This window comes from Anastrepha ludens, chromosome 3, assembly GCF_028408465.1.
Source record: "Anastrepha ludens isolate Willacy chromosome 3, idAnaLude1.1, whole genome shotgun sequence".
NCBI classification, from domain to species: Eukaryota; Metazoa; Arthropoda; class Insecta; order Diptera; family Tephritidae; genus Anastrepha; species Anastrepha ludens.
In genome coordinates this window covers 104629941-104774119 of record NC_071499.1, presented here as the reverse complement: position 1 = coordinate 104774119, position 144179 = coordinate 104629941, and the positions used below count along the sequence as shown (strand labels likewise).

The 144179-nt window shown below is 36.8% G+C and overlaps 1 protein-coding gene across 1 annotated transcript; it reads left to right on the top strand.

Annotated features, from left to right (window-relative positions):
- The first annotated feature begins 53228 nt into the window (after positions 1-53228).
- Positions 53229-129244, top strand: LOC128858684 (putative mediator of RNA polymerase II transcription subunit 29). The gene is made up of 3 exons (XM_054095151.1): positions 53229-53675; positions 54441-55680; positions 124509-129244. The coding sequence occupies exons 2-3, from the start codon at positions 55379-55381 to the stop codon at positions 125632-125634; spliced, it is 1428 nt and encodes a 475-aa protein (XP_053951126.1). The 5' UTR covers positions 53229-53675; positions 54441-55378; the 3' UTR covers positions 125635-129244.
- The last annotated feature ends 14935 nt before the right edge of the window (positions 129245-144179 follow it).

The window sequence follows — 144179 nt, the reverse complement described above, 5'->3', positions numbered from 1 at the left end:
TAGTTACTCTGAGCTCACACTTTGAATGAGTACATTTTAGTCCTGTGAAGGCTCATTCATTAATAAGAAAATAATTTTCTAATTCTCTTGCGAGATTGAAGAAGATTTTCTCGAATTAATTTTGCAACTAATGGGGGTGGGCTCTTCTTCCTCATCATTATCACTTTTTAGACCTGCGACGATATCCACATATCATTGTCACTTAAGGTATCATCCACAATCAATTCTTCTATCTCATGTCTGAAGATATTAAAACCACCTCCGCCCATTTCATCTCCAAAGTAGTGATTTCATCTGATATTAAGCGGTGCATTTCTGTTTAAAACCCCGGTTAGGCATCCTTTGCCAGTTGAAAATTCTTTGCCAACCTGGCAAGTAAAAGTTGATGGCTTTGACTGTTTCACTGGTTCATATAACAGAAGATCTTTATCCTGTATTAAATGGTCACTTACAGGAATAATTCCTCTTTGAATTAGGACGAAGGCTCTTTCCATTCTTCTAATAATTTAGGGTGGGCCATGTAAAATTTGCTTTTTGAATCGGATATAAAAAACAAAAACTAATCAATATTTTTTTAAACTTTTTTTTTTATTTTGAAGATTGAACATTGTCATTTATGAATGAAAAATAATATCGTTCAAATGACTGTCACGACTGGCTTTACAGTAGGCCATTCGATCAACCCAATTTTTAAGCACATTTTCGATTGTTTGGGCTCCAATTTCATGAATGGCAACTTCGATTTCGTGTTTTAAAGCATCAATCGTCTCTGGATGGTTCGCATAGCATTTGTCCTTAACGGTTCCCAACAAAAAGTAGTCCAACGGGCTTAAATCACAGTTCCGAGGCGGCCAATTGATATCGAAATTTCGGCTGATTATTCGGTTTTCAAAAACGGTAGCCAAAAGTTCGAGTGTAACTTTGGCAGTGTGACAAGTTGCACCGTCCTGTTGAAATCAAATGTCATCCATGTCATCCTCTTCAATTTTTGGAAATAAAAACTCGTTGAGCATGTCACGGTAACGCTCGCCATTTACTGTAACCGCGGAAGAAGAAGAAGGCTCACCACTTTGGAAATAGGTTTTCAATATTTCCCAATTTTGTTCAAGCGTATAGCGTCCCACTTCGTAAATGTCAAACCTTTAAGTAAATTATGAACACATTTGACATCTCATTTGTGTTACCATTCTCAAAAAAATAGGTGGTTCAAAAAGCAAACGCTATATGGCCCACCCTCTGTTAGAAGAAACTTTTTCTATCATTTTGGTGTTTCATACTCGGAGATTCGAACCTAATCCCATGTCGGACACCTTAGTCTCATGCCGATGGGTCGTTCATAAGGTATCTTTTAAGCTTTAACTAAACATATCCGAAGAGATTTTATCAAATTTTTTTATTTTAATAATATTTTATCATAAACAAATGGTATGAAACATGCTCAGTGCAGTAGTTTCATAGAAAATTCATGATTTCTCAACGAATTGGACGGACACGAAGGACCCATCGACATGGGATTAGGGTTAATAATCTAGCAAATTTGAGAGATGACTCGTAGCTTGATCGCAGCATAGACAATGGTGGAGTTTTGCAAAGTCCACTTCTAAGCACATCTTGCTCGATCTCTGCAGATTTTTCGAGCTTAAGTTTCAAACGATGATGTATACAATTGGGCAAGAATCGATAACTTCTTATTTGGAGAAACCCAAGCTGTAATTAGAGTTCTGAACTCTTTCACATTTATTTCTTTATTTGCATTTGACAGTCGCTGTTCTCACACTTTATTCAAATAAAGGGTGGTTAAGTTTCAAGGGCCGGTGTTGATTTTGAATAAAATTTCTCCTTATTATGATAATATTGGTATGGCTCAATTACGTATGAAACAAAATATCGGCCAAATGGCTACCGCCGTGTCAGCGGCACACCCCCATTCGATGGTCCAAATTTTCGATGACGCTGAGGCATAATTGAGGTTCTATGCCATTAATGTGCCGAATTATCTCATCCTTTAGCTCTTGAATTGTTGCTAGCTTATCGACGTACACCTTTTCTTTCAAATAACCCCAAAGAAAGAAGTTCAACGGTGTCAAATCACATGACCTTGGCGGCCAATTGGCATCTCCGCGACGTGAGATTATTCGGCCATCAAATTTTTCGCGCAAAATAGCCATTGTTTCGTTAGCTGTGTGACAAGTGGCACCGTTCTGTTGAAACCACATATCGTCCACATCCATATCTTCCAATTCGGGCCATAAAAAGTTCGTTATCATCTCACGATAGCGAACATTATTCACAGTAACTGCCTGACCGGCCTCATTTTGGAAAAAATACGGCCCATAAACCGCACCAAACAGTCACTCTTTGTGGGAGCATTGGTTTTTCGGCAATCACTCTTGGATTATCATTCGCCCAAATGCGGCAATTCTGTTTATTGATGAATCCACTGGGGTGAAAATGTGCCTCATCACTGAAATCACGAAGTGCGCGATATGCATTTTGATTTGAACGCCCGTTTTCATAATAAGCCTGAATAACTTTAACGCATTGCTCGTTTGTTTATCTTTCCGTGGTTCAATTGAGTTGGTCTGAAATTGCAAAATTCCAAATGAAATGCAGGAAAAACTTCACATTTAGGTGTGGTTCACATTCAACATCGGCCTTTGAAATTTAACCAACCTTTAGGATCGAAAATGGCCACGAAGTGCGTACTCTCTGCAAAGAGAGGATAGATATTTTATTGTGTGAACTCTAAAGAGACAAAGGGCATAGATGCTATCTAATAAGCAGGTGTGCCGAAAAGGTAGAAGAAAGTGATGAACAAAAGTGTTTCTCTCCTCTTCTATGATTGTCCCGCGTTGCATAGAAATAGGCTTCGGTATTTGGATAAATCAAATCTAACTAAGCAAAATCAAGTGAGAAGCACTGATTAAAAAGCCTCTATAAGATTTATTAGAGTTATTCATTAAGTTCAAGAAATATAGCTTAACTCTGAAACGCTAGATTAGATTAGATTGATTTTGGGTTTACACTTCACACTCATGGTCTTTTGTGGCATCTATGATACTCATCATAGTACCTCATCCAGGCCCAGTTCCCCTATTAAACTCAGGATAGAGCTGGGTTAGACTGAGCATATGTGCCCTTCCTCTGGCTGCAATTGACTAAGATGTCTCAACCGTTTCGGCGCTATGGCGCGGTATTCCAGGAAAGGTGCATTGGAGTCTCTCGAAATTGGTCGCAGAAACGACAAGAGTCCGTAGACCAAATCCCAATCATATGAAGATAACTGCGCAGTTTACAGTGGCCTGTGAGGATGCGCGTGAACATCGTCAGTTTATCCTTGGGGAGGGTTATGAGTTTTTTAAACCTCTTTTGGTTGTACCCTCCCAGTAAGGATTTCGCCTGGCGTAGCCCCATTGGTCGGTGCTAGCAAAGCTCCCTTAGCACTAGCTCTTCAGTCCTGACCTTCTCCTTGATGGTGTGTTGTCCCGTAGTAAGGAAGGACTCGAGTCCTATTAAATGTGAGGCTGCAGCCTCTATCGCCAATATATACCTATATAATTGGCGCGTACACCCTTTTTGTGTGTTTGGCCGTAGCTCCTCCTCCTATTTGTGGTGTGCGTCTTGATGTTGTTCCACAAATGGAGGAACCTACAGTCTATCGCCAATGCGTCCGCTATTTCGTTCCCAGTTATATCCCCATGCCCTGCGACTCAAATTAGACAATAAGGTCATGACTGTCGTCGCCTGACTGTTACTCAGAATGGCAATTCGCTCATTCTTGACATTTCTGTCTAAGTTTATTTCTGCAGACATTTCCGCTTGGAATGTGCTGGGAAAACTGCCCTTCGGCACAGAGCGCTTGGTTCTGGGGCCGTCAATTCCAGCGCCTATGCCTTCTGGGGTCAATGGTTATTTGCGGTAGGAGCGATGGATTTTCAAAAAATTCAGTGTCGTTCATTCATATTCGCCCAGGATTAGCAAAAATACCAAAAGACTAATATTTATCGGGCACACGCGTCATGCCCACCATTAAAAGCCAAATCTAACAAAGTTACTCTACAAACAAACAAAAACAACACACAAAAACAAAGCAATCGAAGTTTTGAAAGATTTCACAAATTATAGTGCAGTATCAATACGCTTCTGTTTATTACTTACCTGCGCACATGCAAACAATCATACATACATACATATACACACACAAATATATACATGCATACATATGTGTGTGGTATACGGTATTTATGCGTGCAAGGTTTTGTTCATTTGCCTTTACTTTAGTTCACTTGTTTTCGCTGCTCTCGGCACTGCACTTTGGAAGCAACTGCAACAACAGCTACCAAGCGCATTGATAATAAATTGATACAAATGTACATCAGCGAAGTAGAAACAAAACGCATACAGTATACACACATACATATGCACATGTAGATGTATTATATCAATTCATTTCTGCCTAGAAAAGTCGAATAAACTAACAGAAGATACCAAAAGAGCATAATTTTATCTAGATACTAGACAAGCTTACATATGCACATACATACACACATACATATCTACATATGCATAAATAAGTTTTGCAGCAAATCCACAAATCCACACCGAGTAAGTTCAACCGGCAGCACAGCTCTCAGTTCAGTTCGCAAGCACAGCACCACAGCTGGCTGACAGGCTGGCTGGTGAAAAACGTCAGCGAGCTACCTAGCAAGTAGGCAGGCAAATGAATGCCAGTGCAAGTATCTATGACACTCATTTCACATACGTACGAGTGCATGCATACATACATACACACATGCATACATACATACACACATGCATACATACATACACACATGCATACATACATACATAAATACATATATATAATGCACAGAGGAATATGTAATGTCTTTAGCTAGGAAATTGTTTACTGTAACTGCGAGTCGCACTCACTGACGGCTGAATGTGACATACGCATACACACATAACATACATATGGATGTGCATAAGTAGATTCAAGCATATCAAAGAAAAGAATAAAAACGAAAAACAAAAAAATGAACGAATCTACTATAACTGAACAATTGGCGCTCTGCCTCTCCTTTCGATTGACTGTTTGTCGTTCACACCGTCTCTTTGTCTGACTGTCTTCACATACATACATTTGCTGCGCTGCACTCTTCGCCGTATTCGCCTCGCACTGCGGGATGAGTCTGCTGCTCACGTACGAGTAAAGAGTTTTGCAAGCATACTGCTATTCAGTACAACAATAAATAGTACTCGTAATAACAATAACTACAAAAGCAAAAACTGTTACTAATAATATAAATATGTATGGTGATATGTGCATACATACATACATACATACATACTTACATAAATGCGAATAAATGTGTAACTGAGTGTATTTTCTGTGTTTTTTTTTCGGCCTTCTCCAAAATTGCATTTGAGTTGATAATAGTTGGTGTTGTTGTTATTATTGTTGCGCTCTTGCTTTGACTGTAGCTGCTGCTATGTAACTAACTGTTCGCTTTGCTGATGGAAATAATGATTATGCTAACATACTCGGGAAAATGAGACTTAACACAATAATAACAACAACAACAAAACATTTCATTAAAGAACACAAACAAAAGCAGCAAAAACAACAACAACAGTCGTAATTAATTCAACAATCTATATGATTGCCTTCTTTCAGCAATTTTTCGTGTTGACAATGAGATTTTAATGATTCCTGTCCAGATGTTAATAGAAATTTCATAAATCTTTGTTCGCGAATGATCATATACATACATACATACATAGGTACATACATATGGGCATTTTCACAGTAACGGACGCGACATTTGTACGCTTTTAAGTGCGTCCAAAACAATGAAGGCAAAGTAAAAGTTTATATATATTGATATTGTTTTAAAGGGCTGACGGAGTTCTAGATTTTAATATATGTACATACATATACGGGAAAGATCTTTTATAAATAAGTACGTAGTTATAAGCAATTATAAAGTGATACGGACGCGACAAAAAATAGAAGTTTTTTTGAGGCGCATTCTGAAATACATATACAAAATTCAGCACATTAAGGATTTTTATATATGTATATACAATATATATGTTAATAAATGCGAACAGATGACTGTTATTCGTAGGTTTATGAAATATGATAATTTTCTCTTCGTTTTTTTTAATTGAGTATAGAAGAAATACGGACGCGACATAGCGGACGCGACAAAATTTTCCATGAGCTAGGAAATAGAATTTTTTTCATTATAACACTTCAATTTTATTGAAAATAAAAACTCAAGTAATATTGCAGTAAAAACGACTTAAAAAATTAAGAAGAAAGTTATTAGTTTTTAGGATGGTCTATTTTAATTATTTTCTTTAATGAATAGGCCGTCCGAGCAACTTCAATACATTTACTGTCGAAATATGAAAACCAATGCATACTTTTAACTCCTTTGATATTTGGAACATTTTGCCATAACTCTGACAGTTGATTAGAAAAACTATCAATTTGTGTTCCAGAGATATATGTATGTACAAAATTTTAACTCCATCAATGTTGTTCTTAGCACATTCATAGAAGCATAAGGCATCACCGAGAACGATATTTCTTGCTTTAACGATTTGCCAGACTTTTCGTTTAACTACGGCACCTATTCCGTCTACAGCACCTTTGCCATGTGTAGTGGGGAAAAAATTCCACTCTAAGATTCCGCAATGAAATTCAGCTGCAAGTCTTGGAATACTAGAAAGAATAAATTTATTTTTGAATTGGGAAGTGCTTCCATCAGAGAAAATATAAATGCTGGTAACTCCTTTGTACTGGTTTTGTAAGATATTGATAATTTTGGAAATAAAGCAGTAAACGTCGAATTTACTGTGAGTCAATCTATCACTGATAACAGCATAGGACTTGGTTTCACCAAGAACCCAAGCTACGCACGTAAACACTGTTACTTGGTTATAACTAAAGTGGGCATCTTGAATTTCGTTTTGGCATGTCAAGCGATAATTTTCAGCAAAATCAACTTGAATAACAATTTCATTAGGTGCTAAATTTTTCTTTTTAATTTCAAAGTAATTTTGTTGGTGACGTTTAATAAAACAATGCATTTTAAAAGCTGGTAGCGGAATCTCTACATCATTAATTAAGTCGCTTAAAGGACCAATAGTGTAGTTTAAAGTTATGCGATCGATTTGCGTATCAAATTGATTAATAAACTGTATTGGAACTAGATCGTCTTTAATATCGCGTACACAGCTGCCATTTCTCGACGTTTGCTTTCACATTCTCTCTATATTTCGTTGTTATTGCTTTTCTTGTTTCTTTTGCCGTTTTTGCCATCTATAAAATTTTAATCTTGTGCAATCTCTACGACTTTATTTAAAATTTAAGGTTCGCGGTAACGGACGCGACGAATTTCAAACACCAATAAATTTTATTAATCGTTTTTGTCGAGAGTCAATGGCTACTTTTCTTAAGTGAAATAAGTTATTTGCTTAAAGTCTGAAAGCATTTTATACTTCAACACTTTTTGCACTAATGAGAACAATAAATGATATTTTTCGGTAACGGACGCGACATACGAATATAAGCAGAAGTAATCAAAAAAAACTACCGTTATTCGATCTCCACTAAGTCTCTCTGCTTGTTAAACATTATGTTACTATCAGTAGAAGATTTTTAAATTATTAAAACATTATAGTATTGCTTTGAATAAGGGAATATTACAAGGAAAAAAGTTGGTATATTTGGTCAATATAGATTTTTGTAAATTTTGTATATTCGTTGTATATTTCGGCTCAAAATTAAAAGAAAAGAAAAATTCTTTTATATTTATAAAGTAAACACATTTGAGATTTATTATTCATCAACAAAAAGTTCTCAGGAACAGTTTGAGTTTTGCACTCGTGGTTGACCTTTTTGTGAAAATGCCCATATGTATGTGTGTATGTATGTATGCCGAAATTTATGTAAGCCTTATTGCGTGTAATTTGTAGGAATAACCAATCACACTGAATGAATTTTTGAAAAAATATAAGAAACCTTAAATTACATCTTACGCGAAAGCGTGTAAAATGTACCACAACAATATTGCTCTGTAAATTTTAGAATTCTTAAGGGGTTACATGGGTTTCGTTGGTTCAAAAAATCGATTTATTTTTTGTTTTGCTTATTAATTTCTACAACTTCTCAGGAATATTATCCAAAATTTTCAAGTCGATCCGAGTAATAAATTCGGAGATACAGCCTTTGGAAGGTGTGTGCTCCAAGCCACTTTTATTGTTACTCAAAACTTTAAACGCGTTTTTCTCGGAACCGTGTTTTCAAAGTCGGTTGTCAAATGTTCTCAAACTACTCAACCGATCTCGATGAAATTTTACAGAGGTGTTTGAAATACAATTTACTCGTGCTTGAATGAAGGATTTTTTTTTTTTTTTCAATTACAACTATTTAAAAAAAACAAAATGTCAAGCAAATTTGACAGAAATTTTAATGGTTTTGCAAAAATGTCTGCCAAAATTCCATTTTTTATTTTTTTTTTCTTTCCTTCGTTCAAGCACGAGATTATGGTCTTAACTAAAGCACTTATTTTTGTTTTTTCATTTTTGATGAGCCTGTCAGGTGTTATGCTGACAAAGCGGACGCGCCTTTTTTTCGAGGGTTCACCGGAAATGACGTCACAATGGAGGAGTTTTTTTTTTTTTTTTAATTTCAGAAATTATTCTTTAAATATGTATCTATAAGACAGAAAAAGTTTGAATTAAATAAATAATTTTTTACATAGATAAAAAAAATAGAAAATAGGCCTTTTTTACCCGACGAAACCCATATAAAACCTTAAAACAATAAATTCGATGTCGATAACTATGGTTTGACAGCTGAGAATGTCAAACTGTGTTGACTTCTGATTTCTGATTCAGTAATACATAAAAAATTAACAATTCCTTTGGAGATATCCCCCACTAGGAAAAATAATAACTAACTTTCATTCATCCTGGCATTAAAGTCCGATGTGGACCATTGCCTCCTCTACAATACACCTCCATTCTTCTCGACAGTCCTTTTGCTAAGTTGTAACATTTTCATCTTTGTCTCCTTGGCCTAATAACTAATTTTAAAAATGTTTTTATTCAAACCTGGTGGCCAAAACTAAGCATCTTATCGGCAGATTTATAATTTTCGGATATGGCATCGTACGTCAGTCTTATTTGACATTTGTGAATTACATAGTTCCAGTATACACATACAAAGGTCAAAATAAAAATTTTCATCATTCAAAATATTTTTTTTTTTATTTAGTAAAAAAGTTATTCAAAAACAAAATCGGATGATTGTGAATGAATGTGAATTACATTGCACAGAATTCATCCATTTTTTTCACAAAAATTCAAAAAGAAAATTAAATGAGAAAATGCTTGCAACATAAGCATATAATATTTTGAAGATAAGTGCAAAATTACCCCCTAAATTTGTTTATGTACATATGTAAGTACATTCCTGAGATGAGGCAACACATGAAACATCCAACGAATAAAGGCAGAAAATGAACAGAGGAAACATTCTTATTACTCAACCTTTATTATTTCGCCATGGGGCGCATTAATACATACTTCAGTTTTAAAATCACTAAAATTTAATTGATGCTCTAGATATATTTTTTTAATCACTTCTAGATCAAATAAATTCTACAGAGTTAATAGAACTGGATTTTCCGATAGAAAAATGAATTCTTCTGATTTCTCATATGTATATGTATACAGAGTCCGACACTCGAAGTGTAACCAAATTCAGGCCGTTCACGCAGCGGTTATGCATGGGTATTAGCTGTCTGCTATTTGGGTAAATGACAGTCCAGAATATTGTTTACAAGCGCGCGGAAGCATTTTGCCGAGAGTAAACACGAAAAAAGAAAATCACTAATGGATTTCAAATGCATTATATTTGGCTGGAAAATCACAACCAGCGATTCTTAGTGAGCTCGAGCACCCTATAAGAAATAAAGGTTTTGTTTATCGCACCTTTACTCGTTACTCGTTACTGGTAGCATCGCGAAACGTCATGGAAGTGGTCATCAAAAGACAGCAACGTCACGTGAAATGGTGCAAAACGTGAAGGAGCGACCTTAGCAAAATTCCCGACGAAGTGCCAACCAAATGCGAAAGAACTGAACATATCTGACCGTAGCATCATCCACCGTATAAAAAAATGTGGAAATAATAAAAATTTTAAAAAATGTCATAACTTTTTAGGAAATAATAAAAGTGAAAATTACAGGACAATAGTCGAAGAATTAGTGACAAATTACAAATACTTAGGATGCTTACTGAACCTAAAATTACACTTCCTAGATTCTCACATCGACTACTTTCCTGAGAATCTTGGGGAGTACAGTGAAGAACAGGGAGAACGCTTTCATCAAGACATAAGTGAAATGGAGACTAGGTATCAAGGAAATCGGAATATCAACATGATGGCAGACTATTGCTTCACACTCAAAAGAGATATACCAAAAGATAATAACAAACGAAAGAGAAATCCTCTCCGTTGATCATTTGAAAATAAAAGAGTTCGATACCACCGGAAAACAGTTTGAAAGTTAGGAAAATCGTTCTTCTAATTTTTTGTATACGTCATTTTCATAGATTTTACAATTTTTTTACATTTTCAGATTTTAATCTTGTATTTTTTTAATAAACAATACTATAAAATGTATTTAATTGTATTTGAAAGGGTTTTTTTCAATTTTTTCAGCAGCGATTTTCTGCTATTTTATCCATTTTTTGCTATTTTTGCTATTTTATGCGAAGTTTCGCTAATTTTTGGGTTTTTTTTGCAATTTACTCGTAATTGAAGGCTGGACGGCCCAAAGTGACTTGAAATTCGTTTTCAGCGGGTCGAAAAACATGGCCGTAGATAGGTGGCACCTGGTGTACAGACAACTCGCACCCTAAATACAAAAGGGTCACAACTCAAAATGTACCTTGTGCTCAAATATGAGCGAGACGTTATCAATAAAACGGTCCGCGGATGACATATGGCAAAACTGTTATAAGCTTACAAATTTCAGCGTGATATGTCACATAATTTGTTTTCTGTACTACTGTAAACAAGTCAACCTCGAGTGTGGAAAATTTGCCCCTTTTGTATTTTGGGTGCGAACTCTTTTTCTTGTGTGCCAGTGTTATTTATTATAGCTTCTCTTCATATTTGGTGGCTCGAAATTAACTTTAGAGCTTTGCTGTAACAGACTTGTTTTCTTATCATTTTATGTACTTATAGAATCCGCATCTGCTAGAAGCGATATCGAAAAAATAATTCCATACGAATTGACCCGGCCTAATATACTTATATGCATGTCTATATGTGCATGTGACAAGCAAACCAAATAAATAATAAAATAAATAAATAAAATCGATAAATAATTATTTAAATATGTATGCATATATTTTATCACTTGTTCGTGCACACATAGAAACAAGCATACATTTGTCAGCAGTAACGAAAATTAAGGCGAAATCGACACCACATCGTTAGAAGAGTTCATCGCCGTCGCCACTGAGTTGAAAACCACACCGCCACAAAAAAAAGACAAACAGCAAACGAAATCACAATTAAGCTACAGCCGTGCAGATGGGCAGCGGGAGAAACGAAGGAGGGAGCGAAAGGAATTGTGCTGAATGAGGTGCAATGGAGTGGAGTGGCGTGAAGTGATGTGAAGTGAGGCGAACAGCTGGTCGATTGCCGTCACTGCTCGGCATTGAACCGCCGCATATGTACGTTTCTTTATTAAGTTTTAACAGTCGTTTACGGCTAAGATTCAGTGACGATGGAGAGCAAAAACAAAAATGAGTAGCTCGACAAAGGCATTTGCAAAGGGAGTCGAAGTGGTAGAGCGAAGTGGTAAAAAACTGCATGCGCCGCTATCTTTCTATGCTGCAAAACGACCTGAATCTGATTTTATTTGATTATAAAATCTTTATTTTTATTTCAGTTTCTTTTCTTTTGTAACTTTTTGCTGGCTTTCTCATTCGCTACATGACAAATCGACTGGCGTTGCTGGGCAGCAAACATTTAGTGTCTAGTGTCAACACATGTCAAATCCATCGGAAAGCGACGAGCGGCCGCTTTGCTGCCAAGCATCGCAAATCTAATAAACACTTTTTCACATCCAGCGCCGATTGCTGGCGGAGCGTGTAACAAATCGGCAAGCGGAAAGCAAAAGTAGCAGCAATAGCACTTCACGCTCACTCGAATGCCGGCCGCGCTCGCAAGCTCCCCAATTACACATGCAGCCCAGCACACAAGCACACAGGCAGCAGTGATGAGACAGCTAAACAGATGGGCACACCACAGCCGGTAATCAAGCGAAATGTATGTGCATGTGCATGTGTGTGTGTGTATGTATGGCAAAGCATTGACAGCGCCGCCACTCACTCAAAGCTACCCATCGCTAGAGCTGGGTTACTCAGCAATTCACACGCTGCTCAGGCATCACACAGTCAGCCAACCAGCCACGCAGCCAGCCAGCCATCAGGCAGCAAATCAAGCACTCAGCCAGCCAGTCAGTCAGTCAGCTGTGTGGCCGCGAAGGCCGGGCTGGGAGCGGTGTGTACTCACACTTGCTGCGCTTGCAAACAAAATCTTTAAGTTACATACATGCACACATAACAGCGCATACATACATACATACATATATACACTTATTTATATGTTTATAAGTGCCTTTGTACTCATATTTGTATCTCAAAAATATTATAGTCATATTCGCTCATTACTTTTCCTTCAAAACGGCTGCATGAGCTGCTGTTTCGCCGCCGTTTCCACCGCTATTTTGCCACTGGCATACGCTCGCACTCAGGCCAAAGCATTGGGCAAACTCTTATCGCATAATAATCACGTCGCATTGTCAAGATTTGCTTGCTTGCTTGCTTCGTTGCTCGCATAGCAGCGGCAGAGGGAGCGTCAGTGGCGCTGACGGTGGTGGCTTATGATTTTGCTTTCTTTCTTTACTCAGGGCATAGTTGTTGTTGTTGTTATTATAAATTATTTGTTGCTTGAATTACATATCGCTCGTTTGGTGAAAGAACGTCATAACTGAGAAAATGAAAAATTCTAGAAAATCGCTCTAAAAATTATCAATTCACTCGCAGCACTGCTCTCTAAATACAAATAAAGGCAATCGAGCTGGTTCTTTTAATGAGCTAATTTTGATAGATACGCAACGGTTTTTTTTTTTATAAAATATGAAATAAGTAGCCGCAGCCGAAGTGGCAGGTACTCGAACAAAATAAAAGACTTGGCGGAAGACGTTATTGCAGCAAACGCGTGATATGTATTACACACATACATATACAGATGTAAATATGTATATATATATGCACAGATGCTTGTAGTTACATGAATACAAATTTTGTGTGGCCCAGAGAAGACGCAAGCTGCCCGCAGTGAATTTTTGTTGAATTTTTATCTCAGTGCGAGATTTTTAAAATTAATTACAGTTTAGGCAACTGACGTTCTTCAGGGAGATCGATTTAAAGACTTGTTCTAACTTAATCAAAATATTTAATTAGAACGAATTTTGCTATAATGAAGTTAGAATTTACATTTAATCCGAATGCACCTAGCAAGTATCAAGCGCTATTAATAAAGAGTGATCAGATTGGAGGTACTTTTTCCAATCCAGTTTTTCTGACATATCACGCGTGACTACTGTCAGATTAAGTACATCATTTTTTAAGTATTCATTGGCACTTCATAATGGAAAGACGATAATCGACGCTCTGTGAAAAGTGTTCATCATGTGGTCAGGTCAACTTATGGTGTATGGCGCTGAGGCCCATTTTTGGTTTAACGGCCACGTCAATAAGCAATATTGCCGAATTTTGAATGAAGAGCAACTCGAAGCTATTCTAGAACAGCCATTACATCCACTGAAAGTAAATGTTTGGTTCGGCTTATGGGCTGGAGGAATCATCGGCCCATATTTCTTCAAAGACGAGGCTGGCGCCAATGTATCAGTGAATGGTGAACGCTATCGCGCTGTGATAAATTACTTTTTGATGGCGGAAATTGAAGCTCGTGATCTCTACAGCATTTGGTGCAAACAAGTCGACGCTACTTGCCCGTGAAACAATGAATCTCGTCTCGGATCAGTGGATTGGCCACCAAGATTGTATGATATCACCAGCTTCGATTGCGGCATTGGAAGCTAACATTACCAAAGTTATTCACGAGATACCGACCGAAGTCCTCCAGCGAGTCATACACAATTGGTGTTTACGAATAGTCGAATTACGGCGCAGTTGCGGCCAATGTTTTAAAAAGAATATCTTTAAAAAATAAATGTTATGAATGGTTGTACACAAAAATAATAAAGATTGTCCATTCAATTTGAATTTCCGTTGCTTTATTTCAATTAAAAATGCGATACCTCTAAATTGATCACCATTTACTAAACCAACTTAAGAATAGCGGCTCACAACTCGACATCTTTTATGAAGCATAACTTTCACAAATCGAAACCGTTTTGAATACATGATGCGCACCACCGACTTGCATCCGATCCGATAGGTGGATGTGCCCCATATATATAGAGTAGTTTTAGAGATCTGAGGTGGTTTAAGAGTTTTTAACGAGAATAAATGAAAGTTATCAAAGTCTAAAGTTTCTGTCCTCTCACACACTTGCTCTGCCTCGACAACCCTAAGCAAATGGAATGAATATGTGTGAATTTTTGCCAAACGGCAGCTTTGGTAAGTTCCCAATAATGGAAGGATCGACATTAACATTTCATTTCCTCGGATGATTTACTTCCAGCAAAAATTGTAAATATTAAATCAAATAATTTCTATTAATCACTAATTACTAATCCAGCAAAACCAGAATATAGCGGACGTTGATACATCGAAAAACCATATACAACAAACAAAAAAATGTTGGCTGAGTCCCCTGAAAAAATTTCGTTTTCCATAAAAAAAATAGTCCATCCAAATCCTCTAAGGACGCAAAACATTTTTCTTTCGTGGCCAAATGCAATCTTCTGAATAGTTAGAAGTCATAGGGAGTCATATCAGGTGAATACGGTGAGTGATTGATGGTTAAAATGCGATTTCTAGTCAAAAAATCAGTCATGGAATAAGCGCCAGCTTCCTCCTCCGCGGTATTCAGGGCGAATTCGACGAATGCGATGCTACAAACGCTTCAAAGCGCATTGACGGTTATACGCAAATATAGCAATTTACACGTGTAAGAAAATGTTGGGAGAAAAATGGGGTCTCCAACCAAAACTATCCAATTGGTCCTATACAGCCATTCTAAGGTCAATACTAACATATGCGGCACTAGTTTGGTGGCCTGCAACAGAAAGGAAATACAACAAAACTACGCTGAACAAGATACAAAGAACAGCGTGTATCTTAACTACAGGAGTGCTTAGCACCAGTCCTACTGAAGCGCTCAATGTACTAACACATCTATTGCCATTAGATTTACACATTAAAACAATAGCTACTTGTAGCGCGATGAGATTCAGCGACATAGGAAGCTGGACAACAAGGTCGTACGGTCACAGTAAGATCCTCCTACAGGGACCCTTGCTACTCAAAAACGGATCAGACTACACAGTCCCCGACCTCAACTTCAAGAAAGGCTTTACGGTACGTTTTCCACCGAGAGCCGATTGGAGCAAAGGTGATTGGAAGACACGATATCGAAATTTATACCGATGGTTCTAAGTTGAACTGTGTTGCGGGAGCTGGCTTCCATTCGGAGCCACTCAACCTATCTCAATCAAATCGTCTTCCTGATTATGCCACCGTGTTCCATGCAAATCCCTAGAACTCTACAAGGAAGTTGGTGCAAGAGTAGCTATCTTCTCAGACAGTTAAGCAGCTATTAAGGCCTTAGACTTCAACTACATTTCATCCAAACTGGTCCTACAGTGTAGAGAGGAGCTGAAACTGCTCAGCCATTGGCTTGAAATTACCCTGATATGGGTTCCCGGTCATAGGAACATACGGGGCAATGAGATAGCGGATGAGTTAGCAAGAAAAGGTTCGACATTAGACATAGCAGAGGCGGTGGCAGTCTCCACCCCACTAAACACATTAAAAGCATCCATTGCTTCACACTATCATGCTTTAGCCGAAAGGAGATGGAAGCAAATACCTACATGTATTATACAATAACAAAAAACACATGGCCGTCATATAAAGTCCAAAGGACGAATGACCTGCTAGAATGTTCTCGGCCAAACATTTCACGCATCACTGCAACCCTTACAGGTCATTGGAAAGTAGGGCATCATGCAGCTAGACTCAGTCTACCCTTCAATCCTATCTGCAGAAGCTGTCAAGCGGAAGGAGCGAAGGAAAGTCTTTTCCACTATTTATGTGAATGTCCGGGACTAGCCAGGGCACGACTCCGATTCTTCGGTAAGCCTTTCCTACAGCAAATTAAGGAGATCTCAGACATCGAGATAAAGGATTTGCTGTTGTACTTGGACCTTACTAAGTGGATCTGACTTAAAAAAAACAATACATCATCACACGAGATAGTGGTAGTAAAACGGTGGTGGTCACTAATTAGGAGTATTTCAGTGGAAATGTTCAACCACCTCAACAACAACAACAACGATGGTTTGGCCCATTGGGACGAACTCCTTGTGGACAATTCCCTTGGAATCGTAAAAACAAATGAGCATCGACTTGATTTTTGACTTCTCCAAACGCGATTTTTTGGGTGGTGGCTCGTCTTGGGCCTTCCATTCGGCACTTTCACGCTTAGTCTCAGGTTCATGTTAGAAACATCATGTTTCGTCACCAGTTACAATGCTGTAAAGGATGCTTTAATGAGGTCTTTCGAATGTTGAATTCTGAGCAATTTTTGGCCCTCAGTTATTGTAACTTGTGCGGAATGAAACGCCCACAGACATTTCGTTTTCGTAAACCCAAATGGTCAGTTAAAATGCAACTCTGATTCCATCAATTTCAACGATGATTTCGGTTAATTTTTGATAAATTTACGAACAATTTCGATGGAGTTTTCGGTGATTACTGATTTTAGGCGGCCCGTCTGTTCATTGTCATTTATGTCCTGACAACCATCTCTAAAAAATGTGTAAACCACTCATGAAGTCTGGCACGAGATAGATAATCATCGCCATAAACTTTTTTCATCAATTGAAAGTTTCGGTAAACGTTTTACCGATTTAAAAAAAAAAAGTTGATATCATCTCTTTGTTCGAAACTCGTTTTTGTACCGATGACACAAACATACTGACACTTTAGACTCAAAAACTTGGCTTCCACTGAACCGAATGTCACCAAGCTTCCACTGGAAGCCAGCTAGTGATGTAGCTTCCAACACACTAGCTCATTAAAAAAATGGCGCCACCAAAACAGTTTTTAACGCCAGTCTTTTTTATTTTGGACTTCACCTTGTATAATTGACTAAATGATTGATAAAATTATTGTTTTTGTTTAAATAAAACTCTTGGATAAAAACGCTACGAACTTATTTCCCACCCTAATATACACATATTCCTTCAAAATGATGTGAAGAAATGAGCACTACAACATTACATGGTTACATCTTGGTTAAAATTTAGCAACCTTGCAACTTATTCCCTGTTTTGTGATCACAGGTCTGGAAGAGTAATAGAAAGGGCTACTTAATATATGCATTTGTATGTACCCATACACATAGATTGTAGATCTCTACAATACATGTCTAAAGGAAGGTACATTTCCAACCCAGTGGAAGCTGCAGAAACTGGTTTTAATTCCAAAAGGATCTAAGCCTGCGGAAGGTCCTTCAGGCTACCGCCCCCTGTGCATGCTCGACACCGCAGGGAAAATACTGGAACGCCTGAGCGCTAATCGTCTGGAGGCTGCTACAAAGGATGTAGGCGGTCTATCACCCCGACGATTCGGATGCCGGAAAGCCCATTCAAGCACAGATGCTGTATCTGCAGTCAAAACCATTGCACAGAAGGCGATTGCAGGTACTCGATGGCTACACGGTAGCAAGAAGTACTGCCTAATTGCGACGCTGGACGTTAAGAATGCCTTCAATACGGCGAATTGGAGCAAAATTCGAATCGCGCTGGATAGTTTCCACATTCCAATGTACATTCGTAGGATTGTCGCCAGTTACCTTTCTGACAGAACCTTGATTTATAAAACCGATGCTGGTGTAAAAGAGTTCTAAATAACTGGCGGAGTTCCACAAGGCTCAGTCCTCGGTCCTTTGTTATGGAACGTTATGTACGATGTAGTTTTGCGTCTCAATCTACCTCTAGGGTCACAAATTGTAGGATTTGCTGACGACATAGCTGTTGTGGTCGTGGCTAAATCACTCCATCAAGCTGAAGAAGCATGCACCCAAGCAGTTGGCATGGTAAAGGAATGGTTGTGCAACAGTGGCCTAACTCTTGCGGACCATAAAACTCAAGTAGTATTAATTAGCAGCAGAAAGATTGTGGAGTCGGCCAACATAATGGTGGGCGATCATGGCATAGGATCGAAGCCATTCATTAAGTACCTGGGAGTAATAATCGACCGTAGGCTTACTTTCCAAGAGCACTAGGTGTACGCCAGCAACAGGGCAGCAGAAGCAGTAACTGCGCTAACGCGAATAATGATGAACATCAGAGGCTCTAGGCAAAACTGTAGGAGACTACTCAACTCTGTTGTCTCATCGATTTTGCTGTATGCAGCTCCAGCATGGGCGGAAGCCACAAATTACACCTCATATGTGAAGTGCATGAAATCAGTGTACCGATTAAGTGCCCTCAGAGTGTGCTGCGCGTTTCGCACGATATCGGAAGACGCCATTATGGTTATAGCAAGACTACTCCCAATCAACCTAATGGCAACAGAGTATGCTGAAATCTACAAAAAAAGCTACTTCAGAACGGGTGACAATACGCAAGATAGCAAGAGAGCGTAGCCTGCGTTCATGGCAGGAGAAATGGAGCTTGTCCCTCAACGGACGCTGGACGTACCGTCTGATTCCCACAATTTCCAAATGGGTTAAGCGTGAATATGGACAGTTATATTAGATTACTATCTGACCCAAATACTGACAGAACATGGGGGCTTCAAATCCTACTTATATAGGTTTAAGCACGAAGACGACCCGTACTGTTCTCATTGTGCACCATCTGCAGAAGACGCAGAACATGTTTTGTTTGTCTGTCCGCGATTTGCGTTCGAAAGGGAGGAACTAAGCACTAGGATGGGGAAGCCAATTACGGCTGATAACCTAGTCGATATTATGATAGAGTCCGAAGAACATTGGTCCCCTGTATGTAATATGGCAAAAATAGTAATCTCCTAACTGCGTCGCGCTGAACAACAGCGCAAGTCTTCATGAAGAGGCAATAGGCCGCTCCCCCTCCCGTGAAGTACTACTTAACGGTTGTCCCGCGGGAGGGAAACGGAGCCGAGGTGGGCTTTTAGTGGGTGAGCCGAAAGGCAAGTCTCACACTTTTCGGCTTTAAATGCTTTGTGCCACCTCCATAAAAAAAAAAACAAACAAAAAATACACATATGTACATACATATGTATATGGTCTCACTTGTCTGATTACCATGCACTCTCGTATCGCCTTATCACATGTCTCACACAATTCCTATTGTTGAGCAGATGCGTCAGAACCTTTCCCATTTCGATCAGTTTTCCAGTATTTCGTCAAAACATTTGCTTGGATTTTTTTGCAGATTTAATGCACTCATACGTTCGTTCATGAACTTCTACAAGTATTTTCCTGCACACGTAATATACATATGTATGTACGTATTTTCCATATCGCATGGCGTTCCGCATAGACACACACACAAATGCTTATATGCAGGCACAAATTACCTCAACGAATATTGAGGAATACCCCAGTATTAACCAACAATTTCGGTGTAAGCAGAAAAAACGAGAATAAAAATGTAGGCAGGTATGTATGTATGTGTGTATATTTTCGCCCGCAACCGACAACAGTAACAGAGCAAAGCGAGCGAATGTGAACGTCATCGATGAATTCGAAAAATGTAAACAAGTTTATTGTCATCCACCAGATAACTTACTAGCATACATACATACATCCGTATGTACATAGCGACAAATATACGGACAAGAACAGCAACAACAGCAGGAACAACTTGAACAACAAATCAAACTAAAGCATGCCAGCAAACAAGTGAATAAACGAACAAACGACTGACGACTACAGCGATAATAAAATGCAAAATAAAAATGGAAAAGATTTTTACATAAACCGCAAATTGTCGCTTAAAAGTGAATAAACTATTTAAAATTTTAAATGAACTCAATTGATGAAAATTCAGGCAAAAAACAAAGAATAGAAAACTGCTTAAGATAGGAAAGCAAATGTAATGCAAGAAGAGAAAAAAACGACAATTTGATGAGTGTAAATATTAACGGCGAAACAATTAGCAACAACTACCTAGCAGCTCAACAAGCGACATTCAAGTGTACAGATAGCTTTTAGCGAGCGAAAATCTGACACACATACACGAGCACACAGCCATGCATACATATGTATGTACATACATGCATGAGCCCATGCGGACGTGTACGTCATCACATACTGAGGGAGATATTAGCAATAATTAGGCATGTGAACAATGTTATATGTATGACTGTATGTGGGTATGTGACAACAACAATGAGGTGCGAAATAACAAAGGGGAAAGAGATGAAATTAAATTGAAAAATTAAAAAGCAAGTACACGTGCCAGGAAAAAATTCTAGTAGATGGACACATATGTACGTACGTGCATATGCAAAGGGTGTTTTTTTTAGAGGTTAGGTTTTCAAGATGAAATAAAACGTATATAATTTAATGTTATGGCCAAGAATTTAGCTTTATTATAAAGATAAGGGTTTACCATTATGTTTTAAAAATGATTTCGGGCAAGTGGCCGCCGCGGCTGGCTCGAATAAATTCCAGCCGAGAGGCCCAATTTTCGACCACTTTTTGCAGCAATTGGGGCCGTATGTCAGCAATAACGCGCCGAATATTCTCTTCCAAGACGTCAATCGTCTCGGGCTTATCTGCGTAGACAAGCGACTTCACATAGCCCCACAAGAAATAGTCCAGCGGTGTTATATCGCACGATCTTGGAGGCCACGCCACAGGTCCACGGCGCGAGATAATGCGCTCACCAAAAGTTTCCTTCAATAAATCGATTGTTGCGTTGGCTGTATGGCATGTAGCGCCGTCTTGTTGGAACCAAAAGTCGTCCACATCAACATCGTCCAATTCGGGTACGAAAAAGTCATTAATCATGGCTCTATAGCGCTCTCCATTGACTGTAACATTATGGCCGGCTTCATTTTTAAAGAAATATGGACCAATGATTCCCTCTGCCCACAGAGCACACCAAACAGTGACTTTTTGAGGATGTAACGGCGTCTCAGCAATGGCTTGTGGATTATGTTCACTCCAAATGCGACAATTTAGCTTATTGACATACCCATTCAACCAAAAGTGAGCTTCATCGCTGAACAAAATTTTCTTGTGAAAATCGGGATCGGTGGCCATCTCGTTTTGGGCCCATTCACCGAACGTGCGACGCGCTTGATCAGGTGTAAGTCTATTCATTATGAAATGGCAAACCAAACTGAGCATAAATCAAGTGACAGCTGTCAAAAAGACCATCTACGAAAAAAGTAGTGCCAACTTGAAAACCTAACCTCTAAAAAAAACACCCTTTTAGTAACTTGTATGTATGTACACATACACTAAAATGAGATATAATTTTTATAACTCAGCGCAGTAGTGCACAAACTTCACATAATAATCGTTGCTAGAATGTGCCTAATGTTATCGAGATATTCCAAGTGGCGCAAAATTAATCACCCTATCGGATAATTTTGTAATATTGGCAGCGTCGCATGTTAATCATAGGTATTTGACGCTCGTAGACAGATGCAGTATACAAACGGACAAGCAATGGAGCGCATAAAAATCAAAATAAAGATTTACCTTATGACCAGAAAGCACCGGGAATGTTCAAAATAAAACCAAACAGAGTTAAATTGCAGGCAAATTTATTTTATCTCCTTTAAAATATGACCCGTCTGAAGCAACACACCTGTGCCAACGTTTACTACATGGTCCAATAAATTTATAAGGTGAGAGGGTAAAAACAATTTTTTCAACCAAAATTCATTTTATTCTTCAACATAGGTCCCTTCTGGGGCGATACACTTTTCCCAACGGTCTTCTAACATTTTGATGCCTTTCGAAAAATGATCGATAGAAAGTCCTTCAAAATACGCGTCTGTTTCCCATTCAACTTCTTCATTTGATCGAAATCTTATTCCCTGAAGACATCTCTTCAAGTTTGGAATCAGCCAATAGTCGCTGGGGGCCAAATCTGGAGAATACGGTGGATAGGGAAGCAGTTCGTAGTGCAATTCGTGCAATTTTGCCATGACAATCGTTGATTTGTGAGCCGGTGCATTGTCTTGGTGGAACAACACTTTTTTCTTTGCTAAATGAGACCGCTTTTTCTTGGTTTCGTCGTTCAAACGGTCCAACAAGCTGGCATAATACTCGCCGTTTTACCCTTTTCAAGATAGTCGATGAAGATTACACCGCAAGCATCCCAAAAAATGCTGGCCAAGACCTTTCCAGCCGATTGTTGCGTTTTTGGACGTTTTGGTCGGCTTTGGCCGGCTTCCAACCACTCTGCCGACTATTTATTCGACTGTAGCATGTAGTGGTGGATCCATGTTTTGTCCATTGTTAAGAATCGACGCAAAAACTCGCTTGGATCTCGGCGAAACAGCACCAAATAATGCTCAGAAACCATTATTCGTTGTTGTTTTTGGTTGATTGTGGGAAAACGAGGCACCCATCTTCCGACTAGCTTTTTCACACCCAAATGTTCATGCAAAATCGTTCCTACTGACCCTTTCGATATGCTTACGGCCTCTGCTAACTCGCGCACTTCCACTTTACGATCGATCATTCAGAATGATACGATGGATTTTTTTTTAATGTTTTCTGGAACAACAGCTTCATTCGGACGTCCGGAACGCGCTGCGTCCTCAGTGCCCGTACGACCGCATCTAAATTCACGAAACCATCGTTCAACGGTTCCGACGACGGAGCGGAGTCCGAATAACACTTTCGTAGCCATTGGTGTGTTTCCACAGCGTTTTTTTTTTTATTAAAAAACAGTGTTTTATCAATACACGAAATTCTTTTGAATCCATTTTTTTCACAAAACCAAAAGTAGCTTCACTTAAACGACTGTAACTCACAAACTAATCGGCAAAATGTCATGAAAATTTTGACAAATAGCTCCAAAAGGGCGGTTCTCACTAAATACCATATGCTTTTGATATTAACGCCGCCGTCTATGCCTCACCTTATGAACTTATTGGACCATGTAGTAAACCAGTCCTCGCTGCACCCCTGGTAGGCCGACGAAGGGATGGCCTTCAGCTCCTTCGTCGCATTCTCTTTGATCTCTTCTATCGACTGAAATCTCCTTCCACGAAGTGGTAACTTCAACTTGGGAAACAAAAAGAAGTCGCACGGGGTCATATCAGGTGAATACGGTGCTTGCACGATGGTATTTACTGGGTGTTTAGTCAAATAATTCAGCACAGTTTGTCTCGGTGCGATGACGCGCTATCATCATGCAAAATTCAAGAATTGTTTGCCCACATTTCCGGCCGGCCAGGCAGACACTAATGATCCGATGGCGCTAAAAAGTGACTGATGTGTGTCTTACAGTCATACCAACATAAGAAAAAAATATGAAGCGGTTCCCACGTGCGCGGTTAGTGTAAATTAAACATTCCCGGTGCTTTTTGATCATAGGGTACATCACCCTAATTAATTTTTTTTTAATTTGGTAAGCAAGTTATTCAAAAACGAAATTGGATGATTATTTTGCGCCACCTTTTACTTGTGTAATATAATAGGACTATGAATAAGTTCGTGCGGGTTTTTTTCGAAATTTGAAACTTTATTGACGTAAAATGGTTACAAATTTAATATTCAAAATATTGTCCATCGCTTACTACTACTTTTTCCCATCTTTCTGGCAATTCACGGATTCCCTTTGTGAAAAATTCGGTCGGTTTTGCCGCAATCCACGAATCGATCCATTTTTTGACTTCATCGTAATTACGGAAGTGCTGGTCAGCCAGGCCATGTTGCATCGATCGGAAGAGATAGTAATCGGATGGCGCAAGGTCTGGACTATACGGCGGGTGGGGTAGGACATCCCATTTGAGCGTTTCTAAGTATGTTTTGACCACTTGTGCAACATGTGGCCGAGCATTGTCATGTTGCAAAATAACTTTGTCGTGTCTATCGGCGTATTGCGGCCGTTTTTCTCGCAGTGCTCGGCTCAAACGCATCAATTGTCGTCGGTAGACATCCCCCGTAATCGTTTCATTCGGTTTCAGTAGCTCATAATACACAACACCCAGCTGGTCCCACCAGATACACAGCATAACCTTCAGGCCATGAATATTCTGCGCCGACGTCGATGTTGAAGCATGGCCAGGGTATCCATACGTTGCCCGACGTTTTGGATTGTCGTAATGGACCCACTTTTCATTGCCAGTCACAATTCGATGCAAAAAACCCTTTCTTTTGTGCCGTTGAAGCAGTTGTTCGCATGCCATAAAACGGCGTTCAACGTCTTTTGGCTTCAATTCATACGGCACCCAATGGCCTACCTTTCGGATCATTCCCATGGCTTTTAAACGTTTGGAAATGGTTGATTGATCAACTCCCAAAGTTTTTGCAACCTCTTCTTGCGTTTGAGCCGGATCTTGATCGAGCAATTCCTCCAATTCGGTATCCATGAACTTTGGCGGCGCACCCTCGCGTTCTTCGTCTTCCAAGCCAAAATCACAACTTTTAAAGCGTGCAAACCACTTCTGGCACGTTCGCTTAGATAGAGCATGCTCACCATAAACTTCCACCAAGATACGATGACTTTCGGCTGCTTTTTTCTTCATATTAAAATAATGAAGAAGAATTCCCCGCAAAAACACATTATTTGGCACGAAATTCGACATTTTCAAGTGTGGTAAAAATATTGTTGTTTACGCTTCAAATAAAAAACTTATACTGACGTTTGTGCCTTACGACAGTAGCTCTCCAATGAATGTTTGGAAATGTGGATCGATGGAATAATAATCAAGTTACGCCATCTGTTGTAAAACCGTAACGAACTTATTCATAGTCCTATTATAAAAATATCTGCAAGTCAACGCTCCTTCGAGATCGGACGACTAAGCTGAGCTGTCATGTCCGACCGACTGTCGCAGTTCCTCCTGTCAATAAGCAGAAGGGACTCTGCAACTGGTTGGACTGCTGACGGGCCACTTTCTATGGGCAAAGCACATGGAAAAGGTAGGCATCTCAGACAGTGCACTTTGCCCCGCATGTGGAGAGGAGGATGAAACGGCGGAGCCCTTTCTGTGCGTCTGCCCAGCCTTCGCTCCAATCAGGATTGAGGTCTTTGGTGCTGATGTGTTAAGAAACGACCATCTTGGCTTCTTCGCATCACAAGATCTACCTAGATTTCTTCGAATGTCAAGTAGATTTAAAGAAAAGTAACAGGGAACCCGAGTGCAGTACAATGGACTTAATTGTGTCTGAGTGCTGCACTCTATAGACTGTCCCGACACACAAAATAAAGTTGAGCTGTAAGCAGCCAGGGGAGTCAGCATGTTGCGTATTGCGCTGATGGGTTGTAGGGGCAGCTTAGTTCCAAATAAGTTTTAACCAATAAACAACACCGACAAGGGGTGACTTGAACCGAGGACGCGGTACAAAAGCTGGCAAACCCCATGAAGTTTCCGCGACAAAGTCGAATAGTCACCGTCCTTAAATAAATATGTGTCCCCTCCATCATGCGTGGGCATGAGACGAACATAAAAAAGAGGCAAAGTAGTGGAAGAATATAGCGCTTCACCACCACCCGGCCCTGATAGACATCCATAAGAAGTGTTGAAAGTCGACGCAATGGAACGCCCACAAGTATTTCTCAACATGAAGAGGAAAATGCTAGTTCTCATAAGCAAAGGTGCATGAGACCCAGAAACCCCATCAGCGTACCATCCTTTTGCATGCTTGACACGGCAGAGAAGCTGTTAGAAAAAATGATGAAATCACAAATAACAGCTGCGATAGCGGATCGGGGTTTAGGTCGCGAAGGTCAACGATTGGAGCAATCGAGGCTGTTGTGAAGAGCATGGGGAAAAGCAGAACCACTTTTCCCAACCCATCGTGCTCCTAGCCACAATCGACGTAAGAAACGCTTTCAACAGTGCAAAGTTGGTGAACATTTAAAGCAAATGATCCACAGCTATCTTAAAGGTCGGGTAATCATCTATGACAGAAGAAGAGGACAACGCACAAAAGTGATAACCTCTGGTGCTGTACAAGGGTCAATATTAGGTCCTCACCTCTGGAGCATCAGTTATGACGACATCCTCACCATCGACATGACCGACGATTGTTGTCTTGAAGGATACACGGATGTTATTGCAGCTATGCACTGCACGTGATGTAGATGCGGCAAGGCGGGAACTTACACAAACGATGTTAAGGATCAAGGCATGGCTCGACTCCCACAACCTTAGCTTGGCTCCTGAAAAAAGAGAACTCATCCTACTTCCTAGGGCGCATATAATGCTAAAAGTAACAGTGCCGGCTTACACAGAGAACATAACGATTTCAAAGGCGCTGAAATATCTGTGCATCCGGCTCGTGTTTTCTGTGTCTTGCAACAGCTTCAGCATCGCTACCTAATGCTTCCTATTCACGATGAACCTTACGAAAGAATGAACTGGCGCCCGCTTAGAAAATTAGAGATATCTCAATAGGTGATATGCGCACTTATTGCAAATAGTTTTCTCTTCAGGAAACTAATAGTTAGTTTCGGAAAATTATTCATGCCCTCCATATAAATAAGAATACTGAAGCAATTCCCAACTTTTGATTTTATCTCTGATTGTATAAGAATAGGTAAATACAAAGTGTCTATCGCATCTCAGTTCCCAGATAGAAAGCCAAGTTTAAAACCACTACTTTTCTACAATACAAATTTCTATTGTTATTTTTATTAAAATGGCAATGCAGCTATTGTGTGCAGCTTTCTTTCCTCTTGCACTGGAATTCAGGAGCATCTGTGATAAGGCTCTAACAGTAGTCTGCGAGCATAGTGAGTTCCCATCTTCCTTTGCTACGCTTTTCGAATGCAGCGACAACTTAATGAAAATGTTTTCCGTGCTCCTCGTTACTAAGTGAACCCAAGAATTATGCTGTAATCCATAGATAAACAAGAAAGAGAACGGCATTGTAGCGGACTTTCGCTCGTCAAAAGCAATAATTACGTCAGAAACCAGCTAATTATGTGCAATTCACTAAGGGCGCTCGCGGATGTCGCCAGCTCTGTAATTTTTCTACCGTGAACTGAAGCCATATTTTTTTAGAAAAAGGCTCTAATTCGAGTGCGGGTGAAGATTCAATGAAATGGACCTGAATTCAATGAAATAAATTCAACGTATTTTCAATCGCTAGGGTTGATCGGGCTGATCGGTCACTGTTGAATGCTGCATTGTATATCTCAAAAATTTGGAGAATTTTGATTCATCTTTAGCGATAGAACCGCAAAATGTCTGAGTTGCTTCAAAAAAACGATAAATTATTGGAGGAACTACTCTTTATACAGTCAACTTTATTTAAATAACATTTTTTTATTATGAATCAGGTCTACTTTTTTTCGCTGAGCGAGGGTGCGGCCTTTTACGACGTCAATGATATTTGAAGCCCATTTATTGCTTTTAGTTATTTATTGCTTTAAGTTGTAATAAAAATTTTCACCTAAAAGTTTTTAATACTCGCTCGCTTTTATCCTCGCCCCCCTGTGTGAAAGTAGCGAACGCTCGAAATCGGGTGATCTCAGCTATGGGCTAACTATGCACACCATCACATTATTTGAATACTTCAAAGCTTATGCAATACATTAGACAACATATTTTGGGAATGAGCTGTCAAATGAAATGCGTCTTAAAACGTTGCAATGTTTCCTTACGAAGGGCATGCAATTAAGGCAAATTAGAAAAACACACAGCCATAAAATTAGTTGAGGGAAGCAGCTCCTCCAGACAACGAATTTTTCAATCATTTTTGCGAAAAACTGAGAGTATTTATTATCTTAAAATAAATTCCAAATTAATACTCACGCTTAAAGGAATATACAGTTAAGGAAAAAACTCTACATACAACACAAAATAACAAAAACAATAAAAATTCATCAGAAAAAAGTCTACATACAGTGTTAAAAATCGAATAGAATATTTGATTTATTTTAAATAAATAAAAGAAAACAATATATTTTTAATATTTTGTCGGGCCACCCTGGGCTCCAATAACCGCCTGAAGACGACGTGGCATAGACATCACCAAATTCTCCGTAATACTGGGCGCAATTTCCGAACCACGCCCGAGTTAGGGCAGTTTTCAGTGTTTCACGATTTCTGATATAATATTTGCGAGCAGATTTTTCCAAAACGTCCCAAATATGCTCAATTGGGTTAAGGTCTGGTGACTGGGGAGGTGTTTTGAGCTGTATTGGTGCATGATAAAGAAGCCAGTCTCGAACAATATGCGCAGTATGCTTGGGTCCATTGGTTTCCCAGGCCCAAGCTTTCCACAGATGGCTTCAGATTTTGTTCCAATATTGTCTTATACTGATATCTATCCATAACGCCTTCAACAAAAACCAATCGACCAACTCCAGATGCCGCCATAGCTCCCCACACCATAGCACTGCCCCCACCATGTTTCACAGTAGGTATAATATTTTTTGGATCAAGTGCAGTATTCGGTTTTCGCCAAACCTTGCTTCGGCCGTCATTCCCGAAAATAGTATACCTACTTTCATCAGTAAATATAATTTGCTTCCAAAAATGCATTCCTTTCTGTAAATGTGCCTTAGCAAAATCCAGGCGAAGTTGACGATTCTTGGCTGAAATAAATGGCTTTTTGTGTGGTGTTCTACTTTTAAAGCCGCTATCATGCAAAACGTTTATTACTGTTCTTGATGAAATAGTAATATTCGAACATCTTGTAAGGTATTCGGCTAGTTTTGGGGCACTAGTTTTTGGATCTTTGTGGACTTCTTTAAGGACACTACTGACATCGCGTCTTGAAAGCTTCTTCGGCCTTCCAGATCTTGGCTTGTTTTCGGTACTGTTGGCTTTTTTATATTTTTTGACAATAGTTTGCACTGTAGAGCGACTTAATTTTACTATTTCAGCAATTTCCCCGTAAGATTTGTTTTCTTTTCGAAGGTTAACCACCAAATTTCGAGCTGATTGCTGAATTTCTTTTCCATTTGCCATTTTTAAAGTTAAAACGTGTTTTACAAATCGCTTTCTGAATTTAAATAATTATAATGTTTGACAGATAAAGCAAATCAAGAAAAGTAACGGGTTTTTTCCCTATAAGCTCTTCATTTTCCTATGTATTTTAAGAGTTGCCAAAGCTGTATGTAGACTTTTTTCCCACCGATTTCTATGCTTATCGCCAATAGTTTATAAGTTACCAATATTTTCAAACTTTTTTTCTTCCAACATTCTTAACTATTAATGTCGTAAACATTCACATCAAAATTATGTTAAATATTATCACTAGTTCTCTAGAAGTTGAAAATAGTAGGGTGTATGTAGAGTTTTTTCCTTAACTATACGAACAAAAATTGAAACACAAAAAACCAAAATGGCGACACTACAGCTGCTCAAACGTAGCTCTTTTAATTTGCGCCGAGGAATGGGCAGCCTCTTTTAATCTACTGAAAACAACCAGAAAAAAATGATCAGTAAAATAAGTTATTCCGCTCTGCACCTACCTATTTTTAACGAAAAGAAAATATATTAAAATTTGAAGTAAAAAAATGACAATTACACTTTTTTATAAACAAATTGATCGAAACAATAATTTTAGTGATGATTAATATAAAATTTGAGATACATGCAAAGGCACAGAATATCCCTGTAAAATTTTAAGTCGATATCTTCATTACTTTTTGCGTTATATTCGACTGCGCGGAAAAAAACGTATTTCGACAAAACGCGATTAAAGTTTTCGTTCCTATTCATCTTTCGTTCGACGCTCATCACTTCACTGGCTTTATAGCGACTTTTTAGACTTTATATTAAGCTTAAAACATTGAAAAGATATTCTTTGGATTGTAAATGAATTTTGAAGCACAAAAAAAATTGAAAATTCGAAAGCGCTGGAGAAGCTGCTCCTCTTAAGATAGCAGAGATATTTTTAATTAATTTCCATCAAAATTTGAAATATTTGAAATTTGAAAATTTGAAGTTTGTGAGGGAGCCGCAATGGAGTTGCTTGGCTGCGGCGATATTTGCCTCTAAAGCGAAATAATAACACATAGTTTATTCCATACCTGCTTTCCATGGTTCTTACATGAAATGAATCTAAATAAAGAAAAAATAAACGTGGGTTGTTTGAAAAGGCGGTGCAAAAATAGAAGCTACTTAACTTTTTGGGGTAAATCTTTTTTAATTTTTGACATAGTCCCCTTTCAGGCTTAAACATTTCGCCCAACGCTGTGCTGATTTGTTGATCCCTGCCAATAATAGGATTTGTCCAAGAGCGAAGTCGTTTCTGCATTCACTTCCTCTTTTGAATGAAATCATTTGCCCGCCAGCCATTCCATCAAATAGGGGAACAAATAGTAGTTCGAGGGAGCCAAGTGTGGAGAATAGCGGGGATGTGAAACGAATTGGAACCCAATCCCCATTAATTTTGCGACTACAACTACTGCGGCGTGAGCTGGTGCGTTGTCGTGATGGAAAATCAAAATCACTTGACTTCCGAATGCCAAACACAAACAAATAGACCGGCCTATGTGACCGACCCGGTGTGTGTTCTCCCAAGAGATGCTACTAAATAAACATAACCGAGATACCTGCCAGTAGCGCCATCTCTCTGAATTTACAAGAATTTTTGAAATGATTTGAATGATTTCTTTAAAAAATTACCACAGTGAATATTTGTAAAATTTTGGAAATTTTATAGTTAGTTTTCTTGCGTCTGGCTCTCTGTTTCAATTTAGTTTTGAGTTAAGGTATAAATTCTTGAGAACATTTAGTTATTTTTTAAGCAAAATATAACAATGCAGCTACGAGAGTACAGCGAAAACTCCGTAATGCTAGCCTGGAGCTGGCAGCACAGAAAACGGTGGGCGTGCTTATAAGCGCAAGAAAGCAAAAACAGGTTATGAGAATTACGGTTGGTGGGCACGAACTATTCGCACAGGAGGCGATTAAGTATCTCGGAGCGCCACACAAGGCTAAGCTTCCTGCGTCATCCGGCAGCAGTTAATTGTAAAGCAGCGGCTGTCAAAGGCGCACTCGCTAGAATTCTGTTAACAAAGAGAAAGAAGACGACTCATATCAACTGTGGCGGACTCTATCATTTTATACGCACCGCCGATATGGGTTGAGGCCAAACATAGCCATATGCAGCAGAAAAAGCTGCAGAAAGACGGCGCTCGATCGCCGAATGGCAAAAAAGATGGAATGAGTCAACCCAAGCCGGTAGACATACAAACTCGTATCGAATATTGAAGGGGTGATGAGTAGGAAGCTATTCGATATCAACTACTACTTAACTCAGACACTTACCGGACACGGCTGTTTCTTACACCGTTTCCAGCTGGCTGGCAGCTTTTTTTTAATCCAGTTACTCGATTAACGTTGAGAGCGCAGAACATGCGGCTTTCCACTGCCAACGTTTCAGTGAAGAACGAGCAGCGCTGGAGAAAGCATTCGAACATCTCCCGTCTCACACACGAGAATATGTGCTCGGCCAAAGCTAAATGGAAATAAAACGGTTTATTTATTTTGTTTAGATGAACTGTGTAGACAAACCGAAGACAAGGCAGTAGTTTCTGAGTATCGGACTATTGCATGTTCTCCACTCTTTCATTTCCTCCACAACTGCTTTAGAACGCAGTGGGAGGAGTGGATACTCTCGGTGGGGTGTAAAGTCTCCACGCAAGAACCGCAAAAGCGCGGTTCCAGGTTGGAAATCAGCCGATGAGGAGAAATGTTATAGTATTCGTGTGAGCATACCATTGGTCTGGCGACACCTCTGATAATGTTTCTGGCATTTGGATTTCAACCTCATTACCAAACAAAAATTACCATACACTTCATACATACACATACAGTGCCGCTCAACTGAAAAGGTTTGACTTCTTTTTTAGACTTAGAACATAATATCTTCATAATGAGCACTCGGATTTAAACCAAATAAATTTTGTTAAGTAAAATAATCAATTATTTATAAAATACAAAAGTTTTTTTTTTTTGGTTTGGTTTTTATGTTTTTCTTATTATATTTTTGAAAACATAGCTGAAAATCGACATTATTTTTCGCTCAAGTGAATAGGTTTGACCAACAAAACTATAAAAAAAATTATTCACAGCAATATTTCATGGCACTTGGTAACTTAAATAATAAAAGACACTATTTCTGCATTATTTAATATTTGGTATGACCACGCTTATTCTTAATCATTTCAAACATTGGAGTTGATAAGGAATCGTAATATTTTTGAACTACACTCAATGAAATAGTTGACCAGGCTTTTTTAATTGCTTCAATCAGGGTCGCTGAGTTTTAAAATTGTCTTCCCTTTTCATACACTCTGCTGGATAAAAGTCCCCAAACGTTCTCGATAATATTTATGTCTGGGGAGTGGCCGGCATACTCGAGCAAGTTGACATTCTGGTCCTTAATCCACTGTTTTGTAACCCGGGCTGTATGAATGGGGACGTTGTCTTGTTGGTACGTCCATTAAATAGGTCCAAAAATTTCGGAAAACTGGGGAAAAGCCTTTTGGAGCACAGTCTTGTTGACATTTGCATTCATCTTTGATGAAACAAACTGCAGCTCGCAAAGTTCCATAACACGATATGGCTCCACCAACCATTACGCCTCCTGTACAGGAGTGATGACGACTCAAAAAGCATTCCTCTTTTCGCATATCGTGAAAATAATAGTTGTAGCCATCCGGTCCATCGAGATTGAACTTTTTTTCGTCGGAGAAGACCACAGCCTTCCACTCCTTGTTCCATGCCATGTGATCCCGCGCAAATCAAAGTCGCGCTTTCTTCCGTGCATCATTGAGAGAAAGTTTTTTTTAATTTTTAATCTCTTTAGGTGTTTGGCACTCCGAATAACTCGTTTTACCGTTGCCAAACTAGCATTTACACCGCATTCATCCCTGACTTTACTGGCTGAGAGGTGGGAATTCGAAGCAGTTCGAAGGATTAGCCTCTCTGATGCTGTTGTAGCATATTTTTTTCTTCCTTTCATTACGAACAAAATTACTTACCACGTTTTGGTTTCGACCAATCTTCTTTGCTATTTCATTATGTTTTAGGCCAGATTCAATATAGCCTTTAATTTGAGCTTTTTCAAAATCGGTTAAAGATTTTCCCCGACCCATATTAAAAAAATGGTAGCAATTACTTTAAATTTAAGTAGACCAAAGAAATTGTATGTTTTCAATCACGCGGTCAATCAAAAAGTGAAGTCAAAGTTGTCAAACCTAATCAGATGAGCCGAAAATAGACCACACATTTAGCGAATTTTACAATGAAAGCAAAATTCTGATTTACCGTTGCATAGAACCCGTTACATTTTTTCGTCATACTATGAGTAAACAAATGAATGTTCAAAACAAAAAAGAAAGAAGGGAAAAATGCCATAGAAACAAAGAGAGAAGAAAAAATAGAAGAAATAATTTTCAAACCTATTCAGTTGAGCGGCACTGTATCTGTAAGTCACCCTCTATTCAGTACTTGCGCTGCTCCTAGCCAGCACGGGCCAGAACCTCTTCATTTGCTTCATAGCCGTTTCTTCAAGTATTGTCCTAGTTTTCGACATATACCTGGGTGGCAAAAAATTATTCATCAAAAAATCATCCAATTTTGTTTTTGAACAACTTTTTTACTAAATAAAAACAAAATTTGTTGAGTGATGAAAATCTTTATTTTGACCTTTGCGCGCTTCTTCCCTTGTCTGCTTGTATACTGCAGCTGTCTAATTCACAAGTGTCAAATATGACGAAGTACGTAGCTAAGTACGAGTAACCTTCTGGGCATTATTTGAAGTTTTCTAAAGGTACCGAACTTAAACGATGGGCTACCGTGCATTGCCGTAAAATTATTTGCCTACTGAAACGAAGTCTTTCCTTTATTCCATGTTCGATTTACGTAGCTGATAATTTTGTGTACTTATTACAAATTATCGGCTTTTGTCGCTCGCGTAGCCAAAAACCTTGCAAAGTAGAGGCAGCCAAGAGCGCAAAGAGGCATTTCATTTTTAGCAAGATTGCTAGCAGGAATTTGGAAGCAAGCCATACAGCTGAATATAATTTAAGCAATAAACTAATTGACTTTAAATTTTAAAGCTTGAAGTAATTGAAACAAATAAATGAAATACGCCACAAGCAAATAAATATTATTTTTGTGAATTTTCTTCGGTAATTCGTCCAGTTGTCTATTTTACACTTTTGGATGTGTAACTACAAGCCGACAATCAGGTACACGTCAAACTGTTTGTTTTTGCGAATTTTGCGCTTACGAAAAATGTTTGATACTTACATATTTATATACATACATACATATGTACATTATTTTCTTTGAGCGCTGTATATTTGTTACCGGAAAATAATGTGAACAAATTTAATATAAACATCAATTGGCAAAAATTCTAGGAAAGGCACAACGAAGTGATTTTCAGAAGCACAACGTTCGGCCACATGTTGCTCAGGGCGCTGAAGTCTACTTGAAACAGGAGTCCTTACCTGCATCTCGTATTCTCCAGGACATCTCTAATTCACCCTACCCGCGTTTCGGTCTGTGACGCATGACCTGGCGGACTATTTGTATTTGTGTTCTTATGCAGAGTCTGAAAATTTGTTCACTTGGTGGATGCCATCAGAAAATGAGAAGTTTTTCGAAGCCGGCGAAGAAAGGAAAAATCGTGCTTAGAAAAGAAGAGAAGAGTTGTGGGTAATATTTTTATGTAAATAAATAAGTAAGCATTTGTCCATAATTAAGCTTTGAATTTGGAAAAAGAAACCATTTATACCAAAAATATGTTTACATACTTATTTTAGTTTGATTCATTTATTTTATTTCCTTTAGTCAATTTAGTTAATTAATTTTTTTCGTTTTATTTAATTTAATATGATTTGATTTCATTTCTTTTTTCTTTGCCTTTTTCGTCTACTTAATTTTATTTTATTTACTTTTCTTATTTAATTTTTTTTTTGTTTTATTTAATGTTATTTTACTTAATTTTATTCATTTAATTTAATTTAATTTTTTTGTTCATTTAATTTAATTTAATTTTTTATTCTATTTTATTTAATTTAATTTAATTAATTTTATTTTATTTTATTTTATTTTATTTTATTTTTTTATATTCTATTTTATTTTATTTTTTTTATTTTATTTTATTTTTTTTTTAATTTTTTTTATTTTATTTATTTATTTTTTTTTTTTTTTTTTTTTTTTTTTTTTTTTTTTTTTTTATTGCATCCCAAAAAAGGAGTGTTTTACATTAATTGGCGACAGCTTAGCTGCAAGTCAATAATTTATAACAGGTACAAAATATTACAATTAAATATATATATAAATATTATACAAAATAGTTAACAAATTTACTAACAAGAAAAACGTTTACTGTAAAAAGTTTCGGACTATATGACAAGAATTGAGTAAAGCTGCTTTCTGCATGTCGAAAATTAAATATTCTGGGAGTTGAAGAGTTTTCACGTTGTCTGCTAAGTTTTTATGCACTAGTCCGTGGGCTGAGATGATAATTGGTAGTATGTGCACCTTCCTTAGCTTCCACTGGCGTTTGACATCAATGCCTAAGTCAGAATATTATGAACTATATAACCAGTCGCTTGAGATTTATCAATAAGGGAAATATCTGGCCTATTGTGGTCTCTTGTGGCATTTGTTAAAATTGTTCGGTCGTAATATAGAAGGTAGTTGGAGTCTTCTTGAACAGGTTCTGGGGTGTATCTGAAGTACGGTATTTTGCTTGGATTGAAGTTGTACATCTGCGTCAGTTTTAGATGGATTATTTTCGCGATGTCATTATGTCGCTTCAGGTACATAGAGTTTGCCAGTGTGGTGCATCCCGCTAGCACGTGGTCTAATGTCTCACTTCGACTATTGCATCTTCACACCATCTTGTTTGGCGAAAATGGTACCCTCCGTTTCGGCAAATATCGACCTGTTAGTAAGCCATAAGTGCGACAATTTTTGGTCGACATGTGGGCTCAGCAAGTCTTTTCGATATACTCCGTGGACAGCCATTTCAGACCATCTTTGGATTTTTTTCATCTATTGTGGTTGTGTTCCTGATTTCGTATGGTTGATTCATCCGAAGTGGGGTATAATTATCATCCGCAGCACTTGCAGCCTTGTGCAGATCGGATTGGGAGCACTTATGTTGGAAATATGCTCTTATGTTCAAAATAAGTTTGTCATGCAGTGCTCCAACATCAATCTGTCCTCTGCCTCCCGCTTTTCTAGGTAGCATCATTCGAACGACAGAGCTTTTTGGGTGACGTGACTTGTATTTAGTCATAATTGTACGTATTATTCGTTGTAGATTTTCTATTTCAGTAGATGACCATTTTACAATTATTTTATTTTATTCTATTTTGTTTTATTTTATTTTATTTTATTTTATTTTATTTTTGTTTTATTTTATTTTATTTTATTTTATTTTATTTTATTTTATTTCATTTTATTTTATTTTATTTAATTTAATTTTATTTTATTTTATTTAATTTAATTTTATTTTTTTTATTTAATTTAATTTTATTATATTTTATTTTATTTAAATTTATTACATCCTATTTTATTGTATTTCATTTTATTTAGCACGCATAAATGCATATCCATACATACATATCCATTTTATTACTTTTTTACAACACGGCCTGCGAGCATAATGAATAAAAATCAAAAACCAACAATTCACTGCAAAAGAAGAACAAGCTAAATATGTATGCATGTTGCGGCCAAAAAATTGAGAGCATCAACATAAAAGTTTAGTGCACACATAATAATACAAAAGCGGCCAACAACAAAACCAGCAGAAACCAATAAAATCAACAACAGCACAAGTAATAACAGTAACAACAACTACAATAAACAGGACGTCAGCAACTGCCTTATAATACACACCAACAAAACACAATGGCAGGGGCAAGAAAAAATACACGATTGAATCAGCGTCCCAATTGAGTGAGAGGCAAGCGGAAAAGCAGGCAAGGCAATGAAAACTAAGAAGAAGGGAGCGCAGAGTGGCTAAGGTGACAGGCAATTCGCCCAAATGCACACTCAAGCAACCCCATTAAAAGCAACAACAACAACCAAAGTATGAAAACAAAAATACAGCAACATTAAATAACAGAACAGCGACTAACAACAGCATTGGCGAAAATAACAACAACCATAGGTAGCGCAAAAATACAACCAAATGCCAAGTGATGATGGCAAAACGATAACGTTTTGCAAGCAAATTCAATCAAACAGTCCGAGAATGTACAAAATAAAAATGTGATTTTAATTGAATGAATATTTAGTTGATTTAGAAAAATATTCCAAGTTCCTGTTGATTACTTTTCAAACAACTGTGACGCTTTAATTTTACTAAAATTTTCACATTACAACATTAAGTCGGGGAAAAAATACCGAACACAAAACAATTATGAAAATCATTTAAACAGTAATAGGAAATGCCCATTTAGGGTAGGGAAAATACCTATCGACTTAACAGAGCCAACAAAAAGTATAAAAGAACGAACAGAGAAACGAGAGAATACATACATGCGTATGTAGAAACAGGTTTGTAAAGAGCGCACGCGCTTGTACTCTTCTCTCTTACACTGTCTTCACTACACAGAAAATTTAATGTTAAATATTTAAAAGTACACAGCACCAAGGCATGAACGACAGTTTAAAAAATAATGAGCGTTCGCTGCTGCTCTTTTGCTTTGGTTCACATTTTTTTCGACATCATCTCATGTATTATAAAGTGTTTATTTTAGTAGCGCATTGTTGATGTGTAATTATGTTTGGGCGGAAGGCACAGTGCAACGCAATGAGGTGAGCAGAGTGCCGAGTGTGAGATGTTCAGAGCCACTCACAAGCGCACACACGTTCCAGTAGAAATTAAGGCACTGTGGCCATCGCGATTGCATACCTACACACATATATGTGTATGTATGTATGTATGTCCATCCATCCATCCGTCGTCATACAAATATTTATAACAAAGCAACAAAGCAAAAAGCAAATAAAAAAAGTTGTATTTAGTAAGTGCTCTAAAATGCTTTGTTTAGTGCTGCACCGCACACCGCTACCTAACAGCTCACACAGCCTATCCAACCACGCCATTGTTACCGTATTCGCCGTTCCTATTTCAATTAAAACGCTGTTAATTGTTTCAAATTTGAATAATTAGTAGAACCTTTGATTATGTTCGATCGATTAGAGAGTGAGCAGGAGTGAACAGTGAACTGTGAGCAGTGAGCTATCACTTAAAGTTTTCTCTGTGTCTTCTACTGTCGAGGACAGTTGCAATTAAAACACATGTTTGTGCATACACACATTCATACAAGCACATACATAAGTACGCTCATAGGTATGCATATGGGTATATTTGTAAGAGAGAGCGATGTCGAAAACCGGAAAATTGTGTGCACGTAGTACCACAGCCACACATATAACCGTACATAAAAACAGCGCTTACATATCTACGCGTAGCAATGGGGATTTTTCAAGTCGTCGTGGCCAATGCTTTTTGAGATAATGTGAAACTCAATTCTGATATTTTGTTAATTTGTTACTTTCTTACAGTTTCGCAAATTTGTGATATTAAGAAAGGAAAAGAAATCAAAATAAGCAGTTGAAATTACAATACAATAATTGATGTCTACATAACGAAGAACGGAAAAGCGAAAAAGCAACAACATATTTCATACGTAAATATTAGGTAGAGGCATATGTACGCAAGTAGGTATGTAACTACATATGTATGCATGTATGTATGTATTTACATACGACTACTCGGAGGGAGAATGACTGATAAGATCACTACAGAGTAACACTTAGGCAATTAGATAGGCCATTCACCGCTGTATTCCAAATATGATACTTTCTGCGATTTTACTGTTGATTCCTCAGTATTGGCACTGCCTTCTCAGTTGAGAAAAACCTTATTTTGTTTTTGGTTGATAGTGCAGCCAGCCACTGTTATCACTGAATTGTTGCTATGCATTTACGTACTGCTTTTTTGTTTGCTAGAAGAGTGTCATAATCCAAAATATATAGCGGTATCCATTAACAGTATCTCATTAGAGAAAATTAGTATTTTATTAAGGGGAAATAGTGAATGGAAAGCTTTGAAGCCAATTTTCTCGTCGTTTTAGTTATAGATTCAACAGGGGAGGCCATAGCCGGAAACAGTAGGCTGCATATCTACTGGGTACCTGGTCACAAAGGCATTATGGGGACGAAATAGTAGATGAGATAGCAAAAAGTGCTGTTAGACTACCTTTTGAGTAAGAGAAAGACATACCAAAACCGCTAAACACAATATACAACGAAATGGACGACCACATGAATAGTCATGTGTAGAACTAACGACAAAAAACTGACTCAATTCGTACTTACACTCTCGCGAAAGGAATGCAGAACTATTATAGGCATGCTAACAGGTCATAATCTATTGGCTGCACATGCGTACAAGATAGGGATTGCTAACACGGACAAATGAAGAAAATGCAGAGAGGATGTTGAGGAAACTTTAGAACACCTTCTGTGCGTTTGTCCGGCATTATAAAAACGCGACTAAGATGCCTAGGAGCCCCACTTTTTGAGGGTCTGGAAGTCGTCTCAAAAGCGGAGCTCCCAGTTCTACTTAGATTAGCGAAAAGCGCTGACGTCCTACATGATGTCTACTTTAGGTATTCATAGAGGTCGGTCTCCATCTGGTATCGCTAGGGACCAAAAGGTCTATGCGTGGCTTTTTGCCAACCAGGCTAACCTAACCTAACCTATCAAGAACTGACTCTAGGTGAGGAGCCGGAGTTAAAATCACAGAAATTTAGCTTAACCAATGCTACTTAACTTTGTATTTCAAAGTCCGGGTTATTTTATGCAGTGTATACTTCTATAAACTTATGGAGCTTTCCATCTCAGAAGGTCCAGCTGGGTGTCTGATTTTCGGAAGGAAGGGCTGCAGATAATTTTTGCTTTTCATGTTCCAAATACCTGATTGTATTCAGCTTTTGCAACTATTCCACTTAGGAATAGAACAATTTCCATAGGGAAAGAGAGACATCCTTGAGAAGAATGGCAATATGGTACATTTTTGTGAATTCATCGCTCCCGGGTGCCGGGTGTTTTCAGGAATTGTTTTGTACTATAAAAAAAAAAATTAAAAAGTATATTTAAATACATTTAACTTCCTTTACATACAAAAATGAAATTTTTTTTTTAATTTTAATAATTTAAAAAATGGGGCTGAAGTTGACCCTCCCGAAAAATTGAACCTGGACGGAGTTGACCATTTTGGCTATTCTATTTATCTGAAACACAAAAACAAAAAAAATTATTAATCAGTAGGGCTGTAGCTATGTTCCGTACTTCTTCTTCTTCTTAATTGGCGCGATTTTGGCCGAGTTTAACAAAGCGCGCCAGTTGTTTCTTTCTCGTGCTAACCGGCGCCAGTTGAACACACCAAGTGAAGTCAAGTCCGTCTCCACCTGATCTTTCCAACGCAAGGGAGGCCTTCCTCTGGACGGTTTTGAATTTGACACTCTAAAAATCGGTTTTTTCAGTTTTTTAATAAAAAAATACGAAACAATTGAAATAATAATCTGATTCTAGTACGGGCGATAGCCATTGATGTTGGGAAGAACATATTAAAATTTCAGACGATTCGGTTGAATAGTTTTTTCTTTTGTTTTTGACAACACCAGGTAGAAAAACGCAGTTTTGAGATAATTGAGTTTAAAGTTTTGAGAGTGGATAATTTGACCATTGATGCCGCCGCGTGACGCACCTGACTCTACCTGCTAAAACGGCTGTAGAATCGAAAATATTGGGAATATCCTTCCAAACATTTGTCCGTATATTCTTAAAACGATTTAAACGACTTTGATGTTTTTTTCTTTCTTCTGCGATGAACTGAAATACTGCTCAAAAAGGTGTCCGAGCTTAACAACAATCGGTTGTATATGTCGCGATTGCACTCTTCACGAGAAAACTTCCAGGCATAATTTTCTCTATACATCCGGAAGTGCATGTTGCGCGCCTCTTGAGCCTCCTCTGACAGTTGTCCTATTGGTAATAATGAGTTTTCAATTATAGCAGCGCCATGGACTAGTATCTTGTGCATTGTGGGTGTCATCGGATGTCACGCGTAAAGCTTTATATATAATTTAGCGGTATCCAATGCATATTCATCATATTTAGCAGAATCAATTTCATAGCCACTAGATATGGCTTCCAGTATTATTTTAAGCCTGTAAATGAAATTATAATCAACACCTGTGATATCTGCAGCCAATTTTGGGTTTTCGAAAAATCGCCGGCTTGTATTGCCATCATTGGTGTTACCATAATTTGCTTTGGGCATGTCCATAAGTAAGCCTAACTCATCCCGAAATCTGTTTGAATGGTTTCTTTTGTGGTTTTTTCCAACAGTTCTTCCTCAGCTGTTCTCTTTGCTCTATACTTTTTCACTGGCAATTTGTAAGCCAAATGCAAAATACTTATTCTAGCGTGCAGAACGGATAGTCCAAAAACAATGGAATCTAGGCCAACTTCATTCTTTTTGTCTAGATTGTTAAAGTCTTTCGATGTTGCTTTACACAAATAATATTGGAACACAACATCGGAAAACAAATTTATTTCCTTGCAGCTCTATTTCAGAAGCAATTAAGTTTTTTACTGAGGATTCAACAAAATTTATTTCTTCTAAATCTTATCGGTCTACAGAATCTAGAAGATGACGGAGAAGGGTTGTGCCAAACAATTTTTCTGTTTTCGTTTCCACAGGTGATTTGTAGTGGCATAAAAGAGCTAAGAAAAGTGTTGGCATCCGAACCAGAAGCATCCTCAATTTTTTGTTTATATTTAGCTTGCTGGGAACCATCGCAACCCCACTTGCATATTATTGTAAGAGAATTTCTTTCGTCCTCGCTTAGAGTGAGGAGCACCTCATCTAAATACATTGATAAGCGCATAATTGTCTTATCGATGAGGCTTTGCAAGTCAGTTTCTGCGTAAGAACTAGTTACCCGTATTTGCGTTCGGTAACATTCTTTTTTAGCTTCTAATAAGCGATCGTAACAGGAATAAAGATAAGGGGTTTGTATTACGAATTATTTCATATTGCTCTCTTGTTAAGTCTGCTTCTACAAACATAGCTAAGGCTGCATGTGGTGTCAATATATAATATTACCTCTCCCCGGGCTTGTTGATTCTTTGTATGCACTTTTGTATTTTGCTGCGCGTGATGGTGATTCTGCGATTTCTTTCAGAATTCGCGAGGCGTCCCTCTGCCCTTTTGCTATTAGAGTGGATTGCGCAGCATGTACCTACAGGGTGGCTGATGAATTTTGCTACATTAAGAAACTCAAATAACTTTTTTTTTAGTGTATGGAATTCATTTTTTTTTTTTCAAGTTGAAGGTCATTAAATTTTATTAAATGTAGCTTAACTAGTTTTAAAAATAATTGAATTTAAATGCCCCCCATGCTCGTTGACACAAGTGCGGCATCTTAGTAAAAAGTTGTTCATTGCTGCTTTGAGAGTTGCGACAGGAATAGCCGCAATTGTTGCCCGAATGGATTGTTTTAGTTCATCCAAATTTGTTGGCTTTGTTTTATAAACTTCTTGTTTACATAAACCCCACAAGATAAAGTCAGGTGCAGTAAGGTCAGGCGACCTGGGGGGCCAACGAAATTCGGAGTTTCTTGAAATCAGTTTATTGGGAAATTTTCGTCGCAACTCTGTCATAACAGTCTGGGCTATGTGAGACGTTGCTCCATCTTATTGAAACCACACAGAGTTGAAAGGAATTCTCTTTCGGCGTAGTTCTGGATAGAAAAATTCTTTCAGCATTTTCAAATAACGGTCTCCAGTAACCGTAACGGTGTGACCATTTTCTTCAAAAAAATAAGGCCCGACAATACAGCGTGAAGAAACCGCACACCACACTGACATGCGAAGAGGATGCAATTCCGTCTCGTGGAGTATCTGTGGGTTAGAAGTACTCAATATTCGACAATTTTGTTTGTTCACATTGCCGTTTAAATCGAAATGGGCCTCATCAGACATGAAAAGGCAGTTTAACATGTTTTGGTCTTCTTCCACCATTTGCAGGATCTTCTGGCAAAATTCCAAGCGAATCGGCAAGTCTGCTGCATTCAGTTTGTTAACCATTTGAATTTTGTAGGGAAATAAGTCTAAATCTTTGTGCATTATTGTTTACAAAGACTGTCGGCTGACACCAAGTTGAGCAGATAAGCTTCTTGTTGAAACCCTTGGATTGCTTTGTATAGCTGCAGCTACAGCAGCGATCGTTTCCTCCGTCCGAACTGCTGGGTTTCGATGATAAGGCCTTCTTCGACTGTTCCTTGCTCAGCAAAATTATTCACCAGTCTGATTATGGTCCATCTGCTCGGGGGATCGCCGCCAAACATCCGCCTGTACTCTCTCTGTACCAAAACTACGGACTCCAGTGAGTGATAGCGGCGGACTATCCAAATTCTTGTTTGCGTGTCCCAGTTATCCATTTTAATAAATTTTAAAGATCAATCTGCAAATTAAAACAAAAATGGAACAGATAACTTAAAAAGAAAAAAAGTTATTCAATTTTTTTTTTGGTAGCGGCTTTCATCAGCCACCCTGTATAATAACTGTATCTTCTACCATGGAATGGACTTCTTATCGTATCGGCACCCACGTCACTGTTGACAGTTATAATTTCGAGGTTGTAAAAGACTTCGTCTATTTAGGAACCAGCATTAACACCGATAACAATGTCAGCCTTGAAATCCAACGTAGAATCTCTCTTGCCAACAAGTGCTACTTTGGACTAAGTAGGCAACTGAGCAGTAAAGTCCTCTCTCGACGAACAAAACTAACACAAGGCTGTCATGATGACCTTCCTAACGTATAGCGCTGAAGCTTGGACGATGACAACATCCGATGAAGCGACGCTTGGAGTGTTCGAGAAAAAGATTCTGCGTAAGATTTTTGGACCTTTGCACGTTGGCAACGGCGAATATCGCAGACGATGGAACGATGAGCTGTATGAGCTTTACGACGACATAGACATAGCGCAGCGAATAAAGATCCAGCGGCTACGTTGGCTGGGTCATGTCGTCCGAATGGATACAAACGCTCCGGCTTTGAAAGTATTCGATGCGGTACCAGCTGATGGTAGCAGAGGAAGAGGGCGGCCTCCTCTGCGTTGGAAAGATCAGGTGGAGAAGGACTTGGCTTCACTTGGTGTGTCCAACTAACGCCGGTTAGCACGAGAAAGAAACGACTGGCGCGCTTTGTTAAACTCGACCAAAATCGCGTAAGCGGTTATAGCGCCAATTAAGAAGAAGAATGGACTTCTTCCGTTTTCCTACGTTTACTTCGCTCACTTCGCTTTTCGAATGATTTCAATGGACGGCCAGGGCGAAAATGTGACTTATTTGGAATTTCGATTGTTCCATTTAACCAAGGCTGGCTAGCTTTTAGAAAAGCGTTCTCCTTTCTTCTGGCTTTAGTCTACTTTTCCTTAAGCTGTGTAAGAAAAGCTTTTCTTAAATGTTTGCACATATTCAGCTGAATATGCATGACAAGACAGCAGGTTATCTTCTAAGAAATCTAATTTTTCCTCCAAAGATGTCAAATTCTGCCCTTGCATTTGAGTGTAGAGATATAGACGAGTTACTTGTCTGGTGCCTGATGAGCTGGGAATACCTAAGATAAGCAAAATTGGCTTAGAAATCAAAACAAATGCAATAATTTTCAATTTTCAAATTAAACCCTTTATATGACCCTCTATCTGCAAGTATCTGCAGCTAACTTTTATGCACGTGGCGAGCTAATTGCACCAGGTATCGGTCTTGGAAATGTACCAAACCGGGTTTTCAACACCAAAAAACACAAAAAAACAAAAATAAATTATACCCTAAATGAAATAGGCACAACTTATCCATTTCTAACTATTAAAATCACAAACACCATTAACAAATGATAATATTTACCTGAAATATCATAATCCATCACGATTACTCAGCTCGGTAACTTAAATCCGTAAATATTCACTTTAAAATATACGATTTTACAGCGGTTAAACAAAAACGATAACGTGCGTTTCAGAAATAGCTATGTTTTGATTAACTGACAGCTAATGCAAAGTATGGGATTGGCCGTAGGAGGTTGAATTATTGTTCCTCGGTATATTTTCAAGTTGTGGGAGTGCTTTTTTTTGTAGTTATGACAACTTTCTGAAATCCAATTATGGTCGCCTAAATAGCTTAAATCTACCTATGTATGTTACGTCAGTGTGAAAATTTTCATCACTTAAAACCATTTTTTTTTATTTAGTAAAAAAGTTATTCAAAAACAAATTTGAATGACTCATTTTGTGCCCCTTGGTACAAGAGGTAAAGTATATTACCATAAAGATAATAATTAACCTTTTTCTTGATTTTTAATTTTTTTACGATAAAAAAATTGATTCTCCGAAATTTTCTATCATTTATTCACGCAAATATGCATACACACAGTAGCAGAAATCTCGGCGCAGGCCTCTGGCAAAAATTTAAACAAGATTTACTTCCAAAGAAACAGTTATCAGCAGTTGGTATTTTGATAACAGCTCACCGAACAATTTGCACGCGTCTAATTATGCCTGCACACATACATACATACATACATATTTCCATATCTGTGATGTGCGTGTAAGAAGATTGGCTTCTTCCGAAAAAGTAAACGTCACAGTACGGACATTCATACATACACACATACATACGTATTTGCTTAAAACGAGGGTTGTGCTTAGTGAGTTCCTAAGATAAATATACTTACATATGCGCGCAGATAAGTAGTAGCAAAAATTATTTAAGATAAGATCATAGCCGCGCACAGTACAAATTACGTACACCCCTGCACTAAAAATTGGCGCATTCTCTAAACGGGCCAGTTCTTTACTACTCATTTCGAAACTAGTTCTAGTCTAGTGCAAAATTGTTGCAGTGGACACTTACTGTAATTGCGAGCATCTCCGAAGGTAGGGCTACAAGAGACATCTGCATGCTAAAAAGGAGTAGTTAAAGTCGTTACATGGGGATAGAGCGTGAAACGGTACGTTCCGGGTATGAAACAGCCTTGTGCCCCTCTTAACCACTTCGAATCACTGCCGGGATACTTCAAACTTGCCTACATACATACACATACATGCATAGATAAGCGTGAATACAGTGATAAGAGCGAGATTTTTGTAAATATTATGATAATTGTAGCGAAAAATGCCTGCAAAAATAGGGCCAAGGCTCAAGTTTTTCACCTTAACCGAATGTATTACTTTTTTTATGTCGTACTCGCCCTTGCGCCAATACTATAAAATATTATAAAATAGATATTAAGTAACGCGACTGGTGCTGTAAAATATTTTATTTTCATTTCATGTAAACTCAGATCACAATTTTCGAGGTAAAATTTACAAAGATACTTTCAGTTTCAAAGAAAACAAATCAAGTTAACATTACTTATGAATTACTTATGATAAAAAGTAAAATTAAAATCAACTTCCTTATCTCTGAAGCTCGCGTCTCCATGTGTTCTTCTTCTCCTTCTTCTTAATTGGCGCGATAACCGCTTACGCGATTTTGGCTGAGTTTAACAAAGCGCGCCAGTCGTTTCTTTCTCGTGCTAACCGGCGCCAGTTGGACACACAAAGGAAAGCCAAATCTTTTTCCACCTGATCTTTCCCACGCAGAGGAAGTCTTCCTCTCCCTCGACTAACACCAGCTGGTACCGCATCTAATACTTTCAGAGCCGGAGCATTTGTATCCATTCGGATGGCATGACCCAGCCAACGTAGCCGATCTTTATTCGCTGCGCTATACGCTGTCGGCGTAAAGCTCATACAGCTCATCGCTCCATCGTCTGCGATATTCGCCGTTCGTTGCAAACGGGCAAAGATCGAAAAGTCTTCGGCGGAATCTTTCTCTCAAACACTCCAAACGTCGCTTCATCGGATTTTGTCATCGCTTCTGGCCATACGTTAGGACGGGCACGATGAGAGCCCTGTACAGTGTTTTTTTTTTATTTTTATTTTTTTTTTTTGGTGGGTGAGGTAGGGTTCAAAATGCCTTCGCACTTACAGCGACCGTCGTCTACTGCGTCGTGTGGTCTGGCCACTAAAACGATCCCTCCTCTCCTTCTGGGGAGACACCCTTCCCGGAACTGCTTTCTATATTGCTTCGGGAGGGCCCAGAACGGCATCCATAAAGGACCAATTCTATTCACCCACGTCTGGGTCCACCATATTTGTAGCCAGCTTTCATGCTACAGGCTTGTCTTCTTGTGTCTTTATCTGTGCGGCTTCGCTTTGTTGCACTGTGTCGAGGTCAATCGTAGTACGTTCTCGATGTATTTCTTTACCGCGTTCGAGTTCTCCCCACGTTCGAGCATTTTGCTGATTATGTTGCTCGGTGGGATGTCGCCGATCTGCTCCCTCAGAGCATTTCTCTCCGCCAGCCATCTGTCACGACTAAAAAACGTGTGTTCAGCGTGATCGCTCGGTGCTTCGCAGTATATGCACTTGGAATCGGCTATCTTGCCCATACGGTATAGGTAACTCCGGAAGTATCCGTGGCCCGAGAGGAACTGGGCTAAGATGTAGTTCACTTCTCCAAAGCTCCCTTGGACCCATTTGTCAATTGATGGAATAAGTTTCGCTGTCCATCTGCCACTCGGTTCAGTGTCCCATCGGCTTTGCCACCGCACCATAGTTTGGCGTCTCCGTTCTGGGAAGCTAGTGATTACGTGTTTCTTCTTGGAGTCCTACGCATCCATTCTTTCCCGGACCATGAGGTCGATAGGTATCTGACCGCTGATCACGAAAATTGCAGCGCCTGAGACAGTGCGGTAGGCTGAGGCAACTCTGAGTGCCGCTGTTCGGTGCACAGCCTCCAGTGCTTTGCGCTTGGCTTTGCAGTTTAGCACAATTCCGCGTACTTCGCTACCGTGCAGGAGTATTGAGCTTGTGGCCGCCATAATTAGCTTTCTTTTACTCTATGTTGGCCCACCGATGTTTGCCATTAATCTACTTAGCATACCCGTGACCTTTGCTGCTTTGATAGCCGCATGTCGTATCTGGGCCCAGAAAGTAAGCCTGCAGTCAAGTTGAATACCTAAGTATTTTACTACTTTTTGGGTCACTAAGGACGTGTCGCCTCTTTGCATGCTGACCTCGAGTGGCATGTGACCTCGTGTCATAAGGATGACTTCGGTTTTATGTTTGGCGAGTTCCAGGCCGTGGTCCTCAAGCCAAATTGGCGTCCTTATCATGACTTGGTTCAGCTTCCTTCTTGCGTCCTCAGTGTCCCGAGCTGGTATGACCGCCGCTATATCGTCCGCGTATCCCACTAGGTATGTATCTTCTGGCATTTCTATGCTCAATATCTCATCGTAGCTCAGATTTCAGAGATCGGGGCCGAGAATAGATCCTTGAGCTGTGCCAGACGTTATTGCTTTTGTTTTCTGACCATCTGGTGTGTCGTACAGCAGTTCGCGCTCGCTCAAGTAGCTCTGGAGAATCCTTATCAGCTATACAGGTATTCGAAACCTTTCTTGCAGTGTCTTTATAATGTCTGTCCACAGTAGGCTGTTAAAGGCATTTTGTACATCAAGCGTACCCAAGACGGTGATGCGATTCGGATAGTGCCGTCTGCGTTGAGCGCTACTTACTACCTCCTCTATTGCGCCCAGGGTTGATTTTCCCATCATCTGCATATCCTATTGTTTTATACTTTATTGTTAAGAGTTTGACGATTTGGTACACGTCAGAAGGTAACAGTCTAGTAGCTGTTCGATGGTTTTCAACATGAAAGACGTAAGACTGATTGGTCTATAGGATTCAGGAAGCTTACTGCCTCGCTTTGGTAAGAATAATACCTTGAATAATACTTTGACCTCCCACCAAATCTTAGGGACATAACCCAAACAAAGACTTGATCTGAATATTTGTACCAGAATTTGTATTAATTTCACAGTGCCCTTGTAGAGCAGTTCTGGAAAAATACCTTCTGATCCGAGTGATTTGTAAGGTTTGAACGAGTTGGTTGTCCACTCTACCCTTCTGTGTGCGCTGGCACTCCTTGATCAGTATCACAGGTTGCGTTAAGCCTACAGTCAGGAAAGTGAGTTCTAAGAAGAAGCTCTAGTGTTCCGTCTGCTTGTAAAAGTACTATCCGGTGCCTCTAGTGTGCCAATTTCATTTGTCTCTCCTTTGGAGTCAGCTAGGTTTACAACTGATACATCCAATTCCTCTGCCGATTTTATAGGAAGCAAGCTTTTGGTTAGCTTGGAGGCTCTAGGAGATACGCCAAAGCCGAGAATCAAACCGGACATGCATCCAAAGTGTGTTCTGTTTGGTCGGACTGGGAGGGCATGGTGCACTGGGAAATGCTTGGAAAGAATGACACGCCCAACGAGGAGCTCTACATTGCCCTGTTACACCGCGTGAATGAGGCTATTCGACTGAAAACACCTGATCGGCATGGTCAAACCATACTCCTTCACGACAACGCTAGGCCCCATGTTGCACAAGTCGTCAAAGCCGCACTCCAGGAGTCGCACTCTCGAATGGGGGCTCCTTCAGCATCCGCCTTATTCTCCGGACCTTGTACCGACCGATTACCATCTTTTCCGCTCCCTGTCAAACTAATATGAAGGGCGATACCTTCGTTAACAAAGAGATCCTTCAAAACTGGCTCAACAACTTCTTTGACACCAGACGCCAGGTGGAACGGCATAAACATATTGGTCGAAAGGTGGGAAGAGGTTGTAAATAGCAACGGCGAATATATAATTGATTAACTTATTGATATAATTATTGTTTTTTGTTTAAATAAATCTGGACATCATCTGCATACAAGTGAGAGCGCAGGTCGGTGATCAAAGAAAATAGAAGAGAGCCACAGATAGCTTGTGACCTATTTAGAAAAGAGGCAATTAACTGTATAGTGGGAGAGGAAAGCCCTACAATTTGACGAGCTTTGCTGATAAGATAGTGTGGTTAACTGAATCGAATGCCTTGGTGTGTCAAGTCCGGAAAGAAAAGTGACTTCTTCTGCGTCAATGAGAATTCTTGGAAAGCAAAGCGATCAACTGTCTATTTCCATCACCTTTGAAAGTTAGGATAAAACTGCTATTGATCTGAATTCATCGTCGGCTTTAAAGATAGACCAAAATTTTGGGGGTTTTCCAACAGTACGGGAAAACGGATGCCATGCCAGTACCATGAGTAATATAAGAAAGTAGAATCGGAGCTTTTAGAAAAACAGGCCGTATACCATCCATGCCAACAGCATTTGATTTGTTAGAGAGAAAACATTCAAGGACGTCGGACTAATCAACACACGAAAAACTAAATTTTAAATCATTTGGTAGAAGCCTCGAAAAATGTATGCTAGTGCTCGTGACTCGAGGCGCCGAAATATTAAAAAAAAATTTATTTATAGAGTCAAGATCTACCAAAATTTGACAATTTTTCACAAGACCAATAGATTAGACTTTTTGGCAAGTGATTTTTTGCTAAGTTCCGTAAATTTACCGACGGATTCCGTCCTTCTCAACTGTTAAACAAGTCACTAGCGCTAGCTAATGTTATCATTCGGAAAAGTCGATAAATTCGTTCCTTCCATGGCATAAGTCACGAGCGCACTTTTCTTCTTCTTTCGAACTAATTCATGAGGTGACAAATTCGCAGAAAAAACACCCAAAACGCTCGACCAAATCCTGTCCTATGACTTTGGACAACTGGTTTTAATACGAGTAACAAAAATGCATATGAATACATACAGACATACAAACATACAAGATATGAATTCAAAATTTCGAACAAATGTGCGCTTAGATGCGTGCAGAAACACTCGATTACATGCAAATGTACAAATAACTGTTTAATGTATTTGACCCTTAGATAGCAGCGAACCCTTTTACGTGAAGTTGATATTGGCCGACAGCGACTAACAGGTAGGAATATACATTTATATGTATGTATGTATTTATGGACTTTTGTATGTCCTCAAAACCCTGCGCAAATACATACATACGTACATTTTTAGCGGCCAACTGTTAGCAGCGAATATTTAAAGTGAATGCCCTCACATAAAATTGACAACGCATCGGTTCCGCGCCCTCCAACACACCAGCTCAACGAAAAAACAATGACCTAAGTGAGCACGCTTAAGCAAGTATACATACATACATACATACATACATGCATACGTACATTTCCACTGCCAAACATAGCCATATATTCGCTCGTATTCTTGTAGTTAAACAAGTAACAGAATGTCTAAATTTTTATTTGCAAAAATTAATGAACTGTTTCATTGCCTTTGCTATGGCGAACGAGAGCGACAACAACATTGACGCCATAGCCAAGCTGACGTCGCTGCTCACTCTCTCAATGAAAACTAGATAGAGCAAAGTGAGGTGAAGACGCGTGGAAAGTTAGACGCGCATAAATTTTATGCGACGAAAAATGGATAACGAAAAAAAAAAAAAAAAAAACCAAAGTAAGGCATAAAATTTCGATAATTAAAGTATGTATGCATGTGCATGCATAGGATGTATGTATGTATGTATGCGCAGCTGTGGACATCCGTGAGTGGTCGGCAACTGCGAGCAAATCAGTGTTAATGAAAAAATAAGGCATTAAATGACAAAGGAATTCGATTTGTGAACTTTTATGCGTTTTTTAATTTTTTTAATTATTTCCCTATGCTTGTCAGCCTACCACAGTTACGTAGCCAATAAACCTCTAGCCTACTAGACTGCAGGAAAACCAATTTTCAATAAAGAGTACTTAAATTTACGTCTCTATGCGTGTTGGCTTGCAGGTATGTATGTATATGTTTGTAGTTATGTGTGTGCGTCTTCATTTATGTTAGGCTATTTAAGCTGGAAATTTTCGTTTGCCTTACAATTAATTTTGCACCACATCAAACTTTGTATATGAACTCATGTGTGTGTGTGTGTTTGTCCCACGTACGTACGCTCTTTGCCCTCATACAAATCGACTACTCTTTGGCAAAAATTTGTCTGGCGCTCTTCACATGCCGCTTAATGCAGTTGAGAAAGAACTTGTTTAATTGTATATCACGCTGCGCTTAATGCTTTTAATTGTTTTTGTTCTTGTTTTTGTCTTTCTTCCTCTTCTTCTTCCTGCCAAGTTTATTTGATTTTGAGCTATTCAATACTCTAATCGCCTATCAACGCGATTTCGTATCGAAATTGTGTATAGCCGCTGGCTTGTCACAACGCTACAGCGGTTACCCACAACTCACCAACATTTATGTTAACGAAGATGAGTTACAGAGAGAGGGGAGCCGACAAAGGAGGGGAAGATACGCGATACACTGATGTACTAACTGCTAACTGGATGCCTGTGCCGTCTGCATTATTGGGGCTGTTATTACATGAGCAGACACCAATCAACCTACTAGCTAACCAACCGACCAGCCGACCATCCAATATACAACAAATGCAACGTGAGCACTCTCTCGCGCTCTTTACCGTCGACTGCTTATCTGCCTTGGCTGGCTTGGCTGACTTGCCTTCATTACTTCGCATTTGCAACTAAATACAAACCAACAAACCAACAAGCCAACAAATGTAGATAAATGCACATTTAAACATATTCATATTCGTATGGCTTGGCCTTCCCCCAAACTGTGTCTGTGTCACATCGTGTCTGTTTTCTGGCTGTTGACTCTGTTAATACGCTGCTAATGCTCTGTTCACTGTTCACTGTTTAGCCTTCTGCTGCCTGCTAGCTGGCGTCTGTCAATTGAAATCAGTCGGTTTGCCACAATCAGCCGAAGCAAACAGCAATTTGACGGCCAGACTAGAGTTCAGTTCGCTGCGAACGTGAGAACGGTGTGGACGTGTTACGGAATAAACGCGAAACGTTTGTTTTCCCTACAAACACTAAACGGCAACTAACTGCAAGCTAGCTTTAGCTACATACAAAAAGAGACTCTCACTTACATGAAAGCAAGAGCCACACACAGACTCACGGTAACAGCACAGTGGCAAACAGAAGAACAACAATAACAGCAAATCCAAATTATTGTATTATGTACTAGCGGAACGGTAGTAGTAATGGCAACAGCTGAACTGAAACTGAATAACATAATCATAATTAATTAATTTTGTGTTGATAACCACAGCAACAACAACAGAAACAAAAACTTCATGGAAAATTCGTGTTGGAAAAACCACAAATAAGTGATGTAAATTTGTAATATTGTACAATTAATTTTTTGTAAAAGAAAAATTAGTGACTAAAAGTATTTGTAAAAATTATGAATAAATATATTTAAGACAATAAAAATCAATTGAGCAACAAAAACAATTCTGTACCCATAGCATTTGAATAGTTTTGAAAATTATTTTGTGTGTCTATGCCAAGAATCGGTGCAATTATTTGTGAGAAATTAACGGGCATGTATTAACAGCAATTAGAGAGATTAAGTTTATAAGTAAACCAAATTTACATAAATCAAACATTTGCAACACATAAAATAACAAAAGCGTGAAAATTCAAAAGGCCGTGGATTATTTTGAATTTTTCAACGTCTTACATAAATGGCAGCATAAATGTAAATAAAGAACAGTTTACATACATAAAAATTAAAAATAAAATAAAATTTATTAAAAAAAAATCAAATTCGACTAAGCGAATTAAAAAACAAACATTTTAGTGTTTGAGTTATTGGCTACTAATTAAGTGGCAAAACAAGCATTACTTCAAAGCAGCAACAAAAATTACAGTGTTTTAAAAACCTTTGCGCGCATTTGAATTTTGGACGGAACGCGCAATAAAACAGTTCGCAATTTGGTTTAAAAACGCGCATGTAAATTTGTCGTAAGCAACTTACAAAACATAAATTTGAACAGCATTTAAAATTTTATTGCAATTAATGAAAATAGTTCATAAGTGAAAACTGAGAAATGTTTAAGTGAATTAAACTGAATTTGAATTTGAATAATTTCAGTGTCAAAATTTTTGAAAAACAAACATTCGTTTAATACGAATAAATATTAAAAGAAAAACATACAGCTAAAATCAAAACAAAGCCAACAATAACAGGAGTAAAACCAGCAGCAACAGCAATTAAAGTCAGCCGACGCACAAAGAAAAAAATAATAATTAAGTGGAAATAAATTGTGGTTTGCCTTGCAACAAGCAAGAGAAGCAGAAGCAGCAGCAGCAGCGGCGACGGCGGCAGCCAACTAACAACATATTGCAACTGCAGTGGAAATTTCAAAGCAGCAAAAAGCGTTACAGCATTCAAACGTCAGTACACTTGCGCGCACACACACACTCTCAAGCAAGGTGGTTGAACAAGTTTTTCTGCGCTCTTAAATAGTTGTGAACAGTTGTGTATCGCTCTTAAGTTTCATGCATATAAAAGGAGCCAACAACAAGAAAAACAAAAGCTTAAAATTGTAAAAGGTAGCATATTTTACGAAAAAAGGTTTAAATTAAAAAAACCCCAAAATAGTATAGAGTGCAAAAAAGCTGCAAAGAAGTTATTGACGCAAAACTTGCAAATTCCTTACAAAAGTCACTTAATCGCAAGCACCAGAAGTGGCGAAAAATTACCCAAGTTATAAGTCCACTCAAAAAAGGGTGAACTCGACTTAGTCGCTACTCAACAACGTCACTCCAGACTCACCACACTCCACAACGACGACGCCCCAGTCAACACTGCAAACCAGCAGCACTAGCAGCAGCAAAGTTGAAATATTGTGCGAGAAATTCAATTAAAAGTCAAAGCAGGCAAAGAAGTGAGCACAGCAAAGCAACAAATAAAGCAATAAAAAGACGAAGGTGATACACCAACACTTGTTGTATGGTGTATCAAAGCTAAAAGCACTGCAGCGGCGCACAACACAGCGCAGCAAAAGTAACAACAACCAATCGAACATAATGACCTTGCCCACAACAACAACAGTAAACGGTTGTGACGACGATTCTGATATCTTTGGTCCCCCACGTTCCTCGCCCATTGGCTATCATCATCATCGCTCGCGTGTACCTATGATATCGCCAAAGATGCGCCAACGTGAGGAACGCAAACGCATACTGCAGTTGTGCGCAAACAAGTTGGAGCATATCAAGGATTCGGAGACGTGTCTGCGTCGCAGCGTGTGCATCAATAACACCTATTGCCGGCTGAACGATGAGCTGCGGCGGGAGAAGCAGTCACGCTATCTAGCGAATTTGCCGAGGTGAGTACAAAAGAAGGGGCGAATAGTAAAACAGTATTTACATGTGTTTGTGCGAATGTGTGCACATACACATATTTATATGTACACATATTAAATTGTATGTTGTATCTGTTAAAAATTTATGAGAGGGTTGATTTTATGGTGGCAAACTTTATAGAGTGGTAGCAACTGTGATAGGAGATTTACAAAATCAAAAGCGATTAAGGGGTTTGTGCCAATTAACTGGAGTAATTAGTGAGTTGAAGCAATTCGATAAAAATATAATGTAAGAGGTGCAAATAATATGAAATAAAGTTAACTAAATTAAACAAAATTTAAATAAAGAAAAGGTAAATAATCCACATGCAATAAAAAAATAATAAAATAAAGCAAAAACTAAAAAAATGTAAGAGTAGAAAAAAATTCAATTAATATAAAATAAAGAAATGAATAAATTAAATAAAACAACAATTAAAAATTAAAAAAAAAAAAACAATAAAAAGGTATACAAAAATAAAAAAGAATGAAATAAAAGTAAAGTAAAGTAAATAAAAAAAAACTGAAAAATAAAGAAACTGAAAAAAAAATAAATAAACTGAAAAAAAATAAATAAATAAATTAAAGAAAGAAAGTAAATAAACTACAAACAATAACAAGATAACAAAATAAGGCAAAATAAAATAATGTAAATGTAGAATAAAATTTAATTAAATTAAAAACAAAAAAAATAAAATAAATACAAAAAAAAAACAAACAATAATAAAAAATAAAGTAAATTTAAAACACATAACTTAAAAACATTTAAATAAAAACAAAAAATAAATAAAAAAAATAAATTTAAGTAAATTAAACTAATCTATAACAAACAATTGAATTAAAACTAAATAATAATAATTAAATAAAAATAAATACATAAATTAAATAAAAAATAAATACATAAAAATAAAAAATTAAAAATAAAAAAAGTAAATAAAAATATAATAAAGTAAGTTAATAATATAATAAAAAAAATACAAACAAAAGAAAAAAAATAAAATAAGTGAAATAAAATAATGTAAAAATAGAATAATATAAAATAACCTCAACAATTAAAATTCAAACAAAGTAAATTAAGGAATAAATTAAAATAATACATAATTAAGTATATTAAAAAATAAAATAATATAAAATAAAATATTATATATATGTATGTATAATTGGCGCGTATACCCTTTATAAATAAAATATTAATACGCTAAAAAATAATAAAATTAAATAAAACATAATTAAATAGAGAATAGAGCATAGTGCAATAAAATAATGTAAAAAAAATAAAACAGAAATAATAAAAAACACAAATTAATTAAAAATGTAAAATAAAATCAAATGGGCGGAATTGAAGTAAAATTATAGTAAATGAAATAATGTAAATTTAAATTAAAATCAACCCTTCGTTGGGCACCCGCGTCTGACCAGACTGGCTTTTTCGACTTTGGACATGAATTTAGCATATTTCTATTATAGCTAACGACTTGAGCTTCCTAAAATTATATTTTCTACCGATTTATGAATATAAACTTTTAAAAAACGTCCACAAACAGGACGAAAAAAGGCAAGACCCGGGTGAACAACCGAAGGTTTTAAAAAATGTATCCAACAGAGGGTTAAAAGCACCCAGCTGGTGTTAATTCTGAATTCCTAAGAAAGTTTTTGGAGCAATTTTTCAGAAAGGTTTTAGAAATCAAATACAAAGGTGGCAAAAGTACTGCACGTTTATTTTGTATGCAAATTTTCGCCAGAGTTGTAACGATGATTATCTCTAGTTCCTCAAGCTTAACGATTATTTCTTCCAAAATTTTCCTTTCCACTGTGTCGTTGATGCATATATATATTTATATATAATTGGCGCGTACACCCGTTTTGGGTGTTTGGCCGAGCTCCTCCTCCTATTTGTGGCGTGCGTCTTGATGTTGTTCCACAAATGGAGGAACCTACAGTTTCAAGCCGACTCCAAACGGCAGATATTTTTATGAGGACCTTTTTCATGGCAGAAATACACTCGGCGGTTTGCCATTGCCTTCCGAGGAGAGACCGCTATTAGAAAAATGTTCTTCTTAATTTGGTGTTTCACCGACATTCGAACCAACGTTCTCTCTGTGAATTCCGAATGGTAGTCGCGCACCAACCCATTCGGCTAGGGCGGCCGCCATTATTATTCAATTAGTTTTATATTATTAAAGAAAATATATATTTAATTAATTTTATATTAATTTAATGGTTTATTCAGTCAGTGAAATACAATTGTTTTCCACATTTTTGATTACATACCTACATAAATACTTCCAACAACACTTGTGGCAAACCATTTTTCAGCCTCAAAATCATCTATATACATACACCACCCCCATATTTTGCATAAACTCCAAATTTTCGCCAACATTTATTATGGAAAACAATTATCTCCGTGCGTGCTTCTACTGGCCGTCTGCCACCGAGTACCTACTTCTGACTGCTTAAGTGTGTATGCGTGTATGTTCGCTCGAGGCACACACAGCGATGGGCCAGCATGAATATGCATTTTCCAATAAACTAACTCGTCTCCATTTAACACCCCCCACGCCACCCGCGCCGTCACAACACAGCACAACATTGATGACTTATTCAGCGTTGTAAGTATGTAAGCATACAAAAGTGTGCTCCATGCAGAGCAATCACAAGCGCGCACATACCAACAAACACAAGTAACAACAATGGCAGCAAACAGCCTAGCAAATACTTTTGCAGATACAAAATAAATATACAGACATACATACAAACGAATTGTAAATGCGGATATACAGCGCGCTCTCTGACTGGCTGACTGACTGACTGACTGAGTAGCTGATTGAACAGAATATTGTGCCGCATTCGCCTAGCCAAGCTTGAGCGCCTGCTGCCTAACTGGCCTGCTTGACTGCGCGGTGCTGCCTCTTTGCTCGTTGTGCCCATTTGTGTGCGATAGCTGGCTGCGCGGTGGATGTTGTTGTTGTTGTTGTTGTCGTTTACGCCGTGCGACAATTAACAACTCGCGCGCACAAGTCAACTGTATAATAATAATAAAATAAAATGAAAAAGTACCAACGGTTAGCAATATGTGCGCCAGTGTACGTACATATACACACACGCATACATATGAACATGCATGCATACATACATATAGTACATATGTTTGTAAGTAGGTACGTCGGCGGCTTGGAGTGAGTGGCTCATTTCGTTTTGCGAAAATTAATTGTATTGTCGAAGCAGCATAAAAAAAGTTTTTCACGTTCTTGTTGCGTTGATTCCTCTGATTTTTTTATTTTATTTGACTTTTTTTTGTTATACTTACTTTATGCTTAAACAGTTTTGTGCCTTCTTCGATTTTCTTTAGCTTTGTTTTTGTTGATGTTGTTGTCATTACCGTTTCTTAGCATTTTTATAACTTTTTTTTACAACATTTGTTTCCGTTGTATCTACGACTGTGCCAACATGTGTCGCTACGTATGTACATATCGAAATGTGTGCTTCTGCTTTAATGTGCGTGAAAGTTTGCCTCCTGAGCGGCCAGTGATTGGTGCTTTTTCTTCTTATTTTTAAAAGTTTTTTAGCCGTTTCGCGCTATACCTTCGTTTTATTTTTCTTGTTTTCGACTTGTTTTAGCCATTTAAGCTGCTTAGCTATGCGACAATTATTTAGATACAATTTTATCTGACACGACGAGGCATTGATTTGCGATTTGTATGAAGATGCATTTGCTTTTAAAAATATATGCAGAAATATACCTATGTGCATACATACATACATACATACAAGCATAAATATGTATACGTATATATTTTTATTTAAAATTTCAAAGTGCCACACCTTGTCTCCACTAAGATGTAAAATTTTACTTTTACTCATATACATATATACTCACTTACACACATACATACATATGTATGTGCTCGTACGCATTTCTCTATTGCCATTATTGTTGCAATTTCTATTCTCCATTAATTTTTCACTCTAATTTGTTTATTTTCAATATTTAATAAATTTTTAACAGCAATTGCTGCTGTGCGCATTCTAAGAATTAATATACACACACATATATATGTATTTGTGCACAGCATATAGATTAGTGTTTGATATACTGCATTTATTTTTAGCACAAATTGTAATTTTAGTGGGAATTCCTCACTCTGCTACGCGGAAAATTACACACACACAAACTTAGTCAATTCTTTCTCATTTTAAGTGAATTTAATTGTAGAGCTGAACGGAATTTATGTGAAGGGGTAGCTGAGTGTAATAGAAACAAATATGCAAAAGCGGGGTAATGCAGCGAAAAATGATAAGAGACATGAATTTAAAAAAGTTCGCATTTTTCGCGAGTATTTTGTTTGAAAAAGAGCGTGAGCTTACTTAAATAGCAGTAATAATTTTGAAATTTTGTAACGAGTTATTTCGGTAAATAATAAAATACGTGTAGTTGTAGTAGATAAGTACACATCTACGTACATATGTACATATGTGTGTATATGCATGTGTGGTAATGCACAGACTTTTTCTCTTGGTTTGAAATAAAAAATAAAAATAAAAAATAAAACAATAATAAGGTAATAATTTTAATTTAGACAGAGACATAAACTATAAAAATTAAATAAACAATTTGAAAGTCTCAATGAAAGCGAAGAATAAAAATTTAGTTATTTATTAAGAAAATTGTATGCAACATAAAAAATGCAAGCTTAAAAAATTTATTTGCGCATTTCATTTCACAAAATGTTTTAGATTTTTCGTTTTTATTACGAAGTTTGAAAAATCGAATGCTCTCAAGAATTTAATTCATTTTCAAGAACAAAAATTTTTCAATTTCACAAAATGTTTTATACAATAATTTTGTTTCTATTAAAAAGTTGGAAAAATCGAATTCCCTCACGAAACTAATTCATGCATTCAGAAACAATTTTTTTCTATTTCACGAAGTGTTTTATAGTTTTTTTCTATTTTTTTTTTTTTTTTGTTGAAAAATTTCACAAATCCTATTCTCTTTTAAAAATTGAATTCATTTTCAAAACCTAAAATTAAGCAAAACCAAAGTTTTAGATTTCATAGTTTTTTATAAAATAATTCTTGTTTCTGTTAAAAAGTTTGAAAAATTTAATTGTCTCTGAAAAATTTAACTGATTTTCACAAACAATTTTTTTTTAATTTTGCAAAACTTTTTCTCAAGATTTCAAATTTTAATATTTTGTTGTAATTTCAATACTAAGAACTTACTTATATATTCGGAGTGGATGGCCATTGTAGCTAGCACTCTTATATGCACTTAGGTTTAATATCTATATATTTTTCCTAATAAATAATAATAATAATAATAATATTTTGTTGTAAAATTTAGTAAAGACAATTTTTTACTGTATTCAAATTTAAACTTTTTTAAACTCCAAATTTTATATCTTATATATATATAAGGTCCGCCATATAACTTTACGGAATTAAAAATGCTATAAAAAACTACTCAATATTTTTCCAAACTGTTTTTTTATTTTGAAGTACATACAATCCTTCCGGTTAATTGGCCTCTGGTGACGGTCCAGCATTGCTTGACAAGCAATTTATATGTGTGCGTGTCGGGTGCTTGTCGTTTGCCCGGTAACGTTCAAAACAAAAAGCGATCAATCCACAGTTGTATTTAGAAGTAAATATGTCTTCATCGGATGATGAATTTTTATTACTTGCAACTATTGCAGTTTTGTTAAAAAAAAGAAGAAATAGATAAAAAAAAGTGTGGATGAAAAGCCTGTACGCAAAACGTAAAAAGTTTACTCATGAGCATCTTTTAAGTGAATTAAAATTATCATGTAAAGACGAATATAAAAATTGTATGCGAATGGACTCGGAAACATTTGAAGGGCATGTGTTATATTAAAAAATCGCAATAAGTCAAGTTTTTAATTATAACTTATGTTTTTCGGGTTCATAACTTTATTATTATTAAATTACTTATGTATGTATATCAGTTTTAAATAATTTCATTTACATATAAATTTTTAAATTTTTTGCTTATTTATGTACATATTTCATACGGATTGTGCTTATTTTTAGTATATGTAGGTGTTTACGAGTAATATACTATTGGGCAAGCGCACACTAAATACTAACCTCAATGCTAAATACAACCCTGCTGTTTTGTCCATCAGACTCCGACACGATCAAAAAAGTAAGCGTCAAACGAAAATATCAAAAATTTTTGATTTTCATCAAGCATCGTACGTGTAGCCGACAACAAATACGTGTGTCACGACGCCACCGGACTGCACTAACACATACAAGGCGCAGTCAAGCATGCTGGATCGTCACCAGAGGCTAAATGATGGAACACAACTTCATTCATATGGCTGCCTCGGCTAGCCATGCACCATCCCATACGATCGGTCCGATTTTTCAACACATTTTCGATTGTATGCGGCTTAGCTGTTTTTCAGCTATGACATCGCGTATATTGGTCCTCAGTGCATCAATTGTTGCTAGTTTGTTGGCATAGCACTGGTCTTTGACGGCACCCCAAAGATAATAATTCAAAGGCGTCACGCGTTGGTTTGTCAATAAGCAACCCAGTTTCTCTTACTTTTTTTCGCAAAGTAACGCACATACGCTTCATTCGGTGCTTTTCTTCTTCCCATTGCCGTACGTAATTTTCGTACACATTCTGCAGCATTACCATGATTACCATTACACAACCTTTTTCGTTCAGCGGAAGAATAAAACTAATTTTCTGTCAAATCAGATGACAGCTAAGTGTTACCATTCTTCAAATAATACCTAGTTCAAATCCGTAACGATAGATGGCGGGCCCTGTATAATATAATTAGAAAAAGTTTGATTTTCTTTTTATGTTGCATTAAAATTTAAAAGATTTGAAAGCTGTAAAAACACAAATTAATTTTTTTTAATAATTAGGAAATTTGTATAATAAAATAAATTCTAGAATTGAAAAGATTTCAAAACTTTATATTTTATTGTGAAAAAGTAATTAGAAAAAAGATTTGAATTTTTTTGGATGCATTCAAACTTAAAATTTTTGAAAATTCCAAAAAAAACACAAGTTAATTTTTTTAATAAAAGAAATTCACAGAATAAATTTTTTTTTATATTTATTGCGCAAATAGAATTCTTATATAAAAAATATTTCTTAACGAAATTACTCGTTCTAAAAATATAATAGGGGAGACGCATCAAAATAAAAGTACAGTCCAATCGTGATAGTCCGACACATACGGGACCGACTCGTTGTCGGATTATCAAATATTCCGGACTACCGAAGGTTCCACTCCGTAAATCCCACTTAGGTAAAGAGGTGTTTCACCACGCTCGTATCGCTGAATTATGGCCCATTTATCATTCAGCGTAAGTGTTGTATGTTTACGTTTATTTGACGCCGATGCCATCATTAAGTAAAACCAAATCAGAAAATAACGACACGAAAAGACAGAAAAAAATCACATCAACACCGTCAGAAATCGCGAGAGAACTGGCGTCGTTCAAATTTAATGACAAATACGTTGTGACCGGGAAACAAAACACAATCCCCCTCTGCTGCTCTGCTACGACTGATCAAAATAAAATAATGCCAATTGCATCCATAGACGGTATGAGGTTGTCGGATTACCGAACGTGTCGGATTAAGAAATGCCGGACTATCACGATTGTACTGTAGTAAACAAATCAAAATTAAATTAAAAAACACGGCTGTTGAAATATTTGAAATATTTGAGTGATAGAATTCAAGTCACGCGATTCACACAAATGATTTCCACTTCAAAAATTTGCTATTGTTGACTCGCACATTTGCATGTGTTTATTGTACGGATGTATGCACACATCTACACACTACATGCGTATGTGGTGCTAAACACATTTATTGTAACAAAAGGACTTCGGCAAACTTTTCACTTCCGTGTTTTCGCTTCTTACCCATATTTTCAAGCGTACATACAAATTTTGTGGCATTTCTTACAATAACTGCTGGCAGTTTAAATAATTCTTTAAAAAATAATTTGTAACATTTCCGCGCACGCAACAATCATCACAATCGATCACACACACGCATATTCCACGCACCCTGTATACCTCCCATTGAACTCTCTCGCTCCCGCATTGAACTCTCCTTTTCCCCTTTTCACTAACTGTACTTGCCACTCACAAAGCGTGACAGAACAACACACACTTTCGTTTGCGAGGCGAAATCAACAAACCACAGCCAAACAAAAAGAAAACGGTAAGAAAAAACATAAAAAATCGAAAAGTTGGCATGAAAACACAAACAATAGCCAGCTAATAACGTAATGATTACAACAAGCGCCAACAATAGTCAATTTTATTGAAATCAAAACAAAAGCAACAATAAGCCGCAGCAATAAGCGAAAACAATCGTACAGCAGTCAGAAAAATAATGTAATATATTTACATATCAAAATGCTCACCTACATAGATACAAATGTACATGTATAGAAAGCTACACATACAAGCACGCCAAGGTACGCGAATAAAATAACAAATCAAATTCGCGAGCACGATTCAAGAGCAAAATACACAGATACATAGATAGATAGATAAAATGTATATAAAAGCAAAAAGTAAACCGCAAAATGTCGAAAACATTAAACGTAAAGCATACCTACATACACACAAGCACACAAACATATGAACACCAAAAAAACATGATAACAACAATACATTTTAAATGGAAAAAAGTGTAAACAGCATAAATAACGAAAACGGAAAACCCAAGCCCAACGACACGATGCCGAAAGCAGCTATGAGCAAAGCCAAGCTCAAGATGAGCTCTAAACAACAATAACAACTATGACTAAGGCTCCAAAAGCAACAAAACATCAACAACTATGAAACCGCATAAAAATCTGCACTTGCCACTGCCACAAAAAAGTAGCCAACAGATTTAGTAATTGCACCAACACACACACATGCATACACACTTTCTTCGAATGTATATGTAAACATATGCACGTATAAGCATGCAAAATGAAGCACAAAAAAGCCGCTATAAAAAATTAAACGGCTTTATCTTTTGTTTTTGCAATGCCACTACAAAGTATCTGGCGTGCAGCTGAAAAAAGGTTGAGAAAAGTTAAAAAAAGTAAACGTAACAACGGCAATACAAACAAAAGCGAAAAGTAAAGTAAAAAATGTGCAACAAAAAATTAAGGAAAAATTGCAACCGCAGATAGCACAAAGCAGCAGCTACAAAAGCTAGAACAAAAGCAACACGCGCAACCAACATAATAAGACAAAAACAAAAACAAAGCGTAAATATCGCAAACTAAATACAATAGAACAAACGGTACATATTAAAATATACAGAAAAAAATGCATATAAAATGTAAAAAGTATAAATGCAAAGAAAAAATACAAATAAAAATAAAAAAACCAACGCGCTAAAATCGTGAATGGCACGAAGCACAGCAGCGAAAAAAGAAAAGAGGAACACATTTCACATGTGACAGAATGCCTGTTTTCGTGTGTCACATACATACACAAGTACATATGTAAATATGTATGTATGTTTGTAGATTAACTCCAATTATTATATATAATTATAAACACTAAAAATATCGTTGATTGAATCCTCAAAGTTGGGGGAAAGCTTTGAAAAAAGTGCTGTACGTACTGAAAATTCTGCACAGACCTGGAGCGCTATAAGCTTGAGCGAAAAGGTGTAACGGAGTTAGTAAAAACAAAAAAAAAAAAACAGCTGTGTATTAGAAAAAATTGTTTTTCGAACGACTGGTGCGGGGTGGTGTGCCATAATTTTTTCAAAATAGTACTAAAGTCATTGCGTTTTGACATTTATTTGCCGTATGACATGAAGAGTATGTCGAATATTGACGCTTAAAGCTTAAAGAAACTATGGTTCATGCACACAGACCAATCACAGATCAAATAACTCCACAAGCAGTTGTCCAATGTTGTTAAAGCGCAACTTCTTAGAGGCCATTTAATGTCACAATTTTTGGAAATATTCGCATTGCCAAACTTTTCCAGCAATAATTTGATTTCTTCACGCACTGTGTGCATCACGTAGCCCCGACTTATTGAAAATAAATATTGACTAGATCAACTTCTCCCAATTTCAGTTATTAAAAATCCGTAATGGTCGCCTTTGACTGAGACGATGTTAACAGCTGCATTTACATATTTGTGTTATTTATTCGTTCATATTATAAAAGTCGTGTAACTCGTTAGCTTCTACTCCTAATATGAGATTGTTCTCAAGTAAGAAGAGTTTGAGAGTGAGTCAACAATTTTTAAATCGCACCGAAAGGGCGGCTGATCTAAAACCCGCCTTTTATGCCAAAAGTCCATTCGGCATTTATTTGCCATCAAAGCTCGCATTGCCTTAGCAACAGTCCATCCATGCGTCAAAGCAGCTTCTGAATTTTACTTTTTTCAGATTCAAATAAAGATTCAGAATATTCCTTTTGTTGGAGAAAGTTTTCCAAGGTCCAAAAGGCCTTTCAACCCCATAGCCCCCTTTCTGGAAGTTCTATGTAACTATTGAGCAGGTGCTCTTTAATAGATTTGCCCAGTCCTACACCACTTTCGTTACAATACTAAAGATTTTTCTAACCACTTCTTTGCACCAAAAACCTCGTTTGCTCAGTGGCGCGCATTATTAAAGACCTCAATCAATATCGCGAAAAGAGCATCTCATAAACGAAGTAAACAAATTGATAGCCAACAACAATCAACGCCACCAATAGTACGACCATAGAAGATATTCGAACAGGCTTGTCGATATTTAAGCGCTTGTAGGTAGGCTAAGCTTGTGTGTCGTCATTCTCAACGTCTTCTTCGGCGTGGCTGTCGTCATCGTCGATATATTTTTAAAAGAGCATAAATTCAGGCCAAGCTCATGTCAACCAACAAACCTACAAACAAATAGACATATCCGCATAGGTGTAGGTATGTTTGCTTGCCTATGGTTTCGTGGACTGTTGTGTGAGCATGTGTGAGTGACACAAATTTACATACAAACACAGCCAACAAATGCTTGTGTGTGTCGGCAAACTCGTGAATGCATAATAACTAAGTAGAAGATATACCCGCAGTCAGCGAGGGCACACAAACGCCACAGCAGCAGCAGCGGGAATTCATGTAAGCACAAGTCAAAGCGATTGCAATAACAACAATAACCATAGACATTACAACAAACGCTAAGTACTATTACAGCTGCATTGCTGCGAGCATTGAAAAGCGGTAGTGCACTAGCAATGAAGTGGTAAAATCGAGCAAAAAGAAAGCAAAGTGCTCGCGTGTGTGAGTGGATGTGTGCGGATGTGAGAGCTGAAGGGGAAGTGGACACAAATATTGCAGTAAAAAAGGGTGCAAGCGTAGTGGCAGCTGGGTGGTGCTGAAATGCAATTGGAGAGGAGTATGCGCCTATGTATGTGGTGTGTGTGTGTGTGTGTGTGTGGGTAGGTGCTGGAAAGTGATGTGGCCGTTGGCAAGCAGGCAATGAGCCTAAAATAAACGAAATAAAGATACAAAAAAAAAAACAATAAACAGTTAAAAATGAAGCGAGCGAATACCTATTTAAAGTTAAATTAAATGCAACAAAAACACCAACAAGTAGCTGTTGCATACAATTGAGGATTAAAAATAGCACACACACACATGTACACATATGCACATACAATGGCCGAATGCATGCATCTAAGTATATACCTAAATATGTATTGTCTTGTATAAATGACTTAAATAATAAATAACTGGCTTGACCCTCGGCAAATGTGCGTGTTGCAATGCGAATAAAAGAGAAGGGAAACAAAGCAAAAATCGGCAGAGTGGCACACAGATGTGTTATTAAGCGATAAGCCAACAATAACAGTCGCTTATAAGAAAAACGCCAAAATGATCACGTTCCACTTGGCGAAAACGACAAAAAACATGTGAACACATACGTGCATACATACATATACACACACACAACGCGACAAAACGATAGCACAGCAACATTTTGACAATTTTTTCTAACTTTCTAGAATTTTCAATATATTTTTTATAAAAGCACACCTGATTCTCTTTTTATACGCTAGATACGTTCCCGAAAAATTCGTGTTAAAAAAATAATTCGGTGAAAACAACATTTTTAATTCATTAAATAATTTTTTTTTTGTCCCCATTTATTTTATACATATGTCCATTTTACAACTATTTTAACTATTTTTAATTATTTTTCTTTTACATATTTATGGTTTTTTAGCATTTGATTTCTTTGTCTACTCTTGCTATATTAAAAGTCCTGTGGATGTCATCATTTTTTTGTTTTTTTTTTTGTTAAATATGAAATAAATTAATTTACGGCCAGAGCAAAATGTACCGAGTCTCAGGTGCTTTCTCTGAAACTAATTTAAACGCTTCGTACATGAAATCAAAATAGATTACCGAAACCAGCGCAATACTGAGTCTTGTCGAGACCCTATGCTCCCGAGTGGAGTGAACTAGGAAAAAAAGAACAAAAATACGTCGAAAAATCTCACCTACTTGCTCTTTGAGATTCAAGAAAAAATCATAAAATATTAAGAATCGTGTTAAAACAAAAAAAATGGTATAAAAAGAGAAATTAGCTCATTATCTTATACTATAGAAAACAATGTATGCACAGCCAATTTTAAAATTTTATTCAAAAATTAGAAAAAGTGCTTGAAATTTGCATGCGAATTCGAAGGTTTTTAATTAGAATTCTTCCAGAAAAAAATTGAATATGTTTAAACCACTAAATTTTAGTTGAACAAAGCGAACGATGGTGGTAGTTGCTAAAAAATTCGATAAATTTTGTTGCCCATTTTTTTTCTATATAAACAAAATTTCATAGACTTTTTGATTTTTAGAGATATGTATACTAATTGGCATAAAAAGTTTATGGAATTGTTCTAATTTGTGTGTACACTTTGGAAATTGGATTTATATAGTCTCTGAGCAACACTTTTATAAAAAAAATATGGAACATTCAAAACCCAAAGCAGAAAAATAATCAAAACTGTTCAAATTGTTAATGTGCTATCGTTTGTCGTGGGCTGTACATACTTACAATACATGCATACATACATACACGTACAAATTCACATGTGCAAACATACATACATACATATGTACAGGCAATCAAGCACACACCACAAGCATACAAGCAGCAGCAGCATGCGAAACAAAACGACGAAATATTTCTAACAAAGCTGCTGGTGCTGATGATGATGATATACAAGCCTACAAAAGCCAGTCAACCTCCAGTCAAGCACTCAACTAAGCAATAAAGCAGCCACAGCGATTGCGACCAAGCAAACAACCATTCATCATTCCGCTGTGCTTAGGCAGCGAGATGTTCGTACGACGGCTGCGGATACACACAAACGCAAATAATATGTGTACATATGTTAGTGGCCGCCGCCCTCCGCCCAGCACACCGCTACACCACAAGTTATGTGCCCCAATAACTGTAGAGAGCTTAGTCGTTATTGTTTTTTTTTTTTGTTGCATTGGGTGGCGTTGAGCAAGGAAGGGTTGCTGCTGCCCCTCTATGCCACATAATAACCTGCTGCTGTCGTGTGGCCCCCCTCAAGTTGTTCTAGGTTTGTGCAACACTGCTTGGGCTTAACAACTGAGCTGCTGAACTAAGTTGAACTAAACTCTGTGTTTGCTTCTCTGTCTCTGTGTGTCTGTCTGTTTGTATGTATGTTAGTTTTGTGTGTGTAGGCAAGCAGTCCTCAATGACCGAATGTCGCTACACTGCATGCAACATACATACGCCCATATCGCACATTAACGCAAACGCACAAGGCGTCGCACACACACATACACACTAAAGTACTTGCACTCGTTTATGTGCCTAGGTATGTATGTATGTGAGTATGTTTGTGCGCTCATACTTTGAAGTACTTTCCAAGTGCTCGCGTGCCGCTTTAGCTCCAGTTATGCCGCGCTGTGCTTTGGTCGGCGCCTTTGACGGCTGTGTGCGCCACCGCACGTTGTAAGCAAGCATGTCTTGTCGCCTCATGCAGCGATTTTTCAAAAGTTTTGCACTTTTTCCATCACCAACTTCTTCTGCACCGCATCACAACGCTGCGCTGTCATATTAAATTCTTCTTCAACGAAATGCTGGCCTGACGTTTGGCGCATATGTGTATATGACGCTGGCGTGTGTGGCACATACATGCATACATGTGAACATACACACACATACTTGTACAAAATGGTGCCTTACTTTTGCGAATCTCCTTTTTAGCTTTTTTTTATTAACTTTTTATCGCGTTACTTTGCCTGCCTTTTCATTGTATTTTTTTTTTTTTTTTTTTGCGTTTTCGTTTTTTTTTGTAGGTTACTAAAGTTGGCTTGCTTTTTCCCCTTTTCTTTGCTTTTTGCATGACATTTTTCTTTTTATTTTCTTTCCTTTTTAACTTTCGTTTCATTTCATCTCCTTTTGTGTGCTCATATTGAATTTTACCGTTAGCTTTTACAGGCAGTATTTCTTGTTAATATTGTCTTAGTCGCAGTTATCGTTCTTTGCCTGTTCGTTTGTCGTTTTTCTTCGCATTCCAATTCACGCCACTTGACTCAGCCACAATCCGAATCCACTCCTCTAATTCTTTACTCGCAGTTACATGCATATGTACATATGTATGTGCATACAACAACACGCCGTTGACTCCACACGCTACAGCTCAACGTAATAAATAAATCATTTTCCACATCGCCTTCTTCTACATTTTTCTTTCTTTTGCATTTCTTTTGTTTGCGCTCCATCTGGATTTTGCAAAATCTTTCGCACTTGTTCCGCTGTCATTTGCTGTGTGTATTCTGCTGTAAACTCCGCCGTATTTCTTTCGCACACCCACCCATACACGCACACACATACACCTACACATGCAGGACGTACAGACGCTACTGCGTTTACGCTGCGTCTATTTGCTCTACTCCTCGTCAAAAGTCTACTTTAGTTTTCTCGCTCAATATGTATGTGTAAATGTGTGTATGTAGCGATTCCTATTGTGTGGGTTATACTATTTTTTACTTTAAATTCATTCGTTTGTTCAGCTTTTTCACGCTACACTCCTCCAAATGGTCACAACTCACGCCTCAACTATGTTTGGTTATTTCATCCCAATGCGCTCGCTCGCTCTCTCTCTCTCCCTCCCTACATCCCGCTTCCGCTAACTAAGTATGTCGATTTTTTAAAAACGACCTTTTTTCGACAAGCACCGCACGCTCGTCTCCTCTGCAGCGACGTGCTTCCAGCTATTGCCTTGAAATCTTTAAAAAACTTTTACACTTCACCCAATGCATTTGAGTTGTTTCCTAGTTACACGCCGCGCTAATGTTTTGAAAGTTTTCCTTGCTTTCCTCGCGGCATACGGCGTAGGGTTGCTTCGGCTACTTATACTTCTATTTGGCTGCTCCTTTTTCCTCCTAATACCGCTTTCAGTTTTAATACTACGTATTTAATATGCAGCATCTTCAAAAGTTCTGGGAAATTTGGAGGCACAAAATAAGCTCTGAGCATCTTAGCCCGCTAAGCATCTTTAATGTGTTGAATGATAGATGAGAACTTCTTGACAGAGGCGCGAGAGAGAAGGAAACAAGTGATGCAAAAATATTAAATAATGAGATGTTATTAGTGTTTGAGGAAGTGACTAGAAGTTGTGAATGTCGGCTCTACACCCATTCATGAGGAAATGCAAATCTAAAGAAATCACAAACCTTTTCGAGATTGCAAGCTATTTAGAATAAAGTGCCCGTGAAACAGTGACAAAAAGACTTTATACTGATAAGGTAAAAAATAAGAATGTCGTGACCCGATGATGGGCTTCTGAAGCAATTCATAGGGAAATGCAAATCTAAGAAAACTAAAATCGAACGAAAAATCCCACTTTGCCCCATTTAGAGTGCTCCAATCGAGTCCAAATGTATGACCGACCCCCACTAACTTTGGACGGCCGATCCACCCATGCCAGTGGCACACCCCCTGGAACTCCCCTGTGGGGTTCCCCATACAATCATTTCATATCACCATATCACCATTTTTGGCCTTTACATGAGAAAAGAAACTAAAAAGTTCGACCCAAATTGGGGGACATCAGAATTCGTTTTAGAGGTATGGTTCCTTCGGCAAAGTTTCTTATTTTGATCCCTAGAATATGATTTTGCCTCCCCACAAATCGACCCGGCGTAATGTATGGCCATTCAGAAACAAATTGGTTATCAAGGATTTACGAGCAAAAATCAATATTTTCAAGGCAAAAATAAGGCAGCTAAGAAATGAAGAAATAAGATTTTAGTATTGAAAAAGTGACTAGTGTTAAAAAACTCTGATACTGGAACAATCCATTAGGAAATGCAAGTCTAAAAAACAAAAAAAAAACAAATTTTTCTTCGACATCTTAGATCAAACTAATTGTTAAAGGTCATCGAGCAATAATCGATACTTTTAAGATATCGGTTGGTTTTTATTAGCTGCAAGAGAACTAACGCTATCGATAACTATGGTTTTACAGCTGATAATGGCAAACTGTGTTGACATTTCTGTTTAGTAATATTTGGCAACTCATCATGAACAAATTGTGGAACTTTACTTTGAAAAAAAAGTTCAAAAGTTCGAAGTATCGAAGAAGACAGCGAAATGTCGTGCTCAACTTGTTGGGGTTTGTCCTTCGACTATGTTAGAATATTTACGTCAGGATGTTGGCTTGCGTGCCTAAAAAATACAGTTCGTGGAAGAGCTGAAGCTATATTTTCATGTTTCATTTCGTCATATTTTTGCTGATTGTGTTAATTTAGATTTATTATTCAGATTTATTAAAACGAAGTTAGTAGACTAAAATTATGCCATGAAATGTCATGAAATTATCTAACAGATAATAATACAAAAACCTCATCCAAAAATATTTATGTTTTGTATTATCATATTAAGCGCTCAAGCTCTTAAAAAACCCCCGATATTTGTATTATAGCCCTCTTCTACATCTATTTCCTTGGAAACCAAAGTTTTTTGTTTTTTAGAAATTTTTAAACAAGATTCTCTACTACCCCGCAAACTCCTTTAAACTTAAAGTCAATGTCAATCTAAAGAAAAAAAAGTAAGGCCAAAGTTTATTCACTGGTTATGCAAGGTTAAAGTAGTGGCTTCATCAAAAACTTCCATCCCACACGGTTTTCTCTTTTTATTAGAAGTTACAAGTATGCCTAAAATATAATTCATAGAGTTCTTCGTAGGTCAAAGAGGTCCTAAGCTAATTGCGTTTTCTTTTCTACGACAAAATGTTGCCCTTCCACGGTGTACAAATTGTACAATGTCGCCTTGAGCACTGTCTGAATGCCTGCGTACTCCGAAATAGCGCAAAACACTGCGCGTATGGATCTGTCCTTTTCTGACACACGCCTTAATATTAATATTTGAAATAGTCAGCTGATTTTCAGGGCAACCAACTTTCCTGACAAAGCTTCTCACCTTCCCATGACAGTCAGTGCTACGTAACCGGAACGACCCGGATTTATATCCGGCCAAGGACTGTCACTTAAGCAGCATTCTCCGTCTATGTATGGGTGCCGTTTGTGCTGCTACAACAACAAAACTTCTCAAGGGAGGAAATTTGTCTCCGTTGCGTGTGGCTTTTTTAGAATCGAACACAGAATTTTTTCGCCGGATTACACTTATTTCAGAATCGCTTACAAAAAAGTAGACGGAAAGGCATCCTTTTTTTGTGAGAGCGGAAATCGCCATAAGTTCGCCATTAGCTTCGTAAGCGACACGCACAGTTGACTGACTGTTGCTTCTTCGCTTAATAAATACTAATTTCTAATGCGCCTGAAAGTGTTTCTTATCACAAAGTTTGCTCTAGTCTCCACTGACTTCTATTCCATACACTCGAACATGAACCATTCATAATGATGAAATCACCTCAAGCGGACCTTGGCCCATAAATTATGTGTTTGTGAGGTTATTAAATGCGCTCTGTACCCGTAGTTGATGTTTAGCCGCCGGCACAACTTGATTACGACTGCCAAGAATGAATGGCTTTACCAAATTGGCATCTCTCAAAGGCAAGCACAAATCGTAAAGCCACCCCGTTATGCTATGCTTAACCTTCCAAGTCATACAGATTCACCGACCGCGGCACTATATTCTCACTGACGCGTCCTTGTCTGCTGGGCTGATGCGCGCGGCGTGCTTTTTTTACGACTACTTAGCGCTGTTGAAGTGACAACTAATTGATTGATGGCTACAATAGATATTGAAGTATATAGAGGCGTGCTGATTAGGACACTTTAGCTAGACAAGTAGTAGTTAACTTGAGGCGTGGCACTGTACGCTAGCCATGGCATGCCGCTTTGCTACGTAGTGCCCTGCGCGCAGCCATTCTTTGTAACTCCACTCATCCTCATATTCCGGCTAGGCAACTTCCGTTTGTAATGTTTTGTTTTTGTGTTTTTGCTTTTGCAACTTACTCCTTATTGTTTGCCTCCGCTGCTGTTGTCAATTGAAGTGGATCTGCAATGGCCGCAGACAGTGGTTGCCAACAATAACAGCAACAAGTTTTGCGTTGTGGAAAGTTGTGTTACATAATGCTGTGTCTAGTATTTTTGTATTTTTTTATATATTTTTTTTTTTATTAAAAAGATTTGGCACTAAAAATGCGAGTATTACAATGAATAACATCAAAGTAAGCAGCTGAGCGGGCCAGCGCTGCACGGCCGGAAGCGCACCGACAACGGGTTTGCACAGGCTGCTGTTGGTGGCCCCAGCGCCAGTGTTGCAAGTGTCGTCTTCACGATTTTCTCAACTTCATATTTTTGTGTTGGCATTCCGTGGCATTGCAGTCTTCTTTTTCCAAAAAAAAAAACAATATATATTTATTTATATTCCTTTTTCCACTTTTCCTTACTTCTATTTTTGTGAAAATGAAATGAAATGGAACTGCCTGCTGTCTGCTGCTGCTGATAGTGGCAGTGTCGTGCCGCGTTATTGCATGACTGTTGCTGTTGGCCGTCGCGCGCACTTAGTTGCCACTGCCAGCGCAGCAATTTTTTTCTTTTTATCACTTTTGATTGTGTTTTTTTTTGTGTGTGTTTGTTTTTGTTGCAAAATAGTTACGGCTCTGCACGCCAACTAATGCTGTAACTGCCGAAGCAAGCAACAAAAACAAACAGCAACGGCAGCAAACAACAACATTGACGACAACAACACCTACTGCTCTGTACGAGTGTACTCGTCAGCAGCAGAAGCCGCGACAAGCTCGTTGCTTGCTCGCTTGCCGCCACCACCGCCGCCACCGTAAGCAGTGGCAGTCAGTAGTTGAGCTTACGAGTGAATTTGAACGAATGCGGCAACACGCGTGCGACGCCAAACCACGCCAAGCTAAACCAATATATGTATGTACAGGCGGCAATCGTTCACCAGCGCATGTGTGCGTGTGTGTGTGTATGTGTTAGTTGTTCGAACTGCTGGCTTTTAACTGCCGTTTTTATTTGCTTGTTGTGCTCAATACTGTTGCATGCAACAACCAACTTGCTATTGCAAATCTAAAAATAAGAAAACCAAGCAGCCAACAAATATAAGTAAGCAAGCAAAACAAAAGGTTGGCTGGTATGACGCGCTAACTTATAGCCGCTTGCCGCCAAAGCACCTTTTAGGCTTTATTGCTTCGTGTTTTCCATCCTATGCCTTTTCTTGTTTTCTTTTCAGTCTTTTTTTATCTCTTAACCTGGTCGTCTGTCTGTATGATTGTTGTTGCCGTTGCAGCTCGTTTTTTACGCCACTTGTTTGCAAAGCTTCGGCCGCTGCACCTACCTTTACGCCATGGCCGTGTTGGCCTTCCTGACAGTCGCCATGCATACAGCCCTGGCGCAGTTGCTTCGCTGCGTTGGTCGTTGGGCTTACACGCGATGCAGCTAAGTGTGGCGCGGACTTTGTAGTAGCTTATTTTCGACAACAAAAACACACTTACATTATTTTTATGGTACTGCTTTTTTATGGTCAACTCAACAAACTTTAGAAATAATTTATCATCTTTGGGTTTGTCTTAATTTTTTCTAGTTTTTCATGTTTTTCATATTCCGTCCAAAAATGTTTTAGAATTTTGCTCAATATTGCTTTCTCATTTTGTTTTTATTTATTCCTTTTTATTTTCTTAATCATTTTGTTGAAAGTTCTTTAAAATTTGCTTTATTTTTCACAATTTTATTTAAACTAATTTTTATTTCTTACTAAATTCTTTCTTCCTTAAATTTTAATATTTTTCTTTTAAAGGATTTGGATTATTTTTTCCAAACTTCTTCCAACTTTGTAACCTAACCCAACCAAACTTCTTCAAATTTTATAACTAATTTTTATTAAATTCTTAGTTTTCGTAAAATTTAAATTTTATTTCGTAATGTTTTAATTAGAAATTTGTGATTTACAACTCCTTTCAAAATTCTTGCTATTAATTTTTTATTTTGTTGAAAATTCTGTAAAATTTGCTTTATTTTTCCAAATTTACTTTATAACAAATTTTTATTTCTTATTAAATTCTTTCTTCCTTAAATTCAGTTTTCGTATTGCTTACAACTCCTTTCAAAATTTTTGCATTAATTTTACTTGCTTATTATTTTATTAAAAATTCCAATTTTTTTTTTAATTTTTTTCAAATTTTGTTGAAAATTCTGTAAAATTTGCTTTATTTTTCCAAATTTACTTTGAAACTAATTTTTATTCTTCCATTAATTTTACTTGCTTAAAATTTTAATTAAAATTCCAATGATTTTTTTAAATTTTTTTCAAATTTTGTTGAAAATTCTGTAAAATTTGCTTTATTTTTCCAAATTTACTTTGAAACTAATTTTTATTTCTTATTAAATTCTTTCTTCCTTAAATTCAGTTTTCATTGTATTTAAATTTAACTTTTTAATTTAAAGTTTGTGATTTCCAATTCCTTTCGATTAATTTCACTTTCTTCCGACATTTTTTTTTTTAATAAAAAACAAATTATTTGTTAATTAAAATTTTTTTCTCAGTATATAAAAAAAACCTATTTTTTAACGATGAATTTCCTTTTTCATTCTACTCCATCTGTTTTTTACTCACCATTTATGCGCGTAAAGTCAGTCACTTGTCTGGTAGACAACTGCTTTTTGCCGTCACTGTCTACACAACTCTGAGTGCAGTCGCCAACAGTCAGTCAGTTAGTTAGTGAGTTGCTCGGCCAGTTGGTCGATTGGTCAATTTGTTTGCCGATTGTTGATGTTGTATTTGCTGCAGTAGTAGTCTGTTATTGTTGTTGCTCGGCTGTGTGTACCATTCCTCTTCGGGTTCGGGTTTGTGTTTGCATTTTTTTTTGTTGCTGACGTTGACTTTGACTTTGCCAAGTGTTTTTTGCGGTGCCGTAGAGCATACAAATAAAAATGCAAACATTTATGTATGTGCATATGTATTTATGTATGTGTGAACGTGTGTGTGCACATATGCAAGTTAGCATTACATGTTGCTATTGCTTTTGTTGTTGTTGCTTTAGTTGCAATTGCACTTCGCTTGCAGTCGCGCATGTTCGCCTCGCTTTTGCTATTGCTATTGTTATTGTTGTGCAATAATTTAATTTTTTTCATTACTACTTTTGTTTGCGCATTTTCTTTGCTACAATTGTTGCAATTGTTGTTGCTCTTATTGCTGTTGCATTCGAAATTAAATTGCTACTTATCGCCGCTTCATTTCTTGCCATTTTCCAGCCATTGTTGGTTGCTACAAGCGTATGTATGTGTGTGTGTTTGTATGTACATTTTTACACATGGCAGTAATAGTAATTATTGTACTTGTTGTTGTAGCTTAACGTATGCCAAGCAAAGCAGCCAAGCACTAAAAATGATCAATTCTTTTTTGCTATCGCTTAGCGCTCCGCCAAATGCTATGAGCCTTGCCAGATTTTGGCTGCGTGACAAATGGAGTTAATTTGTGTTTGTTGTAATTATTTTTATTTTTAATTTTTTTCAATTTTATTTTACCCCAATTTTTTACCCACTTGATTTGTGATGTGAATCGAAGTGGTGGCCAAGTTTCTTTTGCGTTGATTGTAATTATTGATCGAGAAGCTTAAAACTCATACTTTCAAAGGGTGGCTTTCCCGCTTTTCCTGGCAGCTACCTCCGACACTACCAACGCTCTACTCGGCCTTTGAACTGTTAGTGGATCAGATATACCGTTCTTCAGCAGCTTAGGCTCTTTCTATGATATTTGCAACAATACAAATGAAAATTAAATATTAAATTAAGCTTGGAAAAAAGTTTTAATTTATTGATTAAAAATTTCTAAATGCAAAAGCAAAAAATCCCTTTCCAAATCTCTACTAATCGCTTACCTGTCACCTGCCGCCTTCTTTACTCGTTAATTTGTCACAATTCCGTCAACAGTTGCTCATTTAGCGTCGAAATTATTTTACAATAAAATCTTATTGACACTGATTTGGAAAAAAAAAGAAATCCAATAACGCGAAAATATGAAATGAAGAAAACCAAATATTTGTCACTCATGTCAGCAAAGTGTGAAGCGATGCACCAACAACAACGTGCCACAAAATCCACACACCCAATCATACTTGTAAAAAAAATATATAACATAAATAAATAGCATACAAAATGACGAAAAAAGAAGACCATACAAAAACAAAGCAGCTACAAATACGAAGCTTGCGAATACGAATAAAATGAGATAACGTAAAATTGTGTCATATTTTCCTGTGTCGACTCCACACACACACACGCATGCCTGCATGCATTAAAACCGCGGTGCAGCAGCACTTTCACGTCGCACAGTGGCACATCGGGCCCGTTGAGGCGCGTCGATCGCATTAACGCTTGTACATTTGGAAGCAATGCGTCGCCACTGCGCCGCAACCTGCCGGCTTACACATTTAGGTGGCCTACCAGACCAGATTGACGCTGACGTCGTAACGACAAACCACCAACAACAACAACGTCGCCATTGAATGGCTGATTGGTTGGCTGACTGATGGAATAGTTGCCAGTTTGTGCGCGGTCGACAACACTTTGTTGCGCCGTTAACACTGTTGCACGTACCACTTTCACACATATTTGCTATGTTGCAACAACACGCCGGACAAGCTGCCGTTAGCCTTCAATCACTTTTGGCTAACTGTTGCATTAGTTACATATGTACATACACGTATGTGTGTATGGGTTTCAGCGTTCAATGTTCCAGGGGTGCGCGCCCCTTACGCCCTGCTAAATGCTGATGCAACCTTTAGAGATAAGTTAGTTTTGTCCATGACAGCCGTCATTGTTGCCGACGACGACGACGACAACAACAACGACCACTACAACGGCGAAAGCGATGACGACTCTGACAGTTATTATTAGATCGGTATGAACTGTTGAACAACCTGTTGTGGATCAACAAAAACAAGGAGTGTTTATTTTTAAAACTGCGCAGTGCAAAGAATAATGAGTTAAGGAAATAAACGTTTTTTTGTTGTAGATTTAAAATTATTTTTAATCTATAATGAAAGAAAAGTACAAATTTATATTAGGAAATTTGATGATGGAAGCGAAATGCAACAGATTTTTAAGTGGATGTGAATGAATTTTATTTTTTGGCAACTAAATTTTTTAATATTTAAAAATAAAATAAAAAAACTCAAATGATTTTAAAATGAGTTGACAACAACTAAAAAACGAAATACATACAAAAAAAAAAATAATAAAAATTAATAACAAGAAATTACCTGAAAAAAATAAAATTAAAATTACACTAAATTAAATAAAAATTCAAAAGGAATAAAATGAGTTCAAACAAAATGAAGTCAAAAAAATCAAATAAAATAAAGTAGATGAAATCAAATAAAATCAAATAAAATGAAACAAACCCAAAATTATCTTAATAATATGAAATTAAATGAAATAAATAAAATTAAAATTAAATTAAATAAAAAATAAAAATTAGTTGAAATAAAATAAATGAAATAAAAAAGTAAAAAACCACTAAAATATTATAAACTCTATTAAAATAAAATTTAATAATAGGTACGAAAAAAAAGTTTAAATTAAATAAAATTTTGGTGGCTTAAAATAAATTAAATAAAAATAAAATATAAGATAAAATGAGTTAAAATCAATTAAAATAAATAAAATAAAATACAATAAAAAAATTAAAAATTAATAATAAGAAATTACCTGAAATAAATAAAATTGAAATAAAACTAAATGAAATCACAATCACAAGAATTAAAATTAGTTAAATTAAAATAAAATGACATAAAAAACACTAAAATATAATAAATGCAAGTAAAATAAAAGTTAATATAATAAAATGAAATGAAATTGAAGAAAATTCGGGTAAGTTAAATTTAATTAAATAAAAAAAATAAAAAATAAGAAAAATAAGAAAAATCAAAGTAATTAAAATAAATAAAATAAAATGAAAAATAAAATAAAATAAAAATAATATAAATAATATAATAATAAAATAAATAAATAAAATAAAATAACACAAATTAAACTAAATTTAAATAAAATTATACGAAGTAAAATAAAATTTAATCAAAACTAAATTTTTTCAATTTTCATTTTTTTACTTGAAGTTAATTTCTTAAAATATTAAAAAATTCTACTTTTTCATCAACTTATCAAGTTATGACAAGTTCCTTAAAATAAAATTTATAACATGAAATAAAATTAACTAAAATACAACAAATTAAATTAGATAACATTATTAATATAAAAGAAAATAAATAAAATTAAAATAAATATAATATAATAAATCCAAATAAAATAAAATTTAATAAAATCAAATAAAATAAAATTTAATTAAATTAATTAAATTAAACAAGGAAATTAAAAATACGAAAATCAAACTAAAGGTATAAAATTAATTCAAATAAAATACAAATGAAATAAAAAAACCCAAATTAATATATAAAACACGAAATAAAATTAAATTTAAAGAAAATTTCAATTTCATTTCAAAAAAATATTTACAAAAACACAAACTAAAATAATTAATATGAAATAAAATTAAATTAAATAAGCTATAACATCAAAATTAAAAAACAAACAATTTACTTGTTTGATTGAATTTTTATCATTTTATTGTTTAAAAAACGCAGTATTATTATAATATATAAATTAAAACAATAGATAAAGTGAACTAAAATAAAAGAAAATGAAATTAATTGAACTGAGAATAACTGAAAAAAAATTAAATGAATAAAAATCAAAAATAAAAATATGAGATAAAATTATAATATTAATATATGTGAACGAAAATTCAATTAAACAAAGAGCTGCAAACTATTTTTATTTTATTTTTAATTAATAGGTGTTGAAATTTTTAAAATAATTTAAAATAAAGTAATAAAAAAATTAGCTAAAATAAAGTGAAATATAACAAAATTAAATAAATTAAAGTACTTGCAATTTTTTTATTAATATAATAACATAAAACAAAATAAATTAAATTGTATAACTACAAAAAAAAAAAAACAAATTAATTAAAAACAAACACGATAATAATATAAAAGAGAATTAAATTAAATAAAGAGTTGGAAAAATTCTTTTTTTTTAATTTCTTTATTAATATTTGTTAAAATATTCTGAAATAAAATAAATAAAATATAACAAAATAAAATAAATTAAATTGAATAATTAAAAAAAATTGAAAAAACACGTAAATAAAAAATTAGATAATAATATGAAAGCGAATTAAATTAAGTAATGAGTTGGAAAACTTCTTTGTTTTTAATTTTTTTATTAATATTTGTTAAAATATTCTGAAATAAAATAAAGTAAAATATAACAAAATAAAATAAATTAAATTGAATAATTAAAAAAAAATTAAAAAACACGTAAATAAAATATTAGATAATAATATGAAAGCGAATTAAATTAAAAGCTCTAATTCCAACTGCGCTTTCTCTGCGTTTTTTTTTTCAAGTGCAACATTTTTTCTCCACCTTTCCTAGTTTATTTCATAAAGCATCTACACGATCACCAATTCAAATGCAACCCTCGATTTCTCACGCCAACTATGTGCATACGTACATGCATACATACGTAGATGTGTATCGTAACTGTGAAACTTTGCTACAAAACCAGGCTAAGTCCAGCTTCAGCATTTCTCATATCAACGCGAAATTGTGCCACTTTTGCTTATCAGCTCTACCACTTACATACTTACATGCATTTCAATTAGCGATGCACACATTTTTTTCTTCTCATAAATTGTGTTAATCACTTGCGATTGCGCATACAATCCGCTTTAACTCGTTTCATTGTTACTTTGTGTGTGAGTCTTTTTGTTTTTTGCAATTAAAACCTGCGCGGAAACCGCTTTTTTCAAGCAATTTTTCTTTTAAACGCTTATTATTTTTTTCATATCTTTTTATTGTGTGCACTTCCGTATTTTTTTGTGAATTTTTTTTCCAGTTCACTGATCTCTTCCGGTTGCCATATGTATAAATTATGAGGAGGTATTGATAAAAAGGCAAGATAATCGTTTGTTTTTTCAGATGACACTTTAGGCGCATAAAAAAAAGTGTATTAAAAAGCAAGTAAAAGCTTTTAAGTTGAATCGCAAAGTATACAATCTGGGGCTGGCTGGGCAACAAAGAACGCAAAGTACGTTTCGCTGTAACGCACTGTAGTTGCACACAAAACAAGTGGTATAGGAACGCTTATTGCGCTTTGAATAAAAAAAATAATTGTGTGACGCGTACAGCCGATGCTGTGTTTAGGCCGAGCTTCTTCTGTAATTTGTGGTATGCGTGTATTGATTTTTTCGGCAAGGGCGTTGCCTACAGCTTTTTGACGACTACGACTGGTTTTTAAGAGAAGAATTTAGAAGAGAGAATTGTATACGTAGATTTGTAATTACCTGTTGAAGGGAGTCCAAATTTAGGAAAAACAAAATTTAAACAATTTTTTTATCATTCTGTTGTTTTTTTATATTTTTTTTTTTTAACTTTTGATATCATATCTTCAAATATCAGAAGCAACTTTAGTTTGTACGCTGAGGTTATACAAAATTATTTGGCAGCCAAAAAAAGCTCTAAAATTAAAATACGCTAATTATATTTATGTTTGCGCTTGAAAATATCAAAAATGCCGCTATGATTAGATACTTCTTCATAATCAAGATAAAGTGTCATAAAAATGGCGCGCGCGTCGATCAAGCTAAACTATGTTCAATAACCGTATAAGTTGAATATACGCAGAAAATTCGATTTTGTGCCCCGTGGCAGGTTTTGTAATGTTTACAGTAATAGGAAAGATCAGCTGATCAGTGAAATTGGGCTATAGTTGAGATCAGCTTATTTAGGTGGCCACAGCGGGAATCAGCTGTTAATACTTGTTTACATTTTTACTCTTTTAATTTTTTAAAGCAGCAAAGATTCTACTTAAAAACGTGCAGCTCTCTCTCTGAGATCAGCTGATTTAAGTGGCCACAGATGATCAGTGAAATTGGGCCACAGCTGAGATCACCTGATTTTTACTTGCTTTCCGCTTTGGTTTTGCTTGCTACTAGCAGTAGCAGATTTTTGGGTTAAAAGCAAGAAGATTTTTAGGAGCTATTAATTATAGATACTTGTATAAAAAATTACTTGTGAAAGCACGCTGCTGATATTTTGACTGGGTCTAGAGCAGATAAGAATTATGTACACGGCAGTAATTAATTCGTAATCAATTGGTTTTCCAAAGTATAGAAAAACTTATTTATAAGCAATTGGTGCAAATCGTTATCGAATCAAGGATGATAGAATACAAGGTGGCGTCTCTCGAATTTGCTATGTCGTCCATAAGCCGATAAATAAATGAACGAAAAGGAAGGCTGTTGTGAAGGGGAAGAGTACGCGAAAGCAATGGAAACAACTAAACACAAAAAATTATACGCGCACCAACACACACACTTTCTTGTCACGGCGTCTTCCGCATAACAACGTAAAAGAAACTGCATTTGGAAGCTTTAAATTAATTTTGAGCTTTCACAATTTCACACGCGGCCACTTGGTTTTCATTAGTTTGTTTAGTTTAATTCTCATAAAACACAGTTTTATCAAACTATTTATTGAATTTTTAACAAGCATATATTTTTTTCTCCTTTTGTTTGTTTTGTATTGGTGAGAGACTAGACGTCAGACTTGTCAAAATCGCGAAAAATAAAGTAACTGTTTTGGGAAGAGGCCAACTTTAGTACTCAATTCGCCTTAGGGAAATCGGAGGTGGTGAGCTTAGGCACAAAAGTAGCGCGGTAGCGGCACGGTACTTAATATTACTTCTCTCCTTCAATTCTCTTGTTCTCTGCTGTCAATTAAGTGACAGTTATTTTTAGTGACACTCATATATGTCTGTAGCTATGCCAGAAAGAGATAGCGTGCGCTATATTTATGACTGCAGATGAACTCAGCTGATTACAGCGCTGACAGCTGACTACTACAATTCGGCAAAACTATCGAAAACCGTTAAAAAACGGCTATGGTGCGCGCAATGCGCTCCTCAGCCTAACTTATTAGGATTTTGCAAACAAATTTATAGTTTCAAAGGACATTATCACTATGAATTTATCGAATTTGTGCCACTGTTGCATTAAACATTTCAAAATGTAATAGATTTTTAATCTAAGCCCCAGCTAAATAACATGAAGAGTATTAGAATTTGTGTGCTGGCAAATCTACTTATGCTTCTGCATTTTTATCTTTTTGTTGCATCGAAAACTCTGAGCTTAAAATAAGCAATAAGCAACCAAAATATGAAAATTTGTGCTACCAAAGCTATAGCTAACTCTTTCAATTTCATACAGCAAATATTTCTACAAATAGCAAAGGATAGCCAAGCACTACCCCAAGGCAGCACTACCTGTAAGCCAATAGTAAATAGTAAACATGTATTTTGCTGTAGAGGCTGCTCATAAATGAGTACGAGTATGTGTGTATGTCTGTTTTGCACTTTCGTACAATTTTCTGTCATGCGGCAACTATCCAAAAATCAAAATTACACCGTGGACGCTTGTTATTGCTGGCGCTTATCGCTTTGCGGTTCAGCACAGTGCCAAGGGTACATGCCACACGTACTCGTACTCAACTCACCCAGACGCGCAAGCTCGCTTGCATATGCGATGAGACTTGTTGTGGAGCACAGCTTACTTATTGTTGTTGTTGTTGTTGTATTTATGTGTTGCTGTTATGTATATAAATGATGTGCTTTTTGCCTTGTTATCTGTTTACGGTGCCTCACTGTTAACTGGCTGCATTTATTGTAGCAAAAACAAAACAAACAAACAAGCAAAAATAATAGCAAAAACCAAGAGAAAAAGAGGTAAACGTAGACACAGTGCGAAAATTACAATTTGCTGCTGAGAGCGCAACGCACACGTACACACACACACACCCGCTCGTTTATTAGCAGCGAGTCACAGCTACGCAGTCACTCAGCCGGCACAAAAGACAATTTGCCAACTGGCAAATAAGTTGTAGACTGCCACAAGCCAAGCCAAGCCAATCCAAGCCATGCCATGCCATGCCAAACCAGTCAGCCCGACCGCCAGCCAGCAAGCAGTTAGTGAAGAATCCCCTCCGCAACCCAAGCGCGGCCCCAAATGGCAGTCATTCGTTGCAAACTACCAACTGGTGCAATAATCAGCAACAAATGTATACAATTTTTAATGTTTTGTTTTGTTTTGTTTCAACTCGTCGCTCGGATTTTGGCCTATAAGCAGCCAAACGGTGCTGAGAATGGCGCAATACAAATGGCGAATCGGTAAGCGAAGGTAGTAAAGGTAGCAAAAGTAAAGGATGGTGCATGTGTATGTATGTATGTATGTGCTAAAAGCGCTAGATGATGAAGTGTCTATTCCAACAATAGCGTAACTTAACTGACTACACACACACACACAAACACACATCCACGTCCATAGGTATCGGCCTGCCTCACTGCCAAATGCGCCGGCTGTGCGCTGGAAAGTATTGTTGCAAATCAACTTACGGTTATGTGGTGGCAAGCTCATCTCCACACTGTACAGCGCTCAGTTCGTCGGTTGGATAGTAGGATGCGCTTATGACTTGTGGCAAATGTCACAATATGTCTTACCTGCCGCAGTTATGTAGCTTTTCAAATTATAGTTGTGCTTTTGTACTTTGGTTTTTGTTTTTTTTTTTGTTTTTTTTTTTTTGTTTTTTGTGAGTTTGAATTTTGTTGAGTTGCATACAAATTTGTTGAAATTTTCGGTGTTAAGAGTTGATTTTTTGCTTCCATTTGCATTTCTTCTTCCACTTCTGTTCAGGCGGAAACTAAAAACTTTTGCACTGCTCCACACACAATGATAAATTGCAACTAAAATACGTTTGCAAGCATATAAACGTGTACGCACGCACATACACATACATACTTAAAAGCGGAGTGTTGAGAAGTATGAAAAGTGATTTTAGTCACTAAAATTTCTAAATATAATGGACAGCCACTGGAAGAAAAGTCGAAAGCTGTCACTCATTTTGAATTGAATTAGCAGTTGAGTGCGTGACACATAGCCTATTAGCCTAGAAATTAAATTAAAATACGAAATTAAGTATTTCATGAGACAAGAAATTGCATTTTTTTTTCGAAAAAAAAATTTTTTTTTGTAATATTTGATGCGTTAAACGAAGATAGCAGGAGTTCGCAAGTTGATAGCGGTACGTTGGTAATTTAATTTTTCCTTACAAATGGGCAAAAAATGATGCTGGAAATAGAAAACACTTTTTTTCAAATAGGCTGTAGTTCCTTTTGTTGTTGTTGTAGCAGCATAAAAATTCACCGTACATACACGAGGAATGCTGCTAAAGTACAGTCCTTGGCCGGATATAAATCCTGGTCGTTTCGGTTACGTGGAACCGACTGTCGTGGGAACGGAAACGCTGAAGGCCCTAGTAGCCAACGCTTTTATTTGGTGGACTAATTATTTATAATTAGTTGTCATGTAAATGAATAAATAAACATAAAACAAATTTCAAGTATCAACAATTTTTGCCGTTTTTTAACGCTCCGTTGAGTCATACCCGCGTCTGGCCAGACTTTTTCGACTTTGGGCGTGAATTCGACATATTTCTATTAAAGCTAACGACTTGAGCTGCCAGGTAGCTTTAAAAAATTTAATTTTCTGTTACCTATAGAATTCAAGTAAGTATACAATTTTCTCTTTGTTGACTTCCATTGTTAACATCCTGTAGCCCACAACTAAATGGCCCAAACAAAAAACAGCGAAAGAATGTTTTTCGTGTGAAATGTCACCTTGGCTACCAGCGTAAACTTTAAACGCTTTGATCGATAATTTACGAGATATCGATCACTGCAGCCATCTACAAATTTCGTTTTCCCCAACCTTATATATGTATGTATTAGGGCGGGTCGATTTGAAAATCGCTCATTGTTCTGTGAAAATTGTATTTTAGGGATCAAAATAAGAAACTTTGCCGAAGGAACCATTCCTCTAAGTCGAGTTCTGGTGTCCCCCAATTGTGATCGAACGAAAAATCCCACTTTGACCCATTTAGAGTGCTTCAATTGAGTCCAAATGTATGACCGATCCCCACTAACTTTGGACGGCCGATCCACCCATGCCAGTGGCACACCCCCTGGAACTCCCCTGGGGGGCTCCCCATACAATCATTTCAAAATATCACCACTTTTGGCCTTTACATGAGAAAAGAAACTTAAAAGTTCGACCCAAATTGGGGGACATCAGAATTCGTTTAAGAAGTATGGTTCCTTCGGCAAAGTTTCTTATTTTGATCCCTAGAATATAATTTTCACAGAGCAATGGGCGATTTTTTTGCCTCCACACAAATCGACCCGGCCTAGTATGTATATAACGGGCTCTTACATGACATCCGTTTTGGGTGTTGTCTGGCCGAACTCCTCCTATTTGCGGCTTGCATCTTCATGCTGTTCATAGAATAAATTTCAGAGGGAAGCAGAAAGAAACCAATTTTTTTTTTGATTTGGTCATCCATTCATGTCGTGCCATCCTCTTTGTTCGCACAGAAACTCTATAAAAATTTGCTCTTTGACCCACAAAGCAACTGTGGTGGTGGTGTATGCAAAACGCAAATGACGAAAAAACTCAACTAATTTGAAATGTAAGGTATTTACCGCTAGCTAAGTAACTCAAAATCATTAGCCATACTTTTAATAAACCCAAAAGAGCAGCACTCAAATGCAAACAAACTTTAAATATAAAATAAATAAAAAAACATTTTTGAATGCTTTGATTTTGCTTTTGGTTTCATCACAAATCAACGCCACGCCACAGCTATGAAAAGAGCAAAAGAAAAAATTACAAAAACAAGAATGATAGATAACTCACACAATACGAAACTATTCATTGCCGAGCCAAATTAAAATTTCGTCATTCTTTTGTGCATAGCAACAGTCACTCGAAAGTAGTGCGGAAAAAATAAAACCAAACCAAAAATATAATATACAAAACCAACAACAACACACAATTGGCGCAAACTACGAAGCAACGCTTCACAGCCAAACATTTTAGGCCGTACAACTATAAGATTCATGTTGGCAGCAGCAGCAGCACCAGCATTCAATAACAAGTAGCACCAACTCTACCAACGCCACGACAGCTTCGCCCTCTTACATTACTGCTGGTGCTTTGCTGCTTACTTCATTCTCTTTGGCCATTAACCAATTTGTGCATTTTTGTACGTTGCCACACAGCCTTCATGGAACGCTTTTCATGGCTCTTCTTTACGTAATACCCGCACATACCGATGAGCTTCAGCATACCAACATTTAGATATACTCGTGCATACATACATATATACATACATACATACATACTAAAAATAGATAGTCGAACACTCGACCGACCATTCAAGCCATCATACGACGGTAGAAATATGCTTCAGCTTAACTTGTTGTATTTATGCACGTAGCTGCTTTTGTCGTTGCTTCACACAACTTTTCGTTTCGGTAGGTAGGTTAGCCATCAATATACAACTATGGTGGGGCTGTTGGTTGATACCGTTATTCACAAAACGCGCTCATCGCAAATGGGCACTTTCTTCACACAGTTCCTCTTCTATTTAGTTGTAGTAGTAGTAGTAGTAGTAGTAGTAGTAGTGGTAGTAGTACAAGTGCCTTGTCTTCGGCGGCAATTCTTACCTTTTGCGATGGGTCTACTGCTGCGCGGCTGGTGCTGTTAGTAGCTATATATAGATATGTGTATGTGTGGACTATGCTTGCTTCTAATTTAGCTGAGCTGAGCATGACCATTGACCACTGCCCCTGCTACCACTGTTCGTGCAGCATATTGAGCCATTGAGTTGTATGCTTTATGCAGTGTAGGTATAAATATAGGAGCACTCGTATAAATGTTGGTACTTTTAGACTTTTTCACATCGCTGCTTTAACTTCATTTCTTTCTTACAACTTTATTTTGCTAAGCTGCTTTTGATGTTTTGTTGATGGTTCGGTGTTCATTTGGCTTGAACTTGCGCCACCGTAGCACATACATATAAGAGCTTCGAACGGAAGGAAGGAAGGTAGAGCGAGCGGACTGTAAGTGTGATGTGATTTACTGTATTTTTTGGGATTCTTTACTGAGCATTTTTTTTTTTTTGCGAATAAATGTCACTTTCTTTTTATGCTTCAAAATTGTAAAATAAAATAAATGTATGTACATTAGGATGGTACACAAAAAAAAATGTTATTATTTTTTTATATATATTTTTTTTCTATATTTATTTTATTTATTTTTTATATTTTTTTATATATTTTTTTATTTTTTTTTTACATTTTTTATTTTTTTAATAATTTTTTTTTATAGGGACGTTAGGGTCCCTAAATTAAAATTTGAGGGGTTTTCAGAGCTGCTATAATAAATGGTTGTACTAGTCGTGGGATATTACATACATACAGTGCACCCTCTCTTGAGCGAACTACCAAGGCACTGAACATTTCTTCCGCTTGTGGGAGATGTACGCTTATGAGAAAAGTGTAAAAAAGTTAATAACATGTTATGGGAAGGTTAACGGGTTGTTTGTCAAGAAAAAAAACTTCTTTAAAATTCTTAAGGATTTGTGGATTGTACTGAAAAACGTGTGCGGTTATGGGAGTTGTCCACTCAAGAGATATATTTCATAGGAGAGAGTACAATGTACAAATAAAAAATAGTTTAAATAATTTATTTTTGTTAAATAAATTACAGGGTCTTATTTTTGAATATTTGTAAAGTGAGGGTGAAAAACAAGATTAAATATCGATTTTTAAACATTTTATACCAAATTTACGTAAAATTCAAATATTAAAAAAATAAAAAAAATTTAAATAAAAATAAAATAAAAAAAATTTTTGTTAAAAAAAAATTAAATATATAAAAAAAATATAAAAAAATAAAAAAAAATATAAAAAAATATATAAAATACAAAAAAATATAAAAAAAATATATAAAAAAAATAAAAAAAAAATAAAAAAATTTAAAACAAAATTAAAAAATTTAAAACAAAATTAAAAAAAATTAAAAAAATTAAAGAAATTAGAAACAAAATAAAAAAATTAAAAAAAAAATTAAAAAATATATTTTTTCCATTTTTTTGCCCATGAAACATATTTAGTTAACATTAAAAAAAAAAATTTTTGGACCATGCAAGTATGCAACTTCATTTACATTTAATCATGTCTACAGTTTATTAAAATATATCAAAGTGTATGAAGTTTGTTGCTCGATTCACCTGCACATTTCGCTAGCTCTTAACGAAATAGATTTATTTGCGCTGTCGTGTAAACACCTGCTAATGGACTACTCAGGCAGCTGTTGTGACGGCTGTCATCGACTTTCGATACCACTTCTACAAGCGCATGACAGTAAGCAGTTTACTTGTCATTCATTAGTATTTTAGTGTATCCTACAAATACAATTTATGAGCAAAGTAAAATGTGAAAAAAAAATTTTGCGCTTCTGAACTTTCTTTAATTTCTCATTTAAAATTTTCAACATTTTAAAAGGTTTCCATGAGAGTAACCATTTATACTGAGTGATTATTGGCAACCATAAGTGTTGTTGCTGGCGGATATTTTCTCAAAGAGTGTTGCACTTTTGATCATTAGCTCCAGCGAATAATATGAAGTTCTATTCTCTGTTCAAATTCGAGCTTCGTGAAGTTGGTCCAACATCGACTGAACGTTGCTGCTGCTGTGCAAGAGCGTTAAGTGGAATGTTGTGAGAGTGAACCTTACGTCTGTCGTTTTTCGGAACGAAACCAGCTGTTTGTGGTGAAAACATCTGCCATTTGGCATCATTTCGAATTGCTGCAATGGTCAAATGCTAAAAAGTCAACATGTTGACAATTGATTGACATTTGGGAAAAAAATTTGGCAAAACAAAAAACGCAAAAAAGAAGGTTTCCCATTAGAAAAATCTTAGTCATTGGACCCGCAAGCCTTTGCGAAATTTTGCATGAGCTTTTAGTAGTTGAAAAATTCGTTTTTTGACATCACATAATGTAAGTGTTTTTTTTTTTGTTTTTAATATTTTTAAATAAAATCAACTTCTTCAAAAAACTTATTTCAGAAAGTGGCAGGCGGCATATCATGAACCTGTACGCAATATAAATAGTTTCCTCCTAAATTTACACAAGGTGGCGCAAAATTAATCAGCCACCGGAAGATTTATAATTTTTGCAAATCGCAACGTAAAAATTGTGCGTCACCAAAAAAAAAACAAAAACAAAAAATGTTGCAATTTGCAAAAACTATAAATCTTCCGGTAGGGTCAATCGTATTGGCACTTGTGAACTAGACAGCTGCAGCATACAAACAGGCAAACAATGCAGCGCGTAAAGGTCAAAATAAAGATTTTCATCACCTAAAACCATTTTTTTTTTATTTATTTAGTAAAAAAAATGCCAAAACTACTTCGTATGATTCATTTTGCGCCGCCTCTTATGCATGTACATATGTAAGTTAAGTGATGAGCTATTGATTTTTTTTTTCAAAGTTTAGAATTTTTTGTTTTTTCAATTTTAGAAGTTAAATGATGAGCTATTGATTTTTTTTTAATTTTAGAATTTTTTTTTTTTTAATTTTAGAAGTTAAGTGATGAGCTATTGCATTTTTTTTAGGTTTTGCAATTTTTTTTTTTTTCAATTTTAGAAGTTAAGTGATGAGCTATTGATTTTTTTTCAAATTTTAGATTTTTTTTTTTCAATTATAGAAGTTAAGTGATGAGCTATTGGATTTTTTTTTTTTTAATTTTTGGAATTTTTTTATTTTATTTTATTTAATTTTTGTATTATTTTCAATTCTAAATTTTTTTTTCAATTTTTGTATTTTTTTTTTAATTCTTTGAAATGTTTTTTACTAAGTTCCAGCACTTTTAGAGAAAAAATAAAGTGAATTTTATCGCAATTCAAAATGAAAATAAGTAATTATTAGAACGCAGAGCTGCATTCAAAACATACGCAATTGGAAGTTTGTTTTCACATGCACATGTACGCACAAGTGTGTGTGTGGTTGCCTTAATTGAAATAATTTCATCAAAACGAATTTGTAATAGACGCGCTGACACATGGCCACAAAGGCACTGCACTCACACACACGCATACAATCGCGCATACGAGCAATTACAATACAACAGCGTCAACGTGCAGCAAATACCATAGCGTAACACCCTTCCAAGCACAACGTCAGCCACGCCCACTTGCAACGCCTGCAATTAGCAGCGCACTACAGAAGGCACCAGACAGCAGCAAATGCGTTGTAATGCGTTAAAAAAAGCACACGCACACACACGGAATATTATGAAAAGCCAAGAGCAAACAAAAATGCAAACATCAACTATAATTGCAGTAATATGTGCGTAGATGCGCAACAACAACAACAATACCATAAAAATAAAAAAATACACTCCACTAGCAGTGAAAAGCGCAAATTTGCGTGGGGGAAAAAGCAAACTCTGCTTGGGCATAGCAATAAAACAAAAACAATAACATAAATAAATATTGCAAACAACAACATCAATAAAATAAAAAGCATTAACAAACCAAACTACTAAAGCAGAAAAATATTCATATTACACGCCACTTTGACAGGCGAGCGGGCGCGCATCGCATACCCACACACCCACCCATAGGCACATATGTGGGTATGTGCCGGCCAACTACTTCCAATCGCCCTTTTATACTCGCATAGCACTTCCCTTTTCGTAATGGCATTGCATGCCACACGGCCATGCCACTTGTGCACCATGCGCTCCACTTCAATACTTACACACTGTGTTTGTTTGTATGTGCGCTTGGTGCTCCCCTAAGTCCACTTTACTCCACTCTAATACCATTCACAGCCATACACTCCACTACACACCGCACCAGTCACTCCATTTCATTTTATTTGATTTCATTTAATTTCACTTTAACTTAGCCAACCAACGCCAATGGGCCAAACTCAACCAGTGGCGGCAGTTGTTGCTGATTTTCTGCTGGCTATTGTTTTTTTTTTGTTTTTTGCTTTTGAAGTACTACGTTTTTTTGGTACTATTTAAATTTTTGCTATAGCTATTCAAACGTGTTGAACTATTCCTTAAACGGACACGAACGCAGCACCGACTTCAACATTCCGAAGAGCTCGTAAAAACAATATGTGCGCTTCGCGGTCCGTCGTCATTTGCTTCCTACATTTCACTTACACCTAAGTAATGTACATACCACATGTATGTTTGTATGTATGAATGCTTGTCCATTCGCTTGTGCATTTAGTTGTGCGTCTGTCCTCATCATATCCGCACACATCTGCCGCGCCACGCCGCCATAATAAAGTAATTGAGCCTGACACTCTGTGTAGCTGTGAGCGTTCAACGTGCATTAGCGTTGGCTAGTGAAGAAAGACATAGTGGAAATTAACATAAAGTCATGTGTAAATATGTATGTACAAGCACACTTACTTATATGTATTTAGAAAAGTATTGAAGCGCTGCTGTGCGAGGCGACATTCGCTAAAATATCAGCGGCCTATATTTTAAAGGCCATTCACTAAATTTGCATGTATATGTGTGTGTATATGTATGTTTGTAAGTGTGTGGTTAATATATGCTTTTATCTTGCAGTTATTGCTTTGAATATATGAAATTTTTGCCAAATAATTGGAGATTTACACAAAAATGCTTTCGTGCTAATATCCATCTGTTTTTTTTCTTTTTCCTATTGAAAAAATAAGACTTTTTCATATTTCATTCGCTTTGTCATTTCCTGCAATTCTGTACATAGTTATGCTATTAATTGTACACAGTTTAGCTGATTGCTAAATAGAAACTTGCACTTATCGATAGTAGGGAGCGCACATCCACGCACAAGCCACCTCTATAGTTCGTGGCCAACGAGAACTCTATCCCACCGAGTTTAGCAAATTAATAGACGGTTTTTGTTGTTGTAGCAGCATAAACAATCCCCACACACACACTGCGAATTCAGCTGAAGTGACAGTCCTTGGTCGGATATTAATCCAGGTCGTTCCGGTTACGTAGTACCGACTGACGTGGGAACTGTGAACCAGACAGATTTCTAATAGCGGTCGCCAATCGGCAGGCAATGGCAAATCTCCGAGTGCATTTCTGCCATGTAAAAGCTCCGCTTAAAACTGTAGGTTCCTTTATTTGTGGAACAACATCAAGACGCACACCACAAATAGGAGGAGGAGTTCGGCCAAACACTTGGCAGAAGTGTACGCGCCAATTATTTACATATATTTTATTTTTAAACCAGCCTGATCATGCACTTTTATGAAAGTTGGTTGTGTTATGAAAGTGGATCATTAGGGCTACCCTCCTAACTCTTTATCGGCACTCAGTAAAAGAGGTGCACTTTGGCAAATATGTATATTTTGGCGAGTCGGCGTCCAATAGCTAAGGGCGAAGAAGAAATTAATCCTAATTGTCTTCTTTTAACAAAAAAATAAACAAATCCTCTTCTCATAAACAAACAAACTATGAATTTTTCAAGAGTTTGGCATGGCGTGAAAATTTCAGTGCCTTTAGCTAAGTCTTTATCTTAATTTTTTACTCTAAGTTCTTACTAGTATATCTTAATCTCATGCACAACTAAAAACGCTCTAGGCTTTCGGATAAGTTCTGAAACCTGCCAAAAAATTTCGTTTCGTCTTCTTGGCCTGGTGCTAGATCTTCGATTAAGCATTAAAGCCTTTAGTTTTCGGTCGCTGCTGATAAGAAATTTCGTCTTGCCTTCTTGATTTGGTACCAGACTTTCGAGTAAGCATTGGAGATCTAGATTTCTGCCTTCAACTTGTCTTCGCGGCTTTGTACTGGTCCTTGGAATAAGTGCTGAAACCTCTAGCCTTCAGTCGATTCCAAGGGACCGCGTTTTTCGTGGAAAGCTTTTTTTGGCTTAACAAACTCTAGAGGTCGGCCAAGCTATGCGAGACTGTCAGGGAGTCGTATCGAAGCATTAATTTTCCTTTGTAGTCTACAGTTCGCACTGTCTCTTCCCACGCTTCTTACTTTCTTGCGCCTCCTGAGCTAACCGCTTCTCTTAACGGCTACTTTGTCTTTACCCCCGCCCCCCGAGCTCTTCACGCCTCTTCCTCGCATGATGGGCTATGAGATGTTCATAATAATAAAATAGCAATAAAGGTTCACAAATGCCAAGCAAACTGTCAACTGTATGTCACTGATAAATAATGCAGGAAGTTACGCACAGGCCCACATGTAAGCATTCATACTACATTTGCGTGCAAAAGCCAGACAGCAGAATTATACAGAAATGGATGTATGAAGACGTACATATGAAAACAAAGTAAAAACCTGTGAATATATTGAACCAGTCAATCGGGCTGAGTTGTCGTCCTGTATGCCAGCCCCTCACTGTCAAAAGTATGTATGTATGTATGCATATGTATGCACTTAATATCATATATTTGTGTGTATGTATGTATGCATGGATGTACGTATGTTTGTTTTTATGGCTGCACATTTCCACAATTCGCATAAAAAAAATTACAATTTTAATAAAAGTTCAAGTGCGAACCCGTTTCAATACACACAGCTACAAATTCACTCACATACATATGTAAGTTACTCATTAATGTTTGTCGTTTACATGCAGAGAAGCCATGCAATAAACACACGCATGCATACTTACCCGCAGCAAGCGCATGTGTGTGTTAAAACATTTATAAATACCTTTGTGTCGGCCAGAAGAGAGTGCGACCAGCGAGTGTGCGTGCGTATGTTGATTCATTTAAATATTGATATGAAGGTAGACTTTTGTGCTATTGTCAACGGGCTTTTGTTATACGAACGAGCACATGTACATACATACGAGTATATGCAAATATCTACTTTTGTATATTTATGCTTGTGGAAATGTATTGTGCATTTATTACAATTATGAATATGAGTATCAAATGTGCATACATACAAACATACATACAAACATACACACCTACATACGTACTTCATACTCAATCTCACAAATTTTCCTTGTTTTCGTTATGCTCATCGCTGTCACTAGCTAAATTTATTGGCGTGCACACACATACAAACCGCCAAGCAACAAAAACGACAAATTGTTGTCAAGTTTTTTACGCAATTAATCACAACAAAATATATATTTGCCTTCTTTCATAAATAAAGTAGCCGCGTGCATGCAAGTACGTATATTTACATCTGTACAAATGTCCGTCCACATGTAAGTGCATGTGTATGTATGCTCAAGGCATTGCTCGCCTTTGTGCGCGGTGGCGTATGAGTAACCTTAATTAATGAGTTCGCACAAAAGCTGAATACCAGTGCTCACGTACATACATACAGATATAAATACACAAATACACAAGTGGCGTGGACGCAAACTAAATATAGTGGCATGAGAAAGCTGATGGGCGGCAAATTTTCACGATTTAATTTTATGAAATGTCACCATATTTTCTCATTTATTCGAACCAGGTAAGACAATTGATTTTTAAACGCGTGCATATGAATATATCGTACATACATATGAATATATGTATATTTATATATATATATATATATATATTTATATACCTACATATATGTATGTATATCAGTATACCTGTATGTATGTATGTATGAATGCATTTATTTCCGCAAGTAAGGTTGAATGGACTGCCGACAATTAGCCTGTTATTGCGCTTTTTGTGATACCACTTCGCTTCACAGTTGCTGCTCGCCCTTAAATCGGTGGGTTGAGTCAACAGCTGCCGTATCTTCTACTCTGCCGTATCTTGCATTGCGCTTGGTACACGCAAAACTCCTGTATCTAACGGAAAGTGTGTGGCTTCTCCTACATAGCGCAGTGCATACAGTAGATACCTCAAAGCTGTTGGCTTTTCTTAGTCATAGCAGCTTGTGCAAAGGGTCTCGACTAACTTAGCTGCTGATATTTCTCTATCTTATTTAGGGAAAGGAGCTCTTGCGATTTGTTCATATTTATTGCACTCTGACTATGTGTGCATATATAGGGTTGTTCAATAGGTGCGCTTCAACTTTTTTCCGATAGGGAGGGCGAACGACGCAATATTTTTTATTTTTCGCTTGTCATTTGTAAACTTCATTAGTATACATTTCATCATGGAACGCTACACACTTGAGCAACGATTGCAAACCGTGCAAATTTTTTATGAAAATAATCGTTCTGTTGCTGCTACTTTAAGTCATTACGGCCATTTTACGGTCCATTTAACAAGCCGTCCCGTTTTGGGGTTATGTGAAGTCATTGGTCTACAGTAACAAGCCGGCGACGATTTGTGAGCTCAGAGCCAATATTGAAGGCGAAATTGCTGGAATTTCGGCCAATTTATGCAAAAGAGTGGTCGAAAATTGGGTTCAACGATTGGACATCGTAAAACGTGCACGCGGTGGTCATGCAAAAGAAATCGAATTTCATACTTAAATGTATATGTTCAAACTCGATAATAAAAAAAAAATTAGTTAAAAAAGTCAAACCGTTTGTGTTTTATTCAAAAAAGTTCAAAAGTTGAAGCGCTCTTACTGAAAACCCCTATACATTTATTTACTTACTTAATTTTTTATGAAACCCAAAAAGAAAGAAAAATTTAAAATATTTTAAGTTGAAATAGAAACAATAATAAAGGGTTAAAAAAAAAATTTTTTTTTTGTACAACATTTTTTTATTAATTTTTCAATTTTTTTCTTTTACATTTTTGATAATGATGATTTAACTTTTTTATTTTGGTGGAAACTTTATTTCGGTTTATTTGATTTTATTAAATTTTTTTTTATTTTTTTTATTTTATTTTATTTTATTTAATTAATTTAGTCATTTTTTATGTTCTGTTTCATTTTATTTAAATATAGTTTATACTAATTTACTAACAATTTTTTTTTTACATTTTTGATAATGATGATTTAACATTTTTATTTTGGTGGAAACTTTTTATTTCGGTTTGTTTGATTTTATTAAATTTTTTTTTATTTTATTTATTTTATTCAAATAATTTAATTTATTTAATCATTTTTTATGTTCTGTTTAATTTTATTTAAATATAGTTAATACTAATTTACTAACAATTTTTTGGCAGCGTAATTTCAAAAATAATCCTTTGTTTTTGCTTTTACTGCTAATTATAATTTTTCATATAATATTTATTTTGTATTCAACATAAGCATAATTTTCAGCATTTTGTTTTTCTCTAATTTTAAACACTCCATAAGCCTTAAAATATCTGCTTAACTTGTTCAACTTGTAGCTTTCGGACAAACATTCTAATTGACTCATTAATTTTCAATTTATTCGCTTGACGTCTAATTCGAGTTTTTTTTTGTGCTCTAAACGCCCTCATCCCACCACACACACACACATATTGGACCAGCTGCCGCGCGGTCAAGCACACTCCAACAATTTTCACTTTTCAAATACAAAATTTTCATGTAGTATCTCTAATATCTATTTTTAACAAATTTTTGCCTGTTTGCCTTTGCATTTCGATCAAACCAATTTGTGTGTGAAAATTGTGAAAATTGAGAAAATTTGCTTTGCTTGTTCCGCCTCGGCGACCGCCTAGCACACCCAAGCCAAAGTGAAGAGTCAAAGCAATGAGTTGGAAAAAAAGAAAACAGTTCATAAGCCCGGCAATTTACTCAGCGTCCATTATTAGCCGCAACCATAACAAACTAACGAACAACAAACGAATGCATACATTGGAATGCACATACATATGAACATATCATAGTATGCTTGTGTATTTGTTTATATGTGTACACGCGCATATACACTGGTTTGTGGCAAGAGCACTCAAATAGTCAAATCACTGAAGAGCCAGTTAGACTGCCAAATAAAACGTGTAATAGAGCAGCAAAGGCAGCAGAAAAAATATGTGAAAAAGAAATAGATTGAAATTGTAAAAAATAGCATTTATTTTTCCCAATGAAGTGTTTATCATTAACATTTCTATCGCTGAATTTTGGCCGCTTGCACGTTGCTAGCAACGCCGTGACTTTTATTCGCCAACTCAATCAGTCATTCAACCATCCAGCCGTTCATTCATTAATTTTGACTGTTGCTATCATTTCTGAGTTATTGGCAACAATATGGCGTTTGTTGTTGTGCTGTTTTTGCTTTGCTAATGACTTGTTGTCATTGTTAATGTGCTGCTGTTAGTTTGCAGCAGTAGTTTTTCCCCTCCGCTCGCGATTGCCATTTCAATTTATGTACTTACGTCCACTTTGTTTGAGTTTCTAAGTGAAATTAAACGCAAATTATTTGTTGATATAAAAAAAATTAAATTGCACACGTCGAGTGAAGCAGAAAAAATATATAAATAATATAAATAGTTTTGCACTTTTTTTCACGATTAATGCACGTTTCAATTATTTGCACAAGAAAAAAATACTTATTTGAAGTTGAAATAGTGTATCCGAAATGTGAACATACACACGCACACAGACAAATGTTTCGCTGTTATCAAAAACCCAGAAGGTTAGCAGTGGAATATTCGTAGAAAAGCTAAATAGCAAATTATTGTAACTTTCAGCAAAACCAACAACAATAACAACAGCAACACACGCTACATAACTTGGCAACACTGCGCTCTAAAACGTGTCGAAAATGAAAATCGTTCAACTGTCATTTTGCTTTCCCCTTCGTTCATTGGCATAAGACTCTTTTTTTCTCTTACTTGACTGCTGCAGAGAATTTCACTTTCTGCGGTGCAAACGGCAGATTAGAAAATACGAGTACATGCACGAGTAGCAGTGCAGCTTATTGGTGTGTGTGTGTGCGTGTGTGAGTGAATAACTTATGTACAGGTAAATAAATGTCTGCTAGAATATTGAGTGAGGTATGGAATGAAGACTTAAATTACAAAAGACGAAACTGTTTTTACACTAAGTTAAATTAAATTAAATCACCAGTTCACCAAGTTAAGTTTCCCCTGCGGGGTGTGCAAGCTTTGCATGCAGCTACATCCATACATATTTATGTATGCACAGCTAACAAGTGTACGCAGCTTGGTTCATAAAATCAACACTAATAATATGCAGCAGCATCAGGCAAGTAGGGGAAATAAGCGAATTTACGGAGTTGCATGTGAACCCACATACATACGAATATGTGCATATGTATGTATATACTGAGTGTTTTATTATACTTTTATAGACCTTTATAAAGCGTAATCTTTATACTAAAAGCAAGGTAAAGCGCTCTAAAGTGTAAGCCAATCTAAGCAGGCATTTATAGTTCCAGTCTCTGCTTAAAAAGCGCAGGCAGAGTTGCGCAAAAGTGCGTTAACAAACACTTGTACATACAAATATGTATGTGCACCATTGTAAGGTGCGTATGTATGTATACAATACATATTTACCACAGTAAGCGCTTTCTGTGATCGCTGCTCAAGGGCCGCACGGTTTGACACGTTTTATGGATTTTCGCTGCCCTCAACCTACTGCACTCCACCGCTTGCCACTGATTGTCTGCACTCGCTTATCTCACAAAATAATAGGTAGTAGATGTGATGTGATTGTAATTGTTATTGCTATTGTTGTCATTCTGCTATTGCTGTTGCTGTTGTTGTCTTACGAAATGTATTGCATGCGCCCGTGTGCAGATAGAACTCTGTCTCGCCCAGCAGCGCTAGCTGCCACAGGAATCCACAGGAGGCGACTGTCCTCCGTTGCCTATGGGCATTGGCTGTCAAGCCACTCCACACGCACACTTGCATCCATACATACATTTTTTTTAATTTGCTGATTTACAGCGACGCGCATTGCGAAGCCTCACCCTGTCTTATTTCCTTAGTTTTATTTGCCTTCAACGCTGTCCATCTGTCTAACTGTCTGTCTGGTTGGCTGTTTGACTTACTATTTGCATGCTGCTCGATCTGTTACTTGCTCAGTTGGCTTGCTGCCCGTCTGTCTGCAAATTTATTGCGTCTAACCGAAAACGGCCACCGCCGGCCACTGCTTCTAGTTTTTATTATGACTTTCAACTGTTGCAACAACTACTTGCACGCGTATATGTGGAAACCAATAAACACACTTATACGCATTTAAAAGCAAATAAACATTGGTGAGCACTTACATATGTGCATATGTATGTGTGTATATGCGCTGCAAAAGTTACATATCGGCTGCTACTTCCAAACACCAGCACCGCAAACGCCGTCCCCCAGTTGGTGGCGCTGGTGATGATGCCAGTGCTGCGCTCGCATGTGTGTGCCTGCATGTTTGAATGTGTAGTAGTTCTGCTGCTGTTGCTCCATTATTATTATTATTCAAATGAATTTTCGCTTGGTGCAGTTTTAGTTTTTCATTTTACGTTTCCACACATTTTGCCATCGAATATGCAGGCTGCAATTGTGTGCGCGTATTCACAAAGTCGCGTTGCTTCAATGGGCAGACGTGCGGTGCACGGACAGTCAGCTGGGAAGACATGCATGTGGACTTAATATGGCCTACTCACACACAAACAGCTAGACAGAAGCGCTCAACGCATTTGTATGAATGTATGGATGTATGTTTACATGTATATACGTATGCATGTTTGTATGCTTGTGTTGTAAAGCGTGTAAAGCTAGTTGGTCGGTCATTTGGTTGAATGGCTGGTTGCTTGGCTGCCTGAATAGTTAAATGAATGTATTTATGCCTATATGTCTGTCCGTCTGTACGACTGTATGTATGCTTATATGTATGTATGCTTGCTTGATTGTGCGGTTATGTGGTTATCTGCCTGCTTTGCTTGTACGAAAAGCAAAAGCACCAGCCCATTGTTGCTGTATTATAAAATTTGTATTTTGGCTTTGCTTTGCTTGCTTTTTCGTCTTTTTTGCTTTGCTCTTTTCGTTCACTTTGATATTCAAATTACAAGTATTCACGCTTGCCAGTCACCCAACACACGCATACGCACCCGCTAGCAAATCACATCACACAACACTTAGTAACTCTTATTTTTCTTCCGCTGCCCCCTACACCGCACCACTTTTTTTAACGACTCGCCAGTATTTATGTCCGCGCCGTCTTCGCTGCCTTCCGCCGTTGTTAGCAGCCACTTTAACACATTATAAAGTAGTTGTTGCCTTTCTATAGGCATTAATGTGCCCCACAATGCTTGCGCTGTGTATGCACGTGTGTGTGTGTGTGTGACTTTTTTTGCACTCTTTAAAGCCTTTGAAAGCAAATACACTTCAAGCCACATACTTACAAACTTATCTGCCCGCCTGCCGCCTGCCGCTGTCAACTAAGTAGCTCAACTTTATTATCTTTCAGTGCCAGCGTGCAGCTTTTTCATTTTTCATTGCTGTTACTATTATTGTAGTTGCTGTTGTTGCTGCAATTACCCCCATAATATGCATCTATTACACGCGCAGCTTGTATTATCTAATTGATTTCAATGCAAGCACATTTATACCTAAATACATACATACATATTTTTCATATCTACTTCGTTTACATTTGTTTTTCTCAGCTCAGCTGTGCTAAGCGCACAGCAACAAATGATTTCGTATTTATTATGAAGAAACTTTTATAAATACACACATACATACATACATACATACATACATTGAAGTGTGTTTGCCTAGCGAAATAATCGCGCTTGCGGGAACATTAGTTTCGTGTTAACAATACTGGCACAAAAAAGCAACAATAGTACAAAATATAAGTGTATGTATGTATGCATGTGTTTTTTTATATCTGGTAGCGTAGTACAAAGCAAATACAATTTTCGTTAAGAACTTAATATGCGAAAAAACGCAAAACGAAATAAGTACTTGGAAAGTCAAACATGGAAAAAAAAATAATAATAACAGCAATAACAATAACTGCTGCAAAAAACCAGCACTGTGGGTGGGTTTGTTGTGGAAAATAGGCTAATAGGGCGTTGTAACAAGCGCACAAACATTCGAAGAAACAGACGTACATGCATACATACATACATACATACATACATACATACACGCATTCATACATACACTCATACTTGCATACATAACCACCGATAGACGTACATAAAATGTTCTTGAAATTCACATTTGTATGTATTTACGTATTTTTCTAGGTTTTGCCTTGAAATAAATAATTTCGCTGCTGGTTGAAGGGCGGCGCTTGCATATTGAATCATAGAAACGATAAAAAATTATGTTAATATAACGATTTTAAATGATAAAAAAGATTATTGAGCTTTGTCAGCAAAAAATGGTTTCCAGAAAGGTAGGTAGGTTTCAGTCTGATTAACGATAAAATCTACTTGATATAAGTTTCAGTTGAATTGACAATTAAAGATAAAATCAACTTGGAAAAATTGGAATTGAACAGGGAACTGCGTCAATTCATAAAAGAGGCAAAAAAGTATAGTAAAAAATAATATGCGTAAATGTTGAAAAAGTATATTGTAAATTTAATTTTAATTAATCTGCACTCTAGGGAGTGGCTGGATATATGAATGTATATATGTAGATATTCTGCCTTGTCACAGTGTCCCATTTGTTCCTGTGATGTCTAATATTAGTTTGGGGAAAAATAAATCCATTATTATTGCGTAAAATTTTTGCGTAAATAGTTTAAAACTGTTTTATGTTCGATCTTTAGCACCTGGGCGCTGCTACGACTATTAACTGCCTGATCGATCACTACAGCCATCTACAGAGAAAATAATAAATTTCTTTTTCTCCAAACTAATCAATAAATCGGAATCGTTCCGCTAAGATGGGTTCGATTGTCCAGATTTTCAATGAGTTTTATAGCTCATTGTTCTTGTTGTTTTTGTAATCGCTTAAAACTTTTCTCGCCAAAAATTTTAAAGAAACCAGCTGTAGCGACAGTATAAGACCAGATAAAATTCTTGATTGGCATCGTTTTAGCTCTTTCTATCTCACTCGCTTTTAACCACAAACTTACCTACATATATATGTATATACATACATACATACATACATCTATGTATATGTATGAGTAATTCGCAAGCAAGCCCGCACTTTTTATTTCTCCACACTTGTCAAAAATAATACCAGTTTCTAAATAAAAGCGAAATTTCTTAAAAAAACAAGAAAAACAACAACAAATTGGCCAAAGTTCTGCCTTAAATTGTCACCCTCTTTTTTATAAACTATCCGATCACTGAGCACTTAACGTGAATGTTAACAATTTGTACAAATCTCTTAAAAAATGAAATATAAAAATCATAACAGCTGTAAATTAAAAAGAAAATCTGGAGCGTCGCTAATGAAGGTCAGCCTATTAGCAGCAAAATCTAGCAACTCAGTTGCTGATTTATTGAATGGTGAAAACTATCATAATCCCAAAACTATCAACATCCAGCCGCAGAAACCTTGTGAGCACTTCTTCATACAAATTTTGGGTTCTGGAGTTTAATTTTTGTTTTGTTTAAGAAGTGTACATAATTTTAGTTAACGCCAACAAGTTGTTGATCAGCGCACGTAACTCTCATACTCACCGTAATGTAGAGCACTTCGAAAATGCCGTTTAAGCTGACCGAAAATTGTGTCCTCTATGCGTTCACGAAATATGACCGTGGTGTCTTCTATCCTCTATTTAACCTACAATAAATCACTACTACTACCGCCTCTTAATACACAATTCACAGTTATAAACCCCAATAAAACCAATAGATAATAATTCATCCACTTTGTCGTTACCTGCGCGCGCAGCACAAATGCGGAATCAAAGCGCTTATCTAAATAGTGCGCCTGCCACCGAAAAACAAGCACCTTTCCCACGCTAGCTCGTTCGCACACACATACAACCTGCTCTCTCCTCCCCTTTCTACTACTATAGACAGTCTCTCTACAGTCGAGTAATCGTTGAAGCAATTGAAATTGTAACAAGAAGCAATCAGCACTTGCTAACTACAAAATGTAACCCACAATTTCAAGCTGGTGCTTCGTTTTATAATTCTTTATATTCGACCCCCCCCCAACACTCTAGCAACAAACGCACACGAACAATTGTGCTGTAAAGCAAACAGAAAACCAAATTCAATAGTCTCAGAGAGATAAATACGTGTGTGTATGTATGTATGTATGAGCCGCCAACAATTCGGATTCATTTATCAAAATGCAAACAACATAAGTTATAAACTGACTAAATGACTGAGTCGCCGAATGGCGATAGAGCGCTTCCTTACCACCACCGACGGCTAAAAAAGCTACGAAAGCTATCTAAGTATTATTTTTCCACTCTGCCGCTGCTAACCGCACAGTGCTCCACAAACAACGGAATAAATTCAACATTGGCCTCATAAAACAGCAACAGCTCAGCAAGCCGGCAGACAGGCAAGCAGTGCTTGGTCACACCGCCGTGTCACAGTAACGCTACAGCATAAAATAGTCCCCAACGCGCCAATACAACGGGCATAATCGAAAAAAGAGACATGAAAATAGCAACAACACAACGCAATGTCTGACCGTTGTCAAAAGCCAACAAACAGCAAAAACATGATAAAACCAAAAACAACAGGCGAGTTAGCTAGCTGATATGAAAAAAAGCAACAAAATAAAATAAAATAAAAAAATAAGGGAACCGTAAAATAAACAAACGAAGAAACACTTTGTGACGCGCTCAGAGCAATATGTAAACAAAAACAACAATAACAACGCCAGTAGCAACGGCAGAACGACAAAAATTAAACAACAGCTGTGCATTGTTGTTGTTGCGTACCATACATGGATTGCATGAAGCGTTGTTGCTTTTATTTGAGTGGAGCGTCTAAACGAATGCCACTCATCAGCAGCCTCTTGCGCTCTATTACACGAAGAGGTGGTTTGGATACACGGAGTGTGGTTGACTCTGTATCATAAACAACTATGGATATGGCAACTAAGAGCAACAGCGACTAAACGTACAGAGCGAGAGTACTCAAGTGCAAAATCAAAGTGAGGTGCAAAAAAACAAAATAACAATGCAAGGTAAGCACAACCTGCCCAGAGTGTGCGGAAGAAAGAATGAGTGAGTGAGAGGAGATACATACATACATATGTATGTGCAGTTGCAGTGCAAATATGTATGTACATAGTAGTTGGAGCTACTCCAGGTGGGGTGAGATGCACTTCGTGAATTAGAGGAAAATAACAACAAAATAAATAAATAAATAAGACCTAACAAATATCATCGACTGACTTGGTTTTGTTTTCAACGCTGGTCATTTACATCTGATGCTATGCGGTGATGCGCTTTGTTGTGTGCGGTTGTTATTGCTGATGTTTGCGCTTTGGTTCTTTTTTCTCTTTTCAGTTGCTACTCTGCTAGCTGATGTTATTATTATTTATTGGTTCGCTTGCTTATGTGTGTTATTGTTGTTGTTATTTATGATTGTGTTGCGCACTTTCAGTTTTGCAGTGCTCTGTATTTTCGCGTATTTATTTATTTATTTATTTGTTGATTAGGTGATGATTGAATGTGCGCATAATAAAAAAGCACGGCAAAAATTGTGGCGACTTAATTGCCACAAAACTGAAGGAAGCAATGGCCTATTGTTTTGCAAAATTTTATGCAGGGAAGGAAATTAAGAATTCTAAGAAAGAAATAAGAGTGGACGATATGCGTATGCAAACAAATAAGAGATGAAATAAAGTGCTAATAAAATGGAATTATGTTAAAAATAAAGAATGGAAACTGAAAATAAACGAATATATGTATAAACAAATCGTCATTAATAAGAAATTTAAACGCAGTAATATAAAAACTTAAATACAAAAACAAAAACAGAAAATATAACAACATGACAAAACATAGTAGAACTTTGCTCAGATTTGACTTAGCTTAACAAAACATAGCATAGAATGGCATGACATAAAAAACAAATACAATTAAATAAAAAGAATTAAAAAATAATAATGTAGCTTAACATGACACACAACATAACATAGCGCAACATAACTCAACTTAGCATAACATAAAATAAAGCTAACTAAAAAAATAAAATAAATCAAAAAATATAATATAGTATAAAAAGTATCATGTCCGTTAAAAAAACAAAATGAGCAATAAATTTATATTTCTCAAAACAATTAATTTCAATGAACTTTCTATAATATCAATAAGTCCCTTAAAAAGCTACCGACCTAAAACAAAACGACCTACCGACCTAATAAAACAGAAGGAGCGGAAGGAGCGTACTCCAATTTTTTTCCACTTTTGTATCATAACAAAACCAAAGAAACAAATGAACTGCTATTTAGCTTTTACGCCATCGACTGCATGTAAGAGATCCTGGGCCTACACCCACTCGCTCCCTTTTTATATTTGCCCAATAAACTACGTTTATTCCTCATAATTTCAATTTAACAATCAATATGCGCAATTAGTGTATTTTGCAAATAAATTATTTTATTTATTACTTTACGCATTGTTTATGACAACTGGCAGCGAAATGTATGCCATGCACGCAGACACTTGCAAGTCATTCAATGCCACGCGCGCTACTGCCACAGGCGCGCTGCCGCTTTTTACACCCAGCGAACAAAATGATACGCGTATACTAAAATAATAATTTCACTCAGAAAGTGAGAGAAGAAAAAGTTAAAAAAAAAATTGTTTGGAAATTTTCCAGTAAGTTTCTATTTAGGCACTACAGTTGAGGCTGTGTTCACACACACTAGCTAACTTTAATTTTAAATAATTTTAAAGGTCATTCGGTGTTTTTACTTTCATAATTTGTACGTATGAATTTTTATGCATTTGCTCTGCATAAACTACAAAGAAATTATTTTCTCAGCAACTTTCCTTATGCGTCCTCAAAAGTCTTTGTATTGAAGTTGTTGAAAATTCTCTAAACAAAACTCAATTTAAACTCAATACCCAATTACGCTCCTAATGTGGTTCGCTAGACATGAATTTCTACCGAGTATGTGTGCATACATTTTAAGCACGCGCCTTCATATACCTACATATACATACACACATACGTACGTGAGTGTTTACGATCTCGCACTGTTCACTCTCAATGTCGTGCGCTCTAAAAGCTCTTGATGTTATGCTGTTCGTAAATTACATTGTTGTTGCTGTTTTTGTTATTGCTGCTGCTACTAGTCATATTTACTTAGCAGTCGCTGGCGAATCGCAATTGGAAATGTGTCTTAGTGTGAATTTAATAAAAACATTGAAGTACAGGAGCGGCGATTAAGTCAAGTATGAAATATACTACTACTTGTACTTACTTACATACATATATATATACGTTGAATGCGCGTATGTGTATATGTATAGTATGCTGACTTATTTTCAAAACAAACAAATGAGCTTGGATTTAAAGTGAAATTCATTCAATGTGGATTTGGGTGAAGCTCAAAATTTATACTAAAATTTAAAATTTGTATATTAGTTAGGGGAAAACAAGGGGAAGCACACATGCAAATCTGTATATGTACGTATGTAAGTTTTTATTTCACAAGCATATAAATAATTACTTTCAATGTAGTACTCGTACGACTTTTCAGATACTTGGAATTATTTGTTCTACGAATTTTGCGAATTTTTATTAAAATTCTTATAGTATTTTACGTAACAACTAGCGAGTGCCTTTTTTTGTGCGTATTTAGTGAATTCTTAGTATTTATTGCTTGCAAAGTAATATCAATGCTGGCTGGTTGTTGGCTCAACTAAAAAGTTGAGCTGTGAAACAAAAGGCGTGCAATAGAGTTGTGTGCGCACAAAAACTTCGTATGACAAAAGGTATGCATGTCTGTGTGTATGTATGTATGTATGACTTTATGTAAATTTATCTGCAGCAAACACAAATTAAAAAACAAAAAGCCAGCAAAGTCGCCAAGTGTACCTTTAAATGGGCTTGTAGTACTTAAACGATTGTGAACACGTGGCGTTGGTGCGAATTGAAAAATGAAAACAAATGCACATACCGACATACATACAAAGCTAGATGATGGCTACCATGTGCGAAAATTTGCAAGCTTTGCACTTGCACAGCTGAGAGAATATGGAAGTTTGCGCATGAACTAATTGATTCTCAGCGAATTTGACAGAGTCAGCTGTGGTGTTGAAGTCACTTTAGAGATGAGTTAACATATTAAAGTTTTGTTTCGTCTTTTTCCTTCCTAAGCTTACTTTAATCTAATCTAACTTGTAATTTTGGTTTATAAAAGTTCGCTATTTTGACACTTTGCACTCACTTCGCTCTCGTAGTTCTTGTTCTGACGTTACAGAAGTTGCTTGTGTCTATTGTTTTTGTTGTAGCAGCATAACCATTTCCCATACATGTGCGGGGAATTTTGCTGAAGTGAAAACCTTGACCGGATTTCGTAGAACTGTCGTGGCTTGCGCCTATTCTACGCTAGTGAACTTAGTACCTTAACTAATTCACATTTGCACTCTTTTTCATATAAACAACTTCCTAGGAAGTGTCTACTTTTTTATTATTTATCCGTATTGACAAATTCTATGTAATGCCCCACGTACTTGCTTCATAATACCACATTTTTACTCGGTTGAGCTGTTTTATATCTATTCAGCAGTACACTGGCTTGCCTTGTGTGCTCAGATTTTCCTGCAGGGCATGTATGTATAAAGCTTTAATCGTTTGATGCTAAATTTTAGTGTCACACTACTCATGCAAATTCCGTCGCTATTAGTTCATGTGTCAACAAAAACAAGTATTTGCAATGAATGATCAATTTTATAATGAAGCAAATTTTAATGAGTTGAACTCAAAATTGATTTTCAAAAAGTCATGATGACAAACAATTGCACTGAGTTAATGGTAACAAAAGTCTATAACTGGCACTTCTGATGCATCTCTGATTTCTTAACTACTAATAAGTAAAAATAATAGACAAGTTTTATTGAACAACATTAAGGCGCCTGCAACAAATAGGAGGAGGAGCTCGGCCAAACAGACAAAAAGGGTGTAAGCGGCAATGATATAAGTGCATATCCATACATACATATATACATTCATGTATGTACATATGTGAGTATGGTACATATACATATACATACATATGTACCCACACACATATGTACATATGTAAGTATAAGAGTCTAATGTTAAAATATATGAATAGGAAGCTAGAAAAGAATTTTTTTATTTTTTATATTGAAATTTTAAATAAAAAAATACGTGAAAATTTCGTGGAATTAAAAAATTACAATTTTTTTTTTAATTTTTCTTTATTTTTATTCTCATTAAATTTTAAATAGCAACAATTTATTCGCACACGTACGCTTTCCTTATGATCTTGCACCGGAAATGCAAATAACTACCTGATACTCAAAGTTCAGTTCAGAAAACAGTTAAGCACAATTTGTTGTTGGTAGATAGGCCCTGTGTGTAAGTGCTAACAGCAAGCAAACACACCATTAACCGTAAATGTGCTCACATACATATGTGTATGTACGCCTTAGAGAGCGCGTCAAAAGTATATTACTCATAAATTGTGGAATTCCACTGAGTTACATTTGTACATACTTGCATGCATAAATATGCACGCACTTGTAGATAACTTTCCTGTTACACTTCCACTTCCCCATACTAGCTGTCCAAGTGGTTAAAGGTCGATTAGGCAAATACAGACAACGCAAGCAAATGGAAAATAGGTATGAGTGTGTGAATGTAGGTACGCTTTGTAAAATACACGGGAGTAAGCTGCCACGTAGTAGGTAAATAAATTTGTATGTCTATACGTAAGAGCGCAGAAAATTATAACTTTTTTAGGGCGTCAGGCAATATATGTATGTAGAAATAAGTGGCAGGTTTTATTGTTTGTTTTTTATTATTATTTTTTTTTGTTTTTCCCAATGTCTTGCATGACATTAAAGCATAACAAAAGGGGTATATGTTCGCATGAAAGCATTACGGCCACATACATGCATAGATATGTAAGTGACCTCAAAACAAGAATTTAAAGAAAAATAGAAAAATATGCAAATAAATGAAAAAGTGGCATGAAAGCAGCAAAGCATCAAGAAATACAGTAAAAATAGTGGAAATAGTACAAAGCAACAGCGTTTGATGTTTTAGTGAAATCTAACTGTAGTTGAACTGTAGTTATGTAGGCACCAGTAAATGTCAACATTTTTTAATTGAAAAAAAAAAATTATAATAAACAAAAAAAAAATTAAATAAAAAACGTATAATAAAAAAATAGAGTAAAAATAATTAAAAACATGCATACTTACATAAATAAGAGTGTAAAACTGAGATTTTCAGTTATAATTAATCAGCAACGACTTTCTAGAGAATTCTCAAAACTATGCGCTCTTAAAGCGTTAAATATTCATAATAGTACGAGAATGCAAATTGTGCAAAAACGTGCAAGTTTCGCACGTCTCGAACAGTTGATTGACTAAATTTACTTTTATGTTATATATATTTATAACAACAACAAAATATATGTAGGCATTGCTGATATAGTGAAGGTGGACTTCTGACGAAACAACTCAAGTTTTGTCTTAGCACTTTCTACTTATTAGGCATCAAGTTGCTGGGCGCTATGGAGATATTTGTATGATAACCATTACTCATTTTAAACGTTAGCTTAGCAATCCATTTTAAGAAAATTGAAAATAAAATTTGTTTAAAGAAATATAAAAAAACATAAAAAACTATAAAGAAACTATATAAAAATTTTAAAGAAATAACAAAAAAAAACAAAATATAAAAAGATATAAAAAATATTAAAAATTATATAAATAAATTAAAAACAAAAAAATATTAAAATAAATATAAAAAATATGTCCAAGGCAATATTAAAAAAATAATAATTAATAAAATAAAAAATTAAAATATATAAAAAATAACAAAATAAAAAATATTAAAAAATTAAAAAAAAGACATATCTAAAATGTAAAAAATATAAATAAATTTATAAAAGATGTTTTATTTAATACAAAAAAATATATTAAATTTTAAAATATTAAAAAAATAATAAATAATAAAATACAAAATTAAAATATATAAAAAATAAAAATATAAAAAATAAAAATATAAAAAATAAAATATTAAGAAAAAACATATCTAAAAAAATGTAAAAAATATAAATATATTTATAAAAAGTATTTTATTTAATGCAAATAAATATATTACATTTTTTGCGCAAGATTATGATTTATTGATCTAGAAGCAACTCACGTTAATGCCAGCTAATTCGTTTTGTCGAAAATCCACAGATTTGACTGACTTTATGAGCAGCGGTAGGCAATAGGCGAAATTTGTATAGACATGAGCATAAAAAAATCTTGAACAGAGGCCATACATATTACTTAAGCTTATCTATTATATATACATATATATACATAATATTTACATGTATAAGTATATTTTTTATGCTGAAGCTCGAAACTCGGCTGTATTAATTTGTTTTGAAGCCAACCTACACGAGCCGTTATAAGCAATATTTTATATTTAAAAATTTTTGCTGCTCATATTTTGGTACTTTGGAAATTGAAAACAATAACCCATTTCCTTTCTTAAGAATTTCATTTGTATGCCCATATTTTTGGAAACAAATACATAGCAAGCAATAAATGTTGAAATATTAAGATTAAAAAAACTGTATTCCAATATGCAGAGCAAGGCTAAGAAACTCAATTATGTGCGTATTATATATGTACGTATGTATGTATGTATGCACGCGTAATGACTCAAAGTCTACTTCCCATCCAACTGCAGTTAACCTAATCCACAAGCCATCAAGTGTTTTCGCAAGTCAGTTCAGTGAAAAACACGCTCACATGAATACCACAATACATATGTACATACATAGCTTCGATATTTGCACGCATGTTCATAGGTAAGCATTCGTAAATACATATGTACATGTGTATGCACTTGCATTTGTATTAATGTAAATATGCGTTGATACAAATGTACTTAGTTAGCTAGACATAAGCCGCAAGCATACGCTTCTTTACGGCATTAACAGCAGCAGAGTATAAGCAACAACAACACGCATATGCGCACAGAGAAAAACATAATAACAGCAACAGCTATTAAACTACCCAGCAAGCTAAAGCAGAACGAATACCCTCAGGAAAATGGTGAAATTTGTTTGCGTGCTAAAACGGGAAAAAACAAATACAAAAACAAAAATAAAAACACAAACAACAAAAACCTAAGCAAAAATAACGAAATGCCACAGAGCCATTAAAACGTAAGGCATTCACACACAACCACCTACACGCGCATAGGTATACGAATACACCCACATATACGCTCAGGGAAGCGTTAAAAAGGCATTGCATATGCATAGTGGCAGTGAATAACATTTAACTTGAGCATACGCACAATTATACACGAATACATACATAGATACATGCGCTATCAAATCGAAGTAGTTGCGCTGAATAAAGCTCACACAAAGAGTTAATGCAAATAAACAGTGCAGTGCACGCGTTGAGTGGATTCTCAATTTGATAGAAGAGAAAAATTGCATGTTACGTATACGCCATGCCGCGCGCACATTCTTGCTATTTGCAAACTGGCTTGCGCCTCTCTGTGCAGGCGTGTGTGCGCGTGTGTATACATTTGAGTACTCGTACTGTGGATTTTATTTGGCACGTGTAAAAGTCATCACGGCCACTCGATAGGTGCTTGCGTGCTCACGTTACTTACATATGTATGTACATAAATGTGTGCCTGTATTTACATGCATACGCACATTCATAAATTTAGACAAATATGCTTTGAAACTTATATGGCATGAACATTGCTTGTGCCCATATATCTCACCATTGATATGCTGTATGCATGTAAGAATTCGTGTGTCTAGGCATGTGTTAAATTCCCTATCTTTTGCTCTACAACACTTTCTTCATGTTGTTGCTGCTGTCGATGCGTGTATTTTGAAAAGCGATTTTGTTTGTATTTCTTGTTTTTTTTAACTTGGTTAACTTTATGCGTGTTAAATTAGTTGTGACGAACCCTGAACTGAAGAGGAGATTGAAGAATGTTGTGCGCGTTGAATAGCGGTAATTTATTAATAAGCAACACACACACACACATCACATAGGCATGTTTACGAAATGCAATTTTACAGAGCTCTGTCTTGCTGGTGAGTGGATTTTGTTGATGAGTTTATTAAAACAATATCTCTTTTATGTTGTTTTTTTTTTGCGTGTCTTAATGAGTGATGAGCAATTAAGTGCCTGATTGTGTCAAATAAATAACTTTTTGTGCGGTGTTATGTGTTTTAACAAAGTCAATGAAAGTAAATTAGAAAGAAAAAAATTTAAAAATCATTTTCTCTAAATTTCGTAGATATAAAATAATTATAAAAACTATTAATAATTATAAACAAATAATAACAATAACCATAATAATAATAATAATAAGGGTAAAATATTATAAAAATAATAATGTAATAAATAAATAAAATAAAATAAAAAACACAAAAAATATTGCTTCTGTCAGTTAACATTTTTAATAGTTGAGAATAGATTTTGTAACATTTTAAAAAAAAAGAAGAAATTAATAACTTATGGAAATTAGTAATTAATTATAATAATAATAATAAATTACCAAATTGAAATTTTTTTATAGCAGAAACATAGGATTTTTTGTTAGTGACCCTCTTATTTATTGTTTCTTTATAATATTTGAAACTGATTTTTAGACAATATTAATTTAAGTGTAAATATTTCATAAAAAAAAATAAAAATTAGTAACTGCATAATTTTTTTATAATTTTGTATGTACGTAAAATTTAAATTTTTGACCAAAAATGTTACTCTGCCTTTCATTGTAATTAGTCTGTTAGAAGCTTGTGTTCATAGACTACATAATAATAATAATAAACAAACTGTAGAAAAGTTCACAGCTATGTACATATAATATATATATGTATACTCGCACAGCTGAAATACCGAAATTCTAAATTCTGCGCATCAAAATCATTTCCGTCACATAAAAATATGTGCTGGATAAATAACTACGCTTGGCACAACATTAGACACATTAGACGTTAGCAAACAATACACACATACATATATATTTGCATATATACACACACACACACACAACTATGTAATAGTTTCTCGCATTCCTGCTTTCGATTTTCATTATTTCAATAATTTGTATACCTTTCTATGCATTCTGCTACCATAACTGCGCCACTTTTTGTACTACAAACGCTATAACCTACACCTACACTAACATCTGCATATGTAATAGGCATCAAAATTTAGGACACTTTGCTGCCAGTGCCACTGCAATATCACTCGTACTCGTGTAGTTGCGATTTTTTTAGTTCAAGGTTTACGCGCTACTTTTTCTTCCACTTCTGTTTGCTTTTTTGTTTTTTTCTTTTCGTTTTTTTCGCCTTACTTTACTTTCCGCAATAAGCAGAATTCATTTTCGCGTTTCTAATATATTTTGCTTTTGTTCTGCAACGCATTAGGCATTGTTGTCTATAACTGTTGTACTACTTAATATTTTTTTTTATATTTTTTTTTTTCTTTTCATGCCATATTTGTGCGCTTTGTTCGGGCTGTCATCATTAGGTTGGCCCCCGAGTAAATATACAACAATAAGTAGTTAATGCCTCTCTCTGCTTCTGCTGCTGCCGCTTGGTTCACCTTCAAGTTTCGCATTACAGCCAAAATTATGCGTCATATTGTTATAATCCAATTTGAAGTTGATTGTTGATTTTCTTTTGCGCACTCCCTTCAAATGCGTTTGATTACTTTGTGCGATTAGTTAGCTGCCTGGTTGGCTGGATGGCTGGCTGACTTATTACTAGATACCTGCCGCTCTCTCCTTTTGTGGCACTTTGCTTGAATGTAGACACCACTTTTTTTGACATGGTTTCGCTCAGATGCTGCTATCTAACGTTGCTCTATCACTTTCATGTGGTTTTTTTAGTGTAAAATTACCTATAACTAGCAATAAAGCTTAGGCAGCTTAGTAGTCGCGCGCCCAGGGTGTACAATGATATTAGTGATGAAGTTGGTGATCCCTCATAATCACGCACAGCATTTCACTAAAGCACCCATCACAGGCAAGTATCCTTTCAACCACCCTCAAATCACTCCATCGTCTGCAGCCGCACTCGCATTTAATGCTTGTGCTTGTGCTTGTGCTCTTCGTCAACTGTGCGCCCTCACATGCTGTTTTGGCATATGTCAAATATGTACAACACGTATACGCCCCGCCCCACACTCGCACCGCAAAGCATTCCCCACCTTAATGACTGCCTGCCTACATGCCTACGTTTTCATTCGCTTTCTTTTTTTTCGTGGGCTTCACTGTTGCCCAGCCGGTCGCTCTTTTTCACTTGTTTATGCTGTTTGTTTGTTTTTGCTTAACAGTTGTCAGCAGTGTTGGTTTTTTTTTCTGTTGCTTGTGGTTTTTGGTTGTGCCGGATTTCGTTGATTTGCTTCTTGCTCCGCTTATTCTTGGACTGCTGCTGGTCGACAGGCGTGACATGCTTAGAGGCACACATATTTGTTTGACTACATATATATATGTATGTAGACATATGTATATATGTATTTATATGTATGTATAAATATTTCTATGAAAATTGGTTTTGTGTTGTCTACACTTGCGCAGCGGTTGGGGAAATATTTATACAAAATATGTTTCTGCGAAATTATGCGCGCTGATGCATGCATACATGCAAATGGGTGAGCTTTTTTAAAGAAACAACTTAGTAGACGTAGCGCTTTCTACCTGCCGAACGCCAAACTATTATTCATGCAGAACCTTAGCTTAAGAACTTATTTTAGTAAAACTTGAGAAAAAATCGTAATTTTCCTGTGAGAAGTGAGAATCCATTGGCAAGCAAGCAAACCATTTAAAAGTCTGTTAAATAGATTTGTCTAAAGTATGAAATGTGTATGTATGTATGTATACATTTGTTGTTACATTTACTTCCAATTGCCGCTTACGTATTGTGCAAAAAACCTTACTTAATTAAGCAATCGCCTGTCGTAAATACTTGCGAACGGCCACTCACGCAGTCATCGTTCGTTTTACAGCCGTTAGTTGTCGATTATCGTTACTATTGACTCGCGCCGTAGACAGCTGTCATCGCTTGATTGTTATTATTAATTTCACATTTTCATAGCTTGAACTCATTTATTTTTATATCGCCATTTACATTAACCAAGTTGTTAGGTTTTTATAATATTTTTCTTTTTTTCTTCTTTTATAAGTAAATATAACTGAGCCATAGCAGCAAGTCACACACAACAACCACACACGCACAACTCTATCATGCGCGTATAAGGCCGCGTATTCATTAGTGTTTATGTGAGATTACATACTTTCATTTTTATTTGACATTTTACTTTTCCCATACCCACGCACACATACAAACATACACTTACACATTTGCCAACGCATTTACGCGTATTTTTTCCTCATTTCTACATTAATAAAGTTTGCGCTTGCGTTTTTGTGTGCTTGTGTTCTTTATTCATGTCGTCGTCGTTTTGGTTGTTGATTTTGTGGCCGCAATGCCAGTGGCGGCGTCTTTCTACAGTATCCCAGAAATTTCGGTATATGTTGCATTAAAAGCGACACTTGACGGCATTAACAGCGCAACTACGACAGCGTTGATGGCACTTATGTATGTATATATATGTATGTATGTGTGAATATTTATGTATGTAAAGATATGCTTTTTTCTGTAAATATATGCAATTATGTATATATGTAAATATGTATGAATATATGCATATATGTGTGTGCATATTTCTCTGCCTTTTTTGAGCAATTTTAGTGTGTCTCTAGCTAGCGCTTGGCGAACTGATATGTATGTATGTGTGTGTGTATGCATGTTTTGGAGCTCACTTGCAGCATTAAGTTCGGGTGTAGAAAAAATTTGGAAAATTAGGGGGAAATTTTAGTGCAGGTAGTGCGTACATACTTACTTACACACATTCATACATACATACATACATACATACATACAAACATACATACTTACAACCATGCATGCATATATAAGTATGTATAGTGACTTTCCAAACTGCGAGTTAGTTTCAATTGAAGGTAGAAATCAAAGATTAAAGTCTAGATATGTATGTGAGTATGTGTGTATGTATGTATGTGGGTATATATGTATATTTTTGTGTAGATGTATGTTGCCTGTTTACATGTGAGTAACCATGCCATTTCACAGCTGATGGATTGACTGACATTGCTGAGCGATTACGTTTGCATTTGCGGTAATTTCCAATTGTTCGCTGTATGTAGCCACATCCGCGTGCACTTTTAAATTATTACTCATTACCAAGTAAATGCACATACATACACATACAATACATATGCCACATAAGTGTGCTTCAAGTGGCAAGCTGCATTGAAGCAGTGTTGTTGTTTTTTTTTTTCAATTTTTTTTTTTTTCAATTTTTTTTTTCAATTTTTTTTGCTCAAATCGTACTATGTTTTCTTTTTTCTCTCTCCCTCTCGTCATTTCTTCTAATTTTGTTCCTTACTTGTTTGCTGCGCAGCAACTTTTCATCATCTACGCTTTTGGTTATGTTTTGTTTTCAGTTTTTTTTTAGTTTTTTTCATTTTCGGTCGTAGTAACGATACATGGCAACAACTGCAACAACTACAACACCATAACCACAACCATCACAACCGCAAACACCAAACAACCTCGCCATTTATAATAAGCTTAATTATTATTGTGTTTTTGCACTCAACTCGTTCGCTCTCGAACTCACACACAACGGCGACCTAGTTTCTTTGCTCCACTCTTGGCTGTGCACACACACACACACTTTGCTGTACACGCGCACCACCAAACATCCATCCAGCCAGCCATCCAAGCAACCATCGGCCCAGCCAAGCACAAGCACAGGCTGTGTACGAGTATTTCATCATTCGATGACTTTGTCTAATTGTATGCCACAGCGTATTTGAGGCATAAATGGCGCTTTGCAGGGGGATTTCCTTATCACGATTCAGTCGTAAAGCTACACACAAACACACAGCCTCTATCTAGGCTTGTTGTACGTACGTTTCTCTTGCTTCCTCGCCATTACCGCGCATAAAAATTGATGTTGGGTTTTCATTTACCTACATAACAGCGCTCAATTACTTTGCTTCATTTTATTTTTTATTCATTTTTATCATTTTTTTTTCTTTGCATTCTTCTTATGCCTACTTCTGCCGCTACTTACATACGTTACTGCTTCATAGAGTTATGCAACATTTTGCAACACAGCTTCACGACGCTTTTCTATGCAACGTCTTCTTTGCTAGGGCACTCGATTCCATCACAACGTAATGAAATATCTTCCAGCCTCCACTCAGTATGCATGCCCGGTATTTGTATGTGTTGTGCATACATATATGTGTTGGTGCCTATGTATGTGCGCGTGCCTTTACTGCTTCTGTGTCGTTTGTGGCATGAAAAGTTGCTTTTGCTTTACTTACAACTTGACTTCCCCATTTCCGCTGCTCTTCCGCCATGAGCGCACGCCAAACTTTGAATTATTTATGTGTAAATATGCACACATACAAACGTCTGCTGTATGTATGTATGTAGGCGCAAGCACAAAGGTAGCTATTGAAGACGCCAAATTATTTATTTATACAACTTTAAGAAGGCATATTCGAGTGAGTTTGCGAAAATGTAAAGTTTTGTTTTTTTAATTTACTGAGCCTATTGAATCGTTTTTTATTATGTTGAGCGCCTTGCAGCTATGCACACTTCGCTTTGATTAAGGTGGCGTGTAGCCATCGTCGGTTCCTCGTACAGCTAAATTCAAAAGCGAATATTTTCTGTAAAACTGTGCTGAAAAAAAAAAATAATACATTTGTGTGCTTATGGAAGCCAGGAAAAGCTATTTTTTTTAATTAAAGTTTAATTCAAATTTGTCATATTTTATAAAATTTATTCTGTCTTCAATTCTGGAGAAATAATTGTATTCAAAAAAAAAAAACTAAATTTTGCATTTACCTGCAACAACGACACTTGGGAAGTGCAAGCGCCATTTATGTGACGGCACTTAACGTCTTTTCGCGTCTGCTGCTATAGTCGAGTTTGCTCATGCGCGGCTTATAGGTTGTTAAGCTGAAGAGCCTAAGTAGGAACTTTTTTTAACCCTTTTGCAACATTTGACGAAATTATCCGCGAACAAAAACTCTCTCTTAATAACAAAAACGGCATAATCCGCATTAAATTAATTATTTGCTAAAGTTTGAGGAAAATAAATAATTTTGGTAACCCTGTAGCATTCTTTTTCATTAGAACAAAGTGGTGATGAGAAAGGTTTAAGAGTCCTTTTTAAAAATAAGAATAACATTTTTTAATGGTCTCTATTGACTTTACGAGCTGTAGATCAATTGGTTTTTTTTTATCGAAGAGTAAAACCAATAATAGTGGCTAGCAGTAGAAGTTATAATCGCTATTTTAGAGATTAGAGCAAACCCTCATTACCCACATAGAGCTGAGTATGTGCCGTGTGAGTAACGGTTGTTGGTTTTTTTCCCAATTTCATATGAAATGATGTTCCCTGTGGTTATTGTTTGTTGTATTTGTATTGTATTTAAAATAAGAATTCCTTTTTAATTTGTTCAAATTTGTTTTTCGGCGGGCTCATGGGCTCAACAATACGTATAATGTTGCTAAAGATTTCACTCGTTGAAAGTCAATTGAGCTCTAGTACACACGGCCACAATTTTGAGAAACAATATCAATCTTCGTCTAGCGAATATATGTATGTTTTGAATTTGAGCCTAATCGCAGCATGAATACGATTTCTAGAGAAATTGAAAAATCCTGCGATTTTCTTCTAATTCGCTTGAGAGCAAACTTGAGCTTGAGCTCAATCGGTTGGCTACGTTTTCAGGTTACTGATCACAAATAGTTGCATACTTTGAGGCACGGCATACTTTAAACAGTTGGATAGTTGCTGTTGCAAATCAGTGATGCCACATTCTCGATCAAATTTCTCACAAAAAGCGGGGGAATCATGCAATTACCCACTTTGTAAAAAAAAGCACCAACAAATTCTCAAAGAGCTCAACCGTAGCACATTTTGCAACCGTAAAAATTGACATACACTAGAGATAACACGGTCCGGAAACTTTTCCCGTAAAATATCAATGGTTTCGTTGCTTGTGTGGCACGTAGCGTCGTCTTGTTGAAAATAAACGTTGTCCAGATCAATACCATACAATTCCGGCCATAAAAAATCGTTAATCATCCCTCCTGTTTAACATCTAACAACTGTTATTGGAAAACCCTTTACATACAGACCATACGTTGCTATGCAAAAAGCTTTACGATACTGCTTTTGAGGAAATCGAAAAAGCAACATTTGGATCTAAAAACAGAAATTCTTCAAAGAAGTCATCAAAGGGCAAACGTGATTTTAAATGAATAACAGAAACTTTAAACATAACCACAAACAAGCGAGGATTTTTACGAGGCGTATCTCGAGCCCAGCGCATAGCCGCATAACCAGATATCCAGGGCTGTTTCGACTGCTCACAATAGCTCGCTTCTGAACGGATAACCAGATATCCTGGGCTGTTTCGATAGCTCACATTAGCTCGCTTCTGAACGGATATTCAAAAAAAAAATCCCCCGATGGTTACAGAAAATCCCTTTAAATGTAAAAATTTCACTTTTTGCTCTTGCGTTAATCGGCATTGGGAAATTTCCAACAATCAGGCATAACTGGTTACAAAAAAATCCCTTTAAATGTAAAAATTTCACTTCTTGCTCTTGCGTTAATCGGCATTGGGAAATTTCCAACAATCTGGCATCACTGGTTACAAAAAATCCCTTTAAATGTAAAAATTTCACTTTTTGCTCTTGCGTTAATCGGCATTGGGAAATTTCCAACAATCTGGCATCACTGGTTACAAAAAATCCCTTTAAATGTAAAAATTTCACTTTTTGCTCTTGCGTTAGTTTCCAACAATCTGGCATCACTGGTTACAAAAATACCCCTTTAAATGTAAAAATTTCACTTCTTGCTCTTGCGTTAATCGGCATTGGGAAATTTCCAACAATCTGGCATCACTGTTGCACATCTCTTCATAAGACCTCTCTTCAGACTACAACGAAACTTGAACGTCTTTCGCCACCATGCAACGATTTACTTGCTGTGTCTTTCAGTTCATCAGTCGAGTTGTTTTTAATTCAATAATTTTATAGTTCCATAATTGCGCATGGATGAGCGCACTTAACATGAAAATACTTCAAATACAATCTGCTGTTTACTTAACCATACGCATGACGACTGCCGGCAATCAGCAATTCTCCGATTGCTTCGAGAAAAAATCAGCTTACGAAAGTCGCAATAGCCAACTGAAAATGTCAAAAAACTGTAGTGCTCCTCACCATTGGCAGGATATAATCAATTGTGCTAGCAGCGCAGCTTAACACTTCAAGGTTATGCATTTTTATTTTTACAACTGCATTAAATTAAATTAAAATTTAAGTGTTTGCCCCTTTTAAGTAGAGCCCTAAATCCACCTATTTGCATACCTTTTGTGCTCGCATTCCACACTGCTGCCACTTACTTAGTTGCCATTAGAATCGCAGTATTGCCGCAATTAAAAGTCATAAGCCTTAACAGACGTATTTCTTTTACTGCCTGTAAATTCTACTGAAATCCACACACGCCACCATTAACCCCACTCAGTATTTACGGCGCGTGTCCAGGTATGACTAGTTTACTTGTTTATTGCATTCCAATCACATTGTACTCCATGCACACGTGTACATTAGCTAATCACTATTGCTACAGATCCTTACCAGGTAGCTAAGTGCTATGCTGCTACGTTTCATTACAGCTCCTGCAGTTGCTACCAAAGCACAAATCAACAGCCACTGACTGACCATTGTTGCTCGTCGTATTTTAACGTCAATTAAAAACTTACCGCTCGTATTGCAATTTAATAACAGTTGCTGCGTTACCACTTCACCATAGCAGCTACCATGCGCGACCCTTGAGGCGACCGCCCGATACTCTACACACGGTGGCGATTCTGCTTCTTGTGATTTCTCATTGTTGTATATTTTTATGACTTTTTATTCCAGCGCAATGCGCGTTAATTCAGTGAGTTCTGCTTCTGGTTTGTTTATTACTCCTTCTGCGTGTCGCTTCGACAGGGAGTATAGGAGTATGGAGCGCTATAAATGCTAGCTTAATGCTGCTGTACTCGTATTGCATTGTATAATGCATTCTTTTTTTCCTTTTATTGCTTTGAATTTTTCACTTCATCTACTTCACTGCTGGGCTCGGCCGCACAACCTGTTTCGTTGTTGCTTTTGTCAATTGAACTATTCGCGCCAATGTCTGCCACTCAACGCGCTATGATGCAGGGTTTGCTGTCTGCTGCTTTCCTGACAATTTAGTTGCTTGCCGTCACGTGTCCATGTGTGTGTGTGTTTACACTCTCTCTCTGTCCCACGCCCTACATCTCCCAATCGGCTAATATCGGTAATGAGCAAACGACGCGTGCGAACTATTAACGCGCATAAATTCGCACTTCCACGTGTTGCCAAGGTGTCAACGGGGAGAAAAGCATAAACATACACACACACACGCACATTTGCTTGCGCGTCACATTTTGCATTTAATCAGTCATCGTAACGCATAAGTGAAGCGCCGTCAGCGTTGTATGCTATATGCTGCGTCTCTGCTAGCAAATGCTGTTTCAGCGCCACCACTAGCGCATAGACTATAAGCCCAGTCCACTATCCAACCGCTTTCAAACCGTTCATTGTTATCTCTTTACTCACCACAGCACATTAATGCTTGCATTAACACTGCCAAGACCTGCGCAAGTGCGCCTTCATGTTAAACAAGCGCGCGCCTGTTAGATTTCTTAAGCTAAGCTGCTGCCAACCATCCAGCCTTGACTCCCCTGCCAGTTACCTTTTTTTTACCACCGATTGCCTTCATTACTGTTGTCTTGTCTGCTCTTTTACTGCTGGCTTGGCTTCGTCGTTGGCATCTGTCCTGCACCCTGCGGGCTATGCGCTTTAGCAGATGTTGCGTTGCATTGATTTTGCCTGCTGTTGTTGCATTTTAATGCATTTTGCTGTGCACACCGCTTAGGCGGTTGCGGCAACTCGTATGTGCGCTGCGCATCTCAAGTGAAAGTTTTGATGCGAACTTTTTCTGTGTTGTTGCATTGCCGGTTACATTTGCTTTTTTTCTTCTTCTCTAGGCAAGCTGTCACATGCTTTGCGCTTTTTCGCCTTTGACAATTAAGCTAACAGTTAAGTACAATTAATTTAATATGAGCCGTAGGTACCGTTTAACCTGTAATGAATATATTTGAGTGTACTAGCAAATAGGGTTGCCACCACTGGAATTTCTTAGTGTAGCATAAAACTAAGACTTGGTAAATTCATTTGCGCAACTTTACTAACTCACACTTTATTTTTCTCACTCGTTACAGATCCGATGTGAAGCCAGAAAGCGCACGCGATAACATATTTAATCCCTACAACAGCTGCGGCATTGACAACTCCAATCATCCGCCCTCAAATAAATTCGCTTGCAATGAAATCGTCAACCCAACGCCGAACAACAGCATTTCTCTGAACAATTTGCGCACTCACGACGCCACCGGCAGCAGCGCTAGTGGTTTCGATAACATCTTCAGCCGCGACGAAAATAATCTCAACTGCAACAACAACAACAATAATAACAACAACAAATTACACTCGTCCCCCAACGTCGCCATTGCCAATTTAGCGTCACACAGTGACTGCACAACCGCAAGCACCACCTCTACCACCACCGCCATCACCTCGCACATGTCGGCCATCCACGCTACCATCGCCAATAACATCTGCTTCCCACACGCCACGCACACCACGCACTTTACTGCCACCTCCTCCGCCACTGCAACAACCAGCGCTGCCAATTCGTCGCCCTCCTCTGCCACCACTTCTTCTTCATACTTCGTCCCTGCTGCCAACCACACAAACTCGCGCAAACGTCAGCTATCCAGCAGCAATCTCGATAATGACCTGGAAATACTCGATCGTGAATTGAGCGAAATCAATGCGCCAATGCCACTAATTGACCCAGAGATCACCCAGGGCGCCGAACAACTGGAGAAGGCCATTTCGTCGCGCAAACGTCTGCGCAGCGAGGATGAGAGTGATCGCTTGGTGCGTGAGGCGCTTTCGCAATTCTACATACCACAACAACGTCTGATATCCGCCATCGAAGATTGTCCGCTCGATGTGGTGAGCGTAGGCGGCGGCATGGGCGTGGGTGTGGGCTTAGGTCTGGGAATGGGTGTCGGTGTAGGCGTAGGTATGGGCATGGGCATGGGCGTGGGCATGGGACCGATGTCATCTAATAAACGACAAAAAATAAGCAGCGGCATCAATGACCTGGAACTGGAGTTCGATCTCAATCAAAATCAAAAGGATTTTGAGGTTATAATGGATGCGCTACGTTTGGGTACACCCAGTCCCACGCCAAGCGTGGACTCGTGCGGTCAGGCGGCGATGATGAGCGAATCGGCCAGTGTGTTCCACAATCTGGTGGTCACATCGTTGGAGACATGAAAGTATCAGTAAAAAGCAGGCAACATGTCACTCACTATAAGAAAGAGAGAGATTCGAGATTAGGCATGGGCGAGTGATGACGTGTCAAAGCGAAACAGGTATATGTGTGTATATGCGGGACCTGTCAGCCTTTTCACTTTGTGAATTTATGCGGCTTAAATGCAATTTACGCAAAAATAAAATAAGAAAAAAAAACAAAAACAACCAACAAAAAAAGAACAAAAACACTTTTTATAACGCATTGTTAAGTTTAGCAAAATGATTGCAAAAAACATTCTTAACTTTTAAAAATATGTTGAGATGGATGTGGAGAAGTACATAATTTACAATGAAATGAGAAAAATTAAAAGTAGAAATGAAAGCATGCCGCAAATTGGTTGCAACTAAAAGAAACAAAAAAAATTGTAAATCTAAGTATGTAGCTTAAGTTTTTTCCAACAAATATGATTATTTTTTAAGCGAGCAAATACAAAAACAAAAATTATATACACATACATAAGCATACAATTATACAATACCACATACATACATACATAGATAAGTTAAGCATTGAAAAATAACTAAATCAAAGAAAATGTAGTCAAGCAGAAGACAGCAGACATGCATACACACCTATAGTTTGTATGTTTGTAGAGTGAGTCAAGTGGGCGGGAAACAGAGATCACGCAGGAAGGGGTGTGATTTCAAAAGTAGTGAAGCGCCAAAATTAAAAGAAAAATCGTCAAGAAATTTTTGGTTTGGTCTTCTACTCGTATAAATAGTAATTTGTAAAACTTTATTTTTTTTTTTTGTTTTGGTTTTTTTCACAACTGAAATTGCAATAACTCACATACATATTTTTGCAGCTAACATGAATTCTGGCAGTTTTGGTTTTCACGGAAGTGATGATTTTACCAGTTTTTGCTAAAATATTTTCATAAAAATATAACTACTAAATATTTTTCTATACAAATATTTAACAAAAAATTACCGATAAAAATGCCAGTTTTCTAGTCAAAACACAAAATATTTTTTGATTACAAAACAAGGTTTCACATGACTTATTGAAAGCGGCGATCTAATTAAAAACAAAAGCAAGCTCAAAAATTAAGCAAAAAAAACACAACAGATAACAGATATAAAAACATATGCTATGCTGCACGGCGATTTTTTTTTTTACAATATAAAATTTGAAGCATTGAAGAGGTGTAGAGCTCTCTCTCTCTCTCTCTCTCTCGCTCGCATGTAAAAGCTGGGTATCCTTTGCTTTACGCAAAATTTGTTTTGAATGTCCCCAAAATGGGGCGCACGACTGTAAGCCATTTAGCTCTGTACAATCCTGTACATATGAAAACTGCTAACACTTTCTACTTAGCATTGACGGCCATTTGCAGGTGGCTGTTAAATACTTAATGTGCAAATAACAGCCCTAATCTCATTAAGCTGACAGCTGACTTGAGAATGAATGAAGAGAAAATGCAAGGTTTCGAACAAAGCGGTTAATGCGCAGAAAAATACTAACTTTCAATTAACTACAATATAATTTTTATGAATTTCAATTTCGAAAGACGTTTTCACGCCAATGCACATTTATATTATAATTTTTAATTTTTCTGTACTTCCAACTTTTTTATGGAATAGTAAATGGAGCGCACACTGTAAGCAAATGTAAGGAAAATCAGTTGTTTAGACTCAGCTGATCTCAGCTATGACCAAATTTCCCAATCACCTGGTTGTTTTCACATTTTTAAGACGGCGCATTGCATAAAAACAGACGCCAGCAAGGGATTTCTATTGCTGGCACATTTTTTGTGGGCACCTCCAGCTTGACTCGGAGATTTGTTTTTCACACTTTTTTGGTCATGTGCCGCTTAAAGGCAAATCTTTCTCGCTGTATTATATTCCTTTGCAAAGAATATAATATGAATGCTAGACTGGCGTTTATGCCGCTATTTGTGGGGCGCTTTTTTACATTTGCTGGCAACTGAATACGCGCCAGAGTCTAGTACCGCCGCGAAACTGCAGAGAGAAGCGTAGAAGCAAATCGTGCGAAGCTATTCCATGACATCTAGCGTGCTGTAATGGAACTCTTTTTATATGAGGTGAATTTTGAAATAAAATAAATGTTATATTCTTACCAACTAAGAAATTCTCTATTCAGCTGTTAGCCTTTTTAGTTAATTTTTTTTTTTTGCATATTTTTCAACTGTAAAATGTCTCGAGTCGTGTATTTTTGGTTTGTTTTTTAATTGAAAAAAATCGCATGCGTCTGCAAGCATTTTCTTTTCGTAATTCGCCGGCTTTCTATTGCAGAATGCATTTTTTATTTAAAAAAGGTGTTAATTAGAGCAGCAAAAATTAAATGGCTTTTCAGTTAAGAAGTGCAATTAAAATTTTTTATGCAACAAAAAGTTAATATTGTAGAAAACAGCAAAGGAATACTTATAAAAAGTAATACCTAACCGATAATACAGCACAAAAACCGCAAAGCCTACAAAATGTAAAAATTAATAAGCAGAAAAAAAAAACAAAAAAATATGCAAATACAAAAGTGTAAAGATTAAATTGAAAATTGTTAATTATAGGCATGGCTATCAAAAACAGTAATTATGTTGTATTGTAATTTTTGAAAGTTAGCAAAAGCAAGCGAAACCAGAGTTGTATAAACGCAGCAGACAGACGAGTTGCAGAGGAATTTGTTTATTTCAAAAAATGGCTGTGATAGTAATAATAAGTTAAATAAACAAAAAAAATATATAAAAACCGCTACAAGAGAAGTTAAAATAAAAAAGTCAATGCAAATTAAAACAAAGAAAAGAAACTGTAAAAACAATTACAAACTCCAGCGTAAAGCAAAAGAAACAAATCCGTAAAACTATAAAAAAGCAAAAAACAAAAACAAAAAAAAACGGAAATTACTTTAAGCAAATATTTAGGTTAAATTTATTATAAAACTACTAAAACAAATGGAAAGCAAACTCAAAAGCAAAAAACTTAATTTTTTAAGGCAAACGAAAAAAAGCATTGATAAAGTATTATAAGCAAAAAGCAGTAAAAACAAAATATATTACAATGCAAATTTTCTTAAAAAAAAATATTTTTTATTCAGTTCGCTTGTTGTCCATTTACAATTTTGAAAAGATTGAAGCTCCAGCTCTTCATTTCTAACCAAAAAACAAAAAAATTAACAAAACTCGCCGTTTCTTAGATTTGCAAATAATGCATACAAAAAAATGCGAAAATGTATAAATTTGTAAAGCAAAAATTTGTTTTGTTTTTTCTCTTTTTTGTGTTTTTCATTTTATTTTGCTTTTCAAACTCACTTAAGAGCTGGAATCTTATTGTGCAAACCCTTTGGTTGCAATAAACTGTTATTTTTTGCGCTTCGTCTTGGCTTCCATGAAAAAACACACACTCTCACACAGAGCTTAACGTTTTGGTTGCAACTCAATATGTTTTCCTTTTAATTGTAACATTTGCCAATTTGTACAAAAAAAAAAATAAAAAAGTTGAATTGATTTTTTTTTTGTTTTTAATGTTTTCTTAATATTTGTTTGCGTATTTTATTAAAGTTAACGTAAAATTATATAAAAATTATAAAAACCAAACATGTTCGCTATTATTTTCCTGTTTCTATTATCATTAAGTTAAACTGCAATGCAAAACTAATGCATAAAAACTAAAAAAAAAAAAACTAAAAAAAAAAATTTAACTACACAAACAAACCGCATACTTTAGAAAAAAGAAGTTTCTTAGCTGTTACTATCTAGTTATAGTTTTAATTTCTTTTTTATTAAACATACATACATATATACATAAAAATACATGCATAAATGCTATTATTACCATTACAGTTATTGCATAAACTTAACTTGTAATTACTTATAATATAGAACAAATAAACTACGTAAAGTTTACTTTCATCATAAAGAGAAAACCATAAACAAATTTACAAAATCATACAAACATAAAATTACAAACAAAAAACAAATAAAAGTATTGAAATATTTGCAGCAAAAAAAATTGATATTTTCATTTACTTATTTCTATTTCCGCAGCGTTGTTCTCTAGAAAGATTCAGCTTACTTTAGTTTTTGTTGTTGTTGTTGTTGTTGGATATCTTTTTGCATTTGGTGCGCATTAAGATTTTCGCTTTCACGATTTTAGCGATTTCTAAGTACTCGTATTTGGCTGTATTTAGCAAATTTTGCATGAACTTTCGTTTGCTTTCATTTCTCTACTTGGCTGGCTTGCGCCTACACTGCTTTTTACTTCATTGGTTGAATGTGCAATTTGTATACAATGAACTCTTTTTTTATACGCTCCAATACTCCAAATGCTGTCTACACTTTTTAGATAAGCAACAAAAAACAGTGACATACGATTTCAGTTTTATGGTAGTGATTTTCGATAAGTATCGACAACAAACGACAGCGACACCGCGCATACAACCATTGCGTGTAGTGCCAAGTGATTAGAACAAGTCCCCTGCGAGTGGCAGGTACTTTTTATAAAAACTTTTTTTCAAGACAGAAATGTTCACTGAAATTTGTCGGGGCGTGCTCTTTACAAAAGGCTTTTACTGTTTAATGTTTAAAGCAGGAATTGAGCGAAGGATCTACAGTAGGCCGGGGCGATTTGTGTGGAGGCAAAAAATCGCCCATTGCTCTGTGAAAATCATATTCTTGGGATCAAAATAAGAAACTTTGCCGAAGGAACCATACCTCTAAAACGAATTCTGATGTTCCCCAATTTGGGTCGAACTTTTTAGTTTCTTTTCTCATGTAAAGGCCAAAAATGGTGATATTTTGAAATGATTGTATGGGGAACCCCCCAGGGGAGCTCCAGGGGGTGTGCCACTGGCATGGGTGGATCGGCCGTCCAAAGTTAGTGGGGGTCGGTCATACATTTGGGCTCGATTGGAGCACTCTAAATGGGTCAAAGTGGGATTTCTCGTTCGACCCAAATGGGGGGACATCAGAATTCGTTTTAGAGGTATGGTTCCTTCGGCAAAGTTTCTTATTTTGATCCCTAGAAACCGATTTTCACAGAGCAATGAGCGATTTTTAAATCGACCCGCCCTAATCTACAGGGTGCGGCACTCGAAGTGTAACCAATTAAAGAGGCCATAAATTTAGTTTGGAGAATTACTTTTATTCAATTCAAAGTAAAAAATGTGTGAAAATAATACAAAATTAAGAATAAATTTACTTTTACTCGATATGACCACCTTTTGCCTTGACTATGGCCTTGAGACGGTCCAGAAACGAATCGCAAGCTGCCCAAATGTGACTTGCAGGTATTTTTGGCCCACTCGCGGACAATGACTTTTTTCAGCGCCGCGAACTGGTGAATCTGTTAGTTCGGACCTTGCTCTCCAAAATGACCCAAAGAAAATAATCCATCGGATACGCGTCTGGTGAATTTGGGAGCCATTGTGTGGAAGTTATGAAGTTCGGAATGTTGTTTTTTAGTCATTCTTGCTTTACCCGAGCTTTGTGAGACGGTGCCGAGTCCTGTTGAAACGTCCATGATCTGCCACCGATGTGTTTTTTTGCCCACGTCTTCAAAGCGTCCTCCAGAATACTTTTCCGATAATATTTCGATTTACCTTGACGCCAGGCTAGATGAAAACGAGTGGAGAGCGCCCATCTGCGGTTACAGCGGCCCAAACCTTTACGTGTGGCGGGTGCGGCCTCCAAGTCGCAAAACGAAGACTTAAGTTCTCGTATGTACGGTCGGGGAAATAAACCCTATCGTTACGAATCGCTCAATTTGAAAAATTGTCTCGTCAGAAAACTCAATGTTCGAAAATTGACCGCTTTTGGCCAAGTGAAGCAACTCCTTCGCCCTCTCAAAGCTGACTTGCTGCTGCTTTGATGTGAGATCATGTGCCTTTTAGATCTTGGATCTTGTAAGGCTTGACTTTGAAATCATTTTTTAGTATACGATGGATGCTAAGGTCAGATATTTTCAGTTCTTTCGCCATTTGGTTGGCACTTCGTCGGAAATTTTGCTCAATTCACTTCTTCGCGATGCTACCAGCATCATTGTAACGCGTAATGGTGCGATAAGCAAAAACATACCTTAAAGTAAAGGTAAATCATCGTCATAAATCCGTGCATCAGCTGCGCAAGCCGGACCCTGTACTGCCAGTATCTCACGCACAAAAATATTCGGCTAAGTCGGCCACAAATCCGCTATATTCAATGGAAAAACAAGCAGGACAATTACAGTCAGTCTACAGCCGGTTCTAACTTACCAGAAAGAAGAAATTTAAGTCTCGCCAAGAAGCAGCCGCGAAAGCGCTATATCTACAATATATAATTGGCGCCTACATCCTTTGCTGCGCGTTTGGCCGAAGTCCTCCACCTATTTGTGGTGCGCGTCTTGAAGTTTAGCCACAAATGGAGAGACAAACAGTTTAATGCCGCCTCTGAATGGCAGATTGTTTATAGGAGGGTTGCCTTTTACATTTGGCGCCCAATAATGAAAACGCAGTAAAATAATAATGAAAATGCCTTTCTTTATTTTGTTTTTTCAAAATCTTCTGCTTGGTAATCAATACACTTCTGCGTACGCCTGAAATAGATTTGGAAGCACTTCTGCCACTCAGAAGTGGATACCTCCAAAAGCAGCTGTTTAAAAGCTTGAACAGCTTTTTCAAACGTGGAAAAACGTTTACCTCGCGTTTTATATTTTGTTGTTCGAGAACAAAAGAAATTATTTAGTGCCAAGGCAATGCTATAAGGAGGATGACCCATTAATTAGATCTTTTGAGTGCTCACAAGCTATCCTGAGTGAGCCGATACGCGAATGCATTGGTGAGCGATGATACATCTTCGGCGGTTGGTTTTCCTTAATTTTCCGAAAAATTCTGGTAAACAACCATTTAAAGTTTGTTTAGTAGTTCAATTGCGACATGACAAGATTTTGCCACAATTATTTTCAGGAGACCATTTGCTTTGAGGTGCTTCTCCGCGAACAACTTTTGTTGGATTAGGCTCTCATTGGAACACCCATGCTGTCGATTGGTGTTTTGTTTCTGGCTTACATGCATAGATGCAATGTTACAATGCCGTAGATATGCTTTGAAACACCGCCACTGAGACACGGGTATTTTCTTGGACAGTTGACAAATTATGCGGTATCCAACGAGAATAAATCTTCTTGACAACCAACTTTTCATGTAATATTCAATGTACATATTCTGCTCCCATTAAAGTGCAAGGATGTCTCTATCTTGCGATATGTCACAAGATCGTCTTGTGTGGTACTTCAACGCCGAAAGGCGAAGTAAGGAGATCAATGCACTCCTATCGCAGTAATCAACGTCGAATATCGTAATAAATCATCGCACGAATATAAATTAATTTTTTCACTGATTAAAAAAAAACAAATAAAACTTGTAAGAGAGGACGTCATATGTAAATTTGTGCAAAAAAATACCACACTTATCAATAAAAATATCGAATCAGAGCTCATCATATGCAGTGTTGCACAGGCATAACATATCAATGGTTAATGGTTAATGGTTGTAAAGGGTTAAGGTGTGGCTCTTTAGCACTGCGACCATATTGATCTATTGTGCACCCTATGCTGTCTATTGACTGTTAAGTATGCTTAGGAATTGTACCAGCTCCTTCTGAGGGAGTGATTGAAGGTCTTCATCTGTAAGCATGAACTTGTTTAAAAACCTTTTCCTTCTATGCGTCAACCCCGGACATTCGATGATGTGATGTTCTATAGACTCCTCATCTTCGCAGCAAAATCTGCAGGTGCTGGTGTTAGTTATGCCTAATTTATGTAAGTGTTTGTTGCAGGTGAAGTGACCCTTGAGAGCGTCTGTGAGAGTGCGAATGCTCTTTTTGTTTAACGTGAGGGCCATGTTAGCTCTTTTAGCATTGAAACTTAGAAACTTTTTGGAGTGTCTAACACCCTCTACATTGTTCCAATGCTGATTTAATAGAGTTTTGGCCCAGTATTTTACTTTTTGTTTCAGGTTGTTTTTGTTGAATCCGAACATAGGACTAGGTCCGATGAAGTTTTCATCTGCCCCTTTTTTTGCTTCAAAGTCTGCCTTTTCGTTGCCGTCATATCCCGCATGTCCCGGTACCCAAATTAATGAAACATTGTTTTTGGATGCCAGATTATTGAGTGCCTTGTGGCATTCTAAGAGGGTTTTTGAGTTGTAGGTATAGCTATATAAAGCTTTTAGAACTGATTGGCTGTCCGAGAGTATTTTGATCTTTACTCTCTTGTGGTTTCTAGGTTGCATGATGTTTACTGCTTCCATTATTGCGTATAGTTCCGCTTGGAAGATAGTGGTGTCCCTGGTGAGAGTGTATGATTTGTGGATTCTGGGCCCCACTACACCTGCTCCTACACCATAAGGTGTTTTTGATCCATCAGTGTACCATTTTTGTAAATCATCATTCATCCATTTCGGGTTTGTTTTCCACTCGATCCTCTCAGGAAAGGTAACTGTGTATCCTTTTGTGAAACAGAGGGTTGGGCCAATGTGGTCTGAAACTTGAGCCATGCATAACATATCAAAACAACGCATTTTACTGTTGTTGTCTTTTTCGAGGCAGTAGCATTTTTAGCCTATTTATCTTCAAAAATTCAGTCACTGGTAGCTAGCTAGGCAGTGTATAACGAATATTGTTTTAAATTGTTGTGGTAATTGCATCGCGGACGAGCTGACAAAGAAAGGAACTGATCTAAAGCAGTAAACTCTGTCCAGTAAGGGGATATCTCATTATCCTTAAGCAAACTCTGGATCAGGTCGTTCTAACACACGCAGACCAACAGTAGATGGACCACGGAGCCTACTTGTAAAATAAGTACTCAAATCTGGACTAGAAGGTGTGAACACAGAACCAGGTCCCGCATCTCCATCTAGATCGGCCTCCTCCCTATGGGGTTTTCCGTTTTTTGTCAATTATTCTGACGGCGTTAAAAGCTAACACAAAATGTGGAAGGTTGACACTTTCTAATAAACCAAAAAACCTTGAAGTATACTCATCGGTACTTTAATAGTATTTTTCAAAAGTAAATAATCAACAGGCCGCCGTAGCCGAATGGGTTGGTCCGGAACTACCTCCCACCGTGGGTTTGAATCTCGGTGAAACCCCAAAATGAAGAAACAGTTTTTTCCAATAGCGGTCGCCCCTCGGCAGGCAATGGCAAACTTCCGAGTGTATTTCTGCCATAAAAAAGCTCCTCGTAAAAAATATCTGCCGTTCGGAGTCGGCTTGAAACTGTAGGTCCCTCCATTTGTGAAGCAACATCAAGGCGCACGCCACAAATAGGAGGAGGAGCTCGGCCAACACCCAAAAAGGGTGTACGCGCCAATTATAAATAAAATAACTAATCAACCGACCATAATTTACATTGTATGTAAGTTACAAAACCCTTTTTAAACGACTATTCTACCCCTTCGAAAAAAATTGCGAATGTGTTTTGATAGGTTTGAGGCAAAGATTATCCAACTCTCTTCAGGAGGGCTCCGATGATCGGATTCTATTTTTTATAGAAAAGCAGTCTTAGACTTATATATAATTGGCGCTTACACGCTTTATTGGGTATTAGACCAAGCTCCTTCTCCTAATCGTCTTAATGTTTTCCAAAAAATGTACGGAACTACAGTTTTATACCGCCACCGAAAGGGAGTTGGTTTTTTAAAATGAGCTTTTTCATGCCAGAAATAAACGCGAAGGTTTGTTATTGCCTGCCACAATTAGAAAAGTTCTTTTTTATTACTTGGTGTTTTTTTCCCTAGATTTCAAACCCGGGCGCTACTGAATTAAAGTGACGTACCAACCCATTCAGCTAAGGTGAATCTGAAGTTCTTCTTGATTGGCGCGATAACCGCTTACGCGATTTTGGCCGAGTTTAACAAAGCGCGCCAGTCGTTTCTTTCTCGTGCTAATCGGCGCCAGTTAGACACACCAAGTGAAGTCAAGTCCTTCTCCATCTGATCTTTCCAACGCAGGAGAAAAGATCGTCCCCTTCCTGTGCTACCGCCAGCTGGTACCGCATCGAGTACTTTCAGAGCCGGAGCGTTTATATCCATTCGGACGACATGACCCAACCAACTTAGCCGCTGGATCTTTATTCGCTGCGCTATGTCTATGCCGTCGTAAAGCTCATACAACTCATACAGCTCATCGTTTCATCGCATGCGATATTCGCCGTTGCCAACGTGCAAAGGTCCAAAAATCTTCGGCGGAATCTTTCTCTCAAACACTCCAAGCGTCGCTTCATCGGGTGTTGTCATTGTCCAAGCTTCTGCGCCATACGTTAGGACGGGCATGATAAGAGCCTTGTGGAGTGTTAGTTTCGTTCGTCGCGAGCGGACTTTACTGCTCAGTTGCCTACTTAGTCCAAAGTAGCACTTGTTGGCAAGAGAGATTCTACGTTGGATTTCAAGGCTGACATTGTTATCGGTGTTAATGCTGGTTCCTAAATAAACGCAGTCTTTGACAACCTCGAAATTATAACTGTCAACAGTGACGAGGGTGCCGATACGCGAGTGCGCCGACTGTTTGTTTGATGCGCATTGTGAATATTTGGACTATGGTAGACCTTCCAGGTCTAAAACAACACTGATAAGGTCCTATCAGTTGGTTGGTGGTGGGCCTCAGCGTTTCACACAATACGCTCGCTAGAACCTTATATGTGATACTTCGACAGCTAATCTCGTAGTAATTGGCAGTATCACCCTTCTTGTGGATTGGACAAAGCACACTTAAATTACAATCGGCGAGCATGCTTTCATCCGACCATATCTTGCTTAGAAGCTGATACATGCAACTATCAGCTCCTCGCCGCCATGTTTGAATAGCTTAGCCGGAAGTCCGTCGGCTGCCGCGGCTTTGTTGTTCTTTAGCCGCGTTATCGCTATTCTCATGGTCGGATAGCGGAACGACAGTCTCGTCGTCAACGATTATTGTATCTTCACATTATCTGTGTCACGCGAAGTGGTCACCATTTAACAAGTTCGAAAAGTGTTCCTCCCATAACTTAAATACGCTCAGGATTTCAGTCACCAATTCGGCGCTTTTGTTCTTGCAGAAAAACGCCCCGGTCCTGAAACCATCCGTAACCCGCCGAACTTTCTGGTAGAGTTTTCGCGCGTTGTTCCTATTGGTCAACATCTCACGGTTCTCGCACTCACGTATTTCGGTCTCTCGTTTCTTCTTTCGGATAATACGTCTCTCTCCCTTTCTTAGCTCGCATTGCGCCCGATCGCAGCGTGGCTCTATAGGCAGCATCCTTTCTTTGCGCATCAGTATAAGATGCCTCGTCATACCCACAGTTTTTTCGGGCTCTCCGATTTCTTCTTCAGTTCTCCATTTCTCATGCATGCTAGTCTGTTGGGCAGTACTCTCTGTTTCGTAGTGCAGGCTGAATTTTCCCACTGTGGGACCAAAAATTCCCTCCTTGCCCACCCTGGCGTTGTAGCCGTCAAGGACGATTTTTATGTCATGACGTGAACAGCGCTCATAGGAACGTTCCAGGCGTCATAGCAGAATTGGTCACATCGCCCTTCTCTTATGTCGGAACGTAGACGCAAATGAGCGAGGTCCAATTCCAATAATATTTCGATTTATTTTTATAAAATTCCGAAATATTTTGGTGGAAGTCTTAAAAGAAATCAATTTTATAACTCTGGTGGCAAAAATTTACCAATTTTAATTTTTTTCTATGCACCCTAATGTACATACATACATACTACTACATACATATAAACATATTCATAAGCTATTCGTTCTCAAATTGCTATTCATTTTCAACTTCTTCGTTTGCTGCGGAAAGGCACGTAGGTTTACTTTAATTTAAAAACAAAATAAAAAGATAAATTACGTTATGTTATGTAATGCATATATCAAAATTATATACATACATACATATGTACATACTTATCAATTAATTCGCTGTTAAATTTTCAACGCGAATTGAAGAATATTTGACAAGCCAAATAATTTAATTAATGTGCATACAAATATATAGCTCCTTATAAAAATATTACATATTAGTTTGGGGAAAAAGAACTTCATTATTTTCAATTTTTTTTATTTTGCGCAAATGGTTGAAAACTGGTTTATGGTCGATCTTTAGCTGCTGGGCGATGCTACGACTACTGGCATGCCGGTCAACTTCGATTATTTATATGCTTTTATCGGAATCGATGAAACCAAAATGGCACCTAATTAACTGTTCCAATATCGGCACCATAAACACCATTCACAATTTTAGCGGCCTGAAATTTCTTTTTTGGTCTTTTTTGAGTTGATTTTTATGCCAAGCTTTAAGCTGTCGCTTATCAAATTTGACAAACTTTCTTGCATTTCGATGAAGATATTAGGTTATGGTTAGGTTGGCCTAGCTGGCTCAAAGCCATCACATAGACCTATTGGTCCTCAGTAATACCGATTGAAGCTTGGTCCTTACGTTTCCTTGTAGTAGTCTTCTCGTAATAAGCCTGCGTATTTTGCGAATCTAAGTAAGCTCTAAAGCTCTAACCCCGAGAGACATTCTAACCTCTCGTATTATAGAGCTCCTAAACATTTCTTTCGGGTTCTAGCTAATGCAGGGCAAGAACATAGAAGGTGTTCAAGAGTTTCCCTCTCTTCTAGTTCATTGCCAAATCTGGAGCTATCATTGTTTGCAATTCTCACCTTATATGCGTGCGCCGCTAGCAAATTGGGGTTTGTCAGGATACCTACGATAGTTCCACTTTCCTTTTTAGATGAAATTTCATATGAGTTTATTGCCTTTATTAGCATTATTGCTGGAGTTGCTCGATGTCCTTGCTAGCGCTATTCCTGCAGCCTTTCCTACCGCAAAGACTTCCGCTTGAAAAATCCTGCCAGCAGGTCTGGAAGCTTAATTGGCCGCTTGTTGTCCAGCTCTGCGCAATAAATATCTGCACCTACTCCTTCCGTCATTTTCGAGCCGTCAGTAAATATATTCAACGTATTGTAGCTAGGCTTCATACCTCTTTTCCACCCCTCTTCTTCTATTGTTGTTCGGAATCTCTTCACCCAATTGTTCTTCGGAGTCATATAGTCCGTATTGGTATTGGCTGAAGATATTTCTAACAAATACATTTTCAATGGGGTCGACATCCAGAGACTGTGAAGGCCAATCTGACATTTCAATGCCATTTTGCTGTTTCCACTCTACACACCTTTGGCTTCGTTGCTTGGGATCATCGTCTTCTTGTGAAATCCAAAGTTGGCTGGTTCTTCCAGTCATCGTCACAGCTGACGGTAATAATGCTTTCTGGTAAGTTTTACTCATCAGAACTGCATTCAAATTGGCGGTAAAAATAATAAATATAAATAAACGGACAAATTATTTATCGGAGAAGCAGCCTCAAATACTGTGGGCAAAAAGTAAGGTGAATTTGGTTGTAAAATGAAAAATCTTTATTTATTCTTGTAAATCAATTTCATCCCCTTCAACATAATCCCCTCTCGATGAAATACACTTAGGCCAACGATTTTTCCAATCCCCGAAACATCGAAACATGCCAAATAGTCCATTTCCGGTATAGCCATCAGCACCTTCTTCGATTCAGCTTTTATTTCCTCAATCGACTCGAAACGCGTTCCCCGGAGTGGTCTCTTGAGTTTTGGGAATAGCCAGAAGTCACACGGAGCCCAATCAGGCGAATACGGTGGTTGCGGAACGATATGCGTGGAATTTTTGGCGAAATGATCACGAAGAACGAGTGCAGTGTGTGACGGTGCATTATCGTGATGCAAAAACCAAGAGTTGTGGGCCCATAATTCTGGTCTTTTTAGACGAATTTCTTCACGTAAACGACGCATAACGCTCAAATAATATTCCTTATTAACAGTTTGGCCAGGTGGAAGGACTTCATAGTGCACCACACCACGAAAATCGAAAAGAACTGTCATCATGACCTTTATTTTTGAACGACTTTGACGTGCTCTTTTCGGTCTGGCCTCGCCTTTAGCACGATATTCGCTTGATTGGTCGGTTGTTTCAGGGTCGTAAGCATAAATCCAAGTCTCATCTCCCGTAATGATGCATTTGAGCTTGTCCTGATAGTCTGAAAGCATTGTTTCACACACATCAACGCAACGACTTTTTTCCAAGAAATTGAGAGTTTTCGGTACCAAACGAGATTTGACTTTTCGTAGGCCCAAATGGTCTTTCAAAATGGTTTTCACAGATCCTTCTGATATTCCGATCATATCAGTAAGGTCTTTAACAGCACCAACTCCTTCACTTTATTGACGTGTTGGTCATCTGTTGACGTCGTTGGTCGTCCGGAGCGCTCCAACTCATCAACACGTTCTCGACCCTCTTTGAAGTCTTTGTACCACTTATAAACATTTTTCTGCGACATGGTCGAATCACCAAATGCCTTCTGCAACATGCTAAACGTTTCCGCAGCCGAAATTTCATTCCGCAAACAAAATTTGATGTCACTTCTCTGCTCAATCAAATCAGACATTGTAAAAATCGAAAAATGCACTCTTGGTCGTTTGGTAAACACAAGCGTAAATATATTACTGATAATGACATTCACATGAAAGTTGGCCCAGATGTTATTAACAGTGCTGCCAACTCATGAAAAAATAACTAGAGCGAAATTTTAATCCCGCGAAGTTTGACAAATAAATGCACCCTACTTTTTGCCCACATCCTTAACGAATGGATGCTTAACAGTTCGTTGAAGTTGTTGATTATCAGTAGTACCCCAGGACCGAGTTATGCAATTATTTGCCCAAATGGAAGATTCATCAGTGAATATAACGTTTGCCCAGTACCTTAGCCCAGCAAGTCTTTTTCAATGTGTGATAATGATAGCCTCGGTTTTTCAATGTACTCCGGAATTAGAAGTTTTCTGCACGTAAACGACCTCGAATTGTCTTTGGATACATTAACACCACTTTTCTTTAAAACCGCTTCAGCTTCACCTCGCCCTGTTTAGGGGTTTGGCCGAACTCCTCCTCCTATTTGTGGCGTGCGTCTTGATGTTGTTCCACAAATATGGGGACCTACAGTTTCAAGCCAATTCTGAATGGCAAATGGTTTTACGAGGAGCTTCTTCATGGCAGAAATACATTCAGAGGTTTGTCATTACCAGCTGAGGGGCGGGATTCGATATAGCAAACTTTACTTTTGCCAAAAACATTCACTCGTAATATACATTGTTAGTATATAAAAAAGACCCAAAGTTCAATGAAAAAAAAGTTGCTCGACGGTCTGCATCATTTCTCATTGAAATGTTGATGGATTTGTAAAAAGTAAAAAAAATTCTTATAAAATAAAGTTGTAGTTATAGTTGTCGAGCCGAATTTTTGAATTTCGAAAAATTTTGCAATTAATTTTAAAAAAAGTATAAATGTCACACTTTAATTATGTTTATAAAATTTTTTAACAAAAATATTAAAAATCCGGCTCAACAGACTATAGAGAAAACACTTTCGAATATTTAAAAAAACCGCATCAAAAATTATTAAAAACTGTATGAGTTGTCATGTAGATCGTGCCGGAAAAAGTGGTTTCGAGAAAAACGAGTTTAAAGAGGTACAGGGGCGCGTGGACAGCTCTCTTCCTAGTTAATGGGCAGTAGAAACTATAATATTGTAATATTTGGAACTTCCTTTCGAAATATCGAAAAAATCGAATTTTTGAAAATTCCAAATACTAGAGAGACCAGGGTTGCCACGTGCTTGAAACCAAGGTACCGAAAATTTCAAAAAAAAATGCCCAAAAAATTCAAAACACAGTTTTATATGTTTAACAAGAACAAAAATAAAAAATATACTCATATGTATAAGTATGCATTACGATGATTCGAAAAAACCTGTTTTAGTTATGTTGCATGGGCAAAAGAAATGGCATACAGTATTTCTTATTGTTTTTTATTTAATATTTATCCATGCTGCTAAAGCTTGAATATTACACCGGCCTATAAGGTTTACCCTTTTTTTTATATCTGACTGCTTTTCGATGTCTTTTTGTATGTTGAAGACGACTCTGTGGTGCAAAAGTGCCCATTACAGTGCACTCTCTCCGAACGGACACCGCTCCTAAATGGGCATCTCCCATAAGCGGACAATTTTTTCAGTACGTACCACCACGTCCTTACGAGTTTTTTGCTTTTTTTTTCTCTTGAGCGGACACCTCATAAGCGGACAAATTTTTGAGTCCCTTGGGTGTTCGCTTAAGAGAGAGTACACTGTATATATATTTGAGAAAGTCGTCGTAAAAATCCATACAACGGTGCTTATGCGAATTTAACCTCTCCTTTTCTGAAAAACCTGAGGTGTTAGGAACTTCAACCTATACTCAAATTGACGCCTGGATACTAAAATAACTGTGTATGCAAGTTCCAAAGAAAATAAACAGCTTCGAATAAAATAAGGACCCTTTAAGGTCCATTGTTTGCGATTGTTTGGGTTTTTGGGTTTTTTTACCCACGATTTTCTATAAGCCCTGATCACATACTTTTGGGCTCCGGAATCGTGTTCCGCGCACAAAAACACATCGGCAAGCAGTCTCATATCAAAAAACATAAAAACTGTCAATTTTGTAGACCAAGGTAATTTTTAAAGCTTTAGCGGCATAGGTAAATACTAAATAACAGATAGGAATCTCATTTTTTTAGCCATTGAACAAATCTAAAATAGGTCTAGGTTAGGTTAGGTTGAAGGGGTTGTCTTGTGGGACACACTCAGGCGCGTAGCCATTGTGATGCCGCGTGGGGGAGCGGTATACCTTCGAATTATAAAAAAAAACGATTTTTTTTAATTTTTAGACCAGATTAAGGAGACCCAATATAGTGTTTTCCAATAAGAGGTGTTATTTTGATATTCAAAGAAAAATGATATTTTTTAATATAAATAATGGGATGCTTATTTCATTATAAAGAGGAAGGTATGCCGTTAATAGTAGAAGATAACATCAGGCAAATTACCACCACGACCACGCTTACAGGACAGAATCCTTTTCATGAAATTTTCCATAACTGAATTGCAAAGTGGCTGCCCTATTTCCTCGATAGCCTCACGAATTCCATCTTTGAGGTCTTGAATCGACCCTGGGCTGTTGGCGTAGACCATCTCTTTCACGTGGCTCCACAGAAAAAAGTCAGAAGGTGTTAAATCACAAGACCTTGGTGGTCAATTGTGATCACCTTTTCGAGAGATAACACGGTCCGGAAACTTTTCCCGTAAGAGGTCAATTGTTTCGTTGCTTGTGTGGCACGTAGCGTCGTCTTGTTGAAAATAAACGTTGTGCAGATCAATACCATCCAATTCCGGTCATAACAAATCGTTAATCATCTCTCGATAGCGCAATCCATTCACCAATAACACCTGTTATTGGAAAACCATTTAATTCGTATAATTCTATATACATAAACCGATAGCAAAACTTTAAATGCGTTTTTCTCAAAACTATATTTTTTGAACTGGTGATCACTGTAACTTAAAAACTTAAGAAACTCGTGCTTTATCGAAAGATTTTTCTTAATTTCGTTTTTATGTCGGTTTTTTTCTCGAAAATCCGAAAAATATTTCCTGGAGCCGCCATATTGTGAATTTTGAAGAAAAAACTTCGATCAGGCACAAGATTATCTATAAATAAAACTAATTTCTCTTCTCCGATTGATTTTAGATGAATCTCCAAGGACTTGGGATGATCAACGCAAGGGACTTCTGGAGAAACGGACTCCACGCAAACAGCGATAACTTTTACAATTATGTATTAATTTTGCTATGTTTTTTTTTTTAATAAAGCAAATTTATTAAGAAAAAAATGATTGAAAATCATCATATTTTCGGGGCGCTGACTAGCCCTAACCCCATAAATTTCTTATCTGAAAAGTTAACAAAGGGGAAAAATACTTATTTTGGCAACTATGTAATTAACAAAGTGGCAACCGTGATGGAGGCCTCCCTGTATGAAAAGGTTGCAGTTTTATAGAAAATTAAGAGCTTCTTATTGCAAAGACTTTTCAGCTCACATGAAAAGTAGCGAAGGACAACAAAATTGCCAAAAAAATTAAGTTTCATTATAAGTTGCTTTAGTGTGATAAAATATAAAAATAAGAGTTTTGATCAACATAGTGTGTGTAGAGAGCATTACGAACTAAGTATGTCATAAGCATTTATGTATGTACATATGTACACACATACCTACCTATATAAAGGTTATACAATTTACTAAAGTTTTCGTGTGTCATTTTTACTAGACATAATTATCAATTAAGTAGCTGTAAAGTTAAGCTAACATTTTACAAGTATATGTGTAGATGCATACATTATAGAATATTACATTAGGGTATCACACTTTTAGTGAGTGAAAACATTAAGAAGTAAATAATATTTATTAAGTATGTAAACAAAGTATGTGCAATGAATCGATCAAAAATAAAAATTAAAATATATTATTAAATAAAAATAGTGGAGTAAATGTTAATGCAATTTAATTTGTGGTTGTTTCTATAACACTGTTCAACAGGGTTTTTCGAACAGAAAAGTAACCCTATAATACTGAAAGTACATCATAAA

Coding starts and splice junctions, on each gene's coding strand:
- LOC128858684 (XM_054095151.1), top strand. CDS start 55,379: ATGACCTTGCCCACAACAACAACAGTAAACGGTTGTGACGACGATTCT. Junction 55,681..124,508: donor TATCTAGCGAATTTGCCGAG/GTGAGTACAAAA, acceptor CACTCGTTACAG/ATCCGATGTGAAGCCAGAAA.